General features: G+C 48.3%; 1 protein-coding gene across 1 annotated transcript; it reads right to left on the minus strand.

Annotated features, from left to right (window-relative positions):
* Positions 1-43,113: 43,113 nt before the first annotated feature.
* On the minus strand, positions 43,114-108,041 carry LOC140428321 (protein-glutamine gamma-glutamyltransferase 2-like). Its single transcript, XM_072514667.1, has 13 exons — positions 107,896-108,041; positions 97,607-97,801; positions 87,577-87,819; positions 77,353-77,471; positions 77,024-77,152; positions 76,150-76,327; positions 68,622-68,757; positions 68,262-68,365; positions 67,309-67,551; positions 56,301-56,570; positions 54,274-54,434; positions 51,903-52,036; positions 43,114-45,607 (listed from the first exon to the last, which is right to left on the minus strand). The coding sequence occupies exons 1-13, from the start codon at positions 107,903-107,905 to the stop codon at positions 45,454-45,456; spliced, it is 2,076 nt and encodes a 691-aa protein (XP_072370768.1). The 5' UTR covers positions 107,906-108,041; the 3' UTR covers positions 43,114-45,453.
* Between the last annotated feature and the right edge of the window lie 36,138 nt (positions 108,042-144,179).

Below are 144,179 nucleotides of genomic sequence, written 5' to 3' on the forward strand. Positions count from 1 at the left end.
CCACAGAAACCCTGTCTATATCAGTTAATTGGTCCTCATAGTTCTGTAACACCTGCATACCAGATGACTCTGGTTCCTCGTCATGTCTGTCTGCTCTGTCTAAATTTGAAAATTTGTAATCTGTACCCATTATCCTTGATGAATGTACGCTAACAGTTTGATTACAATGTTGCAAAATAATTGTTTTGCCACCTATGCCTATGATCTTCCCTGGGCCTTTCCATTCATTAGAATTGTCTCTCTTATAGTATAACATGCCTCCTTGCTGAAAAACGGCATCTGATGGCAGTACGTTATGTCTTAAAGCTCTGTGAATTCTTTCAGAGACTTCTGTTTCCAAAAAAGCTTTTCTACTGCTATGTAATGCATTTAAATGTTCAGCAAAACCAGAGCTAATTGTAGCCCCCTCCCAAGCTGGAGGCTGGTCATCCAAAATTGACAGAATTTTAGGATTTCTACCAAACACTAATTGATGAGGACTATAGCCCCCAACCATCTGCAATGAATTCTTTGCATATACTGTCCATGCTAAAGCTAAATTTAGTCTGCAATTTGGTCGATCTGCCAACATTTTCCAAAGCATGTCATCGATGACAGCATGATTTCTTTCACAGACACCATTACTAAATGGGCTTTCTGCAGCCGTATTCATAACATCTGATATTCATGTTTTCACACATATCCCTAAACTCATCATTAGCAAATTCTCCCCCATTGTCCGTAAGGAATTTTGCCGGTGGACTCATTCCTGTCCCTATCCATTTTTCCACGATATGATCCAGAATTACTCTCTTTTCTTTACTTCGTACAATCGTTGATTGATTAAATCTGGTTGCTAAATCTACAAAATGCAAGATAAATATCTTATTTGCTTTATCCCAGATCTTAAGGTCCATGGCCACAATGTCTTTAAAATCCCTGGCCAAAGGTAGGATTACTATCGGTCATGCTGGTGTCCTTCTGTACTTCCTACAAACTTCACAGCGGTCACTCACCTGTTCAATCAGTTTAGTATCGTCATCATCCCTTATCCCTGCATCCTTTAATAAAATTTTCAGCCTCCGAGGAGACGGATGTGCAAATTGCCTATGCAGTTTTAATACCACAAGCTTTTTATCAGCTAACTTCCCATTTTCAACTGCCATTAACACATCCTTAACCACTCTACTTGAAATGTTATTTCTCAGTAATGGAATACAATAGTGTCCCGACTGTGTAAAGTGTAAGTCCACCGTCTTTCCAAAAACTGTTGCCTTATCCTGTTCCATATCCAGTTTCATGTGTGCTTTCTTCATCGACGGTCTGCTCAGAAGCAAAGGTATCTCACTTGATACAGCATCCGTGCTAATGAAATGATTCACTCCGGCAATGTTGCAAGGGATCACCACTCTTTTCAGCAACTTCAGAGTATTATCATCCCCAAACCTGAAACTTGTGGAACTTTCAGATTCCTTAACCTTGTTACGATTTTCAGCATTCAAAGAGTCCAGGTAACATTTTAACCAGTCAATTCCACACACAGTAGATGTGCAGCCACTGTCCAATACAGCACAGTTGAAGGATTCTGCAACCAACACCCTCATTACCGGCGTAAAACCGCTTGTCAATAGGACAATGCCTTCTTTCTGGTCACTATCTTTTTCCTATTCTGACTCTTCCGTGTCATGTGTCGCTTCAAACACTCTATCACAACGAGTTGGACAGTTGAAAGCATAATGGTATTGTGAGTCACATCGAAAACATTGATATATCATCCCCCATGCATTTCTGGGGTTCATCTTCCTATTGTAGGTTCTAACTGGGTTTCTGTCTTCATAATTTCCTTGTCTCGGTCTCCTTCTATAGTCTTGAGCCCTGTTCATAGCCATACGATTTCGCCATCCTGTTAGTCGTGTATCTTCCATATTCTGCCTTATTGCAGGCTGACCTATTTGGGTCATCAGAGCCATCGGAATTGAATGTTTCCCCAGAAACCTTTGTAAAGCTTTCATCATCTGTTCAAATAAGGTATCCTTATCAGTAAACTGAACTCCTGTCAAAACCAGGAGCCTATCCATGTTGCTCACTCTAGCACAGTCAAGTAATTTAAAGGCCAACACAGACTGTGGAAATTCCAGGTTGTATTTCTGCAGCCTTTTATATAGTCTGCCAAATTCCATTATATAGTCTTCCATGGAGATATCCTCCATTTTCAGGAACTTATCAAAATCCGACCATGCTTCATACACACTTAACAAGTCATCTTTCTCATAAACCTTATCCATATAATGTAATAAAGTCTCTAGACCTTCTTCTGAGTCTAACTCTTCCAATTCCAGCTCAGAAAGCACTTTGTTTCGGATTTTACTGCCATATGGTAGAGAAAGAGTCAATGCCATACCTTGTTTTCTCTTTCCCAAAGAAGTTACCTTAGTCCACATAACAACTGCACTTCTCCATTGGTCGTACGATTCCCTTTCAGAAAATAAGGGAGGATAGTCATATCCAAACATCTTTATCCTCGGTTCAGCCATATATCACTTCTTGTTTTTTCTTTTCTCACTCACTCCTTGGTTTGATCTGGAAAAGTTGTATCTTTCAACCCTTCACATTTACACAGCAACCATCCTCTGCTACCAATTATTAGACGTTTTAGTTGCTGTGATATGAAGAGTCTAAAGTTCTGTTCCTTTTTCACGAACACACATTTATTTCCTTCCAATAGCCTTTGCACAAAGTTCTAACTATACATCACCTGACAGAGGCCACCTGACACCCCTTTACATATCAGTGTCAATTAATGGATACTTAACATAAATGAGACAACTAATTGCAATGTCTCTTAACCCATTACTTAACATGCACGATCCGTCCATTGCTACACTGGGGCTGGTTTAGCACAGGGCTAAATCGCTGGCTTTGAAAGCAGACCACGGCAGGCTAGCAGCACGGTTCAATTCCCATACCAGCCTCCTCGAACAGGTGCCGGAAGGTGACGACTAGGGGCTTTCCACAGTAACTTCATTCGAAGCCTACTTGTGACAATAAGCAATTTTCATTTCATTTCTACGCCTCGGCATTTCTCTTTAAAGTCAGATACTTTAGTTCAATCTGATCACAGAGTCTCTTGCAACTCTCCAACTCAGGAGCATTGGTTATCACAGCTTTCAGGCAGTCAAATGCCTGTTGAAACTCCGGTGTCCATTGAAATTTTCGAATTTTCTTCAGCAAGTACATCAGTGGAGCAATCACGCCACAAAACACTTGCACAAATGTTGATCAAATCCACTCATGCCAAGAAATCGCATTATTTCCCTTTGTCTCGAGGGTATCGAAAACTCCTCAAGGAAAGTGACTTGGGCTTTTCCAAATTCATTTTGGCTAGGTTTATCACCAAACGCGCCTCCTGAAGTCGATCGAATAACTCCATCAGATGTTTTAAATGTTCTGCCCATGTCTGGCTGAAAATTACCAGATCGTCGATGTATACCGCACAATTGGGTAACCCTGAAACAACTTTGTTAGTTAACCGTTGTAATGTGGCTGGGCGTTTTTCATGTCAAATGGCATAACTTTGAATTGTACATACCATCTTGAGTCACAAAAGCTGAAATCTCCTTCGCCCTTTTGGATAAAGGTACCTGCCAGTAACCTTTAAGTAAATCCAATTTGTAAATAAAAGCGGACTGTCCCACTTTCTCAATGCAATCCTCCAAACGTGGATTAGGATAAGAGTCCGTTCTTGTAACTGCATTAACCTTTCTATAGTCCACACGCAACGTTGGGTATGTCTGGTTTAGGTACCATCACTATGGGTGAGCTCCATTGGCTGCAACCCACTTCAATTATGCCATTTTTAAGCATACTCTCAATCTCTTTGTTAACCTATGCCAATTTTAAAGGATTAAGACTATATGGATGTTGTTTGATTGGAACAGCATTTCCCACATCTACATCATGTACAGCCATTTTAGTACTCCCCAATTTATCTCCACAAACTTGCCCATGTGATATCAATAACTCTTTCAGGTCAGTTTGTTTTTCCTCTGGAAGGTAACTCAACAATTTATCCCAATTTTTAATAACATCCTCATTTTCCTATTTAATTTGAGGTATGTCAAATTCATAGTTATCTGGATTTCATTCGTCACTTTGAGTTAGAATCATTAAAACCTCCTCCTTTTCCTCTCCTTCCCTTTCAAAGTACGTTCACATGACACACTCGGTGAGTCTTCCTTCTATCTGGTGTTTTTACCACACAATTCACCTCACTTAATTTCCTTTCAATTTGATAAGGTCCACAAAACCTAGCTTTTAAAGGCTCACGTACCACTGGTAACAATACTAAAGCTTTATCTCCACTGCAAAACTACGAACTTTGGATTTCTTGTCCGCTACCCGTTTCATCACATTTTGTGCAACTTTCAAATGTTGTCCAGATCATTCACCTGCTCTATTTAATTGTTCCCTAAAATTTGACATGTGATCCAATGATGTAATTTCCGATTTCTCACTCACCAATTTTTCCTTAATCAATTTAAGTGGTCCACTTTTCTCATGACCAAAAATTAGTTCAAAAGGACCAAATTTGGTAGACTCATTAGTTGCATTCCTAATTGCAAACAGTGCGAATAGAATTCCTTTATCCTAATCCTCTGGGTGATCTTGACAATAAGCCCTCAACATTGTCTTTAATGTCTGATGCCACCTTTCTAACGCTACCTGCGATTCTGGATGGTACGCAGTTGATTTAAATTGTTTTATTCCTAAGCTATCCATTACTTCTTTGAATAACCTCGAGTTAAAATTTGATCCTTGATCCGATTGTATTTCTGTGTGTAGTCCATATCTAGTAAAGAATTTAAGTAACTCCTCCACAATCTTTTTAGCTGTAATTTTACGTACTGGAATGGCCTCTGGAAACCTAGTAGACACATCCATTATCGTCAAAAGATATTGATTCCCACTATTTGTTTTAGGAAGCAGTCCTACGCAATCAATTTGGACCCTTGTAAAAGGTTCCTCGAATGCTGGAATGGGTATTAAGGGCACTGGTTATATCACTGCTTGAGGTTTCCCTATCACTTGACATGTGTGACATGATTGACAACATTTAACTACATCTTTATGTAGTCCAGCCAATAAAAATGTTTCTGGATTTTAGCTTGAGTTTTCCTTATCCCCAAATGACCTCCCACTGGTACCTCATGTGCAACTCGCAACACCTCCTTTCTGCACCCTACCGGCAATACTACTTGATGAACTTCTGCCCACGTTTCATCCAGACTGCATATGTGAAGGACTCAATTTTCTCATCAAGACATCACTTTTATAGTAATAACACTTTGGTATACACTCAGATTCCTCTTCCGTGTATGCTTTCTGATACATTTGTTTTATTTCTATATCTTTTTGTTGTAACTCCGTCAATTTTCCTGAACAAAAAATATCTGCCTCATCCTCCACCTGTTCTTGTTCTTTTTCAACCATCTGATCAAAAATCGTTTCTGATAATTGCACTTCAACTTCACCATCACTCTTTGATTTCTCCTCTTGTCTTAACCTGTGACTTTGCGACCTTGTTACTACACAAGCTGGAAAAATCCCAGGATATTCGTCCTTCAACACTTCAGTTGTCCGATTTTCCACTGGCTTATCAACCACAGTAGGTTTCACTCCAACATGTGATCCAGCTATATCATTACCCAAGATAAACTGTATTCCTGGACAAGATAGTTTCTCTATTACTCCTACTACCACTTCACCACTCTTCACTGGACTTTCCAACCTTACCTTATATAATGGAATGCTACTCCTCTCACCCTGAATTCCACATATTACCACCTTTTCTGGCAATATTCTTCCCAAACTACATAACTCCTCATCTCTTACCATTAAAGATTGACTCGCTCCCCTATCTCTTAAAATTGTGACTTCTTTACCTACTCCTCCTGATACACATGAATAAACTTTACCCACACAAGTAAATTCTTTGAAGTGATCTGGCACCTTCTTATCAATCACCTCTCGATCAGTCAGTACAATCTTCTGCACCTCCTTCGCTTCACTTGGGCTTTCCTTTACCACTTTAACAAACCCCACTGTCTTATCCTGTTTTACCACATCAGCCTTCCCAGTGCTTTTCTTCAACCACCAACACTGTGACTTTACAGGGCCTAGTTTATTACAGTGAAAACATTTGAAACTTTTAATTTCTTTTCCACCCTCCTCGATTTCTTTTTTAATCTGAGATACACTCTCCTTATTATCTCCCATCAGATCACCTTTACTTTTACCACTTGAGAATTTATCATGTCCCCAGTTTCTATCCCTCACAGGCTGAAACGGATGTCGGAAATTGTGGTAGGGAAATTAACATAAATGAAATACTGCTGAAATATTCTGGTTTTGGCCTTATTATGAAAACACATTGTTCTCCGAAAAATAACAAAGCCAAGGGCAAGAACATAAGTACTACGTATTTCATTGTACGTACTTCCCAAGGTCTATTTAATATAAACATGCCTGTTTACTTCAGATTAAAGAAACATGCTGTCTTCAATCGAATCTCAGAGTGCGGTGCCCTGGCCTTGCAGCTCGAACACTCTCTCCGCAGACATATTTGTGTAAATAAATTTCCTGAAATCGAACCTCGAGGAATCTGTCTTTATTATGATTTCCATGACAGAAACCAAGCTTTGATTTATGAATTGATTCATAATCATCTGCCATTTCTGCTGCTAACCTCGCAGTTTTAACCCTCTGTTCTTCCACATGAGTTCTCACTACATCAGGAATTGAATTTTTAAACTCCTCCAAAAGTATAAGTTCTCTGAGAGCTTCATACGTTTGGTCTATTTTCAAAGCCCTTATCCACCTATCAAAATCTCTCTGTTTGAGCCTTTCAAACCCATGTATGTTTGACCAAATTCTTTACTTAAATTTCTAAATCTTTGTCTGTCGGCTTCAGGCACTAGTTCAAATGCACCTAAGATGGATTTTTTCACCTCCTCATACATTCCAGATACCTCCTCCGGTACTGATGCAAACACTTCACTCGCCCTACTTACCAGCTTTGTTTGAATCAGTAATACCCACATGTCCTGTGGCCATTTCATTTGTTTAGCTACCTTCTCAAATGAAATGAAAAAGGCTTCTACCTCCTTCTTGTCAAACCTTGGCAATGCTTGGACATATTTAAATAGATCCCCACCACACCTTTGACTATGACGCTCTTTCTCACTATCCTCATCACTATCATCCAACAGTATGTTTCCCTTTACGTCTGCCAATTTTAACTGACTGTCATGTTTCATGGCTATTTTCTGAAGTTCAAACTCTCTCTCTTTATCTTTTTCCCTGATCTGTATCTCCCTTTCTTTTTCTTTTTGTTCTGCTAGGGCTATTCTTTCTTTGTTTCTTTCTTCTCTCGCCTTTTCTTTTTCTCTCATTGCATATTCAAGCTGCTTTAATTCTTTTTCATGTTCAAGTTGCTTAATCTGCAACTGGATCTTTGCCATTTCTAATGAGTCAGACTGTATCTCAGGCAACTTTAAATGCTTAGCCACCACCATAATTCCCTCACCTTTTCGCATTTTGTCAGGTAATGTTAACTGTCATATTTTTGCCAAATCTAACAGTCTGCTTTTAGTCTCTGTCCGTAAGGTACTGCGTGTGGCCGTCTCCACCCCCAAAAATATCTGAGCCTCTGAAAGAGCAATTGTCCACAACACACTCCCCACTTAAACTAAAATACCACACCTGAAAAGCAACCACAATATACTCACCCCTCACTGTCTTTAAGTTCACTAAGCCAATCCAATAGATAGACTTTTATCCCGGACGAGCCCCTAATTGTTATGGGTTAGGGTTTAGAGAACCCCAAAGTGTATCATGGAGTTCACCTGATGCACAACTTTTCATATATTATGGTATGGGGAGCACACGGCCCACTCTAGAGGAGTGGTACAGCAGAAATGGAAAAGTATTTTTTAATGCAAAACAATGTTTATTCTGTGAACTCAAGTTAACCTTTTTAAAACAAACTGTGAATATCTTAGCAACCATTAATTCAAAGATAACCCCCAAAGAATACAATACTAAGTAATCCTTTAAGCTGTCCTTTTAACATCCAAAAGACTTAACAACCTTTAAACAGAAGCACATCAGGGTTTACATTTAATTCTGAAAACATTGAAATTTCTGAATTCACCAAATGATCAAGAAATAGTCCTTCATGGCAGAGAGATCAACAGTCCAGCTGCTTTGGCTGACTCCAGCTGCAACACACTGAAAAACAAAAACAAAAAGACAGACACACCCAAGCTTTTCTCAAATCAGAAGCAGGGCTCAGCTCCACCCACACTCTGACATCACTGCAGTAACATGAGCAGCCAAACATTTCTTAAAGTAACATTCTCATGACAGTTTTGAACACATTGATTATTTTTATTATTCGTTCATAGGATATAGGCGATGCTGGAAAGACCAGAAATTATTCCCGCATGCGTGAATGCCCTCGAAAAGCTGGTGGTGAGTCACTTTCTTAAACACTGCAGATTTTATGGTGAAGGTAATCCTACAGTGCCGATAGGTATGGATTTCCATGTTTTTTGATTCAGTGATGATGCAGGAACAATATAATTCTATAAGAGAGAATGGTGTGTGACTTGCGGGGGGCTTGGAGACAATAGTTGCCACTACCCTTGTCCTTCTAAGTGATAGAGGTCTCAGATTTCAAGGGGGCTCCAAAAGAAACATTAGTGAGTTAGTGCAATACATCTTGGAGATGGACACACAGTAGCCACGGTGCTCTCCTGGTGGAAGGAGTGAATGCTTAAGATGGTGGATGGGGTGCCAATAAAGCGGGCTGCTTTTGAGGTTCTTCAGTGTTGTTGGTGCTGCATTTATCTCAGGCAGGTGGTGAGCATTCCATAACAATCCTGACTGCACTTTTTAAATGGTAGAGATGTTTTAGGGAGTCAGTTATTTGCTACAGAACACAGTCACTGATCTACTTTTTTAGCCACGATATTTATGTCACAGGTTCGGCTAGGTTTCTGGTCACTGGCAACATCCCTACTTCTGACATTATGATGAAGGGAAAGTCAATGATGAAGCAGCTGAAGATGGTTGGACGGGAATACCATTCTAAAGAACTCCTTCAGTGATCTAGGGCTGAGATGATTGGCCTCCAACAACCACAACTATTTTCCTTTGTGGTAGGTATGATTCTAGCCAGTGCAGATCTTCCCCATGATTCCCATTGACTTCAATTTTACTAAGGTCCCATGAAACCACATAAGGTCAAATGCTGCCTTGATGTTGAATACAGTCGCTTTCAATTTACCTCTTTCACCCATGTATATGCTAAAAGCCAGGGCCACAGGGTGGGTAACATCAAAGGGAAAGAATGATATATCCATAACACAATAATTGGAGAAAGGTACACTGTAGCAGCTACCATCGCAGCCATACCCAGCTGCAGAAACAATCTCCTGAACACAAATTATTGCTAAGCGAGCAGCCGGCTAAGATCCAAAATTCAAACCGAGAAGATTTCGCCTTCGCTGAAACTGAAGACAGTTTTCCCAAATGGGGCTAAATAACTGGTGCTTAGTAATTATCTGCTGGATCTAGCTCTTAGATTTATATAATATTGGATGTTGTTTAGGAACAGAGGAATTCAGGAAACATAGGTAGTTGGGAACCAATGGGTAACTTCATCTAGTACTGTGTGCGCATAGCCAATACTGTAATTAAGTGCCGTAATGTATTTTTGCCCTTCCTGTAATTTTTTTAAAGTTAATAATTAATCAATCGCACAATGACTAGATTATTCCTCCTTGATATCTTTTTTCACAGTGTACTAAATTGACAATATAAGAACCGGGGTTCCAAGATACCATTCTGGGTTTTGGGATACCCGTGCATTTAATATCAGTGGGGTCCTTAATACAAGGGAGAATGAAATATCACAAGAAGTGCAAAGTCACATTTTATATCAGCCTAAACATATGTGGTGATTGCCCCCGCGGCCCCCCCCCCCCCGCCCCCCCCCCCCCCGCCCCTCCCCCTGCCCCCCCCCCCCCCTTCCCCACCCCCATGAATGTTGAACATCAGGAACATTATTGTAATAAACTAACATATCATTGTGAGGTCAATGCACCAGAATCATCCCCCCATCCCAGCCCAGCAAAAAAGCCATCCATGGGGGCGTGACAGCAAAACCGCGTGAAGCCCAACTGGTCTCCAAAGGCCTGCACCTGCAGGCAGACCTCCCAGGGGAGCTCAGGTGACAGCAGCTCTCAGAGGGAAGAGGGACATGCCTGGGTAATACCCTGGCACCACTCAGGCACCCGTTCCGCTTTGAGGACACTGTCCGGGCACCCCCAGACTGTTCATAGGCACTTGCCAAGTAGTGCCTGGGCAGTACCCAAGCAAGACATAGGGCAATCCTCAACACTTGCAAGCAGATGCCAGTGTTGTTGCTGCATTGGCACTGCCCGGGCAGTGCCCAGGTCGTGCTCCTGCAGTGCCCAGATAGTGCCACGTGGCGTCCCCTTGGGGGCGGGTGGGGTTCCATGGTTATCTGTTTTAGTTGATGCACATTGCAGTGCCCTTTAAAAGTGGCGGCAATCCTTGCGTTGCTAAGTTGCTGGCGAGGTGGGGTGGGGAGGCGAGTCAGATCCCATCCAACCAGCGACATATCATGGGACCTGATCCTTCTCGTGTATTTTCAAAGTGTTGGTGGAAAACGCCATCATTGACATCTTTGGCTTCAATGCCACTTTCCCTGCCCGCTATTGCCTTTTGCTGTTTTCAGGGAAAATCTCATCTATGGTTATCGTAATATGATAGTCTTTCCATTTGGCATTTGTAGTATCTTGTCTATTTAGAAACATAGGATTAAGGAGCTGGAGTATGTCATTATGTCCTTTGAGCCTGCTCACACCATTCAATAAGATTTGATTATGGCCTCAAGTTCACATTCTCATCTGCCTCCCCCATAAATCTTGATGCCCTTGTCTATCAAGAATCAATCTAAATCGACTTCCGGGTGCGGCGATGACCAGCTGAGTCGCACGTTTCGGCAGCTCCCGGTGAAACGGACTTTTGGGCTCTTGATAGGAGCCCCAACGGCAATTTTGACGGCTAAAAACACTGTGCGGTAAACCAGAAGGGAATCCTCCCTGGATACGGATGAAAAAAGGAGGAGAAAGTGGCCGGATTGCAGTGGATCCTTTAGAACAGCAGCAAGGAAGGCAAGCAAAAACCAAGATGGCGTCGGAAGGTGGCAGTTTAACATGGAGCCCTGAACAACAAGAGTTCTTGAAATGCTGTGTGGAAGAGCTCAAAAAGGAAATGAAGAAAGAGCTGTTGGCCCCGATACTAAAGGCGATCGAAGGGCTAAAGGAGGAACAAAAGACCCAGGAGCGGGAGCTTCGGGTCGTGAAGGCAAAGGCAGCCGAGAATGAGGACGACATACAGGGCCTGGTGGTGAAGACGGAGACGCATGAGGCACATCAGAAACGATGTGTGGATAGGTTGGAGGCACTGGAGAACAACGCAAGGAGGAACAACCTGAGGATTCTTGGTCTTCCTGAAGGTGCGGAGGGAGCGGACGTCGGGGCATATGTGAGCACGATGCTGCACTCGTTAATGGGAGTGGAGGCCCCGGTGGGTCCGTTGGAGGTGGAGGGAGCATACCGAGTGATGGCGCGAGGACCGAGAGCAGAAGAAATTCCCAGAGCCATAGTGGTGAGATTCCTCCGTTTTAAGGAGAGAGAAATGGTCCTTAGATGGGCAAAGAAAACTCGGAGCAGTAAATGGGAGAACGCGGTGATCCGCGTTTATCAAGACTGGAGTGCGGAGGTGGCGAGAAGGAGGACGAGCTTTAATCGGGCCAAGGCGGTGCTTCATAAAAAGAAGATAAAATTTGGAATGCTGCAACCGGCAAGACTGTGGGTCACATATCGAGGGAGGCACCACTACTTCGAGACGGCGGATGAAGCGTGGACTTTTATTGTGGAAGAAAAATTGGAATGAGCGGGTTATTAAAAAGAACGTTTGAACAAAGTGGTGGGGTGAATGTGGGGGGCGAAGAGGGGGGTTAAAAAGGGGGGAAAGAGGAGTTTTATGTACTAATCCTGCGATGTGGTAACTTTTCTCTCTTCCACAGGTGGTAATGGGGGGAGGAGGGGAGGTGGAGGAGATGGGGCGTTGGCCATTGGGGGCGGGGCCAAGGGAGAAGCACAGGCTTGGTTCCCGCGCTATGATAATCATGGCGGGAATAGAGAAGCAGGAAGGAGGGGGCGTCGCACGGTGCGAGCCGAGGTCACGGGGGGAAGCCGAGGTCGGCCAGAGTTTGCTGACTTCTGGGAGCAACATGGGGTGAGTAATTACGCTAGCGGGGGATCTAGCGGGGGGGGGTGGGAGGGGGGAATTACTGGGTTGCTGCTGCTGGGGAGAGGGGGGAGCTGGTATGGGAGGGGATGGGTGGGGGGGCACCGCCTGGGGGGGATACAGCTGCGTGGGAACCGGGTGAGGAGCTGGAAAAAGGGGATGGCTAATTGACAGGGGGGGTGGGGGGAGTAGGAAGCCCCCCAACCCGGCTGATCACGTGGAACGTGAGAGGGCTGAACGGGCCGATAAAGAGGGCACGGGTACTCGCACACCTTAAGAAACTTAAGGCAGATGTGGTTATGTTACAGGAAACGCACCTGAAACTGATAGACCAGGTTAGGCTACGCAAAGGATGGGTGGGGCAGGTGTTCCATTTGGGGCTAGATGCGAAAAACAGGGGGGTGGCTATATTAGTGGGTGAGGTACCCTCAATAATGATGCTTAGAGATTAAACTGTAAAGAAGGCTTTATTAGGCTAATAACTATGCTACAGATTTGGACGAGAGCTGACTGCTATACAGACCATGAGGCAGGCCTTTATGTATGGCTCCCAGATGGGCGGAGCCAGAGGCGGAGTCCCCAGTGTTCCAAGCCTGGTCTTAAAGGGGACATCACCTTACATGATGATAAGGCAGTAACCGTTCATCACATTCACCCCCTGTTTAAAAAGGAGTCCAGCGGGGGTGAAGTGCCATCATAGGTCCATCCGTCTCGGCGGCTGGATCGTCCTCCTTGATCTCCTCAGTTCGGGCGGTGCTGCGGCGGGCACGGACGTCCCGGTTGAGGGCACATCTGGGAGCACAGCGGTCGGAGCTTCGGTCCGGATCGGGGCAGAGGAACTAGGCAGGGCCGGGAGTAGTGGAGCCAGGGCAGAGGATCTAGGCAGGGCTGGGGGTAGCGGAGCCGGCGCCGGCGGGGTGTGTAAAGGGGGGGCGCACGATAGGAGCTCACCAACGGGTGGTAGGGCCGGAAGGGGGTGTGTTGTAGGGGGCGACAGGTCCTGCAGGGGAGCGGCGCGGGAAGGGGCGTCTGTGGTGGAGGATCCAGCGGGCGCCAGATCCCGGAGGGAAACCGTATCTTGCCTGCCGTCGGAGTACTCCACGTAGGCGTAACTGGGGTTGGCGTGGAGCAGTCGGACCTTTTCAACTAGGGGGTCCGTTTTATGGCTCCTCCTAATGGAGTATAGGGCATCGGGTAGGACCTCCTGCCAGCGGGTGGTTGGGAGATTTCTCGACCGCAGGGCCAGAAGGACAGCCTTCCACACGGTCGCGTTCTCCCTCTCCACCTGCCCGTTTCCCCGTGGGTTATAGCTGGTCGTTCTGCTCGAGGCGATGCCTTTGCTGTGCAGATACTGACGCAGTTCATCGCTCATGAACGATGTACCCCGGTCGCTGTGGATATAAGAAGGGAAACCGAACAGGGTGAAGATGCTGTGCAGTGCCTTAATCACCGTGGCTGAGGTCATGTCGGTGCAGGGAATGGCGAATGGGAAACGGGAGAACTCATCGATCACGGTGAGGAAATAGGCATAACGGTTGGTGGACGGGAGGGGCCCCTTGAAGTCCACGCTCAGTCGCTCAAAGGGGCCCGAGGCCTTCACGAGCCGAACCTTGTCTGGCCGATAGAAGTGCAGTTTGCACTCCGCACAGACCTGGCAGGCCCTGACCATGGCCTTGACCTCCTTGGTTGAGTAAGGTAGGTTGCGGGACTTGATGAAATGGACGAGCTGGGTAACCCCCGGGTGGCAGAGGTCATTGTGGATGGCTTGCAGGCGGTCCTCCTGCGCGTTGGCGCATGTGCCGCGGGACAGGACATCTGGGGGCTCGTTGAGCTCCCCTGGACGATACTTGATATCGTACGAGTAGGTGGAGAGTTCGATCCTCCACCTCAAAATTTTATCGTTCTTTATTTTGCCCCGTTGCGTGTTATCGAACATATAGGCGACCGACCGTTGGTCGGTGACGAGGGTAAACCTCCTACCGGCGAGGTAGTGTCTCCAGCGCCGCACAGCCTCCACAATGGCTTGTGCCTCCTTTTCGACTGCAGAGTGTCGAATCTCGGAGGCGGTGAGGGTTCGGGAGAAGAACGCTACTGGTCTGCCTCCTTGATTGAGGGTAGCAGCCAGGGCGATGTCTGATGAATCGCTCTCTACCTGGAAAGGGATGGTTTCGTCCACCGCGTGCATGGCGGCCTTGATGATGTCGGCCTTGATGCAGTTGAAGGCCAATTGGGCCTCAGCCGAGAGGGGAAAAGTGGTGGTCTTTAGGAGTGGGCGGGCTTTGTCCGCATACTTGGGGACCCACTGGGCGTAATAGGAGAAAAGCCCCAAGCACCGTTTGAGGGCCTTGAGGCTGCGGGGGAGAGGGAGTTCCTTAAGGGGGCATGCGGTCGGGGTCGGGACCTAGGACCCCGTCTTCCACGACATAGCCGAGGATGGCTAGCCGGGTGGTGTGGAAAACGCATTTGCCCTCGTTATAGGTCAGGTCAAGGGCTCGGGCGGTCTGGAGGAACTTTTTGAGGTTAGCGTCATGGTCCTGCTGATCATGGCCGCAGATGGTGACATTGTCCAAGTACGGGTATGTAGCCCGCAAACCGTACTGGTCCACCATTTGGTCCATCGCCCTTTGAAAGACGGAGACCCCATTTGTGACACCAAAGGGGACCCTGAGGAAGTGGAAGAGCCGGCCGGCTGCTTCGAAGGCAGTATAGGGGCGGTCTTTTGGTCGGATGGGGAGCTGGTGGTAGGCAGATTTGAGGTCGACCGTGGAAAAGACTCGGTATTGGGCGATCCAATTTACCATTTCCGCGATGCGAGGAAGTGGGTACGCATCAAGCTGCGTGAATCGGTTTATGGTCTGGCTATAATCCACGACAATCCGTTTCTTCTCCCCGGACCGGTCTACCACCACTTGCGCTCTCCAAGGGCTGTTGCTAGCCTCGATGACCCCCTCTCCCAGTAAACGCTGGACCTCTGACTTGATAAAAGCCATATCTTGGGCACTGTAGCGCCGGCTCCTGGTGGCGACGGGCTTACAGTCAGGAGTGAGGTTAGCGAATAGCGAGGGGGGTGCAAGGGTCCGCAAGGCAGCACACCGTAAGGGGGGGGCAAGGGTCCGCCGAACTTCAGTGTCAGGCTTCGGTGGCTGCACTGGAAATCCAGTCCGAGCAGCAGGGGGGCACAGAGGTGAGGGAGGATATAAAATTTGAAACGGGTGTATTTGGCACCCTGGATCAAGAGATCCGCAATACAGTACCCCGTGATTTGTACCGAGTGGGACCCAGATGCGAGGGCTATGGTTTGGGATGTGGGATGGGTGCGTAGGGAGCAGCGCCTTACCGTTTCAGGGTGGATAAAGCTCTCTGTGCTCCCGGAGTCGAAGAGGCATGCAGTGTCGTGCCCGTTGACCTGGACCTGCATCATGGAGACCTGCAGGTGTTTTGGCCGAGTTTGATCGAGGGTGATCGCACCCAGTCGCGGGTAGTCGGAGTCGTAAAATGGCCGCTGCCATTGGTCGCACGTGTCGGGTCGAGAAGATGGCCGCTCCCATGATTTGCACGAGGCTGATGACGCGTCAGAAGAGGACGTGTCGGATCGGTGCGCAGCAGCATTGCGAGGCCTGCGGGCCTGAGAGCCTGATTTTCGGGCCGGCTGTTCTTTGTTTTGCTGGCCGCTGGGTCTGGCCAGGCAGACCTTCGTAAAGTGCCCTTTCTTCCCGCAGTCGCTGCAGATCGCGGAGCGGGCTGGGCAGCGTGGGCGTGGGTGCTGGCCCTGCCTGCAGAAGTAGCAAGGTGTGCCCCCATGGTGAGCGGGTCGCCGCGTGGCGCAGGCCTGTAATACGGGCGAGTCTGATGAAGTCCGGGGGGGGCTGGCAGAGTCCGCGGGGTACGTACCCAAGTTGTGTTGGGCCACCTCCAGCGAGGAGGCGAGCGTTAGCGTCTCCTGGAGGTCTTTTGCCCCGTTTTCGAGCAGTCGCTGCCGGATGTAGGTCGAGCGGATGCCGGACACGAAAGAATCTCTGATGTGCAGGTTCATATGGACTTCCCCTGTCACATCCTGATGGTCACAGTCCCCGGCCAGCGCGGTGAGTTTCTCAACAAACTCGTCGAGCGATTCCCCCGAGCGCTGCCGGCAGGTAGAAAGCAGATGCCGGGCGTGCACCTCATTGACGGGTTTGACAAACCGCTTGCGGAGCAACTCAATCGCTTCCTCATAACTCGTCGCCTTTTCGAGCGTGGCGGAGATTCTGTGACTCACCCGGGCGTGGAGTAGATGCAGCTTGCGTGGCCCCAGGATGGGAGTCTCTGCGGAGTCCAGGTAGGCCTCAAAGCACCGCAGCCAGTATTTAAAAATTTCCTTTGCCTCCGGCGTTCGTGCTTCCAGATTGAGCTTCTCTGGTTTTAGGCCTGCGTCCATCCTGAATCTAGTTTAGCCTAATAAATTGAGGTACCCTCAATAATGATGCTTAGAGATTAAACTGTAAAGAAGGCTTCATTAGGCTAATAACAATGCTACAGATTTGGACGAGAGCTGACTGCTACACAGACCATGAGGCAGGCCTTTATGTATGGCTCCCAGATGGGCGGAGCCAGAGGCAGAGTCCCCAGTGTTCCAAGCCTGGTCTTAAAGGGGACATCACCTTACATGATGATAAGGCAGTAACCGTTCATCACAGTGGGGAAGCGGGTAATGTTCGAGGCAAAGACTATAGTGGCGGATAACGGGGGCAGATACGTGATGGTGAGTGGCAAACTACAGGGGGAGACGGTGGTTTTGGTAAACGTATATGCCCCGAACTGGGATGATGCCAATTTTATGAGGCGGATGCTAGGACGCATTCCGGACCTCGAGATGGGAAAGCTGATAATAGGGGGAGATTTCAATACGGTGTTGGAACCAGGGCTGGATAGGTCGAAGTCCAGGACTGGAAGGAGGCCGGCAGCAGCCAAGGTACTTAAAGATTTTATGGAGCAGATGGGAGGTGTAGACCCGTGGAGATTTAGCAGACCTAGGAGTAAGGAGTTCTCGTTTTTCTCCTATGTCCATAAAGTCTACTCGCGAATAGACTTTTTTGTGCTGGGAAGGGCGTTGATCCCGAAGGTGAGGGCAACGGAGTATACGGCTATAGCCATTTCGGGGTCTTCTCGGCCCACACAAACCCATGATGCTCTTTTCAATCCTTTTAAAAAAAGCCTTCGTGATCACCACCGGGAGGCACTGAAACACAAAGAGGAATCTCGGGAGGACCACCATCTTAACCGCCTGCACCCTCCCTGCCAGTGACAGGGATACCATATCCCATCTCTTGAAATCCTCCTCCATTTGTTCCACCAACCGCGTTAAATTTAACCTATGCAATGTGCCCCAATTCTTGGCTATCTGGATCCCCAGGTAACGAAAGTCCCTTGTTACCTTCCTCAACGGTAGGTCCCACTGAGTAGACTTGGAGATAGGGGAGGAAACAGGAGGGCGCCCACCCTGGAGAATGGACATGGGACTAATGGCAGATGAGGGTGTGTGTCTAAGGTGAGGGGGTGCATTGAAAAGTACTTGGAACTCAATGATAATGGGGAGGTCCAGGTGGGAGTGGTCTGGGAGGCGTTGAAGGCGGTGGTTAGAGGGGAGCTGATATCAATAAGGGCACATAAAGGGAAGCAGGAGAGTAAGGAACGGGAGCGGTTGCTGCAAGAACTTTTGAGGGTGGACAGACAATATGCGGAAGCACCGGAGGAGGGACTGTACAGGGAAAGGCAAAGGCTACATGTAGAATTTGACTTGCTGACTACGGGCACTGCAGAGGCACAATGGAGGAAGGCACAGGGTGTAAAGTACGAATATGGGGAGAAGGTTGCTGGCACACCAATTGAGGAAAAGGAGAGCAGCGAGGGAAATAGGGGGAGTGAGGGATGAGGAAGGAGAGATGGAGCGGGGAGCGGAGAGAGTGAATGGAGTGTTCAAGACATTTTATAAAAAATTATATGAAGCTCAACCCCCGGATGGGAGGGAGAGAATGATGGGCTTCTTGGATCGGCTGGAATTTCCCAAGGTGGAAGAGCAGGAAAGGGTGGGACTGGGAGCACAGATCGAGGTAGAAGAAGTGGTGAAAGGAATTAGGAGCATGCAGGCGGGAAAGGCCCCGGGACCGGATGGATTCCCAGTCGAATTCTATAGAAAATATGTAGACTTGCTCGCCCCGGTATTGACGAGGACCTTTAATGAGGCAAAGGAAAGGGGACAACTGCCCCCGACTATGTCTGAAGCAACGATATCGCTTCTCTTAAAGAAGGAAAAGGACCCGCTACAATGCGGGTCCTATAGACCTATTTCCCTCCTAAATGTAGATGCCAAGATCCTGGCCAAGGTAATGGCAATGAGACTAGAGGAATGTGTCCCGGGGGTGGTCCACGAGGACCAAACTGGGTTTGTGAAGGGGAGACAGCTGAACACGAATATACGGAGGTTGTTAGGGGTAATGATGATGCCCCCACCAGAGGGGGAAACGGAGATAGTAGTGGCGATGGATGCCGAGAAAGCATTTGATAGAGTGGAGTGGGATTATTTGTGGGAGGTGTTGAGGAGATTTGGTTTTGGAGAGGGGTATGTTAGATGGGTGCAGCTATTGTATCGGGCCCCGATGGGGACCGTGGTCACGAATGGATGGGGATCTGCATATTTTCGGCTCCATAGAGGGACAAGGCAGGGATGCCCTCTGTCCCCATTATTGTTTGCACTGGCGATTGAGCCCCTGGCGATAGCGTTGAGGGGTTCCATGAAGTGGAGGGGTGTACTTAGAGGAGGAGAAGAACACCGGGTATCTTTGTATGCGGACGATTTGCTACTATACGTGGCAGACCCGGCGGAGGGGATGCCAGAAATAATGCGGATACTTGGTGAGTTTGGGGATTTTTCAAGGTATAAATTGAACATGGGGAAAAGTGAGTTGTTTGTGGTGCATCCAGGGGAGCAGAGTAGAGAAATAGAGGACCTACCGTTGAGGAAGGTAACAAGGGACTTTCGTTACCTGGGGATCCAGATAGCCAAGAATTGGGGCACATTGCATAGGTTAAATTTAACGCGGTTGGTGGAACAAATGGAGGAGGATTTCAAGAGATGGGATATGGTATCCCTGTCACTGGCAGGGAGGGTGCAGGCGGTTAAGATGGTGGTCCTCCCGAGATTCCTCTTTGTGTTTCAGTGCCTCCCGGTGGTGATCACGAAGGCTTTTTTTAAAAGGATTGAAAAGAGCATCATGCGTTTTGTGTGGGCCGGGAAGACCCCGAGAGTGAGGAAGGGATTCTTACAGCGTAGCAGGGATAGTGGGGGGCTGGCACTACTGAGCCTAAGCGAGTATTATTGGGCCGCTAATATTTCAATGGTGAGTAAGTGGATGGGAGAGGAGGAGGGAGCGGCGTGGAAGAGATTAGAGAGGGCGTCCTGTAGGGGGACTAGCCTGCAGGCTATGGTGACAGCCCCATTGCCGTTCTCACCGAGGAACTACACCACAAGCCCGGTGGTGGTAGCTACACTGAAGATTTGGGGACAGTGGAGACGGCATAGGGGAAAGACTGGAGCCTTGGGGGGATCCCCGATAAGAAACAACCATAGCTTTGCCCCGGGGGGAATGGATGGGGGATATGGAATGTGGCAAAGAGCAGGAATAACGCAACTGAAAGATCTGTTTGTGGATGGGAAGTTCGCGAGTCTGGGAGCGCTGACCGAGAAATATGGGTTGCCCCAAGGGAATGCATTCAGGTATATGCAACTGAGGGCTTTTGCGAGGCAACAGGTGAGGGAATTCCCGCAGCTCTCGACACAGGAGGTGCAGGACAGAGTGATCTCAAAGACATGGGTGGGGGATGGTAAGGTGTCAGATATATATAGAGAAATGAGGGACGAAGGGGAGACTATGGTAGATGAACTAAAAGGGAAATGGGAAGAAGAGCTGGGGGAGGAGATCGAGGAGGGGCTGTGGGCAGATGCCCTAAGCAGGGTAAACTCGTCGTCCTCGTGTGCCAGGCTAAGCCTGATTCAGTTTAAGGTATTACACAGGGCGCATATGACTGGAGCACGGCTCAGTAAATTTTTTGGGGTGGAGGATAGGTGTGCGAGGTGCTCGAGAAGCCCAGCGAATCATACCCATATGTTTTGGTCATGCCCGGCACTACAGGGGTTTTGGATGGGGGTGACAAAGGTGCTTTCAAAAGTAGTGGGGGTCCGGGTTGAACCAAGCTGGGGGTTGGCTATATTTGGGGTTGCACAAGAGCCGGGAGTGCAGGAGGCGAGAGAGGCCGATGTTTTGGCCTTTGCGTCCCTAGTAGCCCGGCGCAGGATATTGTTAATGTGGAAAGAAGCCAAGCCCCCAGGGGTGGAGACCTGGATAAATGACATGGCAGGGTTTATAAAGCTAGAGCGGATTAAGTTCGTTCTAAGGGGGTCGGCTCAAGGGTTCACCAGGCGGTGGCAACCGTTCGTCGAATACCTCGCAGAAAGATAGATGGAATGGAAAAAAGAAGGCAGCAGCAGCAGCCCAGGATCGGGGGGCGGGGGGGGGAGGAGGAACCAGAAGGACTCTCAGGGTTGTTAATATATACTGTATAATATGTATAGGTCGTTGCGACAGATAATTATATATTGGACTGTTAAATTATATTTTTGGAGAGTGTTACTTGTGATAAGGCAGTTGCCAATTAGGGTTAGTTTTCATTTTTGTTATTTATTATTTATTCATTTTTTGTTTATAAAATAGGTCATTGTTATTTGTGTTGTTATAATATTGTGTAAAGGATGCACAATGTACTGTGTTGGTTGACCAAAAATTTTCAATAAAATATTTATATTAAAAAAAAGAATCAATCTAAATCAGCGTTGAATAAATTCAATGAGTCAGTCTCCATTGCTTCTTGGGGAAGAGAACTCCACAGACTAACATGCATTTCAGAAGAAAAACCTCCCATCAACTCCGACTTTTAAAATGTGAACTTGTCCTAATAAAGATGTGAGGAGGATTGAAAAAGGAGTCCCTGAAAATCAGAAAGCAGCCCTTGAGAACATCTCAGAAGGAGCCCTTGAGAAAATATATCTTGACCCCCCTGATCCCATCAGATCCAAACTGCCATCAGCGAGCAGGTTACTTGAAAGCACTGTCAACAAAATCTTCCAGCACTTTACTAATGGTTGAATGTAAACAGATTGAGTGGTAATTGGCCAGTTTGGACTTGACCTGCTTTTTGTAGATAGGACATAACAGAGCAATTTTCCACATTTTCAGGCAGATGCCAGTGTTTTTACTCCACTGAAGCAATTTGTCTCGAGTTGTGACCAACCCTGGAACACAAGTGTGCAGCACATCAAACCAGGATATTGTCAGGGTCAAAAGCCTTTGCTGGACCCAGTTCTTCCAAAGTTTCTCGCTCACATGTTCCATGAAACAAACTGGCTGAAGGCTGGTACCTGTGTTGGTGCAGATTTCAAGAGAAAGCCGTAATGGATCATATGCACCACACTTCTACTGAAGGTGGTTACAAGAGATTAAGCATCATTTTCTACATTCATGTGGGAGTTCATCATTGAGGGGAGGAAGTGTTCATGGAGCCTCCTCCTCCATTTATTTCTTCACTTATTAAGCATGACTGGATTGGGCAGGACTGCAGAGTTTTTGATATGATTTGTTGGTAGTCAGATCACTTAACTCTCTCTCCAGCATGCTGATTACACTATTTAGCATGCATGTCGTCCTGTGTTGTAGTTTCACCAAGACTGTACAATACTCCTCCTATCTTGATGGAAATGGTAGAGTATGGGACATGCTGAATTTTATGTGACCACGAAGGAGTCCACACATAGTAGTTCAAAGAAACGTAGTTTGTGTACAACAACCATTATATACATCAATATAAATCCCAACTGGGTCTGCTTTGCCGGTGCCGAACTAGCCGACTTGACTTTTCTCTGAGTTCTTTAACAAACGAATGTAAAGATGATAGCAGATGATAACCTTCAAATACATCAAAACCAGGGGTTTGGAGTTTCTTACTTGTTTTATTCATTTTTCATAAATACTTGTAATATAGTATTAGCCTAGGCTATGCGATCGTAGCCTACCTTCCGTTCACCTCTTCATAAAAACAATAGGCTTAAGCTAATCTAACACTATTTCACCTTTATTACTTACCTTACTTTTCTAAATATAACATTTATTTTTGAGTAGGGGTAATTATGAAATATTGTATCCTTATGAACACTTTATTGAAAAAAATTCTTGTCTAGATCGCTATCACGAGTGCTATCACGTTGAAAATTCACGTTAGCAATGCGATTGCCTTTTCAACGGTTCCCCTTTTTTGTTACGACACATCATCTACTGTTTGTATTTCTGTCATAAATGTTAATAGTGTTTTAAATTATTTATAATTATTTTATATTAAATATATTTAGAATGAAACATCCTTAATTTGAATGTTTTTTCATTTACAGCTAGCCTACATGAGACTTTAATAACTTCAAAAATTTTATTTTAACTATTATTTTGTATTGAATTACACTATATTATTAATATTATTATTTTTAAAAAACCCCTTCTCATACAGTAGACCCCAAACTTTTAAGCAATGTGGACTAAAGTCGCTTCTGGGGCCCCTCCGGGATTAGGGGCCCTGAAGCTTAAGCTTCATTAGTTTCATAGTAGATCCGCCCCTGTCACCATCTGCGGACATGATCAGCAGGACCACGATGCCAACCTTGCTAAATTCCTCCGCACCGCCACCCTCCTCAACCTTGATTTGTTAGGCAGGTAAGTTCGGTGTGGATTGCACTTGATGCAGCGATGCGAGAAACAGACCTCTAACACTGTAGAAGATCCAACACAGTTTTATTGAACGATAGAATTAACATACATCTTTAACTGTGGGTTGACACTATGCTGAACTGACTGGAGACCTAGTACTAGCCTGACCAGACTTATTAGCTACTGCATGGTGTTTGCACTGTGCTAGCTCGTGGACTCTGACTGTCTCAGTGGCTGGGTCCAGAGAGAGCGGGAAACCTAGTGCCCTCTGGCTTTATAGTGGTTGTGTCCTGTCCGGCAATTGGCTGGACTGTGCTGTGTGCTTACTGGTCATCCTGTGTGTCAATCGCTGCCTGTCTGCACTTCATTATATACATGCGTGAATATTATGACATCTCCACTTTTAAAATTTTTTTTAAAAATACTAAGGTGTGGATGCTTATAAATATATATATATATATATATATATATGCCTGACTACATACAGAAAGATGTCTAAATGAACATATATACATAGGAAGGTTGCGATAGTGCAGATACATGGCAAACAAAATGATATTTACAGAGGTCCAATTGGTAAAGTCACAACAAATGTACAAAAGCTCAGTCTATAGATTTAGTCATTGTGTTGGGCGACGAATTCTTGTTGATCTCCGCAGAGGCGGATTAGGAGCCGCCTGCGCTTGGAGAGGCGGGATCGCTGGCATCGCGGTGGGCACATGGACCATATCCGTGGCATGGGCATCGTACATGGCTTTCTGTTGGGCCCGTGACTGCTGCATTTTCTGTAGGACCGTGAGGTGGTCAAGGTCGGGAACGTGGATGGCTGGAACTGTGGTCCTCAGAGTGCGATTCATGAGCATCTGCGCTGGAGACAATCCAGTGGACAGTGGGGTCGCCCTGTATGGCAGCATCGCCAGGTTAAAATCAGAGCCTGACTCTGCAGCTTTGCACAGCAGCCGCTTTACAATGTGGACCCCTTTGTCGGCCTTCCCATTTGACTGCGGGTAGTGGGGACTGGAGGTAACGTGACGGAAGTTGTAGGACTGTGTAAAGTCAGACCATTGCTGGCTGTAAAAGCAAGGACCGTTGTCGCTCATTACCGTGAGCGGTGTCCCATGCCTGGCGAACGTTTCTTTGCAGGCTTTGATGACCGCCTTCGATGTGAGGTCGGACAGTTTCACTACTTCTGGGTAACTGGAGAAGTAGTCGACCAGGAGTACATAGCCACGCCCCTTCGCGTGGAAAAGGTCTACGCCTACTTTGGACTACGGAGAGGTCACGATCTCGTGCTGCTGCAACGTTTCTTCGGGTTTAGCTGGCTGAAACTTCTGACAGGTAGGGCAGTTGAGGACTGTGTCGGCAATGTCCTGGCTGATGCCCGGCCAATAGACTGCCTCCCGCGCTCTGTGTCGGCATTTCTCGACCCCAAGGTGACCTTCATCGAGTTGGCCCAGCACCAAAGCGCGCATACTCTGAGGAATTACAATTCTGTCGAGTCTCATAAGGATTCCTAAGAGGTGCTGCATCACGCGCTGCAGCAGAGGATCCTTGGCTGTCTCCTCACGAATTTGGACCACCCGTTCGTCGGAGGCCGGAAGGTTCAAGGCACACAACTGCACTTGAGCTTCTATGTGGCAGATGAAGTCACTTTGTTCATGCGGTGTGGTAATGGACCTGGACAGGGCATCTGCAACGATCAGCTCTTTACCTGGCGTGTAGACCAGTTCGAAGTCGTAGCGGCGTAGCTTTAGAAGAATACGCTGTAACCGAGGTGTCATCTCGTTTAAATCCTTCTGGATTATGTGGACCAGAGGCCTGTGGTCCGTCTCTACCGTGAATTTCGGCAGGCCATAAACATAGTCGTGGAACTTGACTATCTCTGTTAGAAGGCCCAGACACTCCTTCTCAATCTGAGAGTACCGTTGCTCAGTGGGCGTCATGGCCCTGGAGGCACACGTCACTGGAGCCCAGGACGCGGAGTCATCCCGTTGGAGGAGCACCGCCCCAATGCCGTCCTGGCTTGCATCAGTTGATATCTTGGTTTCCTTGGTTGGGTCGAAGAACGCTAGGACCGGGCTGTCGTGAGTTTTGCTTTCAGCTCGCGCCATTCCTCTTCATGCGTGGGCAGCCACTGGAATTCCGTCGACCTTTTGACAAGATGGCGGAGGGCTGTGGTGTGGGATGTCATATTGGGAATGAATTTCCCAAGGAAGTTGACCATTCCGAGCAAGCGGAGGACCGCCTTCAGGGCGTTGATCGCCGAGACCTTGTCGGCGCCTGGCCGTACGCCCTGCTGCGAGATGTGGTCACCTAGGAATTTGATCTCCGATTGACCAAATGAGCACTTGGCCCTGTTGAGCTGAAGACCATGTTCATGGGATTATTTGGAATACCTGCTTGAGGCGAGTGATGTGTTCCTGGGGCGTTGTGGACCAGATAATGACATCGTCAACGTACACTCGCACCCCCTCGCTGCCCTCCATCATCTGTTCCATGATGCGATGAAATACTTCAGAGGCAGATATGATGCCAAAAGGCATCCGGTTGTAGCAATAACGACCAAACGGGGTGTTGAACGTGCACAACTTGCGACTGGACGAGTCCAGTTGTATTTGCCAAAAGCTCTTGGAGGCGTTGAGCTTAGTAAAGAATTTGGCATGAGCCATCTCACTGGTCAACTCTGCTCATTTTGGTATTGGGTAATGCTCCCTCATGATGTTTCGGTTTAGATCCTTAGGGTCAATGCAAATGCGAAGCCCCCCTGACGGCTTCTTGACGCAGACCATGGAGCTGACCCAGTCTGTGGGCTCTGTGACATTTGATATGACGCCCTGGTCTTGGAGGTCCAGTAATTGCTTCTTCAGACGATCCTTGAGGGGCGGCGGCACCCGGCGAGGTGCATGAATGACAGGGGTGGCGTTCGGCTTGAGCGTGATTTTGTATCGGTATGGGAGCGTGCCCATTCCGTCGAACACGCTGTGGTACTGCGTGATGATGTCATCTATGTCGGCTTGCAAGTTTACACAGGGCGAGGCCGTCGCCGCTGATGACGACATGGTGTGGACACGTTGAACAAGGTTCAGGAGCTTGCAGGCGCGAGCACCGAGCAGAGATCGTCTGTCAGGCCTGATGATTTCAAACCGCAGCGTCGCCTTGATCGCCTTATTGGATGCCACCAGTTGACACGGGCCACTGGCAGCTATGGCGTTGCCATTGTAGTCAAGGAGCTGGCAGGCCGGTGGAAGAATGCTTGGTTTGGCGCGGATGGTGTCGAGGTCGGATTTCGAGATGAGGTTCGCCGATGCATCGGTGTCCAGTCTGAACCGGATATGGGCTTTGTTTACTGTGAGGACAGCAGACCACTCGTCGTTGGGATCCACACTGAGGATTGAGAGGCATTGCGTAGGTGTGGTGGAAGGCAGCGCATGTGTAGTTATGATGCCCACCCGGTATGGGGACTTGAGGCACTCAGCATCAGGGTCCGTTGGGCTGTCGGGATCGGAATCTGGCATGCCTTGTTGTATTGAGCGGACACTTCTGCGCCGCAGCTGGGATCGCTGGCTGCTGAGCGGTGGAGCAGATCTGCAAAGGGCTGCGTAGTGGCCAAGCTTGCCACACTGTAGACACCGGCGTCCTTTTGCTGGACATTGCCGCTTTAAATGGGTGGAGCCACAATTAGGAAACGTCATGACGTCGACGTCAGTGAGCTCCGTGCGCCATCGCGCATGCGCAGAGCGGTCGGTCGACGTACGCACCTGCGCAGTCGGGTTGTCGGGCTCGTCGTACATTCGGTCATGGCGCACATGCGCAGGGACCCGGGAAAAGCGCATGGAACGGAGACGCTCCTCGATGCTCAGGCCCTGCATTTGTGCAATGGCCTGAACCCATTCCGCCTTGTGGGAAGCCAGCTTCACAGTTTTTGCCGCCCTGATGTGGGAGTAACGATTCTTAGCATGCTCATGGACAATGCACGTCTCGATAGCGACAGAGGGGGTCAACTGTTTGACTCTCTCTGTTGCTGCCGAAGGAAGTCGGAGTGGACCCCGAAGACGATCTGATCCCGGATCATGGAATCAGCCGTCGAGCCATAGTTACAAGACTGCGCTAGGATGCGGAGATGGGTGACGAAGGGCTGCAAAGGTTCATCTTTACCCTGAAGCCTCAGCTGAAAAATGTACCGTTCAAAGCTCTCATTCACCTCAATGTCGCAGTGGCTGTCAAACTTCAGCAGGACTGTTTTGAATTTTGTTTTGTCTTCGCCGTCAGCGAACGTGAGGGAGTTGTAGGTGTGGATGGCGTGGGCCCCCACGGTGGAGAGAAATAGCGCGATCTTCCTGGCATCCGATGCTGCTTCGAGGTCAGAGGCCTCGATGTACCAGAGGAACTTTTGCTTGAAGAGCTTCCAATTTGCGCCGAGGTTGCCGGAGATGCGGAGCTGTGGAGGAGGCTGGATGTTTTCCACGTCACCGGATGGCTGCTTGCTGGTCAATGCTGATTCACTCGAGGTAGGTCCGTCAATTTTCAATATCACTCCGTGGTACCATGATGTGTTAGGCAGGTCGGTTCGATGTATAGAGGACACGCATATTTATCCCTCCTTCCCCTGCCCATGCAGGAGGATGAAGAGGATTTTGGCATGCTCCTGGGGTCACCCAACATCAGGCCAGCACCGACGTCGCCAGCATCGACATCACCACCACCGTTACGTCACTCCCAGTGGAACGTCAAGGCACCAGACTGGTTGAATCTCTAACTGGCACCGGACTTTCTAAAGGCATTTTTTTTTCTCCGAATAAAACACTGTACATAAATTCACTACTGTATATAGTTCTCCACCACCCCCGCCGGACTCATTTTTAACAGGGGGTGAATGTGGTAAACCACTGTTACACCTGTATTAGGTGATGTAAGGTAGGACCTGTACTACAGGTTCGCCGGTAGCCCCTGCCTGCTGGCTCCGCCCAGTAGGAGGAGTATAAATATGCGTGTCCTCTATTCAGCAACCATTTTGCCAGCTGCTGTGGGAGGCCACACATCTTACTGCAATAAAGCCAAAGTTGTATCCAACCTGTGTCTTTGTACAATTGATCGTGCATCACATATCTATATATTGCAGGGTGCCTCTGCTCTGGGCCCATGCCAACAGCCCCACACCCCACCAGTGAGGACACCCCATTATGGAGTTGCTGAGCGCCCTCCTTTTCAGGCTAAACCCCCCCCCCATTTTGGGCCCCTGCCCTTTCAGGACCCCCATCCTTATCCGCCCCCCAACCTTTATGAGGCTGCATCATATCCACTCTTCACCCCCTACCCTTCTTAATCCCTCCCAAACCTGCTTTCATGAACAAGAATCCCCTCAGGTCACAACCCTTGGCAGTGCCACCCTGGCACACTGGCACTGCCGCCCAGGTGCCTGGCAGTGTCATGCTGGCAGTACCAAGATGCCTGGGTGCCAGAGGGAGACCCAGGGGTCACCCTGTAATGTCAACTCCAGTGGCCTGGGAAACCCCCAGTTTAAAGTAAAAAATGAATACCAGCAGCAACCGGCCTTTAAATATGAACAATGGAGTCTTTCCGCCAGAGGCAGTGGCAGAAAGAAGGTCACACGCCCAGCACGTACACTGATGCCACACATCCTGTACGTCCATGCTTTGAGTGCAAAATCATGAAGGAGAGATTCCTCCATTTTGTAGCTGCCAGCAAGCAAGCAACAGGACTTTGTGAAGAACTGAAGACCGATTATTTTGTAATAAGGTAGAGAGGGCCAGTGATAGAGACTAGAATCTCACAATTGAATCTGCTGGAGAGAACTCCTCAGGAGAGTCCACAGCAGGACAAAGCAGTGCTGGCGTAAGCTGTATCCAGAGCTCCAGGGCCTCTGGTGAACAAACAATTAAGAAGAAACTGAAATTGGGAACAAAGCAGTATAAAGATGATTTCGTGAGGTATGGCTTTAATTGTGTTAATGCAAATCAGGATGGAAAGCACATGTGTGTTATATGCAGGGGAGTACTGGCAAATGAAAGTTTAAAACCATCAAATCTTCAAAGGCATTGGAAGGCTAAGCATGGTGAGTTCGAGGACAAACCGCTTGATTTTTTTCAAAGCATGCAGCGAGAACTTAAATCGGTAGCTGAATTCCTTAGCATAAATATAACATTGAATAATGAAGCAAGAGAGATCGTGAGGAACAAGCAGGCTCACCTGCCACAATAAAGGTAAGCAATAATGGTGTGTCACAAAGGTCGGCCAGCGTGGGTCGCTATGGGTCGGCCGGCATGGGTCACGAACATTGGCTGGCGTGGGTCCCGAAGGTCTGCCGTTTGGTAAAAGTGGGTCCTGGGGTAAAAAGTTTGAAAAGGTCAAGTCCTGGGGCGGGATTCTCCCCTACCCGGCGGGGCGGGGGGTCCCAGCGGGATGGAGTGGCGGGAATCACTCCGGCATTGGGCTGCCCCAAAGGTGCAGATTCCTCTGCACCTTTAGGGGCCAAGCCCTCATCTTTAGGGGCTAGGCCCGGGGCGGAGTGGTTGGCGCGCCGCCGGCCGGCGGGAAAGGCTTTTGGCGCCACGTCAGCCGGGGCCGAAGGGACCACCAACTCGTCGTGTGCCCGCTGTCCTCGAGACGGTGCTGTCATGCAGCCTCATGGACGTAACGAGCAGCCGGGCAGTGTCTGTGTCCTGCGCCCCTCCCTCCACCCTGATGCACGCCATCCTCCTCTTCCTCCTCCCCTTCATTTGTGTTAGCTCCGGTGCCGTCGGGTCCTCCCTCCGACTCCTCCAGCAGGGCACCACCCCTCTGCATGGCAATGTTGTGCAGCGCACAGCAGTCCACAACTATGCGACCGACCCTGTCGGTCCGGTACTGCAGGGCCCCTCCGGAGCGGTCCAGGCATCTGAATCGCATCTTCAGCAACCCGAAGCACCGCTCCACCACACCCCTGGTTGCTGCATGGGCCTCGTTGTATAGGCTCTCCGCGTTGGTCTGAGGCCTCTGTATTGGCGTCATCAGCCATGACCTCAACGGATAGCCCCTGTTGCCCAGCAACCAGCCCCTCAGCCGGGGTGTGAGGGGGGGGGGGGGGGGCATCCATCGAACATTTATTTGGAGTACTGTGTACAGTTCTGGTCGCCTCATTTTAGGAAGGATGTGGAAGCTTTGGAAAAGGTGCAAAGGAGATTTACCAGGATATTGCCTGGAATGGAGAGTAGGTCTTACGAGGAAAGGTTGAGGGTGCTAGGCCTTTTCTCATTAAAACGGAGAAGGATGAGGGGCGACTTGATAGAGGTTTATAAGATGATCAGGGGAATAGATAGAGTAGACAGTCAGAGACTTTTACCCCGGGTGGCACAAACCATTACAAGGGGACATAAATTTAAGTTGAATGGTGGAAGATACAGGGGGAATGTCAGAGGTAGGTTCTTTACCCAGAGAGTAGTGGGGGCATGAAATGCACTGCCTGTGGAAGTAGTTGAGTCGGAAACATTAGAGACCTTCAAGCAGCTATTGGATAGGTACATGGATTACGGTAGAATGATATAGTGTAGATTAATTTGTTCTTAAGGGCAGCATGGTAGCCTTGTGGATAGCACAATTGCTTCACAGCTCCAGGGTCCCAGGTTCAATTCCGGCTTGGGTCACCATCTGTGCGGAGTCTGCACATCCTCCCCGTGTGTGCGTAGGTTTCCTCCGGGTGCTCCGGTTTCCTCCCACAGTCCAAAGATGTGCAGGTTAGGTGGATTGGCCATGATAAATTGCCCTTAGTGTTGGGTGGAGGTGTTGACCTTGGGTAGGGCGCTCTTTCCAAGAGCCGGTGCAGACTCAATGGGCCGAATGGCCTCCTTCTGCACTGTAAATTCTATGATAATCTATGATTAATCTAGGACAAAGGTTCAGCGCAACATCGTAGGCCGAAGGATCTGTTCTCTGCTGTATTTTTCTATGTTCTATATTCTATAAATGGTGGACCAGTACGAGCTGCGGGCCACATTTCCGTACTTGGATAACATCACCATCTGCGGCCATGATCAGCAGGACCACGACGCCAACCTTCAGAAGTTTCTCCAAACCACCCAAGCCCTCAATCTCACCTATAAAAAGGAGAAATGCGTTTTCCGCACAACCCGACTGGCCATCCTTGGCTATGTCGTGGAAAATGGAGTCCTAGGGCCCGACTCCGGCCGCATGCACCCCGTCCTGAAACTCCTCCTCCCCCACTGCCCCAAGGCCTTGAAAAGATGCCTCAGGTTCTTTTCATATTATGCCCAGTGGGTCCCCAACTATGCAGACAAAGCCCGCCCATTTTCTAGAGACAATATGCATAAAGTATTTAAGCGCTCTTCAGTCATGGTAGACCGAAATTTGTTCTTTATAAAGGATAGCTTTGACAAATTCCTTTCTGCTTCACAGCTCGTGATAGGCATTGTCAAGTACAGCTTAACCGCAGTAGTAATATTGGGGAACACTTCAATTAGGTGTTGCTCACAAATAAGCTGAAGAACCTCTGCGCATTGCATTTTAGATGGCGTGTTTTCTTCGGTGTTCTGGGATTTCCTAAGGTGCAAATATTCTTTGAACTGATAACACTCGTTTACTAATTTGTGGTCAATATCATCTTTGTAATACGATATTATAAGTTTAATTCTGTCCTCATCAATTTCAGAATTGTTTACCAATTCTGAGAGGAACTTGAACCTTTTCGCAATCTGCTCATATGGGTCAATCCTCTTGCGTAACTGGATTATCAAGCAGTCATAGAGTTGATATAGAATTTCTATCCTAAATTTGTCAGCTCCTCTCAAAGAAGCAATACCACTTGTTCCATCTGAAAATGTCCTTGTCACAATGCGTTTGGAAGCATCAGAATAACTTGAGGTGATATCTTCACACAAACCTTTTGCTTCTGATTCATAGCGTGCAATCCTATCGGCTGAATTTTCTCTGAGTTCTTTAACAAACAAAAGTAAAGATGATAGCAGATGATAACCTTCAAATACATCAAAACCAGGGGTTTGGAGTTTCTTACTTGTTTTATTCATTTTTCATAAATACTTGTAATATAGTATTAGCCTAGGCTATTTCACCTTTATTACTTACCTTACTTTTCTAAATATAACATTTATTTTTGAGTAGGGGTAATTATGAAATATTGTATCCTTATGAACACTTTATTGAAAAAAATTCTTGCCTAGATCGCTATCACGAGTGCTATCACGTTGAAAATTCACGTTAGCATTATGATTACCTTTTCAACGGTTCCCCTTTTTTGTTACGACACATCATCTACTGTTTGTATTTCTGTCATAAATGTTAATAGTGTTTTAAATTATTTATAATTATTTTATACTAAATATATTTGGAATGAAACATCCTTAATTTGAATGTTTTTTCATTTACAGCTAGCCTACATGAGACTTTAATAACTTTAAAAATTTTCACTGTGGGTGAACACGATGTTAGATTAAACTAAAGACCTATGCCTATCCTAACCAGTCGAAGCACTCAGCACATGGTGAAGATCTGTGCTGTAAGCTGTAAGCTCTGTCCTGAGAGGCTGCATCCCGAATGAGCGGGAAAACTGATGTCCTCTGTCTTTACAGTGAGTGTGCTCTAACTGGTGATTGGCTGCGGTGTTGTGTGTGTTGATTGGTCTTGCTGTGTGTCCATCAGTGTGTGTGTCTGCACCATGATATACTGGTGTATATTATAATAGGCCCAGGCTGGCGTGGTGCCAAAGGCCTTTCCCGCCAGTCGGCGGGGCGCCAACCACTCTGGCGCGGGCCTAGCCCCTCAAGGTGAGGGCTTGGCCCGTAAAGGGCCCGTTTGGGGTGTCCCGACGCCGGAGTAGTTGCGCCCACTCCATCCCGGCGGTCCCCCCCCCCCCCCCGGCCCCGCCGGGTAGGGGAGAATCCCGCCCCTGATAAGCAGCAGAAGGTGCAGAGGAGACATGAGGAAGAACATTTTTACGCAGAGGGCAATGGGAGTCTGGAATTCGCTGCTGAGTTGGTGTTGGAGGCAGAGACTCTAAACTCTTTTAAACTGTACCTGGGTCTGCACCTTCAGTGCTGTAAACTTCATGGCTTTGGACCGGGTGCAGGAAGGTAAGATTAGAAAGGTGCCTGGGTGTCCTCAGGCTGACATGGACAAGATGGGATGAATGGCCTCCTTCTGTGCTGTAACTTTTCTTTGATTCTATGATTCACAGACACGGTGATGGAGGTAACCTGGAATTATTTAACAAATGATTGGACATTATAATGATGGAATGTTGCAATTTATTGGCCTCATCTATATTTACCTTGTGATCTTGTGAAAATGTTTACCGAAGCTTTGACTTCCAAATATGGACACATCTGCTCTGCATTTGATTTATTTGCCTTTCTAATCCTTAATTGATGCAGCAATTAAGCTTTTTTGCATGTGATCAATGTGTAAACACTGTTCAAACCTTTACTATTCAATAATGGCTCTCAATTATACTCAAATTATACTTGGGAGTTATTCGGCCCCTCCCAAGCCAGGCGTCTGATGAAATCCTCTCTATTTGCCTGAATGAGATCAGCTCTAAAAGCATTCAAGAAACTCAACACCATCCACGACGAATCAGCCTGCTTGATTTGCACCCCATTGCCACAGTAAACATTGTGAGAAGTCTTACAACACCAAGTTAAAGTAAACTTACCTGCTGAAGGAGCTATGCTCCGAAAGCTCGTGATTCCAAATTAACCTGTTGTACTTCAACCTGGTGTTGTAAGACTTCCTACTGTGCACACCCAAGTCCAATGCCGACATCGCCACATCATGGTAAACACTGGCTCTCTCCACTGTGGCTGTAAAGAGTACCAACTACAATCTGCATTTCAGCAGCTCCTCGAGGCTCCTTCGGCAGCACCTTCAAATCTGCACCCTTTACTGTCTAGAAGAGCAAGGGCAGGAGGTGCATGGGAACACAAACACATCCAAGTTCCTCTCCACCTCATGCACCACCATGACTTGCAAGCATGTCACCTTTCATTCAATATTGTCCCATTACAGTTCAGGTGAATCTTCAGCAGAACTTGTTTGCGATCTCACACCAGGGGCGAAATTCTCCGTTATCGGCGCAAAATCCGCCGATCGGCGCAGAAAACGGCGCAAATCCGACTTGCGTCACGTCGGAAAATTGGTTCGAAAGTCTCCGGCTTGAAATGGGCTAGCAGCGACGTGACGGGATCCGCGCTTGCGCACGTGGTTCACTGGACGCAGTGGAGCAGAGGAGGGATGCCCTGTATCCTGGGCACGGCCGCAGAGTTGCCCCACGCCACAGCCGGCGTCTGTGGAGGGAGGTGGCAGAGGCCGTCACCACTGCGGCCCTGACACCACGGACAGGCACCCAGTGCCACAAGAAGGTGAACGGCCTCGTCAGAGCAGCCAGGGTGAGCCTCACCCATATCCCCCCTCCCCCATATTCCCCCTCCCCCATATCCCCCCTCCCCCATATCCCCCCTCCACCATATCCCCCTCCCCATATCCCCCCACCCCCATATCCCCCATATCCCCCCTCCCCCATATCTCCCTCCCCATATCCCTCCTCCCCATATCCCCCCTCCCCCATATCGCCCCCTCCCCCATATCCCCCTCCCCATATCCCCCCTCCCCATATCCCCCCTCCCCCATATCCCCCTCCCCATATCCCCCTCCCCCATATCCCCCCTCCCCCATGTCCCCCTCCCCCATATCCCCCCTCCCCATATCCCCCCTCCCCCATATCCCCCATATCCCCACTCCCCATATCCCCCCTCCCCATATCCCCCCTCCCCAAATCACCCCTCCCCCATCACCCCTCCCCCATATCCCCCTCCCCCATTTCCCCTGTATCCCCCTCCCCCATATCCGCCCTCCCCCATATCCCCCCTCCCCCATATCCCCCTCCCCCATATCCCCCATATCCCCCCTCCCCCATATCCCCCCCTCCCCCATATCCCCCATATCCCCCCTCCCCCATATTCCCCCTCCCCCATATCACTTGATCACTGCCTACGTGTCTAACCATGCATGCTTCATTGTGTATCGCAGGAGCAAACGTCGAGGCACCCATCCCCGCAGATGCAGACCGCCTGCAGGATGCCCCTCGGAGGCCACGGGAGACGGAGAGACCTGGAGCAACAGGGAGACGACACCTCCGTCACGTGCGGGAGCGACGACGCAGGCGTGTGCCACCCAGCGATGAGGGGGGCAGCCACAGGCCCCCGTCACATCCGAGCCAGGACACCACTACCCAGGACACCACTACCCAGGACATCACTACCCAGGACACCCCTACCCGGGACAGCACTACCCAGGACACCCCTACCCGGGACAGCACTACCCAGGAAGACGAAATACCGGACAGTGACTCAGAGTGGATGGGTGGAGACAAACCCCCACCCCAAAGTGCCATGGACTCAGAGTGGGACGAAGAGCACGACACAACGCCACTACTGTCACCAACACCCTCCACCATCGCAGAAATACTCACCTCGGTTGGGCACTTTAGTGATGAGGCGTCTGGTACACTCACTGGTGCGCACAACACAGCCGTCCCGGTACAGCAGGTGGAGGTAGGAGCAGCAGAGGGGCCGGGCGGTCGGAGGTCAGCCCAGCCCAAGCGAACATCTGCCGCCCAGATGGATCCCGGGTTCCTGGAGTTTCCCAGTCTCAGCAGGCCATAGCCCAGTCTCAGCAGGCCATGGCCCAGTCTCTGCAGGCCATGGCCCAGTCTCTGCAGGCCATCGCTGAGGGCATCGGCGCCAGTGGCCATGTGCGAGCCGGCGTCGCACTGTCACAGACAGGGTTTGACAACCCCCTGGGCTCCATGGCTGCAAACCTGCAGACCCTTGTCGATACCAGCACGGGCCTCCAGGACTGGCAGCGCCAGATGCCGGGGGGGCGTCGGATGGCCAGTCCGTTCACATCCCCCACCCATGTAGAGGCCTGGGGGCCATCGGGCACCCCGAGGGAGGAGGAGGTGGTGTGGTCCGTCCCGGCTCCCCCTGTAGGGGAGGTCCGGGAACACCGCGACACCTCGGACTCCCCCCCTTCCGTCCCAGGTGCATCGGGTGGGCAACGGGCAGGACAGGCTGGCAGCTCGCCATCCCAGTCGCCCGGGCTGCAGCCTGGCCCATCTAGGCCAGGACGCCCCAGGAAACGGCCGCCAAAGGGATCCAGTGTCAGAGGGCAGGAATCACAGGAGTCCACCTCCAGTTCTGCTGTACCGTCTGGGGAACCACGTAGACGTAGTCAAAGGGCCCGTAAGGCCAAACAATTAGACACTGAGTAAGTTGGCACGGGTGCAGGGCACAGATGAGTTTTAGGGGCTAGGGCACGTGCATGAACTCGTTTGGTTATTAAAGTCAATGTTACACCTACAGAAGCTGCCTTTGTGCTCTGTCCAAAGCGTGCGGGGGTGTCATGTACGTTGAGCGCAAGTGTGTGTGTGAGGGGTGGTCTTACCTCAGCCCCAGGTGAGTCTGCCCCCTTCCCCCTGGGCCGCCATCAACATCCCCCCGGGCAGAGGACGGGACCGTGCGCTGCAGTGTCACAGCCGCATGCAGGGATGGTCCGGGTGGATGGTGGTACTGTGGCCATGGGTCAGACATAGTCCAACGATGTGGAGCCAGGACCTCACCGCAGGGCGGGTTGTCATCATCCTCCATGGCCTGCAATAGACACGCGTCCACCCGCAACTGTGTGAGCCCGGCCGTTGTGCCGCAGGTGGATCGGCAATGGGGGGGGGTGTGCATGCGGGTGGGGTGTGTGGGGTTGGGGAGGTGGGTGAGGGTGCTGGGTGGGTGGATGGGTGGGGGGTGTGGGTGGTCGGCTGTTGCCATGGTGTGCGGTCTGTGGCCATACTACCCGATTCCCACGCCCATCTAGTCAGTGAAGCGGGCGGCTATCAGTCTGTCCCGTGCCCGCTGGGCCAGCCGGTAACGGTGGACAGCCACCCGCCTGTGTCTAGCCCGTCTGCCCTGACCATTGCCCCCATCCCCCTCATCTGGGGAGGACTGCGCCTCTTCCTGCTGCTCCTCCACTCCGCCCTCCTCTGCCTGCGGCACATCACCCCTCTGCTGGGCTATGTTGTGCAGGACGCAGCACACCACAATGATGCGGCCGACCCTATCCGACCGATACTGGAGGGCGCCCCCAGAGAGGTCCAGGCACCTGAAACGCATCTTCAGCACGCCAAAGCACCTCTCGATCACTCCCCTTGTCGCTACATGGGCATCATTGTAGCAGTTCTCCGCCTCATTGCGTGGCCTTCGTACAGGCGTCATCAGCCAAGATCGCAATGGGTAGCCCCTGTCGCCCAGCAACCAGCCCCTCAGCCGGGGATGGCGTCCCTCGTACATGCCGGGGATGGATGACCGTGACAACACGTATGAGTCGTGTACACTGCCTGGGTAACGGGCGCAGACTTGCAGGATCATCATGTGGTGGTCGCAGACCACCTGTATGTTCATCGAATAGTTCCCCTTCCTATTGGTGAACACGGCCCTGTTATCTGCAGGTGGCCGCACGGTGACGTGCATCCCATCGATCGCGCCCTGGACCATGGGGAACCCGGCCACGGCAGAGAAGCCCACGGCCCGGGCATCTTGGCTGGCCCGGTCCACAGGGAAGCGGATGTAGCGGTGCGCCATGGCATATAGGGCATCTGTCACTGCCCGGATGCACCGACGCACCGATGTCTGCGATATGCCGGACAGGTCCCCACTCGGTGCCTGGAATGACCCCGTTGCATAAAAGTTCAGGGCAACCGTAACCTTGACGGACACGGGGAGAGGGTGTCCCCCGCCAGTGCCACGCGGTGACATGTGTGCCAGCAGGTGGCAGATGTGTGCCACGGTTTCCCGCCTCATCCGGAGTCTCCTCCTGCATTCCCGGTCTGTGAGGTCCTGGTATGACTGCCGGGGCCGGTACACACGGGGCGCCCTCGGGTGCCTCCGTTGCCGTGGGGCCGCGACGTCCTCCTCCCCCTCCTCGTCCTATCGGTCAGGTGTCCTTCCAGCCTGGGCGGCTGCCGCCTGCCCCTCAGCGGCATCCTGCGCCGCCTCGCTGGTACGCTCCTCCTCCTCATCCAGGGCAACATGGACATTAGCGGCTGCCGCCACGGCGGTCAACATCGCTGGATGATCGGGAAACATGACGGCCTGGTTGTGGGGGGGGGGGGGGGGGGGGGGGGAGAGAACGATGACATGTCATCATTGCCCATATCCCCTCCTTCCCCCCCAGCCAGGAGGCGTGGACCGCATGGGTCCAACTGTTGGAGGCTGGCACCTGGCCAGGTGGACCAACTCACTTGCTCCCCATCCCCCTCCCCGGCACGGACCCCCCATCCCCATCCCCGGCACGGACCCCAACCTCCTCCCCGGCACGGGCCCCCCCCCCCCACCCCCATCCTCCTCCCCAGCACGGACCCCCCCATCCTCCTCCCCGGCAGGGATCCCCCATCCCCCTCCCCGGCACGGACCCCAACCTCCTCCCTGGCACGGAACCCCCCCCATCCCCCTCCCCGGCACGGACCCCCCATCCCCCATCCCCCTCCCCGGCACGGACCCCCCCATCCCCCTCCCCGGCACGGACACCCCCCCATCGCCCTCCCCGGCACGGACCCCCCATCCCCCTCCCCGGCACTGACCCCCCTCCCGGCACTCCCCCGGAGCCCAGCCCACTCTAACCAGCACCCCGCCGCACACACACACACACACAACCCGAGACACACCTCTCCCCACACATTCAGACTGCGGCCACGCCATCGCCTGCCCAGCGGCCAACCCCCCAGGCCGTCACTCACCTCCACTCAGTCGATTTCAGCGGGAGCGGAGCAGGTTAGACAATTTCAGCGGGAGCAGTGCGCAAGTGATTTCTGGGAGGCAAGTTTCTCCTTTAAAAACACTTGTCTTTGCAGGAGCAGGCCAGTCGATTCCAGCGGGAGCGGAGCAGGTTAGTCAATTTCAGCGGGAGCAGTGCGCAAGTGATTGCTGGGAGGTAAGTTTCTCCTTTAAAAATACTTGTCTTTGCAGGAGCAGGCCAGTCGATTTCAGCGGGAGCGGAGCAGATTAGCCAATTTCAGCGGGAGCAGTGCGCAAGTGACTTCTGGGAGGTAAGTTTCTCCTTTAAAAACACTTGTCTTTGCAGGAGCAGGCCAGTCAATTTCAGCGGGAGCAGTGCGCAAGTGATTGCTGGGAGGTAAGTTTCTCCTTTAAAAACACTTGTCTTTGCAGGTGCAGGCCAGTCAATTTCAGCGAGAGCGGTGCGTTAGTGATTTCTGGGAGACCTTCACAGGAGCAGGCTAGTCAATTTCAGCGGTAAACACTTAACTGGTCCCGTTTTCGGTCCCTTTTTGCTGTTTTTAAAAAAATGTAATGTTTAAGGCGGGAACAGGAAGTTCGACCCGCGGACTTCTGGGAAGACCCTCACCAATAAATTCTGGTGGAGAGGAAACCCGAGACACTACACGTGTAGTGTCTCCCACCCGCCCTCCTCCTCTAACCTAATAATAAAACCCATTGGTGTGAGGTAAGTACCATATTTTATTATTATTATTTTTTTTTTTTAATTTAATTTAGTTGTTAGCCAGATCTTGGTAGAAAGTTAGAGGGATGGCAGGGAAGGGAGTGCAATGTTCCTCCTGCAGGATGTTTGAGGTGAGGGATGCCGTTACTGTCCCTGCTGATTTTACCTGCAGGAAGTGCTGCCATCTCCAGCTCCTTCAAGACCGAGTTAGGGAACTGGAGCTGGAGTTGGAAGAACTTCGGATCATTCGGGAGGCAGAGGGGGTCATAGATAGCAGCTTCAGGGAATTACTTACACCAAAGATTGGAGATAGATGGGTAACTGTAAGAGGGACTGGGAAGAAGCAGTCAGGGATCCCCTGCGGTCGTTCCCCTGAGAAACAAGTATACCGCTTTGGATACTTGTGGGGGGGGGGGACTTACCAGGGGTAAGCCATGGGGTACGGGCCTCTGGCACAGAGTCTGTCCCTGTTGCTCAGAAGGGAAGGGGGGAGAGGAGCAGAGCATTAGTAATTGGGGACTCGATAGTCAGGGGCACAGATAGGAGATTTTGTCGGAGCGTGAGAGACTCACGTTTGGTATGTTGCCTCCCAGGTGCAAGGGTACGTGATGTCTCAGATCGTGTTTTCCGGGTCCTTAGGGGGGAGGGGGAGCAGCCCCAAGTCGTGGTCCACATTGGCACTAACGACATAGGTAGGAAAGGGGACAAGGATGTCAGGCAGGCTTTCAGGGAGCTAGGATGGAAGCTCAGAACTAGGACAAACAGAGTTGTTATCTCTGGGTTGTTGCCCGTGCCACGTGATAGTGAGATGAGGAATAGGGAGAGAGAGCAATTAAACACGTGGCTACAGGGATGGTGCAGGCGGGAGGGATTCAGCTTTCTGGATAACTGGGGCTCTTTCTGGGGAAGGTGGGACCTCTACAGACAGGATGGTCTACATCTGAACCTGAGGGGCACAAATATCCTGGGGGGGAGATTTGTTAGTGCTCTTTGGGAGGGTTTAAACTAATGCAGCAGGGGCATGGGAACCTGGATTGTAGTTTTAGGGTAAGGGAGAATGAGAGTATAGAGGTCAGGAGCACAGATTTGACGTCGCAGGAGGGGGCCAGTGTTCAGGTAGGTGGTTTTAAGTGTGTCTACTTCAATGCCAGGAATATACGAAATAAGGTAGGGGAACTGGCAGCATGGGTTGGTACCTGGGACTTCGATGTTGTGGCCATTTCGGAGACATGGATAGAGCAGGGACAGGAATGGATGTTGCAGGTTCCGGGGTTTAGGTGTTTTAGTAAGCTCAGAGAAGGAGGCAAAAGAGGGGGAGGTGTGGCGCTGCTAGTCAAGAGCAGTATTACAGTGCCTGAGAGGATGCTAGATGGGGACTCATCTTCCGAGGTAGTATGGGCTGAGGTTAGAAACATGAAAGGAGAGGTCACCCTGTTGGGAGTCTTCTATAGGCCTCCAAATAGTTCTAGGGATGTAAAGGAAAGGATGGTGAGGATGATCCTGGATAAGAGCGAAAGTAACAGGGTAGTTATTATGGGAGACTTTAACTTTCCAAATATTGACTGGAAAAGATATAGTTCGAGTACATTAGATGGGTCGTTTTTTGTACAGTGTGTGCAGGAGGGTTTCCTGACACAATATGTTGACAGGCCAACAAGAGGCGAGGCCACGTTGGATTTGGTTTTGGGTCATGAACCAGGCCAGGTGTTGGATTTGGAGGTAGGAGAGCACTTTGGGGACAGTGACCACAATTCGGTGACGTTTACGTTAATGATGGAAAGGGATAAGTATACACCGCAGGGCAAGAGTTATAGCTGGGGGAAGGGCAATTATGATGCCATTAGACGTGACTTGGGGGGGATAAGGTGGAGAAGTCGGCTGCAAGTGTTGGGCACACTGTATAAGTGGAGCTTGTTCAAGGATCAGCTACTGCGTGTTCTTGATAAGTATGTACCGGTCAGGCAGGGAGGAAGGTGTCGAGCGACGGAACCGTGGTTTACCAAAGAAGTGGAATCTCTTGTTAAGAGGAAGAAGGAGGCCTATGTGAAGATGAGGTGTGAAGTTTCAGTTGGGGCGATGGATAGTTACAAGGTAGCGAGGAAGGATCTAAAGAGAGAGCTAAGATGAGCAAGGAGGGGACATGAGAAGTATTTGGCAGGAAGGATCAAGGAAAACCCAAAAGCTTTCTATAGGTATGTCAGGAATAAGCGACTGACTAGGGAAAGAGTAGGACCAGTCAAGGACAGGGATGGGAAGTTGTGTGTGGAGTCTGAAGAGATAGGCGAGATACTAAATGAATATTTTTCGTCAGTATTCACTCAGGAAAAAGATAATGTTGTGGAGGAGAATGCTGAGACCCAGGCTAATAGAATAGATGGCATTGAGGTACGTAGGGAAGAGGTGTTGGCAATTCTGGACAGGCTGAAAATAGATAAGTCCCCGGGTCCTGATGGGATTTATCCTAGGATTCTCTGGGAGGCCAGGGAAGAGATTGCTGGACCTTTGGCTTTGATTTTTATGTCATCATTGGCTACAGGAATAGTGCCAGAGGACTGGAGGATAGCAAATGTGGTCCCTTTGTCCAAAAAGGAGAGCAGAGACAACCCCGGCAACTATAGACCGGTGAGCCTCACGTCTGTTGTGGGTAAAGTCTTGGAGGGGATTATAAGAGACAAGATTTATAATCATCTAGATAGGAATAATATGATCAGGGATAGTCAGCATGGCTTTGTGAAGGGTAGGTCATGCCTCACAAACCTTATCGAGTTCTTTGAGAAGGTGACTGAACAGGTAGACGAGGGTAGAGCAGTTGATGTGGTGTATATGGATTTCAGCAAAGCGTTTGATAAGGTTCCCCACGGTAGGCTATTGCAAAAAATACGGAGGCTGGGGATTGAGGGTGATTTAGAGATGTGGATCAGAAATTGGCTAGCTGAAAGAAGACAGAGGGTGGTGGTTGATGGGAAATGTTCAGAATGGAGTTCAGTTACAAGTGGAGTACCACAAGGATCTGTTCTGGGGCCGTTGCTGTTTGTCATTTTTATCAATGACCTAGAGGAAGGCGCAGAAGGGTGGGTGAGTAAATTTGCAGACGATACTAAAGTCGGTGGTGTTGTCGATAGTGTGGAAGGATGTAGCAGGTTACAGAGGGATATAGATAAGCTGCAGAGCTGGGCTGAGAGGTGGCAAATGGAGTTTCATGTAGAGAAGTGTGAGGTGATTCACTTTGGAAGGAATAACAGGAATGCAGAATATTTGGCTAATGGTAAAGTTCTTGGAAGTGTGGATGAGCAGAGGGATCTAGGTGTCCATGTACATAGATCCCTGAAAGTTGCCACCCACGTTGATAGGGTTGTGAAGAAGGCCTATGGAGTGTTGGCCTTTATTGGTAGAGGGATTGAGTTCCGGAGTCACCTGAGGCCCTCCCCTAATGGGCCGAGTCCTCATCAGCGTGGAGCCCGTGTCCTCACAACGTTCGGGGACCTCACGTGGCGGCTGCGGACTGTGCCCAGCGCCACCACAGTCAGGGGGGAGCCGTTCCGCTGGCAGAAGGGTCTTCAGTGGGGGCTGGGGGGCCTGGTGGGGTGTGGCCTGCCCTTCATCTTTACAAAGTAGGGAAGTTAAATCTCAGTCTCAAGAATAAAAGCAAAGTTCTGCAGATGCTGGAGTCGAAGATAAAAACAGAAAGTGCGAAAAATGCTCAGCTGCTCAGGCAGCATCTGTTGAGAGAGAAGCAGGGTTAACATTTCGCGTTCAACCTTACTTTATTTCGGAAACCTAAGAAGAGGCATGCAGGACTTGAAACATTAACTCTGTCCAGTCTCTGGAATGCCATTGTGACCCTTGAAAAGGTGTCAGCTTAGTAACATGACAACAATGCGCTAAAATCCTTTCAAACCTGAAAACAAACGTGTTAAACTAAATGTAATGGAACTCAAACTACTTTCTTCACTCAACCTCAGTGTCCAAGTGTTCAACTGAAGTGGGGCGGAATTCTCCAGCCATTGGGAGTCTCTGGCCGGGATTCTCCCTTCTGGGGACTAAGTCCCCACACCGGCGGGAGAACTGGCGCCAACCACTCTGGCGTCAACAGCCCCCGAAAGTGCGGAATTCGCTGCATTTTCGGGAGCGAGCTGGACGCCGGAGGGGTGGGTGCCACTCCAGTGGGCGCTGAAGGGACGGCATGAGTTCGCACATGCGTCAAAGGGCCGGCGTGATCTCGCATATACGCGGAACCGCCAGCGTGGTTCCGTGCATGCGCAGACCAGCCGGCGTATTTTGACGCATGCGCGGGGGGGTTCTCTTCTCCGTGCCGGCCATGGCGGAGCCCTACAGGGGCCGGCGCAGAGGAAGAAGTGCCCCCACGGAACAATCCCGCCCTCTGTTCTCACCAGTGCTGTGGGGTAGCTTCACTGGGTAAATCCATTTACAAGCATTGGGAGTAGAGAATCCCGCCATCAGCGATTGGCACGCTGTCAAGAAAGACGCAGCTGGGGGACTGGCGATTCCAGCCCTTGATTTTTCACTGATTGGCATTTTAAATCTTACAGTTTTCTAATTGTTAAGCAATCACTGATAATATGACGCACCATTTATGTCATTACAGTGTCTCTTTCTTATGACTCTTTCCTTGAGTGAAGTCAATTTGAACATATGAAATGAGGGAGTCAAAGTTTTTCCATGTTAACAAGGATGAAGGGAATATTTTACAAAAAGTATGGGCGGGATTCTCCGTTTCTCAGACTAAGTGTTGACGGCGCCGCACAAATCATGGACTTTCACGACAGTATAACAGGCGCCGAATCTGGATCGATTCAGCAACTGTGGAGGGGCTAGTACCGGTGCCATGTGGAACACAATCAATTCCAATGAAAAACGGTGTGGGATTCGCCGGGTCTGGGATTGACACTCGGCAGGCTGACAGGCTGCAGCCACATATACACAATACCATCCCCACACACTCTCATCCCAGCCAGCAAGGTGGCACTGATTGTGCTGGAGCACGCCCGTACAGCCGATGGGTCGGCTGGAGCCAGAAGGCACCTAGGGAGTGGCCGGGGGGGACACCTATATGACCCGTAGCCCTAAGTTCACAGTGGGCTGTTAGTGGCGTGTGTAGCTGCATAGCTGCCTTGACGGCAGTGGCAATGGTGTTCCGTGCCCATCCAACCCAACCCCAAAGCCCACCTCCTGGCCACCCCCACTACTGCCCCCAGACCTGGCAGAAGCCCCCTGGCCAGCGGCACAACTGTCAGCAAACTATGGCAATGTTGGACACTTTCCGGACCCCCTCTCCCTCAGCAGCCACGACGCCGGTTTCACGATATTTAAAAGCACAAGTGAACCGCGCCATCGGGAACTCGGCCAATCGGAGGCGGAGCATCGCGGAGGCCCTAGAGAATACCAGGTCAGGCCCACTAATGACATGCAAACTGTAAGTGTGGACCGCATTGACGCCGCTATCGAGGTGACGGAGAATTGCGATTTGGCGTCAAATCGGCGTCCGCCTCGATTTTAGTGTCGGAACCTATTCTCCGTCCAATCACGTTTCGCGATTTTGGCGTCTGCCAACGGAGAACCCCGCCCTATAAATTTGTGAAATTACTTTGTAAATATTAGAAAATTTAATGTGCTGATTAATGACAGTAGCTGGAACAACTTTGTGCAAAAAAAAAACTACAAATGTGCAAAATTATAAAAGGCTATAAGCTAATGGACTCATTATGAATGGGGTTTCCAAGATCCTTTTGGATCATTATTCCTCTGCTTGAATGTCAATGTTTATGTATCCTTTGATATCCTTGAGGTTATCACTGTCAAAGTCCACAGTCAATGTCTTCAAACCCATTTTCTTGGGAATAAATGTAGCTTCCTTTGTAATTACTTCTCCAGGATTTAATGTCCCAACCCTAGAGAAAAAGAAGAGTTGCAATTATATTGCATCGTTCATGATCTCAGAATGTCTCAAAACTCTTTGCAGCCAATGAAGTACTTAGAAAGTTTAGTCATTATTGTACGGTAGGAAAATGGTCAGACTATTGGCACATAGCAAACTGCCTCAGACAGTAGTGCAATAACAACAAATCGGGTTGTGAGATCTGGATTAAAGGGAAGATCAATATAAACATTGATCTTGATTAAATATTGACCAAGAAACTGAGAGTAACACCACTGCTCTTCTTCAAAATAGTCTTGCGCTATGGGTTCTTTTACTTTCACCTTAGAGGGTTGATGGGACCTTGGTTTCATGTCTCAACTCAAAAATGACCCCCCCAACAGGGCAGCACTAGTTCTGTATCTGGAGCACCAGCCATGATTTTTGAGTTCAAATCCTGGAGTGGAACTTGAACTCGCAACCCTGGGACATGCAGAGAAGTTTGCTACCAACTGAAGCTAAGCTGACAGGTAAGAACAGGTAAAATAAGAACAAAGTTCTGAAAGAGCATTTAAATAATTTTAAGATTTCCAAATTTCTCTGTAGCACCATTTTCCATTCATCCTCCCTGACATCTTCTTTCCAACTTGAGCATTGACTTGACTGAATTCTTAACATCTGTTTTATTAGCTCTAGCCTTTAATTCTTAATTATATTACCCAATTGCACAATTACCGTGACAATAATGGCAGGATTTCCCTGCTGTCACTGCCGGAGTGATCTTTTGGTCCTGCCGATGGTGACTCACCCTCCTGGGGAAAACCTCATTGACAGCAGAGGGGCCAGGTGACCCCACCACTGGCCAATGGGGATGATGTGTTGGGTGCTCTGGATCTGTGGAACACATACAGGCGACCAACACTGAAAATAGTGCAACACTATTTTATTAAGTTAGAAACTGTTGAACATACTTTCACTGTGGGTTAACACAATGTTAGATTAAACTAAAGACCTATGCCTGTCCGAACCAGTCTATGCACTCAGCACATGGTGAAGATCTGTGTTGTAAGCTGTAAGCTCTGTCCTTCTGAGAGGCTGCATCCCGAATGAGCGGGAACTCTGATGCCCCCTGTCTTTATAGTGAGTGTGTTCTAACTGGTGATTGGCTGCGGTGTTGTGTGCGTTGATTGGTCTTGCTGTGTGTCCATCAGTGTGTGTGTATCTGCACCATGATATACTGGTGTATATAATAACATCCCCCCTTTTGTAAAAGAATGTATGTGTGTGGCAATAAATAATGTATGGTGAGAATGTTCCTGACTACGTGTGGGGTGCGCAGACATATTTACAGGACTACGTACATGAGAACTAAGCTATTTACATGGGACGGTGCCTGGTGCAGAGAAGCAGTATGCAACAAGAATAACAAGATCAATACTGTATACAAACCAGGGAAACGATCAAACAAAGCCACGAAACAATTCAGAGAGTCTATAAGTCTGCAAAGTTCATAAATTAAGTCTCTGAGGTGGATGACAGATTCTGGTTGACCACCTCAAGGGTGGGTCGAGAGCCGCCGGTTCAGGAGCGTGCTGGACTACGTCAGAGTCAGGGGGAGGCAGAATGACAGGGAGATCTGCATAGTCCGTGGCAGGGTCAGCAGGAGGGTGAGGCGACACTGGAGGATCATGTGGCAAGCGTGGAATGAGATGAAGGGCGCGTCAATTGCGGCGCAGAATAGAGCCATCCGGTAGACGAACCAGGAACGAGTGGGGAGCCACCTGTCAAAGGACAACATCGGTCGCAGACCAGCCCCCATCCGGAAGATTGACGCGGACGTTGTCATCTGGAGCCAGAGCAGGGAGATCAGCTGCACGGGAGTCATGAGCCCCCTTGTGCTGTGCACGAGACAGCTGCATTCGGCGAAGGACCGGAACGTGGTCGAGGTCTGGGACATGGATGGACGGCACCGTCGTCCTCAGGGTACGATCCATGAGTAACTGGGCTGGCACCAGGCCAGTGGACAGCGGGGCGGAGTGATAGGCCAGCAAGGTAAGGTGGAAATCGGACCCAGCATCGGCAGCCTTGCAGAGGAGCCGTTTGACTATATGTACTCCCTTCTCCGCTATGCCGTTGGATTGGGGGTACAGGGGACTGGATGTCACATGGGCAAAATTGTACCGCCTGGCAAAGTTGGACCATTCCTGGCAAGCGAAGCAGGGCCATTGTCCGACATAACCGTGAGCGGGATGCCGTGTCGAGCAAATGTTTCTTTACATGCATGAATGACTGCAGACGAGGTGAGGTCGTGCAACCGTATCACCTCCGGGTAATTCGAAAAGTAGTCCACGATCAGAACATAGTCTCTACCCAGCGCTTGGAACAGGTTGATGCCCACCTTGGTCCATGGTGACGTGACCAACTCATGAGGCTGCAGGATCTCACGTGGTTGGGCCGGCTGGAAGCGCTGACAAGTGGGGCAGTTGAGCACTGTGTTGGCTATGTCCTCATTAATGCCGGGCCAGTACACTGCCTCTCGGGCCCGTTGGCGGCACTTTTCCATGCCAAGGTGGCCCTCGTGTAGTTGTTCCAGGACAAGTTGGCGCATGCTATGCAGGATGACAATGCGGTCCCGTTTTAGAAGAACCCTGTCTACTACCGCCAGATCATCTCTGACATTATAGAACTGAGGGCATTGGCCCTTGAGCCACCTGTCCGTTAGGTGGCGCATGACACGCTGTAGCAAGGAGTCAGCCGTCGTCTCGCGGCAAATTTGGACGAGGCGTTCATCCGTGGCAGGTAGATTGGAGGCCACGAATGCCACATGGGCGTCAACCTGACAGACAAATCCCGCTGGGTCACATGGAGTGTTGGCTGCCCTGGCGAGAGCGTCAGCAATGATGAGGTCTTTGCCTGGGGTGTATACCAGCTGGAAGTCATATCACTGGAGCTTGAGAAGAATACGCTGGAGGCGAGGCGTCATATCGTTCAAGTCTTTCTGTATTATATTGACCAGCGGGCGATGGTCGGTCTCGACGGTGAATTGAGGAAGCCCGTAGACATAATCGTGAAACTTAACCACACCGGTCAGAAGGCCCAGGCACTCCTTTTCTATCTGCACGTAGCGCTGCTCTGTGGGGGTCATCGCACGTGACGCATATGCAACGGGGGCCCATGATGAGGCCTCATCACGTTGAAGGAGCACTGCCCCAATGCCGGATTGACTGGCATCAGTCAAAATTTTTGTCTCCTTTGCTGGATCAAAGAAAGCTAAGACCGGGGTCGTGGTCAGTTTTGCTTTGAGTTCTCTCCATTCGCGCTTGTGGGCAGGGAGCCATTGGGAGTCTGTCATCTTCCTGACCAGGTTCCTGAGAGCCGTGGTATGAGAGGCGAGGTTAGGGATAAATTTCCCTAAAAAAACTGACCATGCCCATAAATCGGAGGACCGCCTTCTTGTCCTCTGGTGTTTTCATAGCTGTGATGGCAGCTACCTTGTCCGCATCCGGCTGCACACTCAATTGGGAGATGTGGTCCCGAGGAACTTGAGTTCCGTCTGACCAAAAGAGCATTTGGCCCTGTTGAGGCGGAGGCCATGCTCATGTATACGTCTGAATATGCGCTGGAGGCGACTAACATGCTCCTGTGGGGTGGTGGACCAAAGGATTATGTCATCGACATAGACGCCAACACCTTCAATGCCTTCCATCATTTGTTCCATAATCCTATGGAACACTTCTGATGCAGATATGATCCCGAACGGCATCCTGTTGTAACAATATCTGCCAAAAGGTGGTATTAAATGTGCAGAGTTTCCTGCTGGATTTATCGAGCTGAATTTGCCAGAATCCTTTTGAGGCGTCGAGTTTGGTGAAGAGCTTGGTGCAAGCCATCTCACATGTGAGCTCTTCGCGCTTGGGAATTGGATAATGCTCCCTCGCGATATTGCGATTTAGGTCCTTGGGATCAATGCAAATTCTCAACTCGCCGGAAGGCTTTTTTACACTGACCCAGTCGGTCGGTTCCGTGACTTTAGAAATCACTCCTTCGTTCTGGAGGTCCTGCAGCTGCTGCTTGAGGCAGTCCTTAAGGGGTTCTGGGACCCTGCGAGGTGCGTGCACCACAGGCGTGGCATTAGTTTTTAATAAAATCTTGTAGGTGTATGGGAGCGTGCCCATGCCCTCGAAGACTTCATGGTACTGGTTGATAATGGCGTCGAGCTGCGCCCTGAAGTCGGTGTCCTGAAAGGCAGATGCGTCAGCAGGAGAGAGAGAGTGAACTCTCTGAACTAGGTTCAACAGCGTGCATGCCTGCGCGCCAAGCAGGGAGGCTTTCAAGGAGCCCACAATTTCAAAGGGAAGGATGGCTTTGCGTGACTTGTGCGTCACTTCGAGCTGACATGAGCCGCTGGTAGCATTGGCATTGCCATTATAATCTAATAGCTGGCAGGCTGATGGGAGGATGGCTGGTTTAACACAAAGGCTTTGGAGGTCAGACCGCACAATGAGATTGACGGAGGCAGCAGTGTCCAGGCGGAATCGTATTTGGGACCGGTTGACCGTAAGGGTGGCACACCACTCATCGTCTGGATCGATGCTGTATACCAATAGAGGCTGGATTCTTTGCTTCGGGAACACCCTGTTTTTTGTAACGATACCGATTCGAAAAGGTGTCTTCGGGTCCTCGGTGTCAATACCTGGTAGTAGGTCCGCATCGGACTCGGTGACCGTGGGTTGAATGGCCCGGACATTCCTGCGAGTCTGGCCGGAGCGATACGAATTGGCAGGCCGAGCTGATCTGCCAAAAGCAGCATTGTGTCCAAGTTTGCCACATCTCAGGCATTGTTGGGATTTGGCAGGGCATTGCCGCTTTAAGTGGGCGGCGCCACAGTTGCCGCATGTTGTAGCGGCAGTACGTTCGCTGCGCCACCGCGCATGTGCGGCTGTACGTGGTGCGCGTCTGTGCAGTACGTTCGTCGGCGTCGCCATCCCCTCGTTCGGTGCGCAGAAGGGCGGGAGTCCGCGAAAAGCATGCAAAATGGCCGCCCTCATCCAGGCTGAGGCCCTGGAGTTGCTCGATTGTTTGGACCCGTTCTGCCTCGTGGGGACCTTGCCGCGCCGTTTCAGCAGCTTGGATGTGGGAATACCAACTAGTGGCGTGTTCGTATCGCACGCAGGTCGCTAGGGTGAGCTGCTTTACCTTGAGGAGCTGCTGGCGTAGGGGGTCCGTCTGAACACTGAAAACTATCTGGTCGCGTATCATGGAGTCGGAGGTGGGCCCGTAATTACAGGACTACGCAAGGATGTGGAGGTGGGTGAGAAAGGACTGGAAAGGTTCATCCTTACCCTGTAAACGCTGTTGGATACACAGCGCTCAAAACTTTCATTCACCTCTATGTTGCAGTGAGTGTCAAACTTGAGGAGGACAGTCTTGAATTTTGATGTATCTTCATCATCAGCAAAGGTGAGAGAATTGAAAATGTGATGGCATGTTCCCCGGCCCAGGATAGGAAGAGACCGATCTTCTTGTTGTCCAAGGCATCTTCCCGGTCTGTGGCTTCCAGGTAGAGCTGGAAGCGTTGTTTGAATATCTTCCAGTTGGCCCCCAGGTTACCGGTGATAAGGAGCGGCGGCGCCGAGTGGACGCTGTCCATTTTGCAGGATGTCTGTATGCTGGTAGAAGGCAGATGACTTGCAGGTATGTCTAAAAAGTTCTAATATCCCTCAACTCCTGGTATCATGATGTGTTCAGTGCTCTGGATCCGTGGAACACATACAGGCCACCAACACTTAAAATAGTGCAACACTATTTTATTAAGTTAGAAACTGTTGAACATACTTTCACTGTGGGTTAACACGATGTTAGATTAAACTAAAGACCTATGTCTGTCCTAACCAGTCTATACACTCAGCACATGGTGAGGACCTGTGCTGTAAGCTGTAAGCTCTGTCCGTGTCGGAGGCTGCATCCCGAAAGAGCGGGAACTCTGATGCTCCCTGTCTTTATAGTGAGTGTGCTCTAACTGGTGATTGGCTGCGGTGTTGTGTGTGTTCATTGGTATTGCTGTGTGTCCATCAGTGTGTGTGTATCTGCACCATGATATACTTGTGTACATCATGACAGGGGGGAGACCTCTGCTGCCGCAAAATGTGGGCGGAGGTGCGGAACATCCCGAACTATATCTTTTTGGATTCAAGGCTGGTAAATATTAAACCTAATTAAGTATAAGTCCCAACTTATTCTATATTATGTGTTTTTACAATATATCTACTTTAAATATATTAGTCAGAAAGGACACGTCTGCTGTATTTTTTCAGAGTGTTCCAGTTTACCTTATTTCCATTTGACCAGCAATTAAACCTGCTCCCTCAAGTGTGAAGATACAGTTGGACAGCGTCACAGGCAAAATATTCTCAAAACTGATCTCTGTCATCACCTCTTGGGACAGCATAGTCACACCTCGGACCTGAGGAAACAAGTCACTTATTCAGAATGTCTAAAATGTCAGGTTAGTATCTTAAAGTGTTCATTCCTCTGGCGCAGAAATGCCCCAGGGCAGATCTGTAGTAGGGAGGAAAGAAAATCTCTTTAAGACCACCACAAGGATATCTAGGCATTGTCCAAAATCAGGAATTACAAGGCCTTGAGACCTGAATATCATCCATCTTAACAATAGGGGAAAAAGCACCTTCCTGTTTATGGCACACGTCTGCATCATGCCCATTATGTAGAATATGTACAGTGCATATATTCTGCATTCTTCTATTAGGTATATTTTCTTTTTTTTATTTCCAACGCCCTTTTTATTTTTCACACATTCTGATATTTTTGATTGTCAATTTCTTTCTCTAGTTTCTGTAATGTGATTTTTTATTTGTGGCCTCACTTCCTGCTCCAGTTCTAAATTATCCTCTTGCATTCTTTTGTTTTCTAATAGAATTCTAGAAGATTGTAATTGGACATGTGCAGGAACACAAAGTGCACTGTATACTTACTCAGATCCTGTTATATACCATGCCCAATATTCAGACCTGGTGAAGTTAATTGAATTGAATATTAAGCAGAGTGTGTAACAGGTGATTGATGCAATACATCTCCACCCATAACTCCTAATATATCTCTTCCCTTCCAGCTCCATTACTTTTCCTTTCCCTTCAAATCAGGGGCGTCATTCTCCGCCGGCGGGAGTCTCCGTTTTGCCGGCGCCCAGCGGTTTCCCGACGGCGTGGGGCTGCCCCACAATGGGAAACCCCATTGACCGGCCGGTGTTACGGAGACTCCCGCCGGCGGGTCGGGGCAGAAATGTGGCGGGGCGGGTTGGAGAATTTTGCCCCTGATGTCAGCAAGTATACTAGTGAATGCTGGTATATTTCCCAAACCATTCACTTCTGTGAACACCTTTTGTGATCAGTTCATCAAGGTCTGTCATGAAAATCTGACTTGTGGATGAATGATATTAATCTGTGATTTCATCAAATGAGAAAACATAAATTGAACTGTTTAAAAAGGACTTAAAAATACAAGCAAAGATAGTAACTTAAGATGGCAGCCACAGGTCACCTGATGTCAGATTGACCAGTTTTCTGGAAGGTTCCGATATGGGGTGCAATTACAAGACACCCTGATGGAATTTCACACTTGCTGATGTCAAGAACTACTTCAAAAGGATTTCTTGAAAACAATGCTGGTCCTCACGTTTGCAGTTCTAAATGACAAATCTCTCAAGTGAAGACAGTCTACAATAACAATTGATAAATTAGAAGGTGTTCTTCCTATTTTATAAAGATGGATAAAGAATTATTCAGGAGCTGATGGCTGACATAGTATAGGCATGGGTCAATAGCCACAGTCAATTCAGACACAGCTAAGCATATACTTTCTGAAAACATTACGAGGAGAGGGATCATGTAACTGGAATAACCATTTTCTGAATGTCATTTATTATTGCATGCAAGCTGCTAAGCAGTAGTCTGGAAAAGCTGCTTAATGAAGCAGCAACAAGCTCCCTTCTCTTTTCTCCCAAGGTAATACCCTGGCCGGTATTCTCCATCCTTGCGGGATTCTACGTCCCGCCAGCCTGCCAATGGGATTTCCCATTGTGGGCAGCCCCACGCCATCGGGAAATCCCCGGGCATGGGTGTGCGGCCAGCGCAATGGAAAATTCAGCCAGCAGAGAATCCAGCCCCTTATCTCAATATGATTTAAAAATCCAGCACTGAGATACTGAATTTCCATCGAAAGGAACCTTAGGTACAAAGATCATCGACTTCAAGAAAAGACAGATTACGTTTAAAAAATAAATTGTCTCCGGCAATTGTAATTTTAACTCAATCAATACTACTCCATTTCTGGTTTGAACTACAAGTCTCGATTTTAGTTATTTTAATCCTTCCTCATGTGGTCATAACAGGCCTGACTGTGGGGTCATAATTAAATTCACTAATAATCCATAGAATCCCTACAGTGCAGAGGGGGCTCAATGTTCTCAGTCAGGTTACATGGTAGTCCATCTACCAATAAGAGGAAATACACTTCACTCAAGCCAAAGAGAAATCCAACGCTGACCTACTCCAATCATCAAAGGTTAGGTTTGCCAAGAAATGGAGAGAAGTTTTGAAAGTGCAGACAGAATTGATGTATAATGAGAAGTTAGCAGAAACAATATAAATTCCCAAACTGGAGGTGCACCATACGTGTTGTTACCTGCATTGTGATATTAGGGTTGATCAAAGAGATGTCCTTTATTGTGAATGCACTTTCATCCGTCTCTCCATCAATTACAAGAGCTGTTAATCTGATTAGGTTATATTTGTCAAGGAACTTCCCATACTCTTTATAAGACAGATCCATCTCCACTGTTTTATCTGGAATATTAATTCAGGGATAACTAACAGGTTGTCAAGTTGATTTATGTTTGTAAATGGAATAGCCTTTAGCCATTAAACATAGCATCTGGAGAAGCAAATGATTAGTGGATACCTTTTAAATATTAAATGAAAGGCTGTATAGTTGATGGAAACTATTTCAATGTTTTATTGTAAAAATTATCATCAATGAAACATAGCACAGCCATTAATATGTTAGATCACCCACATGGTGTCGTCATTCTGTTAAGAACGGTGAAAACATCAATATTTTAGCAGAGGTGGTGGCAGTAAAATTTTAATTCACCGGTTTACTTCATTAAATCACTTAGAATATCTGTCATTAGATGTAGGTTCCACCTGTACTTTGGGGGCGACTTACAGCGCGAATGGCTACGTGGGCAGAAAATCCCGCCTGAGTTGGAAAACGCAATTCTCACCGGCGAGATCACATTTTCCGATTTTTCATTCCCCTCGCCGGCGATGTAACAAGGGCAGGGTTCATGTCACGTTTGTTGGGGGGGAACCCCCGATGCTGATGCTTGCGGTGGGGGGGGGGTGGTAGGGCAAAGCCCCAATGTTGATGCCGATTGCTCATGGTGGTGCTGGAGGAAATGGGGGAGGAAGCCAGTGGGGGCTGAACTGGAGGGGGTTATTTTGGGCACTCCTATCTCCATTGAGCCATCTTGCCGGCTCTATCAGCCCCCGCCCTGGCACAGTGACGGCGTAAACCATGCCCCTTGAGTTTTTTTCCAGAGAGGCTCAAAATATGGACTAAAGACACGTCTATGGAGCTGGAGAGCTACATTTGGACAGCATGGTAGCATAGTGGTTAGCACAGTTGCTTCACAGCTCCAGGGTCCCAGTTTCGATTCCTGAGTTGGGTTACTGTCTGTGTGGGTTACTGTCTGTATGGAGTCTGCACATTCTCCCCATGTCTGCGTGGGTTTTCTCCGGGTGCTCCGGTTTCCTCCCACAGTCCAAAGAGGTGCTGGTTCGGTGGATTGGCCATGATAAATTGCCCTTAGTGTCCAAAAAGGTTGGATTGGATAGGGTTGCTGGGTTACGGAGGTAAGGTGGTGGCGTGGGCTTAAGTGGGGTGGCCTTTCCAAGGGCCGGTGCAGATTTGATCGGCAAAATGGCCTCCTTCTACTTGTACTTGTACTGGGGGCTTTTCACAGTAACTTCATTTGAAGCCTACTTGTGACAATAAGCGATTTTCATTTCATTTCATTCTGCACTGTAAATTCTATGAAATACTGGGTTTCAGTCAGAGCCTGACACGCTGAAAAAAATGGGGAAATTCCTGCCTTTGAGTTCAAATTTACTCAACATCAAGTTCAACAACTTTAGACTGTGATCATTCTCCTTCATCTTAAACCTTTTTAAAAAATATCATACATGTATTATCTCAATGCAAAACCCCTCCTTTTTCCCACCCCCTCCCACATCAGACCATCTGCCTTTTGTTCTTAAGGCTGTTCGACCTTGGTGCAATCTCTCACAGCTACAGTTTTCCAACGAACACATTCTCTCTACCTTTAGTTCTGATGAAGGGCCAAACAAACTCGCAACTTTAACGCTGTTTACTCTCCCTGCAGATTATCATAGATTATCATAGAATTTACAGTGCAGAAGGAGGCCATTCGGCCCATCGAGTCTGCACCGGCTCTTGGAAAGAGCACCCCACCCAATGCTGCAGACCTGCTGAGTTTTCCCAGCATCCTCATTTATTGATTCAGGTTTCAGCAAGTGCAGTATTTTGCTTATTCTACTTGTACTTTGGTGCTAACCAAACCTTAGAAATGATCTGTTACATTAGTAAGTCATGACCAGTAGGTATAAAACCAACAGCTACTTTCTTACCTTCATTGGGTGCGACAGTGATCGCCTCCTGACACTTTTTTATACATTTCCTTCTGGAAGATCTGCTGTAGTTCTTTTTCATCGCATTAATTTTGAGTGTACAGACTCTTTTCACTGAATCCTTGTTAGAAATGACCACGGACACTTTAACATTAGTTCCATTGTAAATTGGATCATTGGTCTTCAAATGCAACTGAAGTTGTTTCTCTGGCTTCGGAGGAACTCTCCTTTTGTTGGCCAGGTCAAAGATTCTTCTCTCCTCTTTGGAGCCTTAAAAATAAATGGGTTAGTTATGTTACAGTATAAATAAAGTATGCATTTAACCTGTAGAGTGATGCATATTAGGGCCTACCAAAAATAATGGATAATGCTTGTTTTAACAATGCTCCATTGGAAAAACAACCACAGACGGCATGGGAATCCACCAAAGATTGTCAAACTCCAGCAGTATATACAAGATTCTACAAATTGAACTGATATGGGGAACTTCTGTAATAATAATGCTCTTTTTTTTTGTCTATCCATCATTGAGTCGATTTGGTGGGTGGAGACACATTGGGAAGGTGATGCACATGACGCGCGTGATGGACATGTGGCTGCCAATGGTTGGTGGTAACAGCAGCTGAGGTGACAAAAAGGGTGGCGCAGTAGAACAGGGGTTATGGAGAGAAGGCAGGAGAATGGGGATGGGAAAAATATCAGCCATCACTGAATGGCGGAGCAGACTCAAATGGGCCGAGTGGCCTAATTCTGTTCCTATGTCTTATGGTCTTATGGTTAGCACTGTTGCTTCACCGCATCAGGGACCCGGGTTCGATTCCCGGCTTGGGTCACTGTCTGTGCAGAGTCTGTACGTTCTCCCCGTGTCTGTGTCAGTTTCGCCTGGGTGCTCCGGTTTCCTCCCACAATCCCGAAAGACATGCTTGTTAGGTGAATTGAACATTCTGAATTCTCCCTCTGTGAACCCGTACAGGCACCAGAGTGTGGTGGCTCAGGGATTTGCACAGTAACTTCATCGCAGGATTAATGTAAGCGTACCTGTGACATGAATAAAGATTATTATGATTATTATTAAAAGCGACAGAAGGGAAGGGCGAGATATGAGACAGTTAATAGTAGTCGTGTCACGGTGTGTGTTATCTCCAGACCAATTTAGCCTACTGGAACCAATGTATTTTTTTTTTAAATTTGGGAGTACCCAATTCATTTTTTCCAATTAAGGGGCAATTTAGTGTGGCCAATCCACCTAGCCTGCACATCTTTGGGTTGTGGGGGCGAAACCCACGCAAACACAGGGAGAATGTGCAAACTCCACATGGACAGTGACCCAGAGCCGGGATCGAACCTGGGACCTCGGCGCCGTGAGGCTGCAGGGCTAACCCACTGTGCCATCATGCTGCCCGGAACCAATGTATTCTTGTCTGGGATTCACAGAAACCAAAATGTTTCAATGCTGTGTTTTAGCATTACACTGCTTTAAATCTATAACCAGTGAGAGACATGTAACCTCCCATCCTTCACCATATTTTCACCACACTTGCAGTGATATTCAGATATCAATGTACACGATCAATGTGTGTAAATCATTTCAACGCTCGATGGCTCATAGTCTGATACTATAAAAACTGGTTCCCGCCTTTTCTAAGTCAGATGATGATGTGATTCAGAACAGTGAACAAACAAGACATAGAATAGCTAGAGTGCGAGAAATTAGAACTAGTTTATTATAATAGTATATAGTTATATAGTTATCTGTATTGTACTTCAATTCTTTATTGTTAGTTTAGTATTGAGTAAAAGGACTCACAGTTTATTATTTTATTACTCATTAAATAGTTCATCTTTCAACAAGAAGACTATTGGTCATTTTATCACCCTGTTGGATTCAAGAGTAATATATATATTTTAGATAAGTCATTATTTAAAATGTAACATGGTACCAGCGAGTTATACATCTTTTAAGAAAGACTAATGAAGATTTAGTATAGAAAAGAATAAAAAAAAGAACAAACGGATTCAACTATTCGACGATAGCAATCATCGCAACTTTGAAAACTTTGGCGCAAACGACCTATCAATGGACCAAGTTCAAGCAACAAGACATCTAAAGACCACTGGTAATTTAAATTTAAATTGGAAGTTGTTCAAGAAGCAATTTCAAATTTACCTAGAAGCTAGTGATTTAAGTTCAGCACCAGCAGCTAGAAGGATTGCATTATTTTTATCCTTTGCAGGACAGCAAGCAATCAAAATAGTCAACTCATTTCATTTTAGTACTGCTGAAGATAAAACTAAATTTGATCAAGTGATAGCGAAGTTTGATGAACATTGTAAAATACACACAAATGAGATTTTAGAATGACTAAAATTTCATCGGAGAATTCAAAAAACTGGTGAACCTGTGAACAATTTTATCACAGATCTCAAGCTCTTAGCTAAAACGTGTAACTATGAAAATCTGCATGATTCATTTGTCAGATAGTGTATGGTATACTTGATGATAATGTCAGAGGAGCGTTAATTCGTCAAAATGATTTAACTCTACAAATTGCGATTGACAAATGTATATCACAGAACAGACCAGAAGCCAGTATCTAGCATTTTATCCAAAGGAAAAAAGCACAAATCTCTACCACGAGGCAGAGAAAATGAAAATGGTGTCGCAAGCAAAGCAGAAATCTGTAAGGAACGGAAACTATCCTCTGCAAGCATTTTCCAGCTCTGCACATGCGCACCAAAATGAGAGACATTCAAGAAGAAGTCTGCACATGCATGTACGTCACAATTACATCATGACGACAACGTAATTACGTGTCACAGATGTGGTAACATCCACTTAAAGGGGAATTGTCCAGCTTTTGGCAAACAATGTTTAAAATGTCATTATGCTTCACAGTGTCAATCAACTGCTACATACATTCCTCCTACACACAAAATGTATCACAAAGTATGAGCTGTGTACAAAACAGAAGAAATCAAGACTCATGAAGATTTCACGGAAGATGACGATATTATCTCATTAGAAAATACTTTCTTCGTTGGTGTAGTTGATTCGTCCATCAAGCATGATCTACAAGCAAGCAAGGATCATCTGAAAATAATGAGGTTACCTCATCGAGAGTATGAGAAAAACTTCAAGCAACGGAAGAACAAAAAGTCAACATAGTAAGCAACGAATGGTTGACTACTGTGTATGTTAACACAATTCCAATCACTTTTAAATTGGATACTGACGCCTTGGCAAATTTTTTGAATTCCAAGGACCTGTCCAAGATCAAGAGTCATTGTGCAATGATTCCTCCAGAATGCTCATTGCGTGATTACAATGGCAACCCCATTATTTCACATGGATCCTGCTACCTAAGTGTCACAAACAGAAACATTCAACAAGTAAGGTTCGAGATTGTCAGTGATACTCGTTCATCATTACTTGGAGCACAAGCATGCAAAGATTTGCAACGCATACAGAGAATCTTCATGAATACCTGTCAATCAAGTGCACTCAATGATGATGTTCAGAAACTCTTACAGCAATACCCAAATGTTTTTCAAGGTATGGGCACGTTACCTTTTCAGTACAAAATCCAACTGAAAAAGGATGCCAAATCGGTGATCCATCCATCTACACGTGTTCCTACTCACTTAAAGATCGACTGAAAGCTGAATTATCAAGACTTCAAACTCAAGGAATAATCTCTAAGGTTACTCAACCTACTGACTGGATAAGCTCCCTAGTCTGTGCAAAGAAACCTACAGGTGAAATAAGAATCGGTATGGACCCAAAAGATCTCAATAAAAGTATCAGGAGAGAGCATTATCCAATACCAAAGAAAGAAGATATCACTGCTGAGATGGCAAATGCTAAAATATTTACCAAGCTTGATGTGTCTCAATGATTTTGGCCGATGCAATTAGAAGACTCCAGCAAACTTCTTTGTACTTTTGATACACCTTTTGGAAGGTACTGTTTCAATAGGATACCTTCTGGTATTATATCTGCTTCTGAAATTTTTCACAGAACAATGGAACAGCTGACCGAGGACATTGAAGGAGTTTGGGTTTATGTTGACGACATAATCGTCTGGTCAACAACACCTGAAGAGCATATCAAGCCTCTTCAGGAGGTTTTCCAAAGAATTGACAACTATGGTTTAAAGTTAAACAAGGCCAAATGCATGTTTGCGACTTCATCTTTAAAATTCCTAGGTGACAATATAACGGCTGAAGGCATTAAACCAGATCAAGGCAAAGTGCAGGCTATCAAGGCAATGCAAATTCCCAAAGATAAGAAGGCTGTCTTACCCTTTCTCGGATTTGTCAACTTTCTAGGAAAGTTTGTTTCAAATCTATCCGCGAGAACAACTGCTCTACGTCAATTGGTCAGAAAGAACACAGAATTCATCTGGACTGACAAACATACTGCAGAATGGACTGATTTGAAACAACAATTGATACATGCTCCATGCTTATCATTCTTTGATCCTACAAAACCAACCATTTCAACTGATGCAAGTAAAAATGGCATTGGTGCTGTTTTACTGCAACAAGACCGTTTTGATAATTGGGTTCCTATTGCCTATGTGTTAAGATCGATGACTGACACTGAGTGTAGGTACGCCCAAATCGAAAAAGTGTGTCTAGGGTTAGTCACGGGGATTTCCAAATTCCATGACTACATATATGGTCGACCCAAATTCACAGTGGAAACTGACCATCGTCCACTAGTACACATCATAGAACAAAACTTAAATGACATGACTCCCAGACTTCAACGTTTAATGATGAAATTGAGAAGATAATATTTCTCACTGAGGTATACACCAGGTAAAGCATTAGTAATTGCTGATACTTTATCTAGGTCAGTCAACACTGACATTCTCCAAGAAGAATCCATCAATGATGTTGATTCACATTTGCAGCTATTCAAAGAATTACTACCTGTATCAGATGCCAAATGTCAGCAAATTCACATTGAAACACAGAAAGATACCACATTGATGAAAGTTATGAAACAACTTCAAGAAGGATGGCCCAAAAGCAATTGTCCGCAATATCAATCCATTCAGTCAGAACTGATTATTGTAGATGGTATACTGCTGAGACAAGATCGCATTTTAATTCCACAAAGCATGCATTCTGAAATGCTGTTGAGATTATATGAAGGTCATCTAGGCATTGAGAAATGTAGAAGACGTGCCAGACAGTCTAACTATAGGCCTGGTAACAACAATGATATTGAGAACATATCATCGTGTTCAACATGTCAATCCCATCAAAGACAGCAATGCAAAGAACCACTGCAACCACATGATCTAGTAACATCACCATGGATCAAGGTTGGTGCTGATCTTTTTCACTTTTTTGGAAAGGACTATCTTGTAGTCATTGACTATTTTTCCAATTTTCCTGAGTTAGTGAAACTAAACGACATCACATCCAACAATGTCATAAAGGCATGCAAGGAGATATTTGCCAGACATGGTATTCCCAGTGTCATAATGCCTGACAATGGCCCTTGTTTCTCAAGTCATGAATGGCATGATTTCTCACTGAAATACAACTTTCAACATGTTACTTCAAGCCCACACTTTCCGCAAGCAAATGGAAAAGCAGAGAAAGGTGTTCACATTGTGAAACAGCTACTTAGCAAATCTAAAGAATCTGGGGCGAGGTTCTCCGACCCCCCGCCGGGTCGGAGAATCGCCGGGGGCTGACGTGAATCCCGCCCCCGCCGGTTGCCGAATTCTCCGGCACCGGAGATTCGGCGGGGGCGGGAATCGCGCCACACCGGTTGGCGGGCCTCCCCCCCCCCCGCCGATTCTCCGGCCCAGATGGGCCGAAGTCCCGCTGCTAGAATGCATGTCCCGCCGGCGTGGATTAAACCATCTCTCTTACCGGCGGAACAAGGCGGCGCGGGCGGGCTCCGGGGTCCTGGGGGGGGGCGCGGGGCAATCTGGCCCCGGGGGTGCCCCCACGGTGGCCTGGCCCAAGAACGGGGCCCACCGATCCGCGGGCGGGCCTGTGCCGTGGGGGCACTCTTTTCCTTCCGCCTTCGCCACGGTCTCCACCATGGCGGAGGCGGAAGAGACTCCCTCCACTGCGCATGCGCGGGGATGCCGTGAGCGGCTGCTAACGCTCCCGCGCATGCGCTGCCCGGCAATGTCATTTCCGCGCCAGCTGGCGGGGTGCCAAAGGCCTTTCCCGCCAGCTGGCGGGGCGGAAATCAGTCCTGCTCGGGTCTAGCCCCTCAAGGTTAGGGCTCGGCCGGTCAAGGTGCGGAGGATTCCGTACCTTTGGGGCGGTGCGATGCCGGACTGACTTGCGCCATTTTTGCCGCCGGTCGGCGGACATCGCGCCGATTACGGAGAATTTCGCCCCTGATTCTGATTTTTACTTAGCTTTACTCAATTACAGAACATCTCCTCTATCAGCAGGCTTATGTCCATCTCAAATGTTGTACAACAGGATATTGAGGACAACATTACCTCAATTACAACCAGGTCAGTCAAGGCAGCCTTGAGGAGGAGTTTATAGAATGTATCCGCGATAGTTCCCTAGAACAGTATGTAATGGAACCTACGCGGGAACAAGTGGTCCTAGATCTGGTCCTGTGTAATGAGACAGGATTGATTAATGATCTCATAGATAGGGATCTTCTCGGAAGGAGCGATCACAATATGGTGGAATTTAAAATACAGATGGAGGGTGAGAAGGTAAAATCAAACACTAGTGTTTTGTGCTTAAACAAAGGAGATTACAATGGGATGAGAGAAGAGCTAGCTAAGGTAGACTTGGAGCAAAGACTTTATGGTGAAACAGTTGAGGAACAGTGGAGAATCTCCCAAACAATTTTTCACAGTGCTCAGCAAAGGTTTATACCAGCAAAAAGGAAGGACGGTAGGAAGAGGGAAAATCGACCGTGGATATCTAAGGAAATAAGGGAGAGTATCAAATTGAAAGAAAAAGCATACAGAGTGGCAAAGATTTGTGGGAGACGAGAGGACTGGTAAATCCTTAGGGGGCAACAGAAAGCTACTAAAAAAGCTTTAAAGAAGAGTAAGATAGATTATGAGAGTAAACTTGCTCAGAATATAAAAACTGATAGTAAAAGTTTCTACAAATATATAAAACAAAAAAGAGTGGCTAAGGTAAATATTGGTCCTTTAGAGGATGAGAAGAGAGATTTAATAATGGGAGATGAGGAAATGGCTCAGGAACTGAACAGGTTTTTGGGTCGGTCTTCACAGTGGAAGACACAAAGAACATGCCAGTGACTGATGGAAATGAGGCTATGACAGGTGAGGGCCTTGAGATGATTGTTATCGCTAAGGAGGTAGTGATGGGCAAGCTAATGGGGCTAACGGTAGACAAGTCTCCGGGCCCTGATGGAATGCATCTCAGAGTGCTAAAAGAGATGGCTAGGGAAATTGAAAATGCACTAGTGATAATTTACCAAAATTCACTAGAATCTGGGGTGGTCCCGGTGGATTGGAACTTAGCAAACGTGACACCACTGTTTAAAAATGGAGGTAGGCAGAAAGCGGGTAATTATAGGCCAGTTAGCTGAACTTCAGTAGTAGGGAAGATGCTGGAATCTATCACCAAGGAAGAAATAGCGAGGCATCCGGATGGAAATTGTCCCATTGGGCAGGCGCATCATGGGTTCATAAAGGGCAGGTCATGCCTAACTAATTTAGTGGAATTTTTTGAGGATATTACCAGTGCAGTAGATAACGGGGAGCTAATGGATGTGGTATATCTGGATTTCTAGAAAGCCTTTGACAAGGTGCCACACAAAATGTTGCTGCATAAGATAAAGATTAACATAGAATTTACAGTACAGGAGGCCATTCAGCCCATCGAGACTGCACCGGCTCTTGGAAAGAGCACCCTACCGAAGGTCAACACCTCCACCCTACCAGTGCGGTAGATAACAGGGAGCCAATGGCTGTGGTATATCTGGATTTCCAGAAAGCATTTGACAAGGTGCCACACAAAAGGTTGCTGCATAAGATAAAGATGCATGGCATTAAGGGTTAGGTAGTAGCATGGATAGAGGATTGGTTAATTAATAGAAAGCAAAGAGTGGGGATTAATGGGTGTTTCTCTGGTTGGCAATCAGTAGCTAGTGGTGTCCCTCAGGGATCAGTCATGGGCCCACAATTGTTCACAATTTACATAGATGATTTGGAGTTGGGGACCAAGTGCAATGTGTCAAAGTTTGCAGACAACACTAAGATGAGTAGTGAAGCAAAAAGTGCAGAGGATATCGGAAGTCTGCAGAGGGATTTGGGTAAGTTAAGTGAATGGGCTAGGGTCTGGCAGATGGAATACAATGTTGACAAATGTGAGGTTATTCATTTTGGTAGGAATAACAACAAAAGGGATTATTATTTAAATGATAAAATATTAAAACATGCTGCTGTGCAGAGAGACCTGGGTGTGCTAATGCATGCGTCGCAAAAAGTTGGTTAACAGGTGCAACAGGTGATTAAGAACGCAAATGGAGTTTTATCCTTCACTGCTAGAGGGATAGAGTTTAAGACTAGGGAGGTTATGCTGCAATTGTATAAGGTGTTAGTGAGGCCACACCTGGAGTATTGTATTCAGTTTTGGTCTCCTTACCTGAGAAAGGACGTACTAGCACTGGAGGCTGTGCAGAGGAGATTCACTAGGTTAATCCCAGAGCTGAAGGGGTTGGATTACGAGGAGAGGTTGAGTAGACTGGGACTGTACTCGTTGGAATTTAGAAGGATGCAGGGGATCTTATAGAAACATATAAAATTATGAAGGGAATAGATAGGATAGATGCGGGCAGGTTGTTTCCACTGGCGGTTGAAAGCAGAACTAGGGGGCATAGCCTCAAAATAAGGGGAAGTAGATTTAGGACTGAGCTTAGGAGGAACTTCTTCACCCAAAGGGTTGTGAATTTATGGAATTCCTTGCCCAGTGAAGCAGTTGAGGCTCCTTCATTAAATGTTTTTAAGATAAAGATAGATAGTTTTTTGAAGAATAAAGGGATTAAGGGTTATGGTGTTCGGGCCGGAAAGTGGAGCTGAGTCCACAAAAAATTGATCTCATTGAATGACGGAGCAGGCTCGAGGGGCCAGATAGCCTACTCCTGCTCCTAATTCTTATGTTCTTATGTATATTTTCCTGATCAAGAACAACAAAATCTTTTTAAAAGAATGCAACAACATAAAATTAGTCAGAAAATATATTTTGATCAACATTCAAAAGAACTGTCTACTCTATCAAGATCTTATTTGATCAGAACTTCTGATGGAACCATTCTAATAAGAAATAGCAGAGATCTACTTCAAATCAAAGATCCTGCCAACTTTTTTCCAGATCTTGATTTGAACCAGACTGTTTCCAAACAACTTGAAAGAAGAATGTATGCAATGTACTGATTCACATCGAACTGAAGAATTCTTCATCACCTTTGAAGTTGAGAAGATCGACAAGGAGAAGAAAACCCAATTGCCTGAATTTGTGAACTTTCTCAATTATCTAGTGATTACTGTATATTGTTTACACTGCATTTCTTATGTAAATTTTCTTTTCAATTATTTCAAAGAAAATGTTAAAAAGAATGGGGGATGTAGCGATATTCAGATATCAATATACATGATCAATGTATGTAAATGCAGTACAGTCATTTCAACACTCGATGGTTCACAGTCAGGTATTATAAGAACTGGTTTCCCAACTTTTCTAAGTCAGATGATGATGTGATTCAGAACAGTGAACAAGCAAGACATAGAATAGCTAGATGAGAGAAGTTAGAACTAGTTTATTATAATAGTGTATAGTTATATAGTTATCTGTATTATAGTTTAATTCTTTATTGTTAGTTTAGTATTGAGTAAAAGGACTCACAGTTTATTATTTTATTACTCATTAAATAGTTCATCTTTCAACAAGAAGGCTATTGGTCATTTTATAATCCTGGTGGATTCAAGAGTAATATATATATATTTTAGATAAGTCATTATTTAAAATATAACAACACTAATCCCAAGTTTGGATGGGCAGAATCTATTATTGGACTGTGGGTTTCCATTATTCAAGCCTCACCTCGCACTCTACCTTGGAGCTCTGCTGTGGTGGCTGCACAGTATTATCCATATAGAGACTTGTGTGTGGAAATAGTGGGTAATTAAATCCCTGAACCCTCGAACCTCAGACGCAGTACTGATCTGACTTGATGACACAGGAGGGTCTATGGGTCCAGCAGCACGGTGCAGCTCTTGAAGACTTGCTCAGCATGGAGATGGGGGGCAGGAACCGGTCTGCCCTGGCAGCATGACGAACAGTCCATCAGGAGCAGCGCAGCACTGCAGCCAAAAGGATTTGTCGCACTCACCTCAAAATCTCTTGCGAACTAAGAACAGCCTTGTGCACACCACTTTGTATCAATCAGGTTTGAGACTGGCATAATTTCACACTAGCACGACGCAAGATTGGAATGCTTGTCGGGTCACTAATTTTAATAAGGATTTATAAGATGCAAATAAAAGCAACTGGCATTCACACCACCACTTAGTGGGAAAGTCAACCCGTCATTAACCCAACAATGGGAGAATTGCAATGCGATTCGGGTTTAGGGGGCTGGATTCTCCACCCCGCCGGGCCACATTTCTGCCCGGCCCGCCAACGGGATTCTCCATTACGTCGGCCAGTCAGTGGGGTGTCCCATTGTGGAGCAAACCCATGCCATCGGGAAACCCTGGGCGTCGGCACAACGCAGAATCACGGTGGGGGAGAATCCCGCCCCTGATATTTTGGCTCCCAATAGAGTCTTTGCTCCTGACTGCCACGAAACGCACGGCAGGCAGAATGGGAGAATTCCGTCCAATAGTTATGTAAGTGAGCCCTATTTTTCGATGATTAAGTGGACTTTACCCTTTACCAAGTTGTAGACATTAATAATGCTAAGTGTATATGTAAAACAAATGTCAATTTAATTCCTTTACTCTAACTACAGGCTTTTATTTATTGTTACCTTCAGGATATTTATAATTGTTTGTGATATCCTCACGGTCATCACTGCCAACACACTTGGTGCTGATCTTCTGGCCAACGTGTCTGGTGTCACTGTCAACTTTCATCTTTTTCCCTTTTTCAGAATAGACCCAAGTCTCACAATCTGCATTGACTTCAGCAAATATAAAGGGAACGTCATAACATATGTCTGTCTCCCCTTCTTTGATTGCTTTGACTGGAGCTGGTCCACAGCAGTAGACTCCTAAGAAACAAGGAAATGATTGAGAACCTGCCTGAATTAATTTTGCTGTGATCTAAACTGCAGTGTGGATTTATTTCAGTAATATCATTTTTCTTTTTGGAAGACATTCTTATTCTGACACGCACGAAAGGTGTGGATATAACTTGACACTGGGATGTTACTTTATGGAAGTACAAAATAAACCATGCTTAATTTGATAGAAATCCAAATAACGATTGACAATGGTACGCAACCACATGTTTCCACACACAAAGTTAAAATTACTTCCATTGATTTGACTATTGCCTGTTATGGGCAGCACGGTAATACAGTGGTTAGCACTGCAGCCTCACAGCGCCAGAAACCCAGATTCAATTTGGGCCTTATTCCCTGTCTGTGTGGAGTTGGCATATTCTCCCTATGTCTGTGTGGGTTCCCTCCAGATGCTCCGGTTTCCTGCCACAGTCCAAAGATGTGCAGTTTAGGTGAATTGGCCATGCTAAAATTGCTCCTTAGTGTCGTCAAGATGTGCAGGGTAGGTGGGTTATGGGGATAGGGCGAGGGAGTGGGCCTAGGTAGGTGCTGGTTCAGAGGATTGGTACAGACTTGATGGGCCAAATGGCCACCTTCTGCACTAAAGGGATTCTATGATGTCACTATCTGGGCTTATTGTCACATTTTTAGTACATAATTAAGACTGTAATCAACTATTATTCATTTGGTATCTGGACCTTCGCTTTTCTCCTGCGGCGTTGGGTCAAGTGCTTGCCATCCATCGTTGCCAGGCCTCAAATCGTATCTTGCCAGCCAAGATTCTACCCAAACATGGAAATTCCTACAGCACAACAACAGGGAGTAACCTTCAGGATGACAAATTCTCACTGCAATAGAACCCCACTGAGCAGCTTACATTATTGCAATGTAATAAGCAATTATTACATTGGCTTAATAATTGGAGCTCAGGTTAATATATTTCCAGACTTGCCTTTTAAAATTTCAGTTTGGATGAGTTTTTCAACTTGCAAAAATACTTTAACATGACTTGCTATGTTAACATTGTGTAATAGAGTTGATATTGAGTTTTAACTCACCATATGCTATCTTCTGATCTTTCTAGTTCCATCCCTTCTTCATCATACTCACTCTCAATGATTAAGTTCCCATTTGTGTCATGGGCAGATTCAAAGTTTGTAACCACGCGGGTAGGAATTCCTAAGCATCTCAAAACTAAAGAAAGGAAAAATGGTGAATTTATTTTTAATATTATTCCATTTTCACAACAGTGCCAGAATAAGGAGCTCATGAAAATCAATTCAGTCCATAATTGGGAACTATAATTTCCGATAAAGCTTGTAGAGACATTTCGAAATGCATATTTTTGACCCTAGAAACAGCGGGGTTGATTTTTATTCCTGGGCACCTGATATGGAGTGATGGGAATGTGGAATTTGATAATACAAGAGATGGTTGAAGAAAAGAGAATTGACACATTTAAGGAAAGGATTGAGACATACAAATGAAAATCGCTTATTGTCACAAGTAGGCTTCAAATGAAGTTACTGTGAAAAGCCCCTAGTCGCCACATTCCGGCGCCTGTTCGGGAATTGAACTGTGCTACTGGCCTGCCTCGGTCTGCTTTAAAAGCCAGCGATTTAGCCCAGTGTGCTAAACATGAGGGAGGAGAAACATAAGGGCAGGGTGGGAAATGGTAATTAGAGTGGGATCAATCTTATAAGAACAAAGAACAAAGAAATGTACAGCACAGGAACAGGCCCTTCGGCCCTCCAAGCCCGTGCCGACCACGCTGCCCGACTAAACTACAATCTTCTACACTTCCTGGGTCCGTATCCCTCTATTCCCATCCTATTCATGTATTTGTCAAGATGCCCCTTAAATGTCACTATCGTCCCTGCTTCCACCACCTCTTCCGGTAGCGAGTTCCAGGCACCCACTACCCTCTGCGTAAAAAACTTGCCTCGTACATCTACTCTAAACCTTGCCCCTCTCACCTTGAACCTATGCCCCCTAGTAATTGACCCCTCTACCCTGGGGAAAAGCCTCTGACTGTCCACTCTGTCTATGCCCCTCATAATTTTGTAGACCTCTATCAGGTCTCCCCTCAACCTCCTTCATTCCAGTGAGAACAAACCGAGTTTATTCAACCGCTCCTCATAGCTAATGCCCTCCATACCAGGCAACATTCTGGTAAATCTCTTCTGCACCCTCTCTAAAGCCTCCACATCCTTCTGGTAGTGTGGCGACCAGAATTGAACACTATATTCCAAGTGTGGCCTAACTAAGATACTATACAGCTGCAACATGACTTGCCAATTCTTATACTCAATGCCCCGGCCAATGAAGGCAAGCATGCCGTATGCCTTCTTGACTACCTTCTCCACCTGTGTTGCCCCTTTCAATGACCTGTGGACCTGTACTCCTAGATCTCTTTGACTTTCAATATTCTTGAGGGTTCTACCATTCACTGTATATTCGCTACCTGCATTAGACCTTCCAAAATGCATTACCTCACATTTGTCCGGATTAAATTCCATCTGCCATCTCTCCGCCCAAGTCTCCAAACAATCTAAATCCTGCTGTATCCTCTGACAAACCTCATCGCTATCCGCAATTCCACCAACCTTTGTGTCGTCTGCAAACTTACAAATCAGACCAGTTAAATTTTCCTCCAAATCATTTATATATACTACAAAGAGCAAAGGTCCCAGCACTGATCCCTGTGGAACACCACTGGTCACAGCCCTCCAATTAGAAAAGCATCCTTCCATTGCTACTCTCTGCCTTCTATGACCTAGCCAGTTCTGTATCCACCTTGCCAGCTCACCCCTGATCCCGTGTGACTTCACCTTATATGGGAATAAACATTGACGTAGACGTATTGAGTCAAATAGCATATTGCTCTGTCAATTCTATGTAATTATGTCATTTTCTTCAGAAAAGGTGAGACACTGGCAGGAGGTTAAAAGTTACATTTTTCAATGTATTCAGGCTGGGCCTGCATTTGTTGTCCATCCCTAATTTACCTTGAACTGAGTGGCTTTGCTGGGCCATTTGAGAGGGCAGTTAAGAGTGGACCACTTTTGTGTGGATCTGGAGTCACATGTAAGCCAGCAGATTTCCTTCCCTAAAGGACATTCGTGAACCCGATGTGCGTTTTACAGCAATGATTTTCCAGTCGCTGTTAAGCTCCAGATTTTTATTTCACCCTCTGCCACGGTGGGATTGGAACCTGAATCCCCAGGAAATTACGCTGTGTCACTGCATTAATAGCCCAGTGAAACTACCACTGTGCCACCACCTCCCCTCGTTGCTCATCAATTCTTTTTAAAAAAAATATTTTTATTGAAGTATTTGCAAAATCTTTTCAACAATAACAAACAAAATAATAATAATATAAACATCAACATGGTAAGCTAGACATTTCCCACCCAACCCCTTCTGTACATCCCTTAACCATATTGCACCTGCGCCCGCACCCCCCCTTCAGAATGCTGCTTCTGCTGACATTTTAATTTTCCCCGAGAAAGTCGACGAACGGCTGCCACCTCCGAGAGAACCCCAGCATTGACCCCCTCAAGGCAAACTTTATTTTCTCCAGCTTGAGAAACCCAGCCATGTCACTGACCCAAGTCTCCACACTCAGGGGCTCGGGTCCCTCCACATTAAAAGGACCCGTCTCCGGGCTACCAGGGAGGCAAAGGCCAAAACGTCGGCCTCTTTCACTCCCTGAACTCCCGTGTCTTCTGACACTCCAAAGATCGCCATCTAGGTACTCGGCACCACCCGCGTACCTAGCACCTTGGACATTGCCTTGGCAAACCACTGCCAGACTCCTCCAAGCTTCGGGCATGTCCGCTTGAAAAAGGCCTTAGGGATGAAGATGGGGAGGCACTGGAAGACAAACAAAAATCTGGGGAGGGCCGTCATTTTCACGGTCTGTACCCTCCCCGCCAGCGATAGCGGGAGCGTATCCTATCTTTTAAAGTCCCCCTCCATTTGCTCCACCAGCCGGGTTAGGTTGAGCCTGTGTAATGCCTCCCATTTCTGAGCCACCTGTATTCCCAGGTAACAAATGTTCCTCTCTACCACCCTGAGTGGCAGCTCCTTCAGTCTCCTCTCCTGCCCCCTTGCCTGGATCATGAACAATTCACTTTTTCCCATGTTCAATTTGTACCCTGAAAACCTGCCAAGTTCCCCCAAGATCTGCATAACCTCCCCCATCCCCTCCACCGAGTCAGAGATATACAAGAGCTGATCGTCCGCGTACAGCGAGACCTGGTGCTCCACCAACCCCCCCCCCCCACCCCCCGAACCAGCCACTGCCACTTCCTTGATGCTCAAAGCGCCATGGCCAAAGGCTCTATAGCCAGAGTGAACAGCAACGGGGAGCGGGGGCACCCCTGCCTCGTCCCTCGGTGTAGCTTAAAGTACCCCGGTTCGTGCACACGCTCGCTATCGGCGCCTGGTTGAGCAACCGCACCCAGGCAATAAAGCCCTCACCAAACTCAAACCTTCCCAGCATCTCCCATAGATACTCCCACTCCACCCGATCAAAAGCCTTCTCCACGTCCATTGCAACCACCACCTCCGCCTCCTCTCCTTCTGAGGGCATCATAATTACGTTCAAAAGCCTCCGAATGTTAGCATTGAGCTGCCTGTCCTTAATAAATCTGGTTTGGTCCTCCCCTATCACACCAGGGACACAGTCTTCTATCCTAGTGGCCAAAATCTTGGCCAGCAGCTTGGCATCTACGTTCAAAAGCGAGATCGGCCTATATGACCCACATTGCTCCGGGTCCTTCTCTCATTTAAGAATGAGTGAAATCGAGGCCTGTGATATTGTTGGGGGGAGGATCCCCCCTCTCTTTAGCCTCATTAAAGGTCCTCATCAGCAGTGGGCACAACACCTCTGAGAACTTCTTATAAAATTCTACCGGGTAACCGTCCGGCCCCAGAGCCTTGCCCAACTGCTTGCCCTCCAATCCTTTAACAATTTCCTCTGCCTCAATCGGGGCCCCCAGCCCCTCGACCAGGTCCTCCTCCACCCGCGGAAACCTCAACTGATGAAGGAACTGCCTCATCCCTTCTACACCAGACGGGGGTTCTGATAATTTGCTATAAAATTCTTTAAAAACGTTGTTCCAAGACCATGTTACCCTCCCGATTCCTTACTCTCCCAATCTCCCTGGCCGCTTCTCTCTTCCTAAGCTGGTGCGCCTGCATCCTGCTCGCCTTTTCCCCATATTCGTAGACCGTCCCCCTTGCCCTCCTCAACTGCTCCACCGCCCTCCCCGTGCTCAACAACTCAAACTCTGCGTGTAGTTTCCGACGCTCCCTCAGGAGCCCCGCTTCCGGGACCTCCTCATAGCTCCTATCCACTCGAAATATCTCCTCCACTAATCTCCCCCTCTCTGCTCGTTCCACCTTTTCTCTATGGGACCGAATCAAAATTAGTTCCCCTCTTACAACTGCCTTCAGTGCCTCCCAAACCGTCGCTGCTGATACCTCACCCGTATCATTTGTATCCAGGTAATTCTGGATGGACTTATTCAGCCGCCCGCAGACCGCTTCGTCCGCTAACAACCCTACATCCAGTCTCCACAGTGGGCGCTGACCTCTCTCCTCACTCAACCCGCAAATCCACCCAATGCGGGGCATGCTCAGAGATCACAATTGCCGAGTATTCCGCCCCGCCACCTTCGCAATTAGTGCCCTGCTCAGAACAAAAAAGTAAATGCGGGAGTAAACTTTATGGACATGAGAAAAAAATGAAAACTCCTTCGCCCTCGGCCGCTTGAATCTCCACGGGTCTATCCCCCCCATCAGCTCCATGAAACCCCTCAACTCCTTCGCCGCAGCAGGCCTCTTCCCAGTCCTGGATTTTGACCGGTCCAGATCGGGATCAATGACTGTGTTAAAGTCCCCCCCCATGATCAGGCCGTGAGACTCCTGGTCGGGATCTTGCCTAACACCCACCTCATAAATCCCACATCATCCCAGTTAGGCGCATATACGTTCACACGTCCCACCCGTACACCCTCCAACTTCCCACTCACCATTATATATCTACCCCCTTTCTCTGCCACAATTCTTCCATCCACAAACGCCACCCGCTTGCTGATTAATATTGCTACCCCCCCTGGTCTTTGAGTCCAGCCCAGAGTGAAACACCTGACCAACCCACCCCTTTCTCAATCTCGTCTGGTCAATAATCTTGACATGTGTCTCCTGAAGCATTGCTACGTCTGCCTTCAGTCCCTTTACATGCGCGAAAAAGCGAGCCCTTTTGACCGGCCCATTCAAACCTCTCACATTCCACGTAATCAGTCTGGACAGGGGGCTACACCCCCCCTCCCCCTCCGCCACGACTAGCCATAACCTTTTTTTGGCCAGCCCCGAGCCCGCTTCCCCGAGTTCCCCGATAATAGTTCCTCCCCTGTCAGCGAAGCAGCCTCCCCCTCCCCCATACCAGCACCCAAAACCTGATCCCCCAGGTAAAACACCATCTTAGCACATGCTCCCCCCCCCCACCTCGCTTCCGAGAGTCAGCTGAACCATGCTGTCCCCGACAACCCCCGCTCCTGGTGCCAAACAGTCTGGCTCCCTATTGTTTGAACCCCTCTCCCGCCCTGAATAAACCATTTAACAACATTGCATTCCCCAGTAAATAAACAACCTCAAGTAAAAGAAATTAGCATAAACCAATGAAGAAACAATCGCTTGAAACAAGACCCAACCTCCCACAGAATAGCACCAACTTCGGGGCCCCCTCCCCACTCCGCAACAAATCCCTGCAAAAACAAAGCACCCTCAAACCACCACCCCAGCCCAATACTTAACCCGGAACTACATACAATCTTATTTGAATCGATACAAAAATTACAGAGATTACAAACCGCCGTCACATCACTCCTTTGAGACTTAAGTGTCCTTTAAGACGCTTCCAACTTCTTTTCTTTAATAAATGACTATACATTGTCCGGTGCCTCGAAGTAAAAATGCCGGTCTTTGTGCGTGACCCACAACCGCGCTGGATACAGCATCCCGAATTTCCCCCTCTTCTTGAAGAGGATCGCCTTCACCCGATTGAACTCAGCACGTCTTTTGGCCAGCTCCGCTCCCAGGTCCGGATTCATGCGCACCTCGCTGTTCTCCCATCTGCTGCTCCGCCCCTTCTTGGCCCACCACAAGACGAGTTCCTTGTCCGAAAAACGGTGGAAACGCACCACCACGGCCCTCGGCGGGTCATTCGCCTTAGGCTTCCTTGCGAGGGCTCTATGCGCTCCATCCACTTCCAGAGGCTGAGAAAACACCCCGGGCCCCATCAGCGTCTCCAGCATGCTCGCCACATATGCTCCCGCATTCGACCCTCAATTCCTTCGGGGAGGCCAACATTCCTTAAGTTCTGCCTCCTGGACCTGTTCTCCAGGTCCTCCAACTTCTCCTGCATTCTCTTGTGGCGCTCATCCAACACCTCCACCTTGTGCTCCAGCACGGTTAGATAATCCTCCTGGCTAGATAACTTCAGCTCAATTTCTTGTATCGCTTTCCCTTGGGCCACCTGACTCAATACCATTTGATCGATCGCAGTCTTGATCGGGTCCAGCATTTCCTTTTTCAGCTCAGCGAAACAGTACTTAAAGAACTTCATCTGTTGCTCCTTAGACCACTGAGCCACTGCTCCCTGGTCCTGACCCTCCACCATGCTGAGCCGCGGTACCAGCCCCGACTGCTTCACTCTATCCGGGCTATCTACTCTATCCACTCTATCACATGGCCACTTCTAGTCCAATTAGCCATACATCGGAAGGGGAATTCTTCTTAATATTATCCACTGCACCGATCTATCCCCTAAAGTCTGAGAAAAGTCAGGAAAAAATGTCCGAAAGTCCGTTCCGGGCGGGAGCTATCGAATGTGCAACCTACTCCTCCATGGTCGCCACCGGAAGCCCCTCCATGGTCGCCACCGGAGGCCCCTCCATGGTCGCCACCGAAGCCCCTCCATGGTCGCCACCGGAAGCCCCTCCATGGTCGCCACCGGAAGCCCCTCCATGGTCGCCACCGGAAGCCCCTCCATGGTCGCCACCGGAAGCCCCTCCATGGTCGCCACCGGAAGCCCCTCCATGGTGGTCACCGGAAGCTCCTCCATGGTCGCCACCCGAAGCCCCTCCATGGTCGCCACCGGAAGCCCCTCCATGGTCGCCACCGGAAGCCCCTCCATGGTCGCCACCGGAAGCCATTGCTCATCAATTCTAAAGACAATATTGGGTGGGATTTTCCAGTCACCCTCGCCCTGGGACCAGAAATTCCGTCCGAGGTCAGCGGACCTTTAAATGGTCAACCAAATTTTCCGTCGCACCTGCTACGGTTCCCACAGCGGATGTGACCTGGAAATTTACCCCATTATATTTGTATTTATTCTATACAATGTGGAAATAATTGACTACTTTAACATAGTTTCAGTTTGTATTAATATATATTCTTTATACAGTCATTTGTATTTGTATAGAAATATATTTCATATATTTAGGCAAATAATTAAATGCACCATTTTTTGGGGGTTTAAATTTAATTTCCATATGAAACCTTAATTGCTATTACCTGTGCAGGCCACTGCTGCAAACACCCAGCACTGCCCATAGCAAACTGGCTGACAGCCATTGTTATTCCACTGACGAAGGATGGCAACACTTCCACTCCATTTCCCTGGATATATCCCATCCGTATATGGATCATCCCATTTGCCAAAAAGTATTCCGTTATCATCATTGCAATTCACCTGGATGGATAAGACATTAAGTTTCTGTTGCATTGTTTTGAAGTTCTGACAGCGATTAAGATGGCAAACACATAGATGAGATCAATGAGTTAACATTTTTAGCTCAGTTACAACTATTAATTGAACTCAACTACTCAAACCATCTCGCATTTTCTAATTCCTGCACTCTTGCAGCCCTTTTGTGATGAATTTACTAAGTTACCATTATTCTGACTATAGCTTCAGCTCACCATCAAGGCCTGTGCTCACCATCAATGTGGTTCAAATTATTCAATAGAATCCTGTGACATGGTCAGCCATTTTGCATGATAAACAACTCCAGAGTTCCAACTGAACAGGCAGTCAAATAATAACATCAGAAAATATGGAAGAATATTAGACAATTCAGCTCATCTTCATTCAGCTCATCATCACGTAGAATCTAACTTACTGTTGACTCTGCTCCACCTAACTAATATCCTAGCAAAGGATTCTGTATAAATGCCCTCTGACCCCAAAAGAGAATCAATTAGAATGTGAAGAAAAATCGAGCTCACAAGAGGGCTAGAAATACTCCAGGTTAAAATAAAGCTCATAAAGACACAGGAAGTCAGCAGTACCAGACTAGTCATATACATTAGCAGACAATGCTTGGAAATGTTATAGTGTTACTTACTAACCTTATGAATTATATTAGCTTAACTTTTCTGTTCTTACCATAGCAGACACTGTTCTGCAGATGTAAACAGGGGAACCTCTGCGAGTACAGTCCTTTGCTGGGTTTTTCAGATGTTTGGGACTGTTGTCTATTAGCTTAAGGCAGATGTCCAAAATATCTTCTTCAAACTAGAAAAAGGATTTAAGATTTATTTTGTGTCATGAGCATTGCTTAATAAGGATTTAGTTTGAGATCATGAATATTCATATACAGTCCCCAGGAAAAGCACAGGGTGGACAAACAATTTGGGTATAAGGAAATAAGAACAATTGGAGCATAGTTGGTAAAAAAATTACATAACAGCAAGTTCCCCCAGTTTTACAAACACCTGTCCAAAGTTCCACGGCAAATGTTGAATGTATTCAGAGCAGCCAGTGAAAATAATTCCTTGCTCATTCAGCACATACTCGTCTAGCTGTCCAGCATCATTCAGAAAGACTTCGTCCTCTTAAAACAAAAGGGAAAACACAGGCATTAGCAGCAGTGGTTTGTGAACTGTAGAAAAGTCAAGCATTATGTCCTGTGGCCAGGATCTTCAAAGCTGGCTATGTCTTCCCATTCACCATACATTTTATGGTGAAAGAGGAGAAGAAGTTTGCAAGTCATTTTCAACACTCAAGATGTCAAATAATTTTAATGATACAATACTTGCACGAGGAAAGTATTTTGTGATCTATTTAGAGTGCGCTTAGTGAAAAAAATGAAAAGATCTGGAGCTGAAGTTTAAATTTACAAGTTGAAATCACAAGGAACTTAACGATGCTTTGGGCGCAAGGAATTTGCTTATTTATGATGTTTACAGTGCACATCTGGAGTGTGAGTGAGTGCAAATTGGGTGGGACCTGAAATTATCTGTCCCTCAATATTTAACTTTTCTGCACAATGACAGTTTTTGATATGTGATCTACTCTCTGGAAAACTGAGTTGATGTAAGTTTGCAAAAATCATGAATGGATGCCATGAGAATGGAGAAGGCCATTTTGTTTAGCCTCAAAAGCAAGACCATTCTAAGGCAATTAAGCAAGACTCAGATAGCTATTGTCCTGCGCATAGACATGTGCTCTTGATATCTTTTGGTATCCCTCAACTCAAAATTTGTTTGGGCTTTAACTTGCTAGGGTAGTCAGGGTAACAGGACATTATAGATCTCAGTGCCTAGTGAAACTAAATACACCTTTCATTCGGCAATAATCACACTTTAAGTCTGGAAAGATTGAGTGGTATATTCCAGCCCCATTGTGTCACCATGGTAAATTTGTCCACCCAACTTAAAAGTCCATCGACTTGCCGCAAGATCGAACAATCCTGGCAGCGGGCAGGGCCGGAAAATACCACCCTTTTAACTTGTTATTCTGTCTTGTAGATAAGAAGGGCCAATTTGAACTGATACTGTTACATATCACATCAGTCTTTAGTGCAGCAATGAAATGAGACCCTCTGCAACACTTGCACACAACAATTGGTTCCAAAAGCTAATTAGTTCCTGGCTCTTTACAGATATGTACAAATAATATAACAATATATAACACCTTGTGACTGAGCTCATCAAATGTAGCATGCAGTCTCTCCCAAGCTTTGTCTTGCCATCTGTGTTGCTTGTGAGTATGTCATGTGAGAGTACCTTTAAGAAATGCGTGTTTATAAATGGGTATGTATATAAATATCTGTAGTGAGAGTACCTTTAAAAAATGGATGTTTATTACTGCAGTGATGTCAGAGAGTGGGTGGAGCTGGGCTGTCTGTCAGCTTTTTACTTTTGTTTTAGGCTGTTTGCTGCCGGGTGTGTTTTAGTTTCGTTTTCAGAGCTGGATAGCTGCAGTCACAGCTAAAAGGTGTATTAGAGTCTCTCTCTGTAATCTGAAGACTGTAAATCGATCCTGGTGATTTAAAACTAATAACAGTAGTGACTTTATCCTGATGTGCTTCTGGTAAAAGGTGTTTTAAGTCTTATGGATGTTAAAAGGAAAGCTTAAAAGATTACTTAATGTTGTATTCTTTGGGGGTTGTATTTGAATTAATGGTTGCTAAGATGTTCACTGTATGTTTTAAAAAGGTTAACTTGAGTTCATAGAATAAACATTATTTTGCTTTAAAAAATACTTTTCCATTTCTGCTCTATCACACCTGTAGAGTGGGCCGTGTGATCCCCATACCACAATCTATTAAAAGCTGTGGGTCAGGTGAACTCCATGATACACTTTGGGATTCTCTAAACCCTGGCCCACAGCAAGTATCACTTCCTCCAGTACAATTTTGCATTTAGGAAAAGAACTGGCACAGGAGGTCCCAATTCTTACTGGGACAAGATTTCCTGGGGTCCTAGCCAGGAAACCTTTCCAGCCAGCAGTAGTCAGCCTCATTAACCATCCTCATTACCCAGTTAATAACAGAACATTACTGCTGAAGTGGGAAAGCTTTGACAAAGAATCATCCGGACTCAAAACGTTTGCTCCCTTCTCTCCCCGCAGATGCTGTCTGGCCTGCTGAGATTGCCCAGTATTTTCTGTTTTTGCCTCATTACCCAATTACCCAGTCTCATTAAAACATTTAAATGGGAGCAGCTTTGGGGAGCAGGTTCATTACCCTCCCCACCGCCAATCCATACCCTTCCTCTGTTAAACATTGCTTGGGATCAGGTTTGAAGTGTTTTAAAATGCTAATAACCCACCTGATCCAAACACAATAAGGGTTAAAATTCCCCCCCAGCACCTCCAACTCTTCAGCAATATTAAACAGCAAGTACATTATGACTGAATAAAATCTCGAAAGTCAATTCCATCAGTAGAAGAACTGGACCTCATTAATGGGAGTAGAATATCATAGAATTTACAGTGCAGAGGGAGGCCATTCGACCCATCGAATCCATATCAACACACCAAAAGAGCACCCTACTTAAGCCCTCACCTCCATCCCATCTCCGCAACGCATTAACCTCACTCAACCTCTTGACACTAAGGGGCAATTTATCATGGCCAATCCACCTAATCTACACATCTTTGGACAATGGGGGGAAACCGGAGCACCCGGAGGAAACTCACACAGACACAGGAGAAAGTGCAAACTCCACACAAACAGTCACCCAAGGCCAGAATTGAACCGGATCCCTGGAGCTGTGAGGCGGCAGTGCTAACCACTGTGCCACCATGTCACCCCTATTCTCTGTTGTATATGTTTACTGACCATCGACTAGTTACAATGTGCAATTGTGCAATGGCGAAAAATGGCATTATGATCACAAAATTACAATAATCTTGATTTCAAATTTGTCTAGACTTTCATATCTAAGTTTTTAGTTCTGACAAAAAGATGCCTGTGATCTCATCCATGAGTAAGTGAACTGTCGATCCTGGTGATTTAAAACTAATAACAGGAGTGACTTTAACCTGATGTGCTTCTTGTAAAAGGTGTTTTAAGTCTTATGGATGTTAAAAGGAAAGCTTAAAGGATTACTCAGTGTTGTATTCTTTGGGGATTGTATTTGAATTGATGGTTGCTAAGATGTTCTCTGTATGTTTTAAAAAGGTTAACTTGAGTTCATAGAATAAATATTGTTTTGCTTTAAAAAAATACTTTTCCATTTCTGCTCTACCACACCTGTAGAGTGGGCCGTGTGCTCCTCATACCACAATCTATTAAAAGATGTGGGTCAGGTGAACTCCAACATACACTTTGGGGTTCTCTGAACCCTGGCCCATAACAAATTGGGGGCTTGAGGGGGATAAAAGTCTATCTATTGGATTGGCTTAGTGAACTTAAAGACATTGAGGGGTGAGCATATTGTGGTTGCTTTCAGGTGTGGTATTTTAGTTCAAGGAGGAAGTGTGTTATGGACAATGGCTCTTTCAGAGGCTCTGAAGTTGTTGGGGGTGGAGACAGTCACACGCAGTGCCTTACGGACAGAGACTAAAAGTAGACTGTTAAATTTGGCAAAAACATTGCAGTTAACAATACCTGACAAAATGCGAAAAGATTAGGTCATTATGGCGGTGGCTAAGCATTTAAAGTTGCCTGAGATACAGTTTGACTCATTGGAAAAGGCAAAAATTCTGTTACAAATTAAACAAATGGAACATGAGAAAGTATTAAAGCAGCTTGAATATGAAAGAGAGAGAGAGGAAAAAGAAAGAGAGAGAGAAAGAGAGAGAGGAAAGAGAGAGAGGAAAAAGAGTGAGAAGAAAGGAAAACAGAAAGAATAGCAGAACAAAAAGAAAGAGAAAGGGAGATACAGATCAGGGAAAAAGATAAAGTGAGAGAGTTTGAACTTCAGAAAATGACCATGAAACATGACAGTCAGTTAAAATTGGCAGACGTAAATGGAAACGTACAGTTGGAAGATAGTGATGAGGATAGTGAGAAGGAGCGTCATAGTCAAAGCCTTGGTGGGAATCTATTTAAATATGTCCAAGCATTGCCAAGGTTTGATGAGAAGGAGGTAGAAGCCTTTTCCATTTCCTTTGAGAAGGTAGCTAAACAAATGAAGTGGCCACAGGACATGTGGGTATTACTGATTCAAACAAAGCTGGTAGGTAGGGCTAGTGAAGTGTTTGCATCACTACCTGAGGAGGTATCTGGGACGTATGAGGAGGTGAAAAAATCCATCTTTGGTGCATATGAACTAGAGCCTGAAGCCTACAGACAAAGGTTCAGAAATTTAAGGAAAGAATTTGGTCAAACATACATGGAGTTAGAAAAGATCGAACAGAGTAATTTTGATAGGTGGATAAGGGCTTTAAAAATAGACAAAACTTATGAAGCTCTCAGAGAAATTATACTTTTGGAGGAGTTTAAATATTCAATTCCTGATGTAGTGAGAACTCATGTGGAAGTGCAGAGGGTTAAAACTGCGAGATTAGCAGCAGAAATGGCAGATGATTATGAATTGGTTCATAAATCAAAGCTTGGTTTCTGACATCAGTTTCAGTCTGTGAGGGATAGAAACTGGGCACATGAGAAATACTTAAGTGGTAAAGGTAAAGGTGATCTGATGGGAGATAATAAGGAGAGTGTACCTCAGATTAAACAAGAAATCCAGGAGGGTGGAAAAGAAATGAAAAATTTCAAATGTTTTCTCTGCAATGAATTAGGCCATGTAAAGTCACAGTGTTGGTGGTTGAAGAAAAGCACTGGGAAGGCTGATGTGGTAAAACAGGATAAGACAGTAGGGTTTGTTAAAGTGGTAAAGGAAAGCCCAAGTGAAGCAAAGGAGGTGCAAAAGATTGTACAGCCTGATCAAGAGGTAGAATCATAGAATCATAGAATCATAGAAGTTTACAGCATGGAAACAGGCCACTTGGCCCAACCAGTCCATGCTGCCCAGTTTTTACCATTAAGCTAGTCCCAGTTGCCCGCACTTGGCCCATAACCCTCTATACCCATCTTACCCATGGAACTATCTAAATGCTTTTTAAAAGACACAATTGTACCCGCCTCTACTACTACCTCTGGCAGCCCATTCCAGACACTCACTATCCTCTGAGTGAAGAAATTGCCCCTCTGGGCCCTTCTGAATCTCTCCCCTCTCACCTTAAACCTATGCCCTCTAGTTTTAGACTCCGCTACCTTTGGGAAAAGATGTTGACTATCTACCTTATCTATGCCCCTCATTATTTTATAGACCTCTATAAGATCACCCCTAAGCCTCCTACGCTCCAGGGAAAAAAGTCCCAGTCTATCCAGCCTCTCCTTATAACTCAAACCATCAAGTCCCGGCAACATCCTAGTAAATCTTTTCTGCACTCTTTCTAGTTTAATAATATCCTTTCTATAATAGGGTGACCAGAACTGCACACAGTATTCCAAGTGTGGCCGTACCAATGTCTTGTACAACTTCAACAAGATGTCCCAACTCCTGTATTCAATGTTCTGACCAATGAAACCAAGCATGCCGAATGCCTTCTTCACCACCCTGTCCACCTGCGACTCCACCTTCAAGGAGCTATGAACCTGTATTCCTAGATCTCTTTGTTCTATAACTCTCCCCAACACCATACCATTAACTGAGTAGGTCCTGGCCTGATTCGATCTGCCAAAATGCATCACCTCACATTTATCTAAATTAAACTCCATCTGCCATTTGTCGGCCCACTGGCCTAATTGATCAAGATCCCGTTGCAATCCTAGATAACCTTCTTCACTATCCACTGTGCCACCAATCTTGGTGTCATCTGCAAACTTACTAACCATGCCTCCTAAATTCTCATCCAAATCATTAATATAAATCACAAATAACAGTGGACCCAGCACCGATCCCTGAGGCACACCACTGGTCACAGGCCTCCAGTTTGAAAAACAACCCTCTACAACCACCCTCTGTCTTCTGTCGTCCAGCCAATTTTGAATCCAATTGGCAACCTCACCCTGGATCCCGCGAGCTTTAACCTTCTGCAACAACCTACCATGCGGTACCTTGTCAAAGGCTTTGCTAAAGTCCATGTAGCCAACGTCGACTGCACTGCCCTCATCTACCTTCTTGGTCACCCCCTCAAAAAACTCAATCAAATTTGTGAGACATGATTTTCCACGCACAATGCCATGCTGACTGCCCCGAAGAGGTGATTGATAAGAAGGTGCCAGATCTCTTTAAAGAATTTACTTGTGTAGGTAGTTTACTCATGTGTATCAGGAGGAGCCGGTAAAGAAGTCACAATTTTAAGAGATACGGGAGCTGGTCAATCTTTAATGGTAAGAGATGAGGAGTTATGTGGTTTGGGAAGAATGTTGCCAGAAAAGGTGGTAATATGTGGAATTCAGGGTGAGAGGAGTAGTGTTCCATTATATAAGGTAAGGGTGGAAAGTCCAGTGAAGAGTGGTGAAGTGGTAGTAGGAGTAATAGAGAAACTATCTTGTCCTGGAATACAGTTTATCTTGGGTAATGATATAGCTGGATCGCAGGTGAGAGTGATGCCTACTGTGGTTGATAAACCAGTGGAAAATCAGACAACTGAAGTGTTGAAGGACGAATATCCTGGGATTTTTCCGGTTGTGTAGTAACAAGGTTGCAAAGTCACAGGTTAAACCAAGACGAGAAATCAAAGCGTGAAGATGACGTTGAAGTGCAATTGTCAGAAACGATTTTTGATCAGATGGTTGAAAAAGAACAAGAACAGGTGGAGGATGCGGCGGATATTTTTAGTTCAGGAAAATTGGCGGAGTTACAACAGAAAGATGTAGAAATAAAATGGATGTACCAGAAAGCATGCACGGAAGAGGAATCTGCGTGTATACCAGAGTGTTATTACCGTAAAGGTGATGTCTTGATGAGAAAATGGACACCTTTATATATGCAGGCGGATGAAAAGTGGGCAGAGGTTCATCAAGTAGTATTGCCGGTAGGGTATAGAAAGGAAGTGATGCGAGTTGAACATGAGGTACCATGAGTCAGTCGGGAATAAGGAAAACTCAAGCTAAAATCCAAATACATTTTTATTGGCCTGGACTACATTAAGATGGAGTTAAATTTTGTCAGTCATGTCACACATGTCAAGTGATAGGGAAACCTCAAGCAGTGATAAAACCAGCACCCTTAATACCCATTCCAGCATTTGAGGAACCTTTTACAAGGGTCCTAATTGATTGCGTAGGACCGCTTCCTAAAACGAAAAATGGGAATCAATATCTTTTGCAATAATGGATGTGTCTACTAGGTTTCCAGAGGCCATTCCAGTACGTAATATTACAGCTAGAAAGGTTGTGGAGGAGTTACTTAAATTCTTTACTAGATATGGACTACCCACAGAAATACAATCGGATCAAAGATCGAATTTTACCTTAAGGTTATTCAAAGAAGTTATGGATAGCTTAGGAATAAAACAATTTAAATCAACGGCATACCATCCAGAATCGCAGGGAGCGTTAGAAAGGTGGCATCAGACATTAAAGACAATGTTGAGGGCTTATTGTCAAGATTATCCTGAGGATCGGGATAAAGGAATTTCATTTGTACTGTTTGCAATTAGGGATGCACCTAATGAGTCAACCAAATTTAGTCCTTTTGAACAGATTTTTGGTCAGGAGGTAAGAGGACTACTTAAATTGATTAAGGAAAGATTGGTGAGTGAGAAATCGGAAATTACTTTATTGGATTACATGTCAAATTTTAGGGAACGATTAAATAGAGCAGGTGAATTGGCTACACAACATTTAAAAGTTGCACAAAATGTGTTGAAACGGGTAGCGGACAAGAAATCCAAAATTCGTAGTTTTGCCAGTGGAACTAAAGTTTTAGTGTTGTTACCAGTGGTAGGTGAACCTTTAAAAGCAAAGTTTTGTGGACCTTATCAGATTGAAAGGAAATTAAGTGAGGTGAATTGTGTGGTAAAAACACCAGATAGAAGGAAGACTCACTGAATGTGTCATGTGAATATGCTTAAAAGGTACTTTGAAAGGGAAGGAGAGAAAAAAGAGGTTTTAATGATTCTAACTCAAAGTGACAAACCAAATCCAGATGACTGTGAATTTGACATACCTCAAATTAAATTGGAAAATGAGGATGTTCTTAGAAATTGGGATAAATTGTTGAGTTACCTTCCAGAGGAAAAATGAACTGACTTGAAAGAGTTATTGATAGCACGTGGGCAAGTATGTAGAGATAAATTGGGAAGTACTAAAATGGCTATACATGATGTAGATGTGGGAAATGCTGTTCCAATCAAACAACATCCATACAGACTTAACCCTTTAAAATTGGCACAGGTTAACAAAGAGATGAGAGCATGCTTAAAAATGGCACAATAGAAGTGGGTTGCAGCCAATGGAGCTCACCCATAGTGATGGTACCAAAACCAGATGGTACCCAACGGTTGTGTGTGGACTATAGAAAGGTTAATTCAGTTACAAGAATGGACTCTTATCCTATCCCATGTTTGGAGGATTGCATTGAGAAAGTGGGACAATCAGCTTATATTTCCAAACTGGATTTACTTAAAGGTTACAGGCAGGTAACTTTATCCGAAAGGGCGAAGGAGATTTCAGCTTTTGTGACTCCAGATGGTATATACCAATTCAAAGTTATGCCATTTGGCATGATAAACAGCGAAGCCACATTTCAACAGTTAACTAACAAAGTTGTTTCAGGATTACCCAATTGTGCGGTATACATCGACGATCTGGTAATTTTCAGCCAGACATGGACAGAACATTTGAAACATCTGATGGAGTAATTCGATCGACTTCAGGAGGCGGGTTTGGTGATAAACCTAGCCAAAAGTGAATTTGGAAAGGCCCAAGTCACTTTCCTTGGCCATACAATCGGACAGGGTCGAATGGTCACATGGGAGATGAAACCAACAGTTATTGAGGAGTTTCCGATACCCTCAAGACGAAGGGAAACAATGCAATTTCTTGGTATGAGTGGATTTTACAGGAAATTTGTACCCAATTTCAGCAGTGTGGTCGCTCCACTGATGGACTTGCTCAAGAAGCGGAACAAATGCCAATGGACAGCGGAGTTTCAACAGGCATTTGACTGCCTGAAAGCTGTGATAACCAATGCTCCTGTGTTGGAGAATTGCAAGGGACTCTGTGATCAGATTGAACTAAAGTATCTGACTTTATAGAGAAATGCCGAGGCGTAGAGAAATGGACGGATCGTGCAGAGCCTTCTTGTTCAAAGAGATTGTCAATCGAGAAGGATTTCAGTTGGAGGAAGAAAAACGAGGAAAAAAAATGAACTATATTGTTATACCTGTTTGTGGTGGGTTGTTTTTTGAACCAAAAAAGTATATTTACTGTGTGCATTTCTTAAAGGATAGTGAAAAGGTGAAAAATGAAACCATCTTGAAGTTGATGGTTTATTTTTTTTTCTTGGGGAGAGGTGTCATGTGAGAGTACCTTTAAGAAATGGGTGTTTATAAATGGGTATGTATATAAATATCTGTAGTGAGAGTACCTTTAAGAAATGGGTGTTTATTACTGCAGTGAGTCAGAGAGTGGGTGGAGCTGGGCTATCTGTCAGCTTTTTACTTTTGTTTTAGGCTCTTTGCTGCCGGGTGTGTTTTAGTTTTGTTTTCAGAGCCAAAAGGTATATTAGAGTCTCTCCCTGTAATCTAAATACTGTAAATCAATCCTGCTGATTTAAAATTAATAACAGTAGTGACTTTAAGCTGATGTGCTTCTGGTAAAAGGTGTTTTAAGTCTTATGGATGTTAAAAGGCAAGCTTAAAAGATTACTTAGTGTTGTATTCTTTGGGGGTTGTATTTGAATTAATGGTTGCTAAGATGTTCACTGTATGTTTTAAAAAAGGTTTTTAGTTCTGAGAAAAAGATGCCTGTGATCTCATCCATGAATAAATGAACTATTCCAAGAATATATATGACACAATATAACTTGGGTTGGATTCTCCGCCCTGCCAGACCCGTTTTCTGGCATGGCACGCCCCCTCCGGCAGCGGGATCCTCCATCTCGGCAGCTGGCCAATGGGGTTTTGTATTGTGGCCACAACCACGCCATCAGGAAATCCGCAGGCGTGAGTGCGCTGCTAGTGAAGCAGAGGATCCCGCCGACGGAGAATCCCACCCAAACTTGTATTTCGTCTAGTATTAAAAGCAACAGTACCTGAACACCATGGGTTGAAAAGTACAACAAACTCCCCAAGTGGATAGATCACCGTCTGGTCCACAGTTATTTTCTGCAGAGCTAAGGTGTAACGACCAATCTTAGCATTTGGTGCTGAATGTACATTTAGGGACAATTTGGTAGTGGAGGAGCTAACAGCAACTGCGCTCCATCTCCTTTTATTAATTGAGTCCGATGGCGAAAACAGAATTTTAGTTCCCAATGTCTCTGAAGGATTTGGCCCTAAACGAAATGAACAAAAATCAATTAATTCAATAGTAGGTAAAACATATTTTTAATCAATAATCGAAAATCGTGACCTTTCATAGAAGTGCCAGGTCCACAGATGTTTAGAGCAGACAATTAATTACCAGATTATCTTGCTTACACAGATGAACAGCAGTCAACCAATCAGGACCTGGAAGTAATGAGCAAGATTTACTCTGTTCCCTTGGAGTGACTCAAACAGCAGCAGGAGAGCACTGGTCTCCACATGAATGGTCATTATCAGCAGTGCCAGAATCTTGAAGGCATGCTTTCCCAAATGGCTAGGTCCGTCGCGCATAGTTGTACCCTGCTGTGCTCTTCACTACCTCAAGTGCTGTTTGCCATTTATCAGTTCTGGGGCCTCTCCTTTATACCATATATACATATATATATATATATATATATGTATATATGAACAGTAAGCTGTGTACCCAAATTTGCGATGGCACTACGTTCAGTGGGTTGGAGCAGAAAGTTACAAAAGGACAGAGACAGATTAAATGACTGGACAAAATCATGGCAAACGGAGAGCACCGTGAGGAAAGTGAGTATAATAACGTGCACAGGACACACGGGGCGGGGTCGATGGTTTTTCCTATGTGACTCGAGGAGAATGAGCTCCCCCACTAACTACGGGCTGATAACCATGTTGTATAAAAGGACAGCCAGTCAGAAACTGACCAATACAGAGAAAGGACCCGGCGAGGTATAACCGAACACCATGTAAATAGTTGCTCTTATAAATAAACATCTTTTTTTGTTTACTCGTCGGACTCCCTTAGCCTTTATTAAGGAATTTAAGGACGAATCTGAAAAATGTCTTAATGGCGCAAGACAAGGATTTGCGGAGGAGCAAAGGAATTTAGTTGTCTGCATACACAAATCTGTAAAAGCTAGTGCACAATATAAAAGCTAATCTGAAAGGCGCTTCAAATATTGGCCCTTATATGAAGGACACTGAAATAGGAAAGTCTGAAAGTGATACTTCATTTATATTTCATCAAACCCCTTACCGCATTCCATTTTCTTTTATTATATGATGTTGGAGAGCAGACACTGCTGCTAAAGCTGCCATTTATTGATCATCCCTTAGCCCCTTGAAAAAATGTTCATACGGGACAGTCTAGAATGTGAGGTCACAGGTATAGGTTGAGAGGCGGTATTTTTAGAACAGAGATGAGGAGGACCTACTTCTCACAGAGGGTGGTGAATTTGTGGAACTCGCTCCCCATGGTGTGATGGAATCTGAGCCATTAAATGGTTTCAAGAAGGAGACAGAGATATTTCTGATAAAGAAAACAGGTTAAAGGGACATGGGGAACAGGTAGGAGGTGGATTTGAGACCAGGAAGTGAACAGCCATGATCAAATTAAATGGTGGAGCAGGCTCGAAGGGCTGAATTGCCTACTTCTGCTCCTAATTCCTGCATTCATATGAAACTGATAGCTACCTTATTCGCTGAGTTGTTACGTGCAACAGTTTATATCACGCTTGGACACTGACCATAATATCCACCAGTATCCATCCTCAATACATTAGCCCAGCTAATACACCTGAACTGTAATTGTAACTTCAGGCATTAATTCCATAATGAATAAAATCTATTTCAGTTCTCCTACTGTGTATGCTAAGTGTGGTAGTGTGCCCCTTTAAGGGGCGAGAGTTCGGAGGGTCATGTGACAATCAGGAGGAGCACGCAAATCCTGCGGCTCAGTTAGTTGGTTAGAGGTTTGGAGTCGTGGAGTACGGTAGTCTTTATCTCACTCTCTGTAAATAATTCCTTATCTTAATAAACCATTTATTCATTGATCTACTTGGTGGTTGCCAGTCAGTCAAGATACTACACTAAGATACTGCTAATTGCTGAATCTAAGAATTGATTTTATAATCTAATTTTCTCTTTGATGATTTTGGCTGTAGTCACTTACATGTGCTCTAATAAGTGTTAATAATGTAAACATGAACTTAATCAGGATTAGTTGATGTAAAATGGTAGCCAAATTAAAACATTTAGTACTGTGATTTTCAATTCATATTCAGCATAGTTTAATGTTGGTGAGTTAAGGTGAAGGGGTTAAGGTATCATCCAGCTCCTTTTGAAACCTTATTACTTCTCATCCAAATATTGTTGCACACCCAATAAACAATAATACTAAACATATAACCATTCCCAGCAGGTGTAAATAAAGTTTATTCTCTTGTGGACAACCAGTAAGTTTGTCCTTCTGTAATTGTCCAAAAATAAGGGTCTGGATTCTCCATTATTGGGACTATGTCCCCACACCGGCGTCAAAACGGTGGAGTTTCACATCAGTGTGACCACTTGCTGGAGAAGCAGCTGAATGACGGGAGGCCATTGGATATGAGGTCACTCGCATTGATTGTCTGGAAATAGCGATTAAGTGGTGATAATTGGTTTCTCGCCATGCTACGGCGAGATCCCGATTTCGCCTATGGGAGCATCGCAAACTGTTTTGCACCCGGCGCGGATCTCGATTTTGGCTTCTCCCGCTATTCACCGGCCTCGTTACGCTTGAGCGCGAGAAGATCGCCAGAAGATCGCGCCCTATTTGTTCTGTTATTGGGAGGTGGCTGCGCAGTGGTATTGTCATTGGACTAAAAATCTAGTGGCTCAGAATAATCCTCTAGGGACCTGGGTACGAATCCCACCACAGCAGATGGTGAAATTTGAAATAAAACAAAAATCTGAAATTAATAGTCGACAATAAAACCATTCTTCATTGTCAGAAAAACCCCATCTGGTTCACTGGTGCCCTTTAGGGAAGGAAACTTGCCGCCCCTTACCAGATCTGGCCTACATGGTTGACTCTTAAATGCCCTCTGAAATGGGCGAGCAAGCCATTCAGTTCAAGGGCAATTAGGGATGAGCAATAAATGCTGGCCCAGCCAGCGACGGGCACATCTCCTGAATGAATAATTAAAATCGTAAGGTGACTTGGACTGGAATTTTCAATTATGGGTCAGAAATGTGGGGCTGGATTCTCCGCAGCTCCGCGCTGAAATCGCGAAACACGATCGGCCGGAGAATCGGCTCCAACATCGAAATCGGCTTTGACTCCAGTTTCATGCCGATTTCCGATTCTCTGGACCCCCAACACGAAGGAATTGCGGCGCCTGAGCACAGCCCGGGGAATCGGATTAGGTGTCCCGACAACCGATTCTCCGGGGCTCAGTGATTCTGCGGCCTGGATGGGCGAAGACCCGATGGCGTGCTTCTAACCCCCTATAAAAAATCGTGACGTCGCCGTGCGGCTGATGCGGTGGAGGGAAGATGTAGGGGTTGGCGTGGGGGGACTGCGGGCTCCTGTAACGGACACCAGCTGGGCAGTGTACATGACTCGTTTATCCTGGCACAATCATTCATCCCCAACATGTTCGAGGGACACCCCCCGGCTGCGGAGTTGGTTGCTGAGTGACAGGGGTTACCCGTTGCGGTCGTGACTGATGACGCCTATAGGGAGTCCACAGAGCGGCACAGAGAACCGCTAAAATGATGCCCATTGTGTGACCAGGGGTGTGGTGGAGAGGTGCTTCGGGGTGCTCAAAATGCGCTTCAGGTGCCTGGACCGCTCTGGAGATGCCCTCCAGTATGAGACAAGGAGGGGCGCCGCATCATTGAGGTCTGCTGCGTCCTCCACAATTTAGCCCAGCAGAGGGTTGATGTGCTGGAGGAGGATGAAGAGCAAGGGCTGGCCTCTCCAGATGAGGAAGATGGGGCGGGAGGGGGACAATGGGCAGGACATGGGGGATGGACATGCACGGGAGGCTGCACTACACCACCGGCAGGGCCAGCGAGCATGGTACACTTTGATCGATGCATGTTTCACCAACTGGGGGGGGGGGGGGGGGGGTTGCTGGGCAGGGGCAAGGACACAACAATACCGCACCCCCTCACCACCGAACACACTCACCTCCCACACCACCGAACACCCTCACCTCCCCCACCACCGAACACACTCACGTCCCCCACACCGAACACACACAACTCCCCCACCACCGAACACACTCACCTCCCCCACCACCGAACACACTCACCTCCCCCACACAACTCCCCCACCACCGAACACACTCACCTCTCCCACCACCGAACACACTCACCTCCCCCACGCAACTCCCCCACCACTGAACACACTCACCTCCCCCACCACCGAACACACTCACCTCCCCCACCACCGAACACACTCAACTCCCCCATCACCGAACACACTCAACTCCCCCACCACCGAACACACTCACCTCCCCCACCACCGAACACACTCAACTCCCCCATCACCGAACACACTCAACTCCCCCATCACCGAACACACTCACCTCCCCCACCACCGAACACACTCAACTCCCCCATCACCGAACACACTCAACTCCCCCACCACCGAACACACTCAACTCCCCCATCACCGAACACACTCAACTCCCCCATCACCGAACACACTCAACTCCCCCATCACCGAACACACTCACCTCCCCCACCACCGAACACACTCAACTCCCCCATCACCGAACACACTCAACTCCCCCACCACCGAACACACTCAACTCCCCCACCACCGAACACACTCAACTCCCCCATCACCGAACACACTCAACTCCCCCATCACCGAACACACACAACTCCCCCACCACTGAACACACTCACCTCCCCCACCACCGAACACACAACTCCCCCACCACCGAACACACTCACCTCCCCCACACAACTCCCCCACCACTGAACACACTCACCTCCCCCACCACCGAACACACAACTCCCCCACCACCGAACACACTCACCTCCCCCACACAACTCCCCCACCACTGAACACACTCACCTCCCCCACCACCGAACACACTCACCTCCCCCACCACCGAACACACTCAACTCCCCCACCACCGAACACACTCAACTCCCCCATCACCGAACACACACAACTCCCCCACACCGAACACACACAACTCCCCCACACCGAACGCACACAACTCCCCCACCACCAAACACACTCACCTCCCCCACCACCGAACACACTCACCTCCCCCACACCGAACACACACAACTCCCCCACCACCGAACACACTCAACTCCCCCATCACCGAACACACTCACCTCCCTCACACCGAACCACCCGCATGCACCACCCTTCCATTATTCATCGGCCTGCGGTACAACCAGCTGTGGGCACTGGGTTGGCAGTGACAGAGGGTCTGGTCCATGGGATGGAAGATGATGACAACCCGTTCTGCGATGAGCTTCGAGCTCCACATCGCCAGACAATGTCTGACTCATGCCCACGATACCACCTGCCACCTGGGTGGTCTCTGCATGCGAGCTGGCTACTCCATCACATGGCCCTGTCGTATTGCTGGCGACGGGGTGTTGGGGATATCCGGGGGAGGAGGGCTTTGGGGGGCTGCACGGCACGCCCACTGGCCCTCACTCTTCCATAACCCCTCACCCACAGTGGCCCTCACTTACCGCCCCATCCCCACACCCATCAGACAGAGCACAGAGGCAGTTTTCATCGGTGATAACATGTGTTTAAAGTGCAGAGGCATATACAGTCTGTGCCCTAGCCCCTATAACTAAACAGTGCCCTGCACATGGGCCAACCTAACTGGTGTCTATCTTTCTGGCCTTACGGGCCCTATCACTATGCCTAGGTGGTTCCCCAGAGAGTACAGCAGAAGTGGAGGTGGACTGCTGTGACCCCTGCCCTGCGACTAAGGTCCCCGTTGGCGCACGTTTCCTGGGACAGCCCGACCTGGATGGGCCCGGCTGCTCCTCGGGTGTCCCAGCTGACGGGATGCCTCCCTGTTCTGCCCGCTACCCACCAGATGCAGCAGTGACAGGAGTGGGGGCGGGGGGGGTGCAGGGTAGTCCCAGCATCTCCCTGCAAGAGTCACCGGCACGGGCCCCAGCGCCTCCTGCTCCCTCAGGGTGCCCGATGGCCCCCCGGACTTCTCATGGGATGGGGGTGCGAGCGGAGCCAAACCCCGAGGCCCCCCCGACACCCGGTGCTGCCAGTCCTGGAGGCCTGCTCTGGTATCGACCAGGGTCTGAACAAATTCTCCGGCGCCAGGGTTTTGGCGGGGGCGGGAATCGCGGCACGCTGGTCGGCGGCTGGTGACAACAGCACCCCCCCCGGCGATTCTCCGGCCCGCGATTGGCCAAGTGGCCGCCCGTTTTCGGCAGGTCCCGCCGGCATAAATCACAACAGGTCCTTACCGGTGGGACCTGGCTCCACAGGGCGGCCTGCCGTGCCCTCGGGGGGGGCGCAGGGAGATCTGGGCCTGGGGGGTGCCCCTATGGTGGCCTAGCCCGCGATCAGGGCCCACCGATCCGCGGGCGGGCCTGTGCCGTGGGGGCACTCTTTCCCTCCGCACCAGCTGCTGTCAACCTCCGCCATGGCCGGTGCGGAGAAGAACCCCCTGCGCATGCGCTGGGATGTCGCCAGCACACGCTGGTGCTCCCACGCATGCGCAAACACGCGCTGGCAGGCGGAGGCCCTTCCGCGCCGGCTGGCGTGGCGCCTAACACACTGGCGCCGGCCTTGCCCCTGAAGGTGCGGAGGGTTCTGCGCCTTCGGGGCAGCCCGACGCCGGAGTGTCCCGCCCCGCCAGTTCATGGAGAATCCCGCCCCTCCTTGGTGGTGGGGGGAGGTGGGGGGGGGGGAGGGGGGGTGGTGGAGCAAACTCAAACAGCAACAGTGTTAGATGGTCCGATGCATGCAACCCATGGGTTGGGCCTCTGATGGCATCAGTGCACAGGTCACCCAGCCATTGCGGCTCGCATGGGTGAGTGCAGCCATGTGGGTCAGGGTGGGGGTGGGACCATCTCCCGGTAGGGGGGAGAGGGGTGGGTCATATGTGTGTGGGGGGGTAGGGCGTTTGGTGCCCGGGGCACAGTGCTGAGTACTCACCCTGGCTGCCCTGAGGAGGTCGTGCAGATTCTTCCGGCACTGGTCAGTGGTCCTGGCCACTGGCCCAACGGCACTGACGGACTCGGCCAGCTCCGCCCAGGCACGGCGGACGGTGGCGCCTGCTGTCCCAGTCCGGGGTATAACACCTGCCTCCTCTCCTCCAAGGCGTCCAGGAGGGTGTCCAACTCGCCATCCATGAATCACGGAGCTGCTCATCTGATGGCCATCTTGCCTGCCACAGCTGTGTGTGAGGAGAGAATGCTTTTCAGCAGCCATGGCGTCGCGTCAATGACGCAACCCGCATATCGGCGGCCGATCGGCGGCCGCTCCCTCGGGTGCTTCACGTTGCGCCCGTGTTAGACCCTTGTGGGCTGCTGAAGAGCTGCACCTGGGGGCCTGATGACGCCATTGTGAAACTGCGCGGTTTTCACGACGACGTCAACACTTAGCCCCATTTTCAGAGAATCCAGCCCGTGAAAGCAAGTTCAGTTCCGACCCCTCATGGCATGCTCCAAATGCTCCAAACAGTACAGGGAGCGGGCTCAATATTGAAGGGGAGTGGGCGAGATGAGAGCTGACATGTGAGAAGTGAAGGAATGTTTTTAAAAGGTCAGAGCTGCCTGGTCATGTTCCTGGAGGAGAAACTCCTTCATGGCGTGGCCAGAGTTGGCAGCAATAGCTGCATTTTTAAAAATAAATCACCTAGGAAGTTGAATGGCAATAAGCTCTTCTAGTTAGCTCCAAATCGAAATGCACCAATTTCTAATAAAAATCAAAGACTGAATTTGTAAGTTAAGACATGTAGGACTGGCACTCTAAATTCCCACACCAAGGGCGGAATTTTGCAGCCATGTTGCAGCATGGGTGGGCCGCAAAATGTGCCAAATGGTTCAAAGGTCCGTTGACTTTGAGGGGACTGGAAAATCCCACAGGTGGGAGGGGTTGTAAATAAATTTGCCCCAAGAGGTTTCCCACCCCAACTACATATGACCCCAGCACAGTTCCTTGGAATAAAGCTCATTAAGCATTCATCCTGAGCTCAGCAACTTTCATGGGTCAGCAATTCCAACCCCAAGCCATCCTCATTTGTTGGTGTCTTCGAGGCTCTCATGTCCTTTTACTGCTGCTTGTGTTTCTCCAAGGGATAGCGATGGTCCCATTGCAGCATTGCCCAGCTTCTGCTCTGGGCCACTGAAGTCACTCCATTTGCCTGTTAGAATTCCACCAGGAGCTTAACATAAATGCTTAACAAACCTCATCCTGAAAAACTGTATTGGAGTTATGGGTGCATGGGGTGGTAAATCTCTTGGTGTGGGAAATTAGAGATCCAGCCATACATGTCTTAGCTTGTAAATTCAGCTTTGTTTTTTTGAGGGTTAATGCATTGGGTTTAATTAAAAGAACTCGTTACCATTCAACTAGCTGGTGATTTTTTTAAATAGTGGATATGACTCTGAATGCAGAGAACAATTGCAGTTGCACAGGGTAGAGAGATGGTAATATAGTGGTAATGTCACTGGACTAATAATCCAGAGGCCCCAATTAATGTTCGAAGCAAGATTTTGGATTCAAATCTCATCACGGCAGTTGGTGAAATTTCAATTCAATCTGGAATTGAAAGCTGGCCTCAGTAATGGTGACCAGGGTGGCACTGCCAGGTTGCCCAGGTGGCACTGCCACAGTGTCCCAGTGCCAGCTGGAGTGCTAGGGGGCCAGCCCGCCCTGTCCTCAACCACCCAGGGGTTTCCAATGGTCTGGGAGAGCCCCCCCCCCCCCCCCCCCCCCCTCCAGGTGTCGTTATGACTGGTTCACTTTTGCGTGAACCAGTACTAAACAGCACCCTGATGAAGTATCCCAGCTGTGGCTATTGAGTCGCGGGCACTGGATGATTCTGGCATCAGGACCTATTAGGCTTATTTAAATATTCAGATCTGGATCTCGCCCTGTGAGTGTCAAGTTTCCGTTGCGCCCGAATCCGCGTCGGGCACACCAGGGTTGCTGAATCACGCCCTCTGTTCCTCTCTTCATAGATGCTGCTAGACCTGCTGAATTTTTCCAGCATTTTCTGTTTTTATTCAAGAGCACTTAGGGAAGAGAAACAAATTCTGGCCTTGCCAGTGACGTCTAAATGCCCAAATAAAGGAATGTTTTAAAAGGGTGAGATCTAGCCGATTGCAATTGTAACTCATTACCAGCTTTACATTATGAATCAAAGAGAAATTTCCCATGACATTTCTTCAACTGTCAGCAGGTTTGTTTTCCCTATTGTGGTGTCCGGGTTGTGCATCTGATGATTGCATTGGAGGTGTGCAATTTGTATGCTGTGTCCAATTGGGGCAGTCTTGATGGGCCCAAAGGTCTTTTTTCAACCTCCTTTTCTTTTATTTAGAATGTCTTAAAATTAAAATATCCAGCTCGCATGGGGAGAATAAAGCAGTCGACAAAACCACAGCACTTATAAAACAATATAAGTAGACACTTCCTCTTCATGACACGGCATAAGTGGTCGGCCACAACATTGAAAGCAACCTTTAACTAATGTGCATTGTCTACAAATTGACATTTCAACATCCTGCCTGGTATATGCTGTCTGGGACATGAGGGAATGTTGAACTTATGAGAATCAGCCAGTCATCTTTTCGATATGAACTCTAAACTCCAGCCGCCAATACATCTGGCTCCACAACCCAGTCAAACCAATCGAAGAGTGTGGCAGCAATAAACAGACACCAAACACAATGAGTAGTTATTAAACGAAGGGGGGGAATAACAAAAAAAAATCTTCTTTTAAGTTATCATTGATGGAATACTCATTCTGAAGTTTTTCTAACTCATTCTTGATTGATTACCTGTCTGAGCAATCAGCTTAAATCTGTCGACATCTGGGTCATATTGATTCCTGTTAAATTGCACTCTGATATAGAACAGTTGTCCCCGTCTGACTATCAGTCGCTTGGTGCTGATCCCAGCGGTCCTGTGCTCTGCGTTGTTCTTCTCATAGTGAAAGTCAACGGAACGCACATCTTGCACGGCATAGTCTGCAGCTTAAATGAAGCGAAAATATGTATTAGGTTTTAAGCTCTTGTAGCTTATGAGGAGAACCTTAATGAAACTGTAAGCAATTTTTACCTCTGTTAAAATAACAGACAAAAGGAACTTCATTACAACATAGTGCGCGGGATTCTCCGCTCCCCCAGCCATGTGTTTCTCGGCAGCACCGGCGGGATTCTCCAATAATGGGGCTATGTCCCCACGCCCGCTAGAAAACAGGCGCGAATCACTCTGGAAGTTCTTGGAGAAAGTCAATGCCTTTCGCTGGCAGCGGCATTCTTTCTTCCTGCCACTTGTCAATGGGATTTCCCATTGAAGCCATACCATGCCCCTGGGTGTGCTGCCAACGGGAAAAGAGAATCGGAACAGTCCAATCGGAGAATTCCAGCCAGTAAGTATTTATCCACCAATATCACTTAATGTAATATCACCCCAAAGGGCTTTCATCTTATTTTAATCATAGAAGAAACAAGTGCTTTATGTCAGTACATCTCGAGTTATTCTTTAAAATTACTGAAAAATTAACGATACATCATCAGTTTAACAATTTGTATATATAAGTACAGGAAAATGGCATAAGCATGGGAGTATTTTACAATGTGGGAAGAAATACAGTTGATACAGAGCCCAGGAAGGAAGGGACAATTGAGAGGCAGACAGGTGAGCAACAGCACAGGAAAGAAAAGGAGAGAGGTGGTAAGGTACAGTAAATGAGATAATGGAAGGCAGAAGCACAATCACTGAATAAGTAGCTACCAATGATAAAGAGCAGGGAATGAGATGTGAGCAGCAGTCTGATATACTAGAGCAGCTGACAATCCATGCAGATGCAAAACACCAGAGGATATCATTCGGTTGAGGATGGAATAATGTATACTTTTAAGAAAAAAGTGGACATGTTGAAATTATCGTTCCATGGCACAGGAGGCACTTTTAAAGATTATTCATCAATGGCAGGTAGGCATCACTGATAAGGCCAGTATTTATTGCCCACCCTAACTGCCCTTAACTGACAGCTTGCTAAGCCATTTCAGATGAGAGTTGAAACTCAACCACATTGCTGTGGACTAAGAATCACAAATAGGCCAAAAGATTTCCTTCGCTATAACAATCTGGTAGTTACATGGTCACCATTACTGATACTAGCTTTTTATTACAAATATTTTTATTTTTATGAAGAGAATTCACAGTCCTCAGCTGCTGTTGGGCTGAATTCTCCGATTTGGAGAATATGTTCCTCGCCGGTGTGGGAACGGTAGTGTTTTACGCTGGGGAGCTAGCAGGGAGGCAGCGTAGAGCACCCGGCTATAGCCGGTACTGTCGCTATGGCCTGGAGAATTGCTGGATCCGTGGCCACGCATGCGCACGGCGACAGCCTGCAGTAGCCGCGCCGTGCTTCATGGCGGATACCACTTGCAGACCCGTCCCGCTAAATAGTCCCCCCCCCTTTGGCCAGCTCGCACGCCCCGGACAGCCCCACCACAGTCCCTCCAGCCATGAATAATGTCCCCACTATCCGCGGATCGACCCTCCCCCGACTGTGGCGGCGCTGGACTGAGTCCGCAGCCGCCATGCTGATTCCCGGCGGGTGAGACCATGAGAGGACCCATGGCATCGGGAAATCGGCCGGTCGGGGGCGGAGCATCGGGGGACAGGCCTCAGGCAATGGCCTGACGTCGTGGATACCTGGCACGGCTTACTCGCTTTGGAGGGGGCAGAGCATCGCAGAAGCAGCTCCGCCCCCGATTCAGTCGCAAATTTGGATTCTCCTGCCCATCGCCTAACGCGATTTCGGTGTCGGCGACCGGAGAAACCAGACCTTGAAATCATGTCTGTTAGGAAAGAGTTCATGTTCCCCAGTGCTTCAGGTGGAATTGGAGCTTCAATTGCTCAAAAGACCACGCTTATTGTTTGACAGACTGTACACATATGTAAAGCGGATACAGGTGGCACTGCGGAGTTAGAGGAGAAGGGATTGTACAGCACACTAAAATTGGAGTTGAAGAAACCAAGGTTTGCTTTCTAGTTCTTATTACAGGGATACCATCGGAGTTTAACAATGTATCAGGATCATTATTGGTCTAGCAGCACAGCACCTATGTTTATGTCTCTCTGCAAGTTGAAGGAGTCACACCGAGCCACCATTGGACCTTGCACCCTCCAGTCTCCTGCCCCCGTCAGCCTTATAGACCCTATCCAGTCACTGTAATATCATGTTCTTTCATTGATATCGGGTAGAACCAGAAATGGAGCCACTTCTGGTCCCACCCACCATGCATGCACATCACGCGCAACATTCTCAGCCACATGCTTCTATGTCTCTATGAAGATTTCTAGGATCTTAACTGGCCCTGATTCACAGGGGAGCACGGTAGTGGGGAAAGATCAGCAACCAAAACCAAAAAGGTCTTGCTAAATTTATTGGCAGGAATTCATTATTTTTGGTATTATGGCTTTCAGCCAGTCAAATTGACAGTCAGGGACCATTGCGAAAGTGCCCAGAAATTGGAAGTGAGAGCTCGAGGAATTGGAGCTTGGTGTGTTGGCAGTGGTGATGGGGGTAGAGAACAACGGATCAGGGTAATGATAAAGATAGGAGTGAGAGGCCTTGACTGATAGAGAAGGCTGAAGACTGCCTGTCATGGAGGAGGAGATGGGTACATCCCTGCTGCTCTTGACCCTCAAGGTGTGCTGTAAAGGACCTTACTTTCACAGAATCACAGAATAATACAATGCAGAAGAGGCCCTTCGACCACTGAGTCTGCTCCAACGCTTGAAAAACACCTGACCTGCATACATAATCCCAATTGTCAGCACTTGGCCTGTTCTTGAGCTTTAGCGCTTGACTTCCTTATATCCGAGCTCTGGGAAAGCCAACTGACATCTGTTAAATTGCACTGGATGAACCTGTTTTGAATATCTGAATGAATTATCCCCACTTCTCCATGGCAATTTAAGTATTTTAATAATTATTTTAACACCGCTTCACTCTCCTCTACCCATCGTAAAAGAGGAAGGGGTTGTTGCCTAATATCAAGGCCATATGTCACAAAGATGGCTTTTGAGTAGCTCCGCTTTTGCAAATTGGCATCTCATGATAGCTTTTGGCTTTGTGTTCATTATCTGTCACTGTTGGATTCAAAGTACCAGCTGCCTATCCAATTTCCAGAAATGTTTGCAGTGCATAGGTTTCACTGAAGGCACATGAACAAAAAAAAAATGCACCTCTAGCACTTTTCAGCCTCAATGTAGAATCACTTCTGTAGTATACAGACAACCTAAAACAAGTTCCCAATGTGACTATGATGGGTTGGAAACAAGCTAACCACGTAAAGCAGCTGGATCTTTACCTTCATTCTATACGTGAATGACAATAAAAGTAATGTTTATACCATCCCTTCGCAAATTAGAATAATAAGAAAAATTACTCCTCGAAAATAAAAACAAGTTGCAGGAACAAAGGAATCGGCCACTTAAGGGTGAGAGCTACCGGCCGTGTCGCACTCAAACAGAATCACGCCCTAAGTGCCGTTAGATAGCGGTGGGGAACTCGCCAGCAAAACCCACCACAAATGACACTCAGAAACTTTTCCGTTAGATCGCGTCCTTGGTCCTGTTCTGTTATTTAGGGTAACCATGCTTGATCTGTGACCTAACGCCATATAGCACCCTTTGAATACCTCAATACGTTTGAATATCAACTATCTAGCAATCTCAATTTTAAAATTAATAATTTATCTAGCAAGAATTTCCATTGACAGAAAAGAGATCTAAACTTCTCCCACCCTTTGTGAGTGGATCTGTGTCTCCTAATTTAACTCCGGAAAGATCTGGCTCTACTTTTGAGATTATCCTCCGGGTCCTTAAACCCCACCCCACCCCCACCCCACACAAAATGAATCTACTTTTTTCAGTTTTGATAGAAAGCTTTCCTGATATTGTCCCAAACGGGATACTCCATCGGCCTGATCCTCCACTTCGCCGACAGCACACTCACTCCTGCGGATTTCCCTACGGTGTGGGGGTGCCCACAATGGGGAAACTCCCTCCCCGCATTGGCCGGCTGCCGGGACGGAGGATCCCGCTGCCGGTGGGAGCTCGTCTCATCAGAAAACGGGTGCGGCGGGATGACGATCCCACTGCCGGCAGCTCATAAGGCCGCGCAGCTCCCCCCCACCCGACCGGAACACCCGACTGGATGGCTAGCCGTCGCTCAGCCCCGAGGTTCGAGTCACGCGATGTGGAGGCGCTCCTGGACGCGGTGGAGCAGAGGAGGGACGCCCTGTATCCCGGGCACGGCCGCAGAGTTGCCCCACGCCACAGCCGGCGTCTGTGGAGGGAAGTGGCGGAGGCCGTCACCGCTGTGGCCCTGACACCACGGACAGGCACCCAGAGCCACAAGAAGGTGAACGACCTCGTCAGAGCAGGCAGGGTGAGCCTCCCCCATATCCCCCATATCCCCCCTCCCCATATCCCCCCTCCCCCATATCCCCCCTCCCCCATATCCCCCCTCCCCCATATCCCCATATCCCCCCTCCCCCATATCCCCCCTCCCCCATATCCCCCCTCCCCCATATCCCCCCTCCCCCATATCCCCCATATCCCCTCCTCCCCCATATCCCCCCTCCCCCATATCCCCCCTCCCCCATATCCCCCATATCCCCAAGTGAATCCATCCCTAACCTTAACCTCTGTAATGCACGCGCAACCGATGGCGTGCATTCATATACCTGCCTAACACTGTTGCCTTTTACCCCTGCCACCAGCCCCCCCCCCCACAGGAGAAGCGCGCACACAACAATAGGGAGCATGTGAGGACTGGAGGAGGGCCCGCTGATGAGAGGCCACTGACCGTACACGAGGAAAGGGCCCTGGAACTGGCTGGCGGACCTGAGGACCGAGAGGTTGCTGATGCAGAGGTCGGGGCCCCACGAGCAAGTGAGCGACCAACAGCCCGTCCCCATATCCCCCCTCCCCTATATCCCCCTCCCCGTATCACCTGATCACTGCCTGATGTCTAACCATGCATGCTTCATTGTGTATCGCAGGACCAAACGTCCAGGCACCCATCCCCGCAGATGCACACCGCCCGCAGGATGCCCCTCGGAGACCACAGGAGACGGAGAGACCCGCACCCTCCAGCATGCGACGCCCGCAGGATGCCCCTCGCACCCCACGGGAGACGGAGAGACCCGGACCCTCCAGCATGCGACGCCCGCAGGATGCCCCTCGGAGACCACGGGAGACGGAGAGACCTGGAGCAACAGGGAGACGACACCCCCGTCACGTGCGGGAGCGACCACCCAGCGATGAGGGGGGCAGCCAGAGGCCCCCGTCACATCCGAGCCAGGACACCACTACCCAGGTCACCACTATCCAGGACACCCCTACCCGGGACACCACTACCCAGGACACCCCTACCCGGGACACCACTACCCAGGACACCCCTACCCGGGACAGCACTACCCGGGACAGCACTACCCGGGACAGCACTACCCAGGACACCCCTACCCGGGACACCACTACCCAGGACACCCCTACCCGGGACAGCACTACCCGGGACAGCACTACCCGGGACAGCACTACCCGGGACAGCACTACCCAGGACACACCTACCCGGGAAGACGAAATACCGGACAGTGACTCAGAGTGGATGGGTGGAGACGAACCCCCACCCCAAAGTGCCATGGACTCAGAGTGGGACGAAGAGCACGACACAACGCCACTGCTGTCACCAACACCCTCCACCATCGCAGAAACACTCACCACGGTTGGGCACTTTAGTGATGAGGCGTCTGGTACACTCACTGGTGCGCACAACACAGCCGTCCCGGTACAGCAGGTGGAGGTAGGAGCAGCAGAGGGACCGGGCGGTCGGAGGGCAGCCCAGGCCAAGCGAACATCTGCCGCCCAGATGGATCCCGGGTTCCTGCAGTTACCACACCCACACATAGATCCGATGCAACCACCGACACGGAGACGAGCGAATAGGGTGACGGGTGGCTTGCAGCGGCTGAGGTCGCAGGTGGAGGAGTCCACCCGCGTCCAGGAGCTGGGAGTGGTCCCGGTCATGCGTGCCACCCAGGCTGACACCGCACGGGTGGCGTCCGCGGTGGAGGCAATGGGTGCGACGGTGTCAGACATGGGGAACGGTTTGCGAGGCCTGGGGCCTTCCGTGCAGGCGGCGTCTGTGGCCCAGGAAATGGCTGCCCTCTCACAGGAGGCCATGAGCCAGTGCCAGCGCCAGATGGCAGAGGCGCTCAACGCCATAGCCCAGTCTCAGCAGGCCATGGCCCAGTCTCAGCAGGCCATAGCCCAGTCTCTGCAGGCCATGGCCCAGTCTCTGCAGGCCATGGCCCAGTCTCAGCAGGCCATCGCTGAGGGCATCGGCGCCAGTGGCCATGTGCGAGCCGGCGTCGCACTGTCACAGACAGGGTTCGACAACCCCCTGGGCTCCATGGCTGCAAATCTGCAGACCCCTGTCGATACCAGCACAGGCCTCCAGGACTGGCAGCGCCAGATGTCGGGGGGGCGTCGGATGGCCAGTCCGTTCGCATCCCCCACCCATGTAGAGGCCTGGGGGCCATCGGGCACCCCGAGGGAGGAGGAGGTGGTGTGGTCCGTCCCGGCTCCCTCTGTAGGGGAGGTCCCGGTACACCGCGACACCTCGGACTCCCCCCCTTCCATCCCAGGTGCATCGGGTGGGCAACGGGCAGGACAGGCTGGCAGCTCGCCATCCCAGTCGCCCGGGCCGCAGCCTGGCCCATCTAGGCCAGGACGCCCCAGGAAACGGCCGCCAAAGGGATCCAGTGTCAGAGGGCAGGAATCACAGGAGTCCACCTCCAGTTCTGCTGTACCGTCTGGGGAACCACGTAGACGTAGTCAAAGGGCCCGTAAGGCCAAACAATTAGACACTGAGTAAGTTGGCACGGGTGCAGGGCGCAGATGAGTTTTAGGGGCTAGGGCACGTGCATGAACTCCTTTGGTTATTAAAGTCAATGTTACACCTACCGAAGCTGCCTTTGTGCTCTGTCCAAAGTGTGCGGGCGTGTCATGTACGTTGAGCGCAAGTGTGTGTGTGACGGGTGGTCTTACCTCAGCCCCAGGTGAGTCTGCCCCCTTCCCCCTGGGCCGCCATCAACATCCCCCGGGCAGAGGACGGGACCGTGCGCTGCAGTGTCACAGCCGCATGCAGGGATGGTCCGGGTGGATGGTGGTACTGTGGCCATGGGTCAGACATAGTCCAACGATGTAGAGCCAGGAGCTCATCGGAGGCGGGTTGTCATCATCCTCCATGGCCTGCGATAGACACGCGTCCACCCGCAACTGGGTGAGCCCGGCCCGTTGTGCCGCCGGTGGATCGGCAATTGGGGGGGGGGGGGGGGTGGTGTGCATGCGGGTGGGGTGTGTGGGGTTGGGGAGGGGGGTGAGGGTGCTGGGTGGGTGGGTGGGTGGGGGGTGTGGGTGGTCGGCTGTTGTCATGGTGTGCGGTCTGTGGCCATACTACCCGATTCCCACGCCCATCTAGTCAGTGAAGCGGGCGTCTATCAGTCTGTCCCATGCCCGCTGGGCCAGCCGGTAACGGTGGACAGCAACCCGCCTGTGTCTACCCCGTCTGCCCTGACCATTGCCCCCATCCCCCTCATCTGGGGAGGACTGGGCCTCTTCCTGCTGCTCCTCCACTCCGCCCTCCTCTGCCTGCGGCACATCGCCCCTCTGCTGGGCTATGTTGTGCAGGACGCAGCACACCACAATGATGCGGCCGACCCTATCTGACCGATACTGGAGGGCGCCCCCAGAGAGGTCCAGGCACCTGAAACGCATCTTCAGCACGCCAAAGCACCTCTCGATCACTCCCCTTGTCGCTACATGGGCATCATTGTAGCGGTTCTCCGCCTCATTGCGTGGCCTCCGTATAGGCGTCATCAGCCACGATCGCAATGGGTAGCCCCTGTCGCCCAGCAACCAGCCCCTCAGCCGGGGATGGCGTCCCTCGTACATGCCGGGGATGGATGACCGCGACAACACGAATGAGTCGTGTACACTGCCTGGGTGACGGGCGCAGACGTGCAGGATCATCATGCGGTGGTCGCAGACCACCTGTACGTTCATTGAATAGGTCCCCTTCCTATTAGTGAACACGGCCCTGTTCTCTGCAGGTGGCCGCACGGCGACGTGCATCCCATCGATCGCGCCCTGGACCATGGGGAACCCGGCAACGGCAGAGAAGCCCACGGCCCGGGCATCTTGGCTGGCCCGGTCCACGGGGAAGCGGATGTAGCGGTGCGCCATGGCATAAAGGGCATCTGTCACTGCCCGGATGCACCGATGCACCGATGTCTGCGATATGCCGGACAGGTCCCCAGTCGGTGCCTGGAATGACCCCGTTGCATAAAAGTTCAGGGCCACCGTAACCTTGACGGACACGGGGAGAGGGTGTCCCCCGCCAGTGCCACGCGGTGACAGGTGTGCCAGCAGGTGGCAGATGTGTGCCACGGTTTCCCGGCTCATCCGGAGTCTCCTCCTGCATTCCCGGTCCGTGAGGTCCTGGTATGACTGCCGGGGCCGGTACACACGGGGCGCCCTCGGGTGCCTCCGTTGCCGTGGGACCGCGACGTCCTCCTCCCCCTCCTCGTCCTGTCGGTCAGGTGTCCCTCCAGCCTGGGCGGCTGCCGCCTGCCCCTCTGCGGCAGCCTGCGCCGCCTCTCTGGCACGCTCCTCCTCCTCCTCCTCCTCCTCCTCATCCAGGGCAACATAGACATGAGCGGCTGCCACCACGGCGGCCAACATCGCTGGATGGTCTGAAAACATGACGGCCTGGTGGGGGGGAGGGGAACGACGACATGTCATCATTGCCCATATCCCCTCCTCCCCCATCCAGGTGGCATGGACCGCATGGGTCCAACTGTTGGAGGCTGGCACCTGGCCAGGTGGACCAACTCATTTGCCCTCCCATCACCCACCCCAGCACGGACCCCCCCCCCCAACCCCCAACCTCCACCCCGGCACGGACCCCCTCCCCAACCTCCACCCCGGCACGGACCCCCTCCCCAACCCCCAACCTCCACCCCGGCACGGACCCCCCCCCCCAACCTCCACCCCGGCACGGACCCCCTCCCCAACCCCCAACCTCCACCCCGGCACGGACCCCCCCCCCCCCCCCCAACCTCCACCCTGGCACGGACCCCCCCCAACCTCCACCCCGGCACGGACCCCCTCCCCAACCTCCACCCCGGCACGGACCCCCTCCCCAACCTCCACCCCAGCACGGAACCCCCCAACCCCCAACCTCCACCCCGGCACGGACCCCCTCCCCAACCTCCACCCCAGCACGGACCCCCCCCCCCAACCCCCAACCTCCACCCCGGCACGGACCCCCTCCCCAACCTCCACCCCGGCACGGACCCCCCCCCCCAACCTCCACCCCGGCACGGACCCCCTCCCCAACCTCCACCCCGGCACGGACCCCCTCCCCAACCTCCACCCCAGCACGGACCCCCCCCCAACCCCCAACCTCCACCCCGGCACGGACCCCCCCCCCCCCAACCTCCACCCCGGCACGGACCCCCTCCCGGCACTCCCCCGGAGCCCAACCTACTCTAACCACCCCCCGCCGCACACACACACACACACACAAGCCGAGACACACCTCTCCTCACGCAATCAGTCTGCGGCCACGCCATTTCCTGCCCAGAGCCAACCCCCCAGGCCGTCACTCACCTCCTCGCTGGTCGGCGTGAGCCTGGAGCACCGGGTCACGCCGATGAAAAGGAGGTTTGATTCACGTCGACGTGAACGGTCATCACGTCGACGGGACTTCGGCCCATCCGGAAGGGAGAATATCGGCAGGCCGAAAATCGGCTGCCTTGCGCAGACCCGTGACATTCTCCGCGGCAGCGGCGCCATTAACGCCCCGCCGACTTTTCTCCCTTCGGAGACTTCGGCGGGGGCGGGGGCGGGATTCACGGCGGCCAACGGCCATTCTCCGACCCGGCGGGGGGTCGGAGAATGACGCCCCCAGTTCTTAATAGCAAAAGGAAACAAGAGAATGGGAATCAAAGCTCACAATCCCTGTATGTTTACTCACTGATTGCCATCTTGTATGAAGGTGAATGTTTTCTCTCTCTCACCCCCCTTCTTTGTCTCTCTTTTTCTCCAACACCTCAGTGCAAAAGGTTTTTACTTTCACAACGTAATAACTGACGCACAGTAACGGCCCGAATAGCTTCAAAGCTTTACAGCACGATGCTGTACCATTTCTACCATTAAAGGAGTGCTGCCTTTTTAAATAACTAAGAAATGTCTTTTGACGATAGTACAAGGAAATTATTTAAATTGTAGACAATGTATATTTTGCACTCATTGCATAATAATGAAAATTACAAATATCTTTTGTTACTCCGAAAGGATCAGATCATCAATACATTTTTTCAACAAAAGCAGTGTCCCTTTAAGGACAAACACCATTTCCTGATATGTGAGCTACTTTCATTTTAAGAAATACACCCCCAGAAAACCACATAAAACACTACTGCTAATACGGTACTCAGATATAGCAGCCAGCCTACAATAGGCAATTGCAAATAGATTAGCAACATTATACAAAATGGTTTCGGTGCAGTAGATCTTCCTTATTTCAAAGTGAATGCTGAAAATTACTTTCTGTAAGATCGAGTTATAGTGGTGAGGATTCAGGAAATAACATTAGCAAGTTGTCAGCACAAGTTTTCAAATTTGCATGTCAGTTTGATTCAAAGCAGTTTCAAAAATGGTCTCTTAGCTATCAAGGTAGTAAAAAAAATCAAACGAATCCTAAAACCCTTGTAATCATTTGGCTCTGAAATTGGGACATGGATGATGATATTTATCCTTTAATAATCTATACAGGTAATAAATAATAAGTGGTGGCACAGTGGTTAGCACTGCTGCCTCTCAGCGCCAGGGACCCGGGTTCAATTCCGACCTTGGGTCACTGTCTGTGCGGAGTCTGCACGTTCTCCAGGTGCTCCGGTTTCCTCCCACAGTCCAAAGGTGTGCAGGTTAGATGGATTCGCCATGCTAAATTGCCCCTTAGTGTTTAAAGGTTAATTGGGATTGCAGATTTGCCGGGACAGGGTGTGTGCTCTTTCAGAGAGTCAGTGCAGACTCGATGTGCCGAATGGCTTTCTTCTGCACTGTATCTGTCGCTTTTCTGTGAAACTCTGCCAGTTGGTCACCTGGAATTTAAAAACAACTCCAATAACATTGTACTCTTTGAATATTAGTCTACTACAACCTTGAGAATCTCGTTAAAACAGTTAATACATCCATTGAAGTGGCAGACAAAGAAATGTCAAAGGGTTTAAGCATTCATACATTGATAATTATCATGCTTTATTACAAGACAAAGGACATGAACAAGTTGAGTGATATCATACAATAGCTGTTGTTCTGGTACACGTCTAACATTTAAATAAGACCAATCATTTGGAAACAAACATAACAAAACATCTCGGGGGCCCTTTTAGCCGCTGTTGTCAAGGATTTGGAGCTCAGGGGTTTGCATTGTATCAAGCCACGTGAACAGTTTTGGGGACTCGCTCAGCCTACATCTGTGTCAATATACACAAGTGCCTGACTGAGATGTCGAACATTATAAAGAGCATAACAACATCACATCCCTGTTCACGAGAGCCTCCTTTGGCTCAGGTTCAAAACACAAGCCCACCTTCCCTCATGAATGCGTTAACTGGTACTCTGGAGAACTTGTATTCCGGTCTCCAGTTTGGCCACATGGGTGTCAACCCATCCATTGTGGACAGAGAGGCTTGGGGTGGGAGAGGTTATTTTGTCAAAGGAGGGAAATCCACTGCCAACCTGCCTGATTCTGTTTTAATTCCTGCACTTTCTGGGGAGTCCAAGTAACCAAGTCCAAGGGGTGACACGGTAGCACTGTGGTTATCACAGTTGCTTCACAGCTCCAGGGTCCCAGGTTCGATTCCCGGCTTGAGTGACTGTCTGTGTGGAGTTTGCACGTTCTCCCCGTGTCTGCGTGGGTTTCCTCCGGGTGCTCTGGTTTCCTCCCACAGTTCAAAGATGTGCAGGTTAGGTGGATTGACCATGCTAAATTGCCCTTAGTGTCTGTCATAATATACATCAGTACATTATTGTGCAATCACATACGCATACTGATGGACATGCAGTGGGACCAACCAGCATACATAACACCACAGAACACGCAACACAACAGTGTCCAAAAAGGTTAGATGGGGTTGCTGGTTTACGGGGATAGGGTAGAGGTGTGGGCTTAAGTGGGGTTAAGGGTTGGTGCAGACATGATGGGCCGAATGGCCTCCTTCTGCACTGTAAATTCCATGAAACCTGTTGCGCAGGGGCACAGCCATTATTACACTGTTTAAATGGGGCTTCTTTCCTGAGATTTTGGCAACAATGTGAAATGAACACATTGGGAGTTCAGAATACTTATCTGTAAGACGGAGGGGAGATTGAGTGGCATATTGTGGGGCTTGAATAAAGATCAGGGAAGAATTTCCAAGGCCATTGTAGGTGGGTTCAGTTGGAGCAAGGTGGGAAACTCCAGGAGATTGGCGTCAGATCAGAATCTCAACATTATCCTTCATTCGCCCGGCTTTCCCTAGGATAGCGTTGAAGGCAAGTGGGGATCCTCCTTAAACCTAGCCCTAAACCTTCATGTTTTGGGATCATTTCAGGGCTCGAGTGGGGACTTGTGTTCCATAGCCCCATCAACAGCCCACAAGTGCATCCGTGAAGTCATGGCTACACTGTGTGCCCGAGTAGCTAACTATGTAAACTTTGACCTGGACCAAATCCAACAAAATGCCCGGGCAGCAGGATTCTCTGCCATCGTCGGGATATCCCGGGTTCAGGGGGTAATAGATGGAACGCACGTCGCCTTGAGTGCACCGGGGCATCAGGCAGTGCCTTTGTTAACAAGAAGGGGCTCCACTTCCTGGAGGTCCAACATTTGTGCGACCACCACTTGAAGACCATGAACGTGTGTGCACGCTTCCCCAGGAGTGTGAAACACAGCTGCATCCTGGGGCAGTAAGCGATCCCGGCATCCTCGAGGAACACCCCAGGGTGACCGGGTGGCTCTTGGGATTTAAGGGGTATCGACTGAGGAACTGGCTGATGACTCCAATACAGAGGTCAGCGATCGATGCAGACACCCCATATAGCGAAGCCCATGTGGCCACCCGAGCTTTCATTGAGCGGTGTATTGGACTGTTCAGAATGCAATTCTAATGCGTTGACCGCTCCGGTGATGCACTGCAGTACACCCCCGGAGCATCGCCTGCTTTGTGGTGGCCTGCTGTGCCGTCCACAGCCTGACACAGTGGCAGGGCGACACACTGGAGGAGGAGGAGGAGGACGAGGAACATGCCGCCACCTCCGAAGAGGAGGAGGAGGAGGAGGAGGCGGAGGCGCCGGACAAAGGGATTCTGGAGGACAAGCCCGGGAGGACCCGTAGGACCAGCCAGAGGATGGAGGAAAGTTGTAAACGCCAAGAGTCTGGCATGCCCTGAGGCGCTCATCCTCGCCCATTTCACATAGGACAAGGCTAGGTCCATCATTCCACCCCCTCCATCACCCCAATTCCCACTCCAAGGTGATAGGCCTGTGTTGGCACTGACATGTCGAGGGCAGGAGGATGATGATAACCCATTGTGAGCTGAGCACCGTTGCTCCTCATTATGCCACAATCTGACTCCTGTCTGCCCACTTAGTGTGTGTTCACACCTATTAGCTGCCCGTGGTATGCCCTGGGTGGGTGGGGGCAGATCCAGGACCACCGTTCAGGGCTGGGTTGGGACAGGGGTTTGGAGGACGACCTGCATTGCGGGACAACATGCCATAGGCATGTCTCAGTGCCAATGTTTTATTGTTGTATAGTAATGACCCCAACTGCCCCTATCCACCAATGGTGCCGTGCCCCCTTTCCCGCCCGCCTTCTCCAATCCCTATACCCCACCCTCCTTCTCCACACCAGTGCCCTCTCAGTGATCCTCTATGTGCTTAGCTCTCCGTGCTCCCCAGGATGCACCATCAGAGGTGGAGGCAGCCTGCTACTCACTGCTTCCCATGGCCTTTGATACCCCTGGTAGGCGTCCCCTGGGGGCTCTGGGCTGGAGATACCCCGGTCCACACACCTCCAGGACATGCCCAGCCGTGCAGTGTTCCAGCTGACTCCAAGATGTGCGGTTGTCAGGGGGGGGGGGGGGCTCGGGGGTACTGGTGGCTGCCGTTGCCACCCCTGAACTGAGCTCCGGATGCCCCTGCAGCATCTGGCTCTGCCAGCCCTGGTGACTCACCAATGTCTGCACCATGGTGTCATCTCCCTCAGCCCCTCTGTGAGCAGGCCATGCTCTGCAGTGACTCAGCAATGCCCACCTGAGACTGGGACATACTCCACAGCAACTCAGAAAGGTCCACCTGTGAAAGGGACATTTCTCCCAGCGACAGGGACATTCTGCTGAGACACTCAGCCATGGCCGTCACTGACTGGGCCACACTCGTGGTGCCGACCTCGTGCTCTAGGCTCTCCACTGCGGTCGCCACACTAGCAGCGCTATCTCTTGTGCCCTCAATTTGGGACTCCTCTAATCGGCTGTGGACCTGCTGGAGTGTCGCTGACATCCCCCTCTGAATCTCTCGGCTACACTCTATCTACTGCATCAGATTGTGCCCCAGAAGCCTGCCCACTGCTTTTGTCTACCAAGGTGTGTGGCTCTGTGCTGGTGGAGGGTGGAGATGACAGCCGTGGCGCAACTATCATGCAGGCATCTTGGAGTTCTCCTCCGAGGTATTCTCTTGGGAGGCATGGGGAGAACATTCCGGTTGGGCTGGCACCATTGGATGAAGATCCTGTGTGAGAATGGACATGTGGTCAGTGGGGGAAGGATCAACATGCTGGCATGAACAACACACGTGCAATCGGCCATCTGGGTGCGGGCCGGTGGCTACTCTGCAGCGCAGGCCAATCTCAACGTCAGTGACCAATCGGTCCTCGGCCACCTCGCAACCTCCAGCGCCTGTTGCTTGTAAGCAGGGAGGACACTGATGTCTGGCAAACCGCCGCCCTTCTGGGTCCTCTCCTGTCTGTTACGGGCCAGCTTCTCCTGCACGGACCGAAGGCATCATGAGTCACAGGCTTCATGCACTGGTGGGGAGAGGGCAGGCTGCTAGCGGGCATGAGGGGTCAAGCATGGGCATCACTGCCAGACATGGGTGGGGCGGTATATGGCATGGTGCTGGACGGGGGTGGTGCCAGGTGCATGGTCGGGGTTTGGAGGCAGGGATTGGTGCCAGGGGCCAACACATGGAGCTCCTCACTGCTGGAAGAGATTGGGGCATCATTTTTAAATAGCGCCCCGATCTCTTGACCCCCCCCAACGCGAACCTTGGACCAGCCCCGCGCTAACTCACGTGTTGGTGTTCTTGAGCCCCCCGCAATCCAACCTTATACATCCAGGGCACCCCAGGCCCGATCCCCCGCATGCCACTTGGGCACCCTGGCACTTCCAGCCTGGCACACTGGCAGTGCCAATACTAGGTTGCCACCTGGGCACTCTGGCAATGCCAGACTGGCATCAATGTGACAATGTCAGGCTGGCAGTGTCAAAGTGCCCAGGTAGCACCAGCAGTGCCAGAGTGCCACCCTGCCAAGATACCAGCTACCCAGAGCCTCCGATCATTTGGGAGACCCCCCCCCAGCACAACCCCCCCCCCCCCCAACCCCCCCCGCAACATAACCCCCCCCCCCCCAAGTGCTTTCCCGACAGGTCCCTGTTTGTAGAACCAGTGCTGAATGGTGCCCAGCTGGGGTGTCCTCGGCAAGGCCGGTAGATCCCAGGAGCCGGTTCAATCTGGTAAAGGGATAGTTAAGTGAGTTTTTAAACTCACTTAACTTTTCAAGTCTGGATCCTGCCCATTGCAGGTTCCCCAGCTTTGGAGAGAATTTGAATAATGGGAAAGCCCTATGACAGGAGCGGTACAAGAAGATCCCATCTCTAGCCCTCGCCCAGTAAAACACGCCACAGGGGAGGTGCGGAAATACCTGCCCCGAGTTGTGTAAGATTTGCTTATGGGATTCTAAAAGTGTTGAGATTCAGCATGATTAAAATATTCAGATTTAATTTCTGTGCTGAAATCAAGTTAACAGATTGGGTTTTGCACATGATGTGAGTTAGACAAGCCTCTGACAATTAACCAATAGGGATGGAGATACAGAATCAACAGGAAACTGTTCAACCCACGCTGCCACCAGTCCAAAACCACTTCCAAACTCAGTCATTAAGCTCAGATTTGCAGATGATGCTCACTCAGAAACTGAGCTCCAGGTCTTTATCGGCTCCTCCTCCGAAGCACATGAGAAACTGGGCCTTCCACTAATCACCCAGAAAACTAAGTTTCTCTTCCAGTCAGCTCTGATAGCAAAACACCTGCCCCTGTCAATAAGAATAATGGCAAGAATTTGGAAAAAGTGAGCCATTTTCGATACCTAGGCAAACTCCTCTTGACGAGAGGGGAGGGGGGGGATGGAGAGGGAAGGGGGGGAGGGACTTGTGGGAGGAAACCGGAGCACCCGGAGGACATCCACGCAGACACAGGGAGAACGTGTAGACTCCGCATAGACAGTGGCCCAAGCCAGGAATCGAACCTGGGACTCTGGAGCTGTGAAGCAACAGTGCTAACCACTGTGCTACCGTGCTGCCCTTCTTTGCTGTAACCTGCTTTGACACATGTTTGTAATAAAATACATTTTAAAAAAAGACATAGTCATACTCACAAATTCATACCTTACACATAATGTCCCAGACACCATTATCACCATTCCTGGGTATGTTCTGTCTCTCCTGCAGGACAGACTCATTCGAGGTGGTGCACAGTGGTATTCAGTCGGAAGGGAGTTGCCCTGGGAGTCCTCAACATTGACTCTGGACCCCATGAAGTCTCATGGCTTCAGGTTAAACATGGGCATGGAAACAAGTCCCGTCTTCACATTGAGGATACCCTCCACCGTGTTGTGTGGCACTACCACCGTGCTAAATGGGATAGACTTCAAACAGATCTAGCAGTTCAACACTGGGCATCCATGAGGTGCTGTGGGCCATCAGCAGCAGCAGAATTGCATTCAACCACAATCTGCAATCTCGCGGCCCCACTCTATCATTATTGTCAAGCCAGGAGATCAACCCTGGTTCAATGAAGTGTGCAGGAGAGCATGCCTGGAGCAACATCATCCATACTAAAAAATGAGGTGTCAACCTGGTGAAGCTGCAACACAGGACTACTTGTGTGCCAAACAGCATAAGCAGTAAGTAATAGACAGAGCTAAGTGATTCCACAACCAACGCACCAGATCTAAGCTCTGCAGTCCTGCCACATCCAACCATGAATGGTGGTGGACAATTAAACAACTCACTAAAGGACGAGGCTCCACAAATATCCCCATCCTCAAGGATGGAGGAGCCCAGCACATATGTGCAAAAGAAAAGGCTGGGGCATTCACAACAATCTTCAGCCAGAAATGTCGAGTGGATGATCCATTTCGGTCTCCTCAGGAGGTCCCCAGCATCACAGAGGTCAGTCTTCACTGAGTGAATACAATTCACTCCACAGATATCAACAAACAGCTGAAGATACTGGATACTACAAAGGCTATGGCCCTGACAGTATTCCGGCAATAGTACTGAAGACTTGTGCTCCAGAACTTGCCGCACCTCTAGCCAAGCTGTTCCAGTACAGCTATAACACTGTCTTCAACCTGGAAATATGGAAAATTGTCCACATGTGTCCTGTACACAAGAAACAGGACAAATCCAACCCAGCCAATTACTGTCCTATCAGTCTATTCTCCATCATCAGCAAAGTGATGGAAGGAGTCATCAACAGTGCTATCAAGCAGCACTTACTCAGCAATAACCTGCTCATGGGCAGTCAGTTTGGGTTCCGCCAGAGTCACTCAGCTCCTGACCTCATTATAGCCTTGGTTCAAACATGGACAAAAGAGCTGAATCCCTGAGGTGAGAGTGACTGCCCTTGACATCAAGGCAGCATTTGACCGAGCATAGTATCAAGGAGCCCTAGCTAAACTGGAGTCAATGGGAATCAGGGGGAAAATTCTCCTGGTTGGAGTCATACCTGGCACAAAGAAAGATGGTCGTGATGGTTGGAGGTGAATCGTCTCAGCTGCAGGACATCACTGCAAGAGTTCCTCAGCATAGTGCCCTAGGCCCAACCATCTCCAGCTGCTTCAGCAATGACCACCCTTCCATCAAAAGGTCAGAAGTGGGGATGTTTGCAGATGACTTCACGATGTTCAGCACCATTCACAACTCCTCAGATAATGAAGCAGTCCATGTCCAAATGCAGCAAGACCTGGATATTATCCAGGCTTGGGCTGACAAGTGGTAAGTTACATTTGCACCACACGAGTGCCAGGCAATGGTCATCTCCTACAAGAGAGGATCTAACCACCACCCTTTGACATTCAATAGCGTTACCATCACTGAATCCCCCACGATCAACCTCCTGGAGGTGACCATGGATCGGAAAGTGAACTGTGGCTACCAGGGCAGGTCAAAGGCTAGGAATCGATGGCGAATCTACAAGACACAAGTCAGGAGCGAAATGGAATACCCCCCACTTGCCTGGATGAGTTCAGCTCCAACAACACTGAAAAAGCTCGACACCATCCACCATGCAGTAACTCATCACGGTTCCTTAGACAGCACCTTCCAAACCCACAATCACTTCCATCTCAAAGGACAAGAGTGCAGGTACCTGGGAACCCCACCACCTGGAGGATCCCCTCCAAGTCACTCACCACCCTGACTTGGAAATATATTGCCATTCCTTTACTGTCACTAGGGCAACATCCTGGAACTCCCCCCCAAGCAGCACTGTGGGTGTACCTCCACATCCGGGACTGCAGCGGTTCAAGAAGGCAACTCACTACCACCTTCTGAAGGGCAACTAGGGATGGGCAATAACTGCTGGCCTAACGAGCAACGCCCATATCCCAGACAGGATATGTTAGACGTATACTTGACACAACTCCCAAAGCACCTGTTCAATTTGGAACTCAGTCATCGTAGGAGACTCCCAGGAGGATAGAGGAAATGCTGTAGGGATGTCCCCCAAAGCATCCCTGAAGAGATCAGACATCCCTGGCCTGTGACCAACCAAAACAGAGAAGGTTTAATCAAGAAGGCACCAAACACATGGAGAGACTCCATCAGGAGTAAAGAGAGGTGAGGTCGAAGTGTCAGTGAAAGCCAACAATCCTTCAAACAATCCCATCTTCTTCACCCTTCAAGCACCATCTGCCCCATATGTGTCAGGGATGGAGATCACACGTTGGATTTATCAGCTGTTTCAGAAGCCATCGAACCAGAGTGGACGTTAGTCATCTTTGATCCGAAGGGAATGCCGAAGGAGTAAGAAGGGAGAGATACTTAATGCTTTCTCCATGCAGCTTTGAAGTCCAAGTCTCTCAACCTCCAATGTTCAGCGACGCTGATATGCCATTTAAAATTATTGTCTCTCCCTCTGTAAATGTCAATCGGTGGTGAAGCACCTTCAGTCCTCTCCATTTCCCTTGCATTTTGGACCTTGGAAACTTCCCCCCAAGAACTCAGAGCAGGACTAGACTATTCTGTCCCTCCAGCCTGTTCTGTCATTCCATCAGATCATGGCTGATCTGATTGAAGCCTCAACTCCACTTTCCTATCTGTCCCCATAACTCTTGAATCCCTTGTTGATCAATAATCAAACTCAACCTTGAATATGTTCAATGACTTCAGGAATTATTGAGGTAAATCACAAAAGGCCCTATGTACAGACAAATAGTGAAACAAATTGGGGGAATCATGCCGAGACATTTTCACAGCGATATAACATTAGCCTTATGATCAGTTGTGTCTCAATTAGAAAGCACTTTTGCCTGAGTCGGAAGGTTGTGGGATCAAGTCCCACCTCAGGGCAGGAGCACAAATATCAAGACTAACACACTAGTAAAGTGTAAAAGGAGAGCTGCACTGTTGTAGGTGCCACTTTTTAGATGTGACGGTAGACAAAGGTCCCTTCTGCCCTCTCAGATAAAGGTAAAGGTCCCAAAGCACTACTTTGAGGGAGAGCAGCAGAGTTATAGAATTGCTACAATGCAGAAGGAGGCCATTCGGCCCTTCAAGCTGAACCGACCCTCTGAAAGAGCACTCTACCTAGGCTCACTTCCCCACTCTATCCCCGTAACCGCACCTAACCTGGACATTTTTGGACACGAAGGGGCAATTTAACATGGCCAGTCCACCTAGCCTGCACATCTTTGCACTGTGGAAGGAAACCAGAGCACCCGGAGGAAACCCACGCAGACACAGGGAGAAAGCGTTGTGACCTATAATTATCTATCTATCATGGTCATAAAATCAAGTTGTCTGATCATTATCACCTTGCTGTTTTTGACAGTTTGCAGTGCATGGATTTTCTATCCTATCTCCTGCATTACAACATTAACTGCACTTCAAAAGTGTTTTATTGGCTGCAAAACACTTTGGGATGTCCTGAGGTTGTGAATGACGCTGCATAGATACAAGTCCTTTCTTTAAATGTACTGAGCACACATGTACACTGTCAAATAGAGAAACCAATAAAGTAAAACACACTGATTTGATTTATTGTCACGTGTACCAAGGTACAGTGAAAGTTATTGTTCTGCATACTGTCCAGACAGATCATTCCATACATGAAAAAACATAGGACATGCTGTCATGTGAGAGTACCTTTAAGACATGGATGTTTAAGCAATTCTTTAAGAAAACAGTGATGTCAGAGAGTGGGTGGAGCTGAGGTCAGGTCAGCCATTTTGCAGTTTAGTTTTGTAGTTTGGAGGAAAAGAGCTGGGTGTGTGTCTGTGTTTTGCAGTGAGCTGGATCTCTGCCATGAAAGACTATCTCTGGATCATTTGGGTGATTTAAACTTATCATAGTGAAGCCTTTAACCTGATGTGATTTTGTTTAAAGTTGTTAAGTCTCTTGGGCGTTTGAAGGAACATTTTAAGGAATTATTTACTATTGCAATATTTTCTGAGTTATATTTGAAGTAAGGGGTGTTAAGAGATCCAATGTTTATTTCAGATGTTAAGTTGAGTTCATTGAATAAATAGTGTTTTGTGTTTAAAAACCCACGTGTCCATAATTGTAATCCCACACCTGGGGAAAAAGCCCTGTGCTAGGAAAAGCAACAAATCCATTAAAGGGAGAGGTTGGTTGAACTCCATGATACATTTTGGGGTTCTGAAAACGCCTCGCCCATGACAATACATAAATACACAAATGTAAATATGGAGTACCCAATTCATTTTTTTTCCCAATGAAGGGGCAATTTAGCGTAGTCAATCCACCTACCCTGCACATTTTTGGGTTGTGGGGGCGAAACCCACACAAGCAGTGGGAGAATGTGCAAACTCCACACGGACAGTGACCCAGAGCTGGGATCGAACCTGGGACCTCGGCGCCGTGAGGCAGCAGGGCTAACCCACGGTGCCACCGTGCTGCCCCCACAATGTAAATATATAGACATCAGTTGAGCATTGGGAGTATAGTACAGCTCAGTAGTGAAGATGCAGGGCAGCACGGTGGCGCAGTGGGTTAGCCCTGCTGCCTCACGGCGCCGAGGTCCCAGGTTCAATCCCGGCTCTGGGTCACTGTCCGTGTGGAGTTTGCACATTCTCCCCGTGTTTGCGTGGGTTTCACCCCCACAACCCAAAGATGTGCAGGCTCGGTGGAGTGGCCACATTAAATTGCCCCTTAATTGGAAAAATGAATTGGGTACTCTAAATTTAGAAAAAAAAAAGTTGTGAAGATGTATGAAGAGATCAGTTCAGTCCGTAAGAGGGTCGTTTAGGAGTCTGGTAGCAGCAGGAAATAAGGTGTTTTTGAACCTGTTAGTGCGTTTTATCAGACTTTTGTATCTCCTGCCCGATGGAAGAGAGAATAACCCAGATGGGAGGGATCTTTGATTATGCTGCCCGCTTTCCAAAGGCAGCATGCGGTGCAGACAGTGTCAATGGATGGGAGGCAGTTTCATATGGTGGACTGGGCTGTGTTCACGACTCTCTGCAGTTTCTTACTATCTTGGGCCGAGCAGTTGCCATATCAGGCTGTGATCAGCCAGATAGAATGCTTTCTATGGTGTATCCATAAAAATTGGTAAGAGTCAATGTGGACATGCCGAATTTCCTTAGTTTCCTGAGGAAGGATAGATGTGTTGTGGTTTCTTGGTTGTAGCATCGACATGGGTGGATCAGGGCAGATTGTTAGTGAAGTGCAACCCTCGGAATTTGAAGCTATCAACTATCTCCACCTTGGCATCATTGATACAGACAGGGGCGTGTACAATACTTCGCTTCCTGAAGTCAATAACCAGCTCACTAGTTTTACTGACTGTTATGTGAGAGTACCTTTAAGAAATGGGTGTTTACTACTGCAGTGATGTCAGAGAGTGGGTGGAGCTGGGCTGTCTGTCAGCTTTTTACTATCGTTTTAGGCTGTTTGCTGTAGGGTGTGTTCTTGGTTTCATTTTCAGTGTTGGAGCTGAAGCCAGACAGAGTAGGTGTATTGTTGATCTCTCTGCCATGAAAAGACTATCTCTTGATCATTTGGTGAATTCAGAATTATAAATGTTCTCAGTAGTGAATGTAAACCTCATGTGCCACCGTTAAAAGGTGTTTCTTTTGTCTTCTGGATGTTGTTTGGGAAGTTATTAAGGATTACTTAGTGTTGTATTCTTTGGGGGTTGTATTTGAATTAATGGTTGCTAAGATGTTCACTGTATGTTTTAAAAAGGTTAACTTGAGTTCATAGAATAAACATTGTTTTGCTTTAAAAAATACTTTTCCATTTCTGCTGTACCATACCTGTAGAGTGGGCCGTGTGCTCCCCATACCGTAATCTTTTTAATAGGTGGGTCAGGTGAACTCCATGATACACTTTGGGGTTCTCTAAACCCTGGCCCATAACACTGACATTGGGGGAGGGATTGTTGTTGTTACATCACGCACTAGATTTTCAATCTCCATCCTGTATTCTGACTAATCATTGTTCGAAATCTGACCCACTACGGTTGTGTCATCACCAAACCTGTAGCTAGAGTTGGAATCAAATGTTGCCACGTAGTCATGTGTGTATAGGGAGTATAGTAGGGGGCTAAGTACCCAGACTTGTGGGGCCCCAGTATTGAGGACTATCATGGAGGAGGTGTTGTTGTTTATCCTTACTGATTGTGGTCTATGGTCAGGAATTCGAGGATCCAGTTGCAGAGGGAGGAGCTTAGTCCTAGGTTTTGGAGTTTTGATATGAGCTTGGCTGAGATTATGATTGGCTGAACATACCTGCATATCATAAGACCATAAGACCATAAGACATAGGAGTGGAAGTAAGGCCATTCGGCCCATCGAGTCCACTCCACCATTCAATCATGGCTGATTTCAACTCCATTTACCCGCTCTCTCTCCATAGCCCTTAATTCCTCGAGAAATCAAGAATTTATCAACTTCTGTCTTAAAGACACTCAACGTCCCGGCCTCCACCGCCCTCTGTGGCAATGAATTCCACAGACCCGCCACTCTCTGGCTGAAGAAATTTCTCCTCATCTTTGTTCTAAAGTGACTCCCTTTTATTCTAAGGCTGTGCCCCCAGGTCCTAGTCTCCCCTGTTAATGGAAACAACTTCCCTACATCCACCCTATCTAAGCCATTCATTATCTTGTAAGTTTCTATTAGATCTCCCCTCAACTTCCTAAACCCCAATGAATATAATCCCAGGATCCTCAGACGTTCATCGTATGTTAGGCCTACCATTCTTGGGATCATCCGTGTGAATCTCCGCTGGACCTGATCCAGTGCCAGTATGTCCTTCCTGAGGTGTGGGGGCCAAAATTGCTCACAGTATTCTAAATGGGGCCTAACTAATGCTTTATAAAGCTTCAGAAGTACATCCCTGCTTTTATATTCCAAGCCTCTTGAGATGAATGACAACATTGCATTTGCTTTCTTAATTACGGACTCAACCTGCAAGTTTACCTTTAGAGAATCCTGGACTAGGACTCCCAAGTGCCTTTGCACTTCAACATTATGAATTTTGTCACCGTTTAGAAAATAGTCCACGCCTCTATTCTTTTTTCCAAAGCGCAAAACCTCGCACTTGCCCACGTTGAATTTCATCAGCCATTTCTTGGACCACTCTCCTAAACTGTCTAAATCTTTCTGAAGCCTCCCCACCTCCTCCATACTACCTGCCCCTCCACCTATCTTCGTATCATCGGCAAACTTAGCCAGAATGCCCTCAGTCCCGTCATCTAGATCGTTAATATATAAAGAGAACAGCTGTGGCCCCAACACTGAACCCTGCGGGACACCACTCGTCACCGGTTGCCATTCTGAAAAAGAACTTTTATCCCAACTCTCTGCCTTCTGCCTGACAGCCAATCGTCAATCCATGTTAGTACCTTGCCTCGAATACCATGGGCCCTTATTTTACTCAGCAGTCTCCCGTGAGGCACCTTATCAAAGGCCTTTTGGAAGTCAAGATAGATAACATCCATTGGCTCTCCTTGGTCTAACCTATTTGTTATCTCTTCAAAGAACTCTAACAGGTTTGTCAGGCACGACCTCCCCTTACTAAATCCATGCTGACTTGTCCTAATCCGACCCTGCACTTCCAAGAATTTTGAAATCTCATCCTTAACAATGGATTCCAGAATCTTGCCAACAACCGAGGTGAGGCTAATTGGCCTATAATTTTCCATCTTTTTCCTTGTTCCCTTCTTGAACAGGGGGGTTACGACAGCGATTTTCCAATCCTCTGGTACTTTCCCTGACTCCAGTGACTGTTGAAACATCATCACCAACGCCTCCACTATTTCTTCAGCTATCTCCTTTAGAACTCTAGGATGTAGCCCATCTGGGCCCAGAGATTTATCAATTTTTAGACCTCTTAGTTTCTCTAGCACTTTCTCCTTTGTGATGGCTACCATATTCAACTCTGTCCCCTGACTCTCCGGAATTGTTGGGATATTACTCATGTCTTCTACTGTGAAGACTGACGCAAAGTACTTATTCAGCTCCTTGGCTATTTCCTTGTCTCCCATCACAAAATTACCAGCGTCATTTTGGAGCGGCCCAATGTCAACTTTTGCCTCCCATTTGTTTTTAATGTATTTAAAGAAACTTTTACTATCATTCCTAATGTTACTGGCTAGCCTACCTTCAAATTTGATCCTCTCTTTCCTTATCTCTCTCTTTGATATCATCTGTTTGTTTTTGTAGCCTTCCCAATCTTCTGACTTCCCACTACTCTTTGCCACATTATAGGCTTTCTCTTTTGCTTTGATGCATTCCCTAACTTCCTTTGTCAGCCATGGCTGCCTAATCCCCCCTCTGATAACCTTTCTTTTCTTTGGGATGAACCTCTGTACTGTGTCCTCAATTACTCCCAGAAACTCCTGCCATTGCTGTTCTACTGTCTTTCCCACTAGGCTCTGCTCCCAGTCGATTTTCGTCAGTTCCTCCCTCATGCCCCTGTAGTTACCTTTATTTAACTGGAACACCTTTACATCTGATTCTACCTTCTTGCTTTCAAATTGGAGATTGAGTTCGACCATATTATGATCACTGTCTCCTAAGTGCTCCCTTACTTTAAGATCTTTAATCAAGTCTGGCTCATTACATAACACTAAGTCCAGAATGGCCTGTTCCCTCGTGGGCTCCATCACAAGCTGTTCCAAAAAGCCCTCCTGTAAACATTCAATGAATTCCCTTTCCTTGGGTCCACTGGCAGTATTATTTACCCAGTCCACCTGCATATTAAAGTCCCCCATGATCACTGTGACCTTGCCTTTCTGACATGCACTTTCTATTTCGTGGTGCATCATGTGCCGCCGGTCCGGACCACTGTTAGGAGGCCTGTACATAACTCCCATTATGGTATTTTTGCCTTTGTGGTTCCTCAACTCTACCCACACAGACTCCACATCATCCAACCCCATGTCGTTTAGTGCTATTGATTTAATTTCATTCCTAATTAACAAGGCAACCCCGCCCCCTCTGCCCACCTCTCTGTCTTTTCGATAGGTTGTGAATCCCTGGATGTTTAAATGCCAGTCCTGAACCCCCTGCAACCACGTCTCTGTGATGCCTACCACATCATACCTGCCAGTCACAATCTGGGCCACAAGCTCATCTACCTTGTTCCGTACACTGCGCGCATTTAAATATAGCACCTTTAATTCTCTATTGACCGTCCCTTTTTGTTTTCTTAGTGTGGTGGACCTTGGTTTACTGAGTCTTTCCATACACTGTGTCATATTTTGTGGGATGGGGACTATTGTAACCTCTCCTGAGTTCTGTCTTTTCGTGCTTTTTTGTATTCCTAAGCAGCTACGCTTCCCACTGATTACTTCACCTCTTGGTTCCCTGACTTTCCCTTCCCCCCCCAATCTTTAGTTTAAAGTCCTATTGACCACCCTATTTACTCTTTTCGCCAGAACACTGGTCCCAGCTCGGTTCAGGTGGAGACCATCCTAACGGTATAGGTCCCCCCTGTCCCAAAACTGATGCCAGTGTCCCATGAAAAGGAACCCCTCATTCCCACACCACTCTTTCAGCCAGGTGTTCACTTCCCTTATTCTTGCCTCCCTGTGCCAATTTGCACGTGGATCGGGCAGTAATCCGGAGATTATGACCATTGAAGAGAGGGAACATTGGGGCTAAGTGCTCTGAACATAGTTGTACCACATACATGACAAATACAATTGGAAATAACTGGATCACTAACATATTGTATTCTGGCCAGAAGACAGGAAGGAAAATATATATCGACCTGAACCTAGCTACTCTACAAAATTATTATTTTTATTTTAAAAATGGACACCCTGACCCTGACTAGCCATGACTAATATCAGAGCTATTTCTAACCTTCAGCAACCAGCAGGGACCTCATTATCTTTAAAGAGATGACCTCTGTGACTGCAAAAAATCAAATTCCAAAAAAATGCACCAATACACTTTGCATTTCTAAGGCACAGCTCTGGTGTCGTGGAAATTATAATAAAAACAAATTCCTCGAGGTTCGATTTAAGGAAATTTATTTACACAAATATATTTGCGAAGAGAGAGTGTTCCAGCTGTAAATCCATTGCACTGCACTCTGAGATTCGCTTGAAGACAGCATATTTTCATAGTCTGAAATGACAGTGTGGTGTTGGGTGCTCTGAGGTACAGACGGACCAACACGGTTGCGATTGGTACAACGCAGTTTTATTCCAACTAGTTATTTACACATCTGACTTGGTACTCAGCACGTGGTGACGTGCGAGTGTCTTGTTAATGAGGTCCTGGCCTTGGCCTGTCTCCAGATGGACTGACTAGGAGGTGTCGTGTTTCTTGTCTTATACTGTGTCTGCTCTTGTCTGTGATTGGCTGTCGTGTTATGTGTGCTAATTGGTCTGTTGGTCTGTCTATCATGATGTGTGTGTTGTGATGTGTGTTTGAATATCATGACATCCCTCCTTTTTTACAAGATTATGTGCCTACGTGGTTATAAATATAAATGTGTCCTGAGTGCAGCTAAAGGTGTGTGTGCGTGATATTTACAGCATGTACATGTGGCGTAACTATATACAAGAGGCGATGTCAGGTGTGACATGCTAACGAGGTTGTACCATAACACAAGAAGAGGAACGTTGAAATTTGGACCGATCAAACGAGGCCTGGAACGATAAAACAGTGACATGTTACAATACAGTTGTTGCTAAAATTTGACGTGTGAACAGTCTCATAAGTCCAGTCTAGTAGGTGGGCGACGAATTTGGGTTGACCCGGTTCACATCAATGACCGCAACCCGGAAGGCATCTTGGTCATCTGTGTCGTCGGTTTGGATGTCGTGATGTGGAGGCTGGATGGTCCGCACGTGTCTGCGAGGTTGTCGGAGATGTGGAAGATCCACAGGTTGAGCCGCTCGACATTAGGCAGCGTAGTGGCCCATCTTGCCACAGCGTAGGCATTGTCGGGTTTTTGCAGGACATTGCCCTTTTATATGTGCAGCTCCACAGTTGCCGCACGTCATGACGTCATAGCGTTCGTTACGCCACTGCGCATGCGCAGTTCGGTCTTGCGTCGGGCGCGCCTGCGCAACACGTCCCTCAGGGTTGCCGTAGGTTTTGGCGTGCACAAACGCGGGAGGCCTCAAAAAGCGCGCGAAACGGCCGCCCTCGTCCGGGCCGGGGGCCGGGAGAAACTCGATTGCCTGGATGCGTTCGGCCTCGTGGGCGACCTGGCTTGCCGATTCGATCGCTTGGGACCCCTTCCATGCCGATTCGATCGCCTGAAATTGGGCATAGCGGCTGGTCGCATTTTCATGTTTGCACTGAATGCTGAATTTGGTGCATTTTGAGTGCTATAGTAAGAATTGAGTGACCGAGGGAGTATAAGGCTTCATTTTTATCTAAAGTTTAGTCTTTCTTTTATTTAGTTAATTAACTTGAAAGTTGCTGTTTGGTTTAGAAGAAGGTGAATTTTCAATCAGCTTTAAACAAGCTTCTACTTGTAGGCACTTGCAGCTGGAGCTTGTTAATTAGTTAATTGGATTAGGCCAATTTTCAGAGGCTAGATTCACAGTATAAAAGTGATCCCCTACGTGCAGACTTTGTTTGCACTGAGTGCTGAATTTGGTGCATTTTGAATGCTATAGTAAGAGTTTGGTGACCGAGGGCGTATAAGCTTCATTTTTATCGAAAGTTTAGTCTTTCTTTTATTTAGTTAATTAACTTAAAAGTTGCTGTTTGGTTTAGAAGAAGGTGAATTTTCAATCAGCTTTAAACAAGCTTCTACTTGTAGGCACTTGCAGCTGGAGCTTGTTAATTAGTTAATTGGATTAGGCCAGTTTTCAGAGGCTAGATTCACAGTATATAAGTGATCCCCTACAGTGCAGACTTTGTTTGCACTGAGTGCTGGATTTGGTGCATTTTGAGTGCTATAGTAAAAGTTTGGTGACCGAGGGAGTTAGGTGAGGAGGGAGTAAGGTGCTCCTTTCATTTTGTTTCCGACATTTCCGCAAAGAGTGAGAAGAGAGCCAGGAGTTTACAGAAAGTGTAGCTGACTGGGAGCAGAGTCGGCGTGCGGAGATCTAGTTCGTCCACAGGGCAGCTATATTCTGTCAGGTAAGAGAGGATGGAGGCTAGGCCAGTTGCATGCTCCTCCTGTAGGATGTGGGTGGTGAGGGATACCACCGGTGTCCCCGCTGACTATACCTGCGGGAAGTGCACCCAACTTCAGCTCCTCAAAGACCGTGTTAGGGAACTGGAGCTGAAGATGGATGAACTTTGGATCATCCGGGAGGCAGAGGGGGTGATTGAGAAGAGTTACAGGGAGGTAACCACACCCAAGGTACAGGACAAGAATAGCTGGGTTACAGTCAGGGGGAAAAAAAAAAACAGGCAGACAGTGCAGGGATCCCTCGTGGCCGTTCCCCTTCAAAACAAGTATACCATTTTGGATGCTGTTGAGTGGATTACCTACCGGGGGAAGGCCCTAGCGGCCAGGTCTCTGGCACTGAGTCTGGCTCTGGGGCTCAGAAGGGAAGGGGGGAGGATAGAAAAGCAATAGTTGTAGGAGATTCAATGGTTAGGGGAATAGATAGGAGATTCTGTGGCCGCGAGCGAGACTTCCGGAAGGTATGTTGCCTCCCGGGTGCCAGGGTCAGGGATGTCTCGGACCGTGTCTCCCGGATCCTTAAGGGGGAGAGGGAACAGCCAGAAGTCGTGGTGCACATTGGTACCAACGACATAGGGAGGAACAGGGGTGTGGAGAGAATAAACAAGTTTAGGGAGTTAGGCTGGAAGTTAAAAGCCAGGACAGACAGAGTTGTCATCTCTGGTTTGTTGCCGGTGCCACGTGATAGCGAGGCTAGGAATAGAGAGAGAGTGCAGTTGAACACGTGGCTGCAGGAATGGTGTAGGAGGGAGGGCTTCAGGTATTTGGATAATTGGAGCGCATTCTGGGGAAGGTGGGACCTGTACAAGCAGGACGGGTTGCATCTGAACCAGAGGGGCACCAATATCCTGGGAGGGAGGTTTTCTAGTACTCTTCGGGAGGGTTTAAACTAATTTGGCAGGGGAATGGGAACCGGATTTGTAGTCCAGCAACTAAGGTAGCCGATATTCAGGACGCCAAAGCATGTAATGAGGCAGTGGGGAAGGGAACACTGACAAAGGAGAGTACTTGCAGGCACGGAGATGGGTTGAAGTGTGTATACTTCAACGCAAGAAGCATCAGGAATAAGGTGGGTGAACTTAAGGCATGGATCGGTACTTGGGACTACGACGTGGTGGCCAGCACGGAAACTTGGATAGAAGAGGGGCAGAAATGGTTGTTGGAGGGCCCTGGTTATAGATGTTTCAATAAGATTAGGGAGGGTGGTAAAAGAGGTGGGGGGGTGGCATTGTTAATTAGAGATAGTATAACAGCTGCAGAAAGGCAGTTCGAGGAGTATCACCCTAATGAGGGAGTATGGGTTGAAGTCAGAAATAGGAAAGGAGCAGTCACCTTGTTAGGAGTTTTCTATAGGCCCCCCAATAGTAGCAGAGATGTGGAGGAACAGATTGGGAAACAGATTTTGGAAAGGTGCAGAAGTCACAGGGTAGTAGTCATGGGTGACTTTAACTTCCCAAATATTGAGTGGAAACTCTTTAGATCAAATAGTTTGGATGGGGTGGTGTTTGTGCAGTGTGTCCAGGAAGCTTTTCTAACACAGTATGTAGATTGTCCGACCAGAGGAGGGGCAATATTTGATTTAGTACTTGGTAATGAACCAGGACAAGTGATAGATTTGTTAGTGGGCAAGCATTTTGGAGATAGTGACCACAATTCTGTGACTTTCACTTTAGTAATGGAGAGGGATAGGTGCGTGCAACAGGGCAAGGTTTACAATTGGGGGAAGGGTAAATACGATGTTGTCAGACAAGAATTGAAGTGCATAAGTTGGGAACGTAGGCTGTCAGGGAAGGACACAAGTGAAATGTGGAACTTGTTCAAGGAACAGGTACTACCTGTCCTTGATATGTATGTCCCTGTCAAGCAGGGAAGAGATGGTCGAGTGAGGGAACCATGGTTGACAAGAGAGGTTGAATGTCTTGTTAAGAGGAAAAAGGAGACTTCTGTAAGGCTGAGGAAACAAGGTTCAGACAGGGAATTGGAGGGATACAAGATAGCCAGGAGGGAACTGAAGAAAGGGATTAGGAGAGCTAAGAGAGGGCATGAACAATCTTTGGTGGGTAGGATCAAGGAAAACCCCAAGGCCTTTTACACATATGTGAGAAAAATGAGAATGACTAGAGCGAGGGTAGGTCCGATCAAGGACAGTAGCGGGAGATTGTGTATTGAGTCTGAAGAGATAGGAGAGGTCTTGAACGAGTACTTTTCTTCTGTATTTACAAATGAGAGGGGCGATATTGTTGGAGAGGACAGTGTGAAACAGACTGGTAAGCTCGAGGAAATACTTGTTAGGAAGGAAGATGTGTTGGGCATTTTGAAAAACTTGAGGATAGACAAGTCCCCCGGGCCTGACGGGATATAGCCAAGGATTCTATGGGAAGCAAGAGATGAAATTGCAGAGCCGTTGGCAATGATCTTTTCGTCCTCACTGTCAACAGGGGTGGTACCAGGGGATTGGAGAGTGGCGAATGTCATGCCCCTGTTCAAAAAAGGGACTAGGGATAACCCTGGGAATTACAGGCCAGTTAGTCTTACTTCGGTGGTAGGCAAAGTAATGGAAAGGGTACTGAAGGATAGGATTTCTGAGCATCTGGAAAGACACTTCTTGATTAGGGATAGTCAGCACGGATTTGTGAGGGGTAGGTCTTGCCTTCCAAGTCTTATTGAATTCTTTGAGGAGGTGACCAAGCATGTGGATGAAGGTAAAGCAGTGGATGTAGCGTACATGGATTTTAGTAAGGCATTTGATAAGGTTCCCCATGGTAGGCTTCTGCAGAAAGTAAGGAGGCATGGGATAGTGGGAAATTTGGCCAGTTGGATAACGAACTGGCTAACCGATAGAAGTCAGAGAGTGGTGGTGGATGGCAAATATTCAGCCTGGATCCCAGTTACCAGTGGCGTACCGCAGGGATCAGTTCTGGGTCCTCTGCTGTTTGTGATTTTCATTAATGACTTGGATGAGGGAGTTGAAGGGTGGGTCAGTAAATTTGCAGACGATACGAAGATTGGTGGAGTTGTGGATAGTAAGGAGGGCTGTTGTCGGCTGCAAAGAGACATAGATAGGATGCAGAGCTGGGCTGAGAAGTGGTAGATGGAGTTTAACCCTGAAAAGTGTGAGGTTGTCCATTTTGGAAGGACAAATATGAATGCGGAATACAGGGTTAACGGTAGAGTTCTTGGCAATGTGGAGGAGCAGAGAGATCTTGGGGTCTATGTTCATACATCTTTGAAAGTTGCCACTCAAGTGGATAGAGCTGTGAAGAAGGCCTATGGTGTGCTCGAGTTCATTAACAGGGGGATTGAATTTAAGAGCCGTGAGGTGATGATGCAGCTGTACAAAACTTTGGTAAGGACACATTTGGAGTACTGTGTACAGTTCTGGTCACCTCATTTTAGGAAGGATGTGGAAGCTTTGGAAAAGGTGCAAAGAAGATTCACCAGGATGTTACCTGGAATGAAGAGTAGGTCTTACGAGAAAAGGTTGAGGGTGCTAGGCCTTTTCTCATTCGAACGGAGAAGGATGAGGGGCGACTTGATAGAGGTTTATAAGATGATCAGGGGAATAGATAGAGTAGACAGTCAGAGACCTTTTACCCGGGTGGAACAAACCATTACAAGGGGACATAATTTTAAGGTGAAAGGTGGAAGATATAGGAGGGATATCAGAGGTAGGTTCTTTACCCAGAGAGTAGTGGGGGCATGGAATGCACTGCCTGTGGAAGTAGTTGAGTCGGAAACATTAGGGACCTTCAAGCAGCTATTGGATAGGTACATGGATTACGGTAAAATGATATAGTGTAGATTTATTTGTTCTTAAGTGCAGCACTGTAGCATTGTGGATAGCACAATTGCTTCACAGCTCCAGGGTCCCAGGTTCGATTCCGGCTTGGGTCACTGTCTGTGCGAAGTCTGCACGTCCTCCCCGTGTCTTCGTGGGTTTCCTCCGGGTGCTCCGGTTTCCTCCCACAGTCCAAAGATGTGCAGGGTAGGTGGATTGGCCATGATAAATGCCCTTAGTGTCCAAAATTGCCCTTGGTGTTGTGTGGAGGTGTTGAGTTTGGGTAGGGTGCTCTTTCAAAGAGCCGGTGCAGACTCAGGGGGCCGAATGGCCTCCTTCTGCACTGTAAATTCAATGATAATCTATGATTAATCTAGGACAAAGGTTCGGCACAACATCGTGGGCCGAAGGGCCTGTTCTGTGCTGTATTTCCTATGTTCTATGTTCTATGTTCATGCAGGACACAGGCTTCAACTGCAGGTGCTAAGGTCAGGCCTTTAATTTTTAGAAGCTGCTAGCGTAGGCCACTGGAGGCAACGCCAAAAACGATCTGGTCCCGGATCATGGACTCTGAGGTGGTGCCGTAACCGCAGGACTGCGCGAGTATGCGGAGGTGCGTCAGGAAGGACTGAAAGAGCTCATCCTTACCTCGTAGGTGCTGCTGAAAGATATACCTCTCAAAGCTTTCATTGACCTCAATGTTGAAGTGCTGGTCGAGCTTGAGGAGGACCGTGTCATATTTAGATTTGTTCTCGCCTTCCGTGAACACCAAGGAATTGTATACATCGATGGCGTGCTGACCTGTGGTAGTGAGGAGCATGGCAATCTTTGTTTCGTCCGAGGCGCCCTGTTTTTCGTTGGCTCGCATGAACAGTTTGAATCGCTGCTTGAAGAGCTTCCAATTGGTGCCCCGGTTCCCAGCGGCTTGCAACGGCTGCGGTTTGTTGTGGGTGTCCATGGCTCAGGATGGCAGATTTGCCGGTAAGTATCGATTCACTCACTGGTACCATGTGGTGTTGGGTGCTCTATGGTACAGACGAACCAACACGGTTGCGATTGGTACAACGCAGTTTTATTCCAATTAGTTATTTACACATCTGACTTGGTGCTCAGCACATGGTGACTTTATGAGTGTCTTATTAATGAGGTCCTGGCCTTGTCCTGTCTTCAGATGGACTGACTAGGGGGTGTCGTGTTTCTTGTCTTATACTGTGTCTGCTCTTGTCTGTGATTGGCTGTCGTGTTATGTGTGCTAATTGGTCTGTTGGTCTGTCTATCATGATGTGTGTGTTGTGATGCGTGTTTGAATATCATGACAGACAGCTTGAAGTAAACAGGCATGTTTATATTAAATAGACCTTGGAAAGTACGTAAGATGAAATATGTCGTACGTATGTTTTTGCCCTTGGTTAAAACAACTCGAGTACACATTTTATTACCTTTCGGAGTACAATGTGTTTTCATAATAAGGCCGAGACCAGAATATTAAGCAGTATTTAATTTATGTTACCTGACCTACTTATTTTCATTCAAAAGCAGTGTTGAACTATAGTCAAGCATTTCCCAGCATGCTTCTAAGTTGGCAACTCATTCATTTCCCTTCCACAGCTGGCCAACAGAGATGGTGAGGAGTTGGGTGGGGGGGGGGGGGGGGGGGGGTTGCTGTTCCAGCCATTCTCGCCTGCTTTAGATCAGACCAATAGCAAATCCGCGCTGCGGTTTTCCAGGTGGCCGGGGGTGGGTGGATTCAATGGGAAGTCTCTGCTTCTGGCCGCCAACAGTGGGCGATTCCCACTGCCAGGAAACATGATGTGGAAACTCCCAATCCCTCTCCCTGGTATGTTTACAAAGGACAAAAGAGGCCCAAACTGCTCTATTAAAAACCTGAAGGTTCCAGTCTTGGAAAAATACATCTTTTGTTCAATATCCAGAAAAAGGGGTAGGAAGTGTGTCACATGACCTCCCTTAAGGTACTAGAAACTGTAAAGTTGTTGTGTGGAACTTAAATCAAGCTGTCTACTATTTTACCATCTAACAAGTAGCAACAGAAAGAGCCCATGTTCAGGTAAATTGCTTGGCTCTCATCTACACTGTGAACTATTGGAACATTGGAACTTTCATATTTGTGCCTTCAAAACGATTTCAACGCCACATGCCTTCTCCCATCGTGGAGAGTCAGATCACCCTGCAACAACCACCTGCTACCCTCGGAAGGAAACACCATTGGACTCTGGACTCACGAGAAATGGTAACACTTATTTTTTTTTTCAACAAGTAATTTTATTGAGGTATTTTAGGCATATAAAAAAGTGACATTGTACAGTACAAAAAATAAGATGTCAAGGCACAAATCAAACATAGTGCAAACCACGACTCTGTTCACGCACAGACCTTCCTCAATATCCCCCTACTCTACTCTACCCTAGCCCACCCCCCCTCCTCCCCCTCCCCCCTCCCCCCCTCCTGATGCTTACTCCTCTGCGAAGAAGTCAATAAATGGCTGCCACCTTCGGGCGAACCCTAATAGCGAACCTCTCAAGGCGAACTTGACTTTCTCTAGAGCAAGGAAACTCGCCATGTCCAATAACCATACCTCAGCCCTCGGGGGCTTTGAGTCCCTCCATGCTAACAGTATTTGTCGCCGGACTACCAGGGAAGCAAAGGCCAGAACGTCGGCCTCTCTCTCTTCCTGGACTCCCGGGTCCACCAAAACCCCAAAGATTGCCACCTCAGGACTCATTACCATCCCAGTTTTCAATACCCTGGACATGGTATCTGCGAATCCCAGCCAATAACCCCTGAGTTTAGGGCACAACCAGAACATGTGTACATGGTTAGCCGGCCCTCCGGCGCATCTGGCACACTTGTCCTCCAGCCCGAAGAATCTGCTCATCCAGGCCACCGTCATGTGGGCCCGGTGCACGACCTTCAACTGGATCAGGCTGAGCTTGGCGCATGTTGCGGTCGTGTTTACTCTGCTCAGGGCTTCTGCCCAGATACCATCCTCCATCACCACCCCCCCCCCCCCCCCCCCCCCCCGCCCCCCCACCCCGAGCTCCGCTTCCCACTTAAGCTTCAGGTCCTCAGTCTGCGTAACCTCAGCTCCCAGTAGTTCTTTGTCGACGTCTGAGACTCTACCCTCTCCCACCTCTCCCCTAAAAACTACCCTGTCCTGCCTCCCCTTCGGTGGGAGACGTGGGAAGGACGACACCAGTCTGTGTACAAAATCCCGCACCTGCAAGTATCTAAAGTCGTTCCCTCTCGCCAGCCCAAACTTCTCCTCCAGCGCCCTCATGCTCGGAAAGCTCCCTCCCAGGAACAGATCCCCCATCCTCACAATCCCCGCCCTCCTCCACAGCCGATACCCCCTGTCCATGTTCCCCGGGGCAAATCAGTGGTTGCCGCAGATTGGGGTCCACACCGATGCTCTTACCTCTGTGGTGAATGTATTATACAAATAATCCACCACTGCATCAGTACCATGCTTTGCCTTTGTATTTGCATCTATGCTATATTGTTGCCCTTGTGGGCTCCACCTATGGGCCATTGTATGGCATCATCCATAGGGGAACATGTTGGGACATGTATGGGCTCCACCCATGGCTCCTCCCCTTGAGGGAGGGTATAGAGAGCAGTCAATCTGTAGGCAGCGCACAGTATTGTGTCAGTCGCAGGCAGGCACTGTTCTAAGTTGATTAAAGCCACGGTTTACCTTTACTCTTGTCTCGAGTGAATTGATGGTTGCATCAACCTCCCCTACATGCCTCCTCCACTGGCCCGAGATCCGAAGAGCCGCCACCACTATCGTGCTGGTGGAGTACAGTGCCGGCAGAAGCGGCAGAGGCACCGTGACCAGGGCTGCTAAGCTAGTACCCCTGCACGAAGCAGCCTCCATCCGCTCCCAAACCGACCCCGCACCCAGCATCGCTATGTTGGCCGCCCAGTAATAGTTGCTGAAGTTCGGCAACACCAGCCCCCCCTTCTCCTCTGTTCCTTTCAAGCATCACCCTCTTCACCCGCGGGGATTTCCCTGCCCACACAAATCCCAGAATAATTTTATTCAGCCTCTTAAAGAAGGACCACGAGAAAAAGATGGGGAGACACTGAAAAACAAACAAGAACCGCGGGAGAATCGTCATCTTAACAGTCTGCACCCTCCCCGCTAATGACAGCGGGAGTGCATCCCACCTCCGGACCTCCTCCCTCACTCATCCCACCAGTCGGGACAGGTTGAGCTTATGCAACTTGCCCCAGTCCCGTGCCACCTGAATCCCCAAATATCAGAAACTCTCCCCCATTAGCCTGAACGGCAACCCCTTCAGTCTACTGTCCTGCCCCCTCGCCTGAATTACAAACAACTCGCTCTTAGCCATGTTCAGTTTGTATCCGGAGAACCGGCCAAATTCCCTCAGGGTTGCCATAATACCGTCCATCCCCACCATTGGGTCCAATACATATAACAGCAGATCGTCTGCGTATAACGAGACTCTATGTTCCACTCTCCCCCGGACCAGCCCTTTCCAGCCCCTAGAAGCTCTCAGTGAAATTGCCAGCGGCTCTATGGCCAGCGTAAACAGCAGTAGAGAGAGAGGGCAGCCCTGTCTTGTCCCACGGTGCAGTCTAAAGTAGTCCAATGTCGTCCTGTTCATCCTTACACTTGCCTCCGGAGCGTGACATAATTGCCTAACCCAGTCGATGAACCCCGCCCCAAACCCAAACTGTCCTAGAACCTTCCACAGATAATGAAATGAAAATCGCTTATTGTCATCAAGTAGGCTTCAATGAAGTGACTGTGAAAAGCCCCTAGTCGCCACATTCCGGCGCCTGTTCGGGGAGGCTGGTACGGGAATTGAACCGTGCTGCTGGCCTGCTTGGTCTGCTTTAAAAGCCAGCGATTTAGCCCAGTGTGCTAAACCAGCCCCTCTCGACACGGCCAAAAGCCTTTTCAGCATCCATGGCTACCACTATCTCTACCTTCCTACTCTCCGGGGGCATCATAATCACGTTGAGCAGCCTTCTTAGGTTGGCCACCAGCTGTCTCCCCTTTACAAACCCGGTTTGGTCCTCCACAATTACATCCGGAACACAGTCCTCAATTCTGGTCGCCAAACTTTTGGCCAGTAACTTGGCATCTACGTTAATCAAAGAGATCGGCCTGTATGACCCACAAGCCTCCGGTCCTTATCCCGTTTCAGAATAAGCAAGATGGTGGTCTGCGACATCGTCGGGGGTAAACTCCCTCTGTCTCTTGCCTCGTTGAAGACCCTGACCAGCACCGGCCCCACTATCCCAGCAAATGTTTTGTAAAACTCCACCGGATAACCATCCGGCCCCTGGGCTTTACTCGACTGCATGACCTTCAGGCCCCCCAATACCTCTTTGATCCTGACCAGGGCCCCCAGTCCGTCCACCAAACCCCTCCCCACTCTTGGGAAGGTCAGTCCATCCAGGAATTGCCTCATCCCCCCCCGGTCCCCCGGGGGGTTCCGAAGTGCACAGCTTCCTATAAACGTCCCTAAAGACCTTGTTCAACCCTACCGGGTCACCCACTAGATTACCCTCCCCATCCACTACCCTCCCTATTTCCCTAGCCGCTTCCCTCTTCCTTAGCTGTTGCGCAAGCATTCTACTGGCCTTCTCAACATGCTCATAAATCGCACCTTTTACCTTTCTAAGCTGCTCTGCAGCCTTGCCTGTAGTCAGCACCCCAAATTCGGGCTGCAGCCTCTGTCATTTCCTGAGTAACTCTGGCCGCGGGGATTCCGCGTAACTCCTGTCTGTCCTTGGAATTTCCTTAATCATTCGGTCAGTCTCTGCCCTGTCTGTTCTGTCCCTGTACGCCCGGATTGAAATCAGCTCCCCTCTCACCACTGCCTTCAGTGCCTCCCAGAGCACCGTTGCCGAGACTACTCCAGTATCGTTCACCTGCAAGTAATTCTGCATACATTTCCTCAGCCTCTTACACACCACCTCGTCCGCGAGTAATCCAACTTCCAGCCTCCATGGTGGGCGCTGAAAGCTGTCCTTACAAAACTGCAGGTCTTTCCAGTGCGGAGCATGGTCCGATATGGCAATGGTAACTCTTATTTTTAAGTGTGTCCTTGCCTTGTACCTCGTTTTTTCCCTTATCCCTCTTTTATTGTATTAGTGCATAAGGGACTGACATTGCAAAACCTTTTCCAGCATTTTGCATGTGTGTGAAATAAACCAATTCTCTTATTTTACCTTACATTGAGTTTGCTGTGGGGTTATTAATAGAGGATAGATCATGCTCAGCTGACGGGTTGGGGCAAACATGCCTCACCTTATAAAAGGGGAAATGAGAAATCAAAAACATCCTTCTGTTGGCGGATGTGTAGTGAGAGAAGATATTACTTGCAATCCTGTCTGTCATAATTGTAAGAACACATTTTGGGTCAGTTGGCAAGAAAATAATAGTTGGGGAGGAATGCCGTGATATTATTGGTGTTGAAATATATCAAAACACTTGTGAGCCTTGACCACTTTCTCCAACCAGACGGATTCGGCTGGACCTCAGGGTTTGGAGTCTAAGAGGTTCACCTACCGACAAGCACTGAAATCTTTCCTTTTCAAGTTTATCTGCAATGCTCTTTGCTTTAGAACCCTGATAACCCTCTCAATAACCATCCTTGAACAGGTGTATGACTCGTTGTAGTACTCTTCCCTGCTACCCTGTCCATTTAAGTGAGGTTATCATCCCTGGGGGCATGGGATTGGCTTTGTCATCCCTCAGCCATTTGTTAACATGACTTTCTTCCCACAAGAGATCAAAAGGGGAATGAATTTCAAAGTATATGGCAGTTTCCAGTATTCCTGGGTGTTGGCACCAGAATATTGTCTGTACATTTAGGGAGGTTGTTCCTATTCAATAAGTTGAGTGGGTTAAATGAGGTCCAAGGATTTACTGGCACTAAAAAAATAACTTGAGATATGGTTTTTTTTAAATTGACTATTGTAGGTGTGTTGGCATGAGTCAGAATTCTGGGGATGTACCAATAATTCCCAAAATGGAAAACTAAGGTTTATATTGTGCTCAGCCAGTTGAGAACCAGCAGTTAATCACCAGGGAGTGCATCACTGGAAAGTAAAATTCTGCCCACTCTTATTTTCCAGCAGGACTGTCACTGGATGACGGGCATGAAGAGAAATCTTTCTTTGCTCACCTCAGTTAACTGCTTCCACCACCTCCTCCGGCAGCGAGTTCCAGGCACCCACTACTCTCTGTGTAAAAAACTTGCCTCGTACATCTACTCTAAACCTTGCCCCTCGCACCTTAAACCTATGCCTCCTAGTAATTGACCCCTCTAACCTGGGGAAAAGCCTCTGACTATCCACTCTGTCTATGCCCCTCATGACTTTGTAGACCTCTATCACGTCACCACTTAACCTCCGTCATTCCAGTGAGAACAAAGCGAGTTTATTCAACCGCTCCGCATAGCTAATGCCCTCCATAACCAGGCAACATTCTCTTCTGCACCCTCTCTAAAGCCTCCACATCTCTCTGGTAGTGTGGCAACCAGAATTGAACACTATACTCCAAGTGTGGCCTAACTAAGGTTCTATACAGCTGCAACATGACTTGCCAATTCTTATACTCAATGCCCCTGCCAATGAAGGCAAGCATGCCGTATGCCTTCTTGACTACCTTCTCCACCTGTGTTGCCCTTTTCAGTGACCTACACCTAGATCTCTCTGACTTTCAATACTCTTGAGGGTTCTACCATTCACTGTATATTTCCAACCTGCATTAGACCTTCTAAAATGCATTATCTCACATTTGTCCGGATTAAACTCCATCTACCATCTCTCCGCCCAAGTCTCCAAACAATCTAAATCCTGCTGTATCCTCTGACAGTCCTCATCGCTATCCGCAATTCCACCAACCTTTGTGTCGTCTGCAAACTTACTAATCAGACCAGTTACATTTTCCTCCAAATCATTTATATATACTACAAACAGAAAAGGTCCCAGCACTGATCCCTGCGGAACACCACTAGTCACAGACCTCCAATTAGTAAAGCATCCGTCCATTGCTACTCTCTGCCTTCTATGACCTAGCCTGTTCTGTATCCACCTTGCCAGCTCACCCCTGATCCCGTGTGACTTCACCTTTTGTACTAGTCTACCATGAGGGACCTTGTCAAAGGCCTTACTGAAGTCCATAGAGACAACATCCACTGCCCTACCTGCATCAATCATCTTTGTGACCACTTCGAAAAACTCTATCAAGTTAGTGAGACACGACCTCCCTTTCACAAAACCATGCTGCCTCTCACTAATACGTCCATTTGCTTCCAAATGGGAGTAGATCCTGTCTCGAAGAATTCTCTCCAGTAATTTCCCTACCACTGATGTAAGGCTCACCGGCCTGTAGTTCCCTGGATTATCCTTGCTACCCTTCTTAAACAAAGGAACAACATTGGCTATTCTCCAGTCCTCCGGGACATCACCTGAAGACAGTGAGGATCCAAAGATTTCTGTCAAGGCCTCAGCAATTTCTTCTCTAGCCTCCTTCAGTATTCTGTGGTAGATCCCATCAGGCCCTGGGGACTTATCTACCTTAATATTTTTCAAGACGCCCAACACCTCGTCTTTTTGGATCTCAATGTGACCCAGGCTATCTACACACCCTTCTCCAGACTCAACATCCCCCAATTCCTTCTCTTTGGTGAATACTGATGCAAAGTATTCATTTAGGACCTTGCCCATTTCCTCTGGCTCCACACATAGATTCCCTTGCCTATCCTTCAGTGGACCAACCCTTTCCTTGGCAACCCTCTTGCTTTTTATGTATGTGTGAAAAGCCTTGGGATTTTCCTTAGCCCTATTTGCCAATGACTGTTCGTGACCTCTTCTAGCCCTCCTGACTCCTTGCTTAAGTTCCTTCCTACTTTCCTTATATTCCACACAGGCTTCGTCTGTCCCCAGCCTTTTAGCCCTGACAAATGCCTCCTTTTTCTTTTTGACGAGGCCTACAATATCTCTCGTTATCCAAGGTTCCCGAAAATTGCCGTATTTATCCTTCTTCCTCACAGGAACATGCCGGTCCTGAATTCCTTTCAACTGAAACTTGAAAGCCTCCCACATGTCAGATGTTGATTTACCCTCAAACATCCGCCCCCAATCTAGGTTCTTCAGTTCCCGCCTAATATTGTTATAATTAGCCTTCCCCCAATTTAGCACATTCACCCTAGGACCACTCTTATCCTTGTCCACCAGCACTTTAAAACTTACTGAATTGCGGTCACTGTTCCCGAAATGCTCCCCTATTGAAACTTCTACCACCTGGCGAGGCTCATTCCCCAATACGAGGTCCAGTACAGCCCCTTCCCTAGTTGGACTGCCTACATATTGTTTTAAGAAGCCCTCCTGGATGCTCCTTACAAACTCTGCCCCGTCTAAGCCCCTGGCACTAAGTGAGTTCCAGTCAATATTGGGGAAGTTGAAGTCTCCCATCAGCACAACCCTGTTGTTTTTACTCTTTTCCAAAATCTGTCTACCTATCTGCTCCTCTATCTCCCGCTGGCTGTTGGGAGGCCTGTAGTAAACCCCCAATATTGTGACTGCACCCTTCTTATTCCTGATCTCTACCCATATAGCCTCACTGCTCTCTGAGGTGTCCTCTCGTAGTACAGCTGTGATAGCCTTCCTAACCAGTAGCGCAACTCCGCCACCCCTTTTACATCCCCCTCTATCCCGCCTGAAACATCTAAATCCTGGAACATTTAGCTGCCAATCCTGCCCCTCCCTCAACCAGGTTTCTGTAATGGCAACAACATCATAGTTCCAAGTACTAATCCAAGCTCTAAGTTCATCTGCCTTACCTGTTATACTTCTTGCATTAAAACATATGCACTTCAGGCCACCAGACACGCTGTGTTCAGCAACTTCTCCCTGTCTGCTCTGCCTCAGAGCCATACTGGCCCTATTCCCTATTTCTCCCTTAATGCTCTCGCCTTCTGACCTATTGCTCCCGTGCCCACCGCCCTGCCATACTAGTTTAAACCCTCCCGTGTGACACTAGCAAACCTCGTGTCCAGGATATTTATGCCTCTCCAGTTTAGATGCAACCCGTCCTTCTTATACAGGTCACACCTGCCCCGGAATAGCTCCCAGTGGTCCAGATAACGGAAACCCTCCCTCCTACACCAGCTGTTTAGCCACATGTTTATCTGCTCTATCTTCCTATTTCTAGCCTCACTGGCACGGGGCACAAGGAGTAATCCCGATATTACAACCCTAGAGGTCCTGTCTTTTAACTTTCTGCCTAGCTCCCTGAACTCTTGCTGCAGGACCTCATGCCCCTTCCTGCCTATGTTGTTAGTACCAATATGTACAATGACCTCTGCCTGTTTGCCCTCCCCCTTCACGATGCCCGCTACCCGTTCGGAGGCATCCTGGGCCCTGGCACCAGGGAGGCAACATACCATCCTGGAGTCTCTTTCACGTCCACAGACGCGCCTATCTGTGCCCCTGACTATAGAGTCCCCTATGACTATTGCTCTTCTGCGCTTTGACCCTCCCTTCTGAACAGCAGAGCCAGCCGTGGTGCCACTGCTCTGGCTGCTGCTGTTTTCCCCTGATAGGCTATCCCCCCCGACAGTATCCAAAGGGGTATACCTGTTCGAGAGGGGGACAACCACAGGGGATTCCTTCACTGACTGCCTGCCCTTTCTGGTGGTCACCCATTTCTCTGCCTGCACCTTGCGTGTGACCACATTTATATAACTGCTATCTCTGACGCTTTCCGCCACCTGCATGCTCCGAAGTGCATCCAACTGCTGCTGCAACCGAACCATGCAGTCTGTGAGGAACTCCAATTGGGTGCACTTTCTGCAGATGAAGCCATCCGGGACGCTGGAAGCCTCCCGGACCTGCCCCATCTCACAGTCAGAGCACTGCACCCCTCTAATTGACATTGCGTAAATTAATTAGTAAATTAAATTTAAAAGTTTTTTTTTAAAGTTACTGTTAACTGTATGTTTCATCGCACTAGATTTCTACTATAAATGTGAAAGCTAAATACAGTACTCTCCGATCTCTGGCTTAGATACCCTTCTAAATTATAATTAAGTAATTATGTTTAATTAGTTTACCAATGCTTAATTTTTTGAATTTAGTATAGATTCCCAACCAGCCAATCAGGTCACAGCTTTTCTGTGATGTCACTTCAGTCGTCCCCCCCCCCACCCCCCCACCCCCCACACACACACAATTTGATAAGGTGATAAAAGTAAAAATGAGTAAAATCACTTACTTACCTTCCGAGGGTCTCAGATGCTTTTTTTGGTTCTCTCCCTGCAGATTAAAAGTTACAGGCCAGAAGAAAGAGAGAGAACAAAACAGTAGGGAAAAAGCACCTTCTCCCACTCTGCACCGAATTACCTCACTGCACCAAATTACTAAGTTCTAAATTCCCACTCTGGATATATCTCACTCCAGCTGTGTCTCCTTCACTTGTGCAAAGCTTTAGATCTGTGCAACTCAGCTACTCATTCCCTTTCCAAACAGAGAACTGGAGGCAGAGCTGATGGGAAAAGAAATGTTAAATACAGGATATACTTTTATCTCATTGAGCTAGACAGATTCATGATTAACAAGGGATTAACAAGGGAGGGTCAAAGGTTATCGGGGGTCAGCAGGAATGTGGGGCTAAAGTTACAATGAGACCTGCCATGATCCTAATGAATGGCGGAGCAGGCGGAGCAGGCTCGACGGGCCGAGTGGCCTACTCCCACTCCGAATTTGCATGTCCGTACGATTATTTTAATGATTCTCTAAAAGCCTAGAGCAAAAACAATCAGTCATTTCTCTGGGGGGAAAAGGGGATTGCAAAATATTTTGTCTTGTCCTAAAAATGTAATAAAAGTAAAGTCACCATCGGCCCAGATGCTTTCCCGTTTGAGGGGGAGTGCTGACTGGTGGTGATTTCACCTGAGGATCCACATACCTCAGGCAAGGGGCAAAGTTCATATGGCGGCACGGTGGCACAGTGGTTAGCACTGCTGCCTCACAGCTCCAAGGACCCGGGTTCAATTCTGGTCTCGGGTGGCTATGTGGAGTCTGCACCTTCTCCCCGTGTCTGCGTGAGTTTCCTCTGGGTGCTCCGGATTCCTCCCACAGTCCAAAGATGTGCAGGTTAGGTGGATTGGCAATGCTAAATTGCCCCATAGTACATAAAAGGTTAGGTGGGGTTATGGGGTTACGGGGATAGGGTGGTGGTGTGGGTTTAGGTAGGGTGCTCTTTCTAAGGGACAGTGCAGACTCGATGGGCTGAATGGCCTCCTTCTGCACTGTAAATTCTATGATTCATGAATAACCTCAGCCAGTAGGGGAATTGAACCTGCGCTGTTGGGCTTGCTCTGCATCACAAACCAGCTGTCCAGCCCAGCCTACTGAGCTAAACCAGCCTCCAAAATGTAATATTATTAAAACATAATAAATTCTGAATGAACAGCATTGATTTCAAATAGTAAGTCATGCACATGTTTGTCCTTGACTCCTTTGAAGTTACAATAGTGCTTTTCGGCTGGGCCATGGTGGGATTCAAACCCATGTCCCCAGAACATTAGCCTGAGCCTTTGGATTACTAATCCAGCGACATTACCACTACACCACTAATAATAATAATGATAATCTTTATTAGTGTCACAAGTAGGCTTACATTAACACTGCAATGAAGTTACTGTGAAAATCCCCTAGTCGTCAGATCCCGGCACCTGTTCGGGTACACTGAGGGAGAATTCAGAATGTCCAGTTCACTTAACAGCACATCTTTCGGGACTTGTGAGAGCAACCCGGAGCACTCGGAGGAAACCCACGCAGACCAGGGGAGAACGTGCAAACTCCACACAGACAGTGACCCAAGCCGGGAATCGAACCCGGGTCCCTGACGCTGTGAAGCAACAGTGCTACTAGGTCTCATCCAGAGATGGAGATGAAAGCCAACACCCTCTGTTCTTGCAGTGGGCTCCGGCAGCACTGAATCCTGGTCATAGAGAATCATACTGCGAAAGACGTGGCACCTTCCAGGGATGAATGTCAAATGGCACCCTTATATCAATCCCAGCTGAAAGTCTTCTTCATCGAGATCTGGAGGTCAGCACTAAAGCTGCAGCAGAATTTCACACTTCCAATACTACAGGATCCTGTTCAGCAAACTTATCCCCAAGTTGATTGTCGACAGGAAATCTATCTTATTACAGACGATGAGGCTGCCCTGTCTGCATATTCTCAGCAATTCTTTCCATTGCCTACAGTGGAGCAACTTCACACAGAGAG

Source organism: Scyliorhinus torazame, chromosome 8 (assembly GCF_047496885.1).
Source record: "Scyliorhinus torazame isolate Kashiwa2021f chromosome 8, sScyTor2.1, whole genome shotgun sequence".
NCBI lineage: Eukaryota > Metazoa > Chordata > Chondrichthyes > Carcharhiniformes > Scyliorhinidae > Scyliorhinus > Scyliorhinus torazame.

Coding starts and splice junctions, on each gene's coding strand:
- LOC140428321 (XM_072514667.1), bottom strand. Junction 52,037..54,273: donor ACCCTAATATCACAATGCAG/GTAACAACACGT, acceptor TTGTTTCCTCAG/GTCCGAGGTGTGACTATGCT. Junction 45,608..51,902: donor GCTGGTCAAATGGAAATAAG/GTAAACTGGAAC, acceptor CTTTTTCTCTAG/GGTTGGGACATTAAATCCTG.